The sequence below is a fragment of the Cucumis melo genome, chromosome 6 (assembly GCF_025177605.1).
Source record: "Cucumis melo cultivar AY chromosome 6, USDA_Cmelo_AY_1.0, whole genome shotgun sequence".
NCBI lineage: Eukaryota > Viridiplantae > Streptophyta > Magnoliopsida > Cucurbitales > Cucurbitaceae > Cucumis > Cucumis melo.
Window position 1 is genome coordinate 29,381,634 of NC_066862.1, and position 117,781 is coordinate 29,499,414.

General features: G+C 32.5%; 10 protein-coding genes and 2 long non-coding RNA genes across 32 annotated transcripts; 7 read left to right on the forward strand and 5 right to left on the reverse strand.

Annotated features, from left to right (window-relative positions):
* Positions 1–2,123: 2,123 nt before the first annotated feature.
* LOC103490873 (ethylene-responsive transcription factor ERF039) lies at positions 2,124–3,394 on the forward strand. Its single transcript, XM_008450598.3, has one exon. The coding sequence runs from the start codon at positions 2,242–2,244 to the stop codon at positions 2,884–2,886; it is 645 nt and encodes a 214-aa protein (XP_008448820.1). The 5' UTR covers positions 2,124–2,241; the 3' UTR covers positions 2,887–3,394.
* A 16,051-nt stretch (positions 3,395–19,445) lies between these two features.
* LOC103490874 (formyltetrahydrofolate deformylase 1, mitochondrial) lies at positions 19,446–23,170 on the reverse strand. Of its 3 annotated transcripts, none has more exons than XM_008450603.3 (9): positions 22,868–23,170; positions 22,539–22,734; positions 22,230–22,342; positions 20,998–21,148; positions 20,836–20,909; positions 20,604–20,763; positions 20,294–20,392; positions 20,095–20,181; positions 19,446–19,788 (listed from the first exon to the last, which is right to left on the reverse strand). In XM_008450603.3, exons 2-9 carry the CDS (start codon positions 22,686–22,688, stop codon positions 19,642–19,644), a joined length of 981 nt encoding a protein of 326 aa, XP_008448825.1. In that variant the 5' UTR covers positions 22,689–22,734; positions 22,868–23,170; the 3' UTR covers positions 19,446–19,641. The 3 variants fall into 3 exon arrangements, with proteins under 3 accessions (XP_008448825.1, XP_008448824.1, XP_008448821.1); XM_008450602.3 differs by having other exon boundaries at positions 22,863–23,169; XM_008450599.3 differs by having other exon boundaries at positions 22,836–23,169.
* Positions 23,171–24,194: 1,024 nt separating this feature from the next.
* LOC103490875 (E3 ubiquitin ligase PARAQUAT TOLERANCE 3-like) lies at positions 24,195–31,969 on the reverse strand. 5 transcript variants are annotated; one of them, XM_008450605.3, is made up of 15 exons: positions 30,978–31,969; positions 30,460–30,556; positions 30,081–30,165; positions 29,825–29,991; positions 29,661–29,737; positions 29,492–29,548; positions 29,226–29,382; positions 28,991–29,139; positions 28,638–28,802; positions 28,250–28,549; positions 28,006–28,047; positions 27,605–27,863; positions 26,973–27,098; positions 25,958–26,039; positions 24,195–25,203 (listed from the first exon to the last, which is right to left on the reverse strand). In XM_008450605.3, exons 1-15 carry the CDS (start codon positions 31,141–31,143, stop codon positions 24,532–24,534), a joined length of 2,601 nt encoding a protein of 866 aa, XP_008448827.1. In that variant the 5' UTR covers positions 31,144–31,969; the 3' UTR covers positions 24,195–24,531. The 5 variants fall into 5 exon arrangements, with proteins under 5 accessions (XP_008448827.1, XP_050942426.1, XP_050942425.1 ...); XM_051086469.1 differs by having other exon boundaries at positions 28,250–28,567; XM_051086468.1 differs by having other exon boundaries at positions 25,958–26,042; positions 28,250–28,567.
* Positions 31,970–40,514: 8,545 nt separating this feature from the next.
* Positions 40,515–58,359, forward strand: LOC103490876 (uncharacterized). 6 transcript variants are annotated; one of them, XR_537952.3, is made up of 18 exons: positions 40,516–40,927; positions 42,062–43,821; positions 44,073–44,549; positions 45,281–45,409; positions 49,056–49,429; positions 49,633–50,099; positions 50,455–50,507; positions 50,587–50,694; positions 50,779–52,547; positions 54,289–54,397; positions 54,626–54,806; positions 55,295–55,362; positions 55,447–55,559; positions 55,642–56,119; positions 56,190–56,509; positions 57,550–57,646; positions 57,735–58,024; positions 58,108–58,359. XR_537952.3 is itself a non-coding variant. In XM_008450608.3 (17 exons), exons 2-17 carry the CDS (start codon positions 42,072–42,074, stop codon positions 57,746–57,748), a joined length of 6,507 nt encoding a protein of 2,168 aa, XP_008448830.2. In that variant the 5' UTR covers positions 40,516–40,927; positions 42,059–42,071; the 3' UTR covers positions 57,749–58,036. The 6 variants fall into 6 exon arrangements, 5 of the variants coding, with proteins under 5 accessions (XP_050942429.1, XP_008448830.2, XP_008448828.2 ...); XM_008450608.3 differs by lacking the exon at positions 58,108–58,359 and having other exon boundaries at positions 42,059–43,821; positions 57,735–58,036; XM_008450606.3 differs by lacking the exon at positions 58,108–58,359 and having other exon boundaries at positions 57,735–58,036.
* A 1,555-nt stretch (positions 58,360–59,914) lies between these two features.
* LOC103490877 (O-fucosyltransferase 29) lies at positions 59,915–66,383 on the reverse strand. Of its 2 annotated transcripts, XM_051086474.1 has the most exons (10): positions 66,261–66,383; positions 65,489–65,778; positions 65,249–65,339; positions 64,493–64,569; positions 64,190–64,278; positions 63,885–64,074; positions 63,423–63,604; positions 62,680–62,782; positions 62,078–62,406; positions 59,915–60,791 (listed from the first exon to the last, which is right to left on the reverse strand). In XM_051086474.1, the coding sequence occupies exons 2-10, from the start codon at positions 65,759–65,761 to the stop codon at positions 60,470–60,472; spliced, it is 1,656 nt and encodes a 551-aa protein (XP_050942431.1). In that variant the 5' UTR covers positions 65,762–65,778; positions 66,261–66,383; the 3' UTR covers positions 59,915–60,469. The 2 variants fall into 2 exon arrangements, with proteins under 2 accessions (XP_050942431.1, XP_008448833.2); XM_008450611.3 differs by having other exon boundaries at positions 65,489–66,286.
* A 6,204-nt stretch (positions 66,384–72,587) lies between these two features.
* LOC103490878 (protein NONRESPONDING TO OXYLIPINS 2, mitochondrial) lies at positions 72,588–74,957 on the forward strand. Of its 7 annotated transcripts, none has more exons than XR_537954.3 (5): positions 72,588–72,811; positions 72,896–73,074; positions 73,572–73,659; positions 74,233–74,274; positions 74,662–74,957. XR_537954.3 is itself a non-coding variant. In XM_051086476.1 (4 exons), the coding sequence occupies exons 1-3, from the start codon at positions 72,657–72,659 to the stop codon at positions 74,250–74,252; spliced, it is 294 nt and encodes a 97-aa protein (XP_050942433.1). In that variant the 5' UTR covers positions 72,588–72,656; the 3' UTR covers positions 74,253–74,274; positions 74,662–74,957. The 7 variants fall into 7 exon arrangements, 3 of the variants coding, with proteins under 3 accessions (XP_050942433.1, XP_050942432.1, XP_008448836.1); XR_007821855.1 differs by having other exon boundaries at positions 72,896–73,014; XR_537955.3 differs by lacking the exon at positions 74,233–74,274.
* On the reverse strand, positions 74,657–77,271 carry LOC103490879 (putative pentatricopeptide repeat-containing protein At5g47460). The gene has a single exon (XM_008450617.3). It carries the CDS (start codon positions 77,202–77,204, stop codon positions 75,423–75,425), a length of 1,782 nt encoding a protein of 593 aa, XP_008448839.1. The 5' UTR covers positions 77,205–77,271; the 3' UTR covers positions 74,657–75,422.
* Positions 77,272–78,808: 1,537 nt separating this feature from the next.
* LOC103490881 (WAT1-related protein At5g47470) lies at positions 78,809–81,757 on the forward strand. Of its 2 annotated transcripts, XM_051086478.1 has the most exons (8): positions 78,809–79,233; positions 79,592–79,657; positions 79,792–79,908; positions 80,073–80,313; positions 80,657–80,821; positions 80,921–81,072; positions 81,159–81,250; positions 81,430–81,757. In XM_051086478.1, the coding sequence occupies exons 1-8, from the start codon at positions 79,046–79,048 to the stop codon at positions 81,435–81,437; spliced, it is 1,029 nt and encodes a 342-aa protein (XP_050942435.1). In that variant the 5' UTR covers positions 78,809–79,045; the 3' UTR covers positions 81,438–81,757. The 2 variants fall into 2 exon arrangements, with proteins under 2 accessions (XP_050942435.1, XP_008448840.3); XM_008450618.3 differs by having other exon boundaries at positions 81,159–81,757.
* A 3,622-nt stretch (positions 81,758–85,379) lies between these two features.
* LOC103491118 (zinc finger protein ZAT4-like) lies at positions 85,380–87,045 on the forward strand. Its single transcript, XM_008450945.2, has one exon. The coding sequence runs from the start codon at positions 86,169–86,171 to the stop codon at positions 86,934–86,936; it is 768 nt and encodes a 255-aa protein (XP_008449167.1). The 5' UTR covers positions 85,380–86,168; the 3' UTR covers positions 86,937–87,045.
* Positions 87,046–91,045: 4,000 nt separating this feature from the next.
* LOC103490880 (uncharacterized) lies at positions 91,046–94,004 on the reverse strand. Of its 2 annotated transcripts, XR_537959.3 has the most exons (4): positions 93,838–94,004; positions 93,646–93,753; positions 92,852–93,358; positions 91,606–92,811 (listed from the first exon to the last, which is right to left on the reverse strand). It is a non-coding gene; the product is annotated as an uncharacterized LOC103490880 (long non-coding RNA). The 2 variants fall into 2 exon arrangements; XR_537958.3 differs by lacking the exons at positions 91,606–92,811; positions 92,852–93,358 and adding an exon at positions 91,046–91,597.
* Positions 94,005–94,887: 883 nt separating this feature from the next.
* LOC103490882 (uncharacterized) lies at positions 94,888–113,805 on the forward strand. The gene is made up of 9 exons (XM_008450620.3): positions 94,888–97,023; positions 97,152–97,509; positions 98,711–98,795; positions 99,915–99,971; positions 103,311–103,370; positions 103,463–103,657; positions 108,500–109,994; positions 111,108–111,287; positions 113,116–113,805. Exons 1-7 carry the CDS (start codon positions 95,718–95,720, stop codon positions 109,967–109,969), a joined length of 3,531 nt encoding a protein of 1,176 aa, XP_008448842.1. The 5' UTR covers positions 94,888–95,717; the 3' UTR covers positions 109,970–109,994; positions 111,108–111,287; positions 113,116–113,805.
* Positions 106,147–107,353, forward strand: LOC127149955 (uncharacterized). Its single transcript, XR_007821857.1, has 2 exons — positions 106,147–106,226; positions 106,349–107,353. It is a non-coding gene; the product is annotated as an uncharacterized LOC127149955 (long non-coding RNA).
* Positions 113,806–117,781: the final 3,976 nt, after the last annotated feature.

Here is a 117,781-nt window from a genome sequence, read left to right on the forward strand (position 1 = left end):
ATATATATATATAACCATATATATATATATTTTTTTTTTCTTCAAGAGAAACATTGTTGGTGTTGAGAAATTAATTTTTTTTTTTCTTTCAAAAGGTTTGCATTCTCAATTTAATTAATTATGTGGTCTCCAAATTGAGAAAGGTTTTTATTGACTTGCAAATATATAATTTTTTTATTAAATTTATTTGTTCATATGATGGACCCATATATTTATATATGTAAAATATGTGATCCAATAACAAGACAACACATCAATAAAAAAGAAAATTAAAAAGAGAAAAACTATTAAATATTATTCCAAGATATTGCACTTTTTTTTTTAATCCATAAGAAAAAGAAAAGATTATTCTTCATTTTAATTTTTGCACATCAATATTAAACTTTAATAACAATTATTGTTTTAGTTTTTTTTTTCTTTTTAGAATTTAAGTTAAGGACAAAATTATCATATATTGCCTTTAGAGAAAGCAAATCAAAATTTTAGCTAAGATTTAAAGAAAAAAACACATATTTAAAGAAAATTCAAAATCTAATTAACTTTAGAAACATTTCAGCTAATAGATTATAAAATGGGCATGGGGCATTCTAAAGATTGTTTATATGTATAAATTTTTTAAGTAAGAATTACTTCTTTTTTGTCTTTCTTTTTTTAAAAGAAATATTTCATCCAAAAACTACTTTATTATTTTGTTTCATTATTATTTTTATTAACAAAATTGACGGATTTAATTCCCAATAAACCCATTTAGTTGATTGCGTTAGAAATTGATATTTAATTATTAAAAAAAAATTAACTTTTCTTAATACCAATGAAAAACTCGATTAAATTACAAATTTGGATCCTTATTTTTATCTAGGGAAATTGTAAAATATAACAATATTTCAGATTCTATAAATGATAAACATTGACAGTTACTGATATATTTCTATTAGTGACATTGATAGACAGTAATAGAAGTTTATCTAGAATCCAAAATTTTGCTATATTTTATAAATATTTTCGTTTATTTTACTACATTTGAAAATGTCCATTTTATCTATAAGTTATATTTAGATTCCTATTTATTAAATATATTTTAAACGTGTATTTAAACTCTTGAAGCCATGCATGTCTATCTAATTTATCCCGAAAAAATCGATCTTTCGATTGTGTGATTTGGTCATTGTCATTATCTTTATTTAAATTTGTACTACCAAACAATCTCAAAATACTTGAAATCAACTCACAAGTAATAAGTAAAAGCACAATGTCCATGTCAAGTGTTATATCAATAAAACTAACTACAAAAACTTATTTGTCAAGGCGATCGAAAATAATAGTAATTGATATGTACAACCTAAACCCCGTTTTAAAGACTAAAAGTGTAGTTTTAATAAGTCGAAAAATACCATTTTCCGTTCTTATATCTTAATTTTCATCTAAATTGGTTAAATTATATCAATAATTTTCAGGCCTTAAATAAAAAGTTTGCAAGAAAATGAGAATAAATCATCGTTAGAAACTACTAAATTTAAGATTATATATATATATATACACACAAACACTTCACACACCAATGAAAATTTATTATTAGGAAATTGAATGTAGAAATATAGTTTGGTTAATTAAGAAATTAATAAAATAATAATTAAAATTAATTTTATTGCTTATTAAATAATATAAATGCATTCTTTCATAAATCCCAACCAATACATTTACAAAGTTTAATTAATGTTTAATATAAAAGTAATCATTTATTTTCATTTTAGGTGATTAAAATAATTAATCCATATAACCACATATTAAACAATGCTAAATATAATTCATAAACTATATTAATAGTTCTCTTATCCCCTCATACATTTAATAAAATAATTATTTATTTTAATTTATATTATACAAAATCATAAATCAAGTACGTCTGTTTTCTTTTTTGAAATTAAATCAATAAAATTCATATACAAATATATAGTTGTAGTGTTTTTTTTTTTTTCGTTTTCGAGGTTGGTTAAGAAAATATAACTTTCATATAAATAAAAAAACATGTAGAGAAAAGATTTACCTTAATATATCGAAACAATATCTACGATACAAAGGGTTATCGAAAAATGATAGTTTGTGAGGTATAAGATATGTTGCGTGGGATAAATAGTACAAAGCTTTTTGAAGGTCTATTTTAAGGCCCCCTACCCTTCCACATTCCCATCCCCAAAAACACACATACACTGACACAACCACTTCTCTCTCAAACTCTCTACAATGGAAGATCCTCTTCAAAGATTCCAATTTCACTCTCAATCTTCATCTTCTTCATCAGATATCAAAAACTGCATCAAAGAAAAAACCTCCAAGAAAGTTAAACTCGGAAGCGACGGCAAACACCCAACTTATCGCGGCGTTCGAATGCGACAATGGGGGAAATGGGTTTCCGAAATCAGAGAACCAAAGAAGAAATCTAGAATTTGGTTAGGTACATTTTCCACGCCAGAAATGGCCGCTAGAGCTCACGACGTTGCCGCCAAAACGATCAAAGGTCATTCTGCTTACCTTAATTTCCCTGAATTGGCTCATCGTCTCCCTCGTCCGGCTAGTTCTTCTCCTAAAGACATTCGAGCCGCCGCTGCTAAAGCTGCCCTGTTTAATGATGAACAAAACCCCGGTGCGAAATCTGAATTGAATCTTAATTGCTGTGGCTCTTCTGCTGTTGCGGTCAAATCCGGTGGGGAAATTGATGATACTTTCTTTGATTTACCTGATCTGTTTATTGATGATCCTAATCATCAAATTGATACATTCTGTTTCTCGCAATTTGTTCCGATTGATGGGTTTGACTCTGTTTTTACACGGCCGTTGTCGCCATCCTCCCCGTCAGATTATTTCACTTACAGAGGTAGTCTTCTCTAGTTCCGCGGCCGCTATCACCTCCATTGAAGAAGCCGGCAGATTTTGTTTTTGGTTTTTCATTTTTGATTGGTTTTTCTAAAACCCAAATACCCAATTAGGAAATTTTCCTTTTTAACATTTTGAATTTCATCCTCGAATTTATTATTATTATTTTAAAATGATGGTAATTTAATTATCATTTCAAAAAAAATTTAAAAATAGAAAAATATTCTGTTTTTAAATCCGTGAAATAGTTGTTTATAAGCTTAATTTTCGAATTTTAAAAATCAAAACTAACCATGGGATTTAAATTACAATCATTTTAAGATTTTAATAATAAAACGAGGATGAGATTAATAAAGAAAAAAAATTGAAAATTGTGTTGTAAATGTTTGTTCCTTTTCTTTATTTATTTATTTTTCCTTATTCTCCTAGTGGCATTATGTGTAATTAAGTTTCTTACGATTTCCACATTTGTAAATTCATATGTATTCTAGTAATTACAATTTTTCCCCTACATTGTGTACATTATATATATAATATATAATGTTTTTTTTTTTAATTATTGAGTGAAAGAATTTTTTTTAATTTTTACCTTTAGAAAAATGCATTTTCTTCTCTACAAGCAAAGTCCCAAATTTTTTAATTGCAATTTGAGATGAAAAAAAAGTGAAGCAAATCATATGTTGATCATATAAGACAAAATTCCCACTCTTACCTTTTCCTTTTTTTTTCTTTTTTTTTTCTCCCTTTTATTATTATTTTTTTAATATAAATTTACTTTTTTTTTATATTAAAAAAGTTTGTATGTTTGCTTTAAGCCATTTCAAAGCTTATGTTTGCACATAAGGAAGCATAAAGGGGTGGAATATCTTTGCTTTTCCAACTTAATTCAAAACCACTAAGTGAGGTCTAATTTAATGTCACAAAAGCATATGCTTATTTACTTTCCTAACAGTAATGTATTACTCAAGTATCTTAAATCTATTCGTCGAAGTTCAAATTTTCTCAACTAAAGAAAAAGTACTTCACGAAAATTAGTCGACGAAAATTCTATTTTGAGTAGAAACATGATTGATCAATCGATTTTTTTTTTTTAACAAACGAGTAATATTACGTGATCTTTTGAAAGTGATCGTATTTAAATTTGGTAAGTAACAAAAATCGTAATTCGTAAAAATGCATATATATACTTAACTAAAATGAAAGTAGAATTAAAAGATGATGTGTGAGTGTGAGAGAACTCAATATCTCTTTCACTATCCACCATAAATGTGATTGGTTTTAGAGCTGTTTGAGCTGGCAATTTTGGACCTGTATACAAGGACAAAGTTAGCAAACTATCATCTATCAAAAAAATTAAATACTGTTTCATTTTAGCCCCTAATTTAATTAAGACCTAATTAACCTAGCTACATTACTCTAATTAATACCACTTATTTTAATCCTATTAGATAAGGTTTTGGTAGGCTAGAAATTCCATAGGATAGTTCAAGACCAAAAACCATAAGTAGTATTCAAAAATTAAGAATAAGCTAATTCTTTTTTTTTTTACATTTAAATATTAAATTTTTGGTCAAATCACTAATCCAATTAATTAGTTACTAAAATTTAGGAATAATAACGGTGTTAAATTGAATCACTAATCCAATTAATTAGTTACTAAAATTTAGTAATAACATTCAAAGTTTTAAGGACGACTCTCCTAGTAGGTGTCCACATCATATTCTAAATGTTCAAACTTTATATGTTAACTCTTTCCTTTTTTTTTTCAAGAATGAAGATGAAATTAGGTTAAAATTTAATGCAGTTGATTTCATATTTTATCTATAAAGTGTCTAGAGATAAATGTAACAACTAAACTAAGGTACATGAAGAGTAACGTATGTATTAAATAATAAAGAATTTGAACTACTAAACTTTGTATGCATTTAATTATGTGATGTTAAGTAATATGAATTATTTAGACAGCTAGAATGGGTTTGTCAAAGGAAGAGGGGAATTTGTGGCTAAGCTTTAGTTGAGGGGTTGGGAGTTTTCAATGCATGGAATATAAAGGCATAGTGTGCAAGAAATGGTCGTGTCTTATGTGAAAACATATAAAGCACATGAAAGACTAGGAATCCTATGTACCAACTAAATACTATTAATTTTTTTAAGAAAATAAAAATAGTACGCTATCCAAGAACCCTCCAATGAGTTACAAACGCGTCGATTATTATATTTAATTTCAAAAAATTGTGGTTCGGTTTTTCTTGTGATTCATAATTGTTGAACTAAAAACAATAATGAGTTTGAATTTAGAGTTTATTTTTCTTCTTTTAAATGTTTATATATGTGCAAGAAAAGGTTCAACTATATGATGAGTATGAGTCAAATTTTAATATAAAAAGTAAGTATATTATAAATGTCATTCCCTAATTACATTTCTAGTATACTATTTAAGTATCGTGACTACTTAACCTATCATTTTATTTAGAGAGAAAAGTGACAAAGCTCGAGTTTGTTTTCTTTTTTTAAAGAAAGTACTAAACTAACATAAAAGACTACATATGGGGGAAAACGGGAAAAAAATAAGTTAAAAAGGAAAAATGAATAAGAAAACAATGTTATATTGATAAAAGTTCGAAACTATTTGTTATTATTGATTCTGTATCGAATGGTATATAATAGAAAATAAAAGAATGTTTAGGCCAAGGATATCATCCCGTGACGAAAATGGGTATTGGAAAAATCTGGTGGTCTTACCCAAGGCCAATGACAACCCTTGCCAACAATGAAACAAGACATGATCTTCAACCTCACATAAGTTATATGATTATTCCTAGAAAGACTTTGAAATCTTATGGAAAAACAACCTAGGGTCAATCACCTCAATGTCGATCTATCGTTGATAAACCGTAATATTTTATTATAATTGTAAATATTTTAAACAATTTTCCATTTTTCTAACAAAATTTAAACATAAAGCAAAATTTTTTTAATATGAAATAATAATACTCTTTAAAAAAATTGCATATTATATGAATTCACATTGGAATAAAACAATAAAAAAACTTATCATATAACAATGAATAGAAGTATTTATTTTAATTATAAAATAGGAAGTATAAGAAAAATAGAAAAGAAGTATTAAAAAAAAAAAGAAGATATGAATAAGTAATTTTGATCACCACAAAATCACTCGCAACTGTGTTTATTTATGATAGAATAATTTAAGTCTCGTCAATTTGATTCGTAACTTTTATGCTTGGTCAAACTTGTGAATGAATCTATACAAAACACTTTTAAAACAAAATCATTTCAAATGTAAATATATTACATATATGTTTCTATATACACTATTTAGTTTTTTTTAGTTTGACAACCGTAAGACAAGGAAATTGATCAACATTCAACTTTTGGAACGAATGTTATGTCAATAATATCACTTAGTCAAGTTTCCTATTAACTTTTAAATACTGCAGAAAACATTTTTGTAACATTATTCTAATATAAAATATTTTGTAGTTATTTTTATGCATATTGCCATAGATAGATGTTGCTATATAACATTTAATAGCATTCTTGTAAAGCAATAGTGAATGTATAATTTGACATGATTTTGGTTTATTGAACCTTTCAAAGCATATATTAAGAATGTTATGAGTGACATTTAAAAGCATCTAGAAAATGGTTATTTCAGAAAATAAAGAAAATGATATAGTAAATTTTCCATAGCTTTGAGCACAACCCTAGAAAATAACCTTAAATATTTATAACATTTTTCTAAAACCTATAGTTTTTTTTGATAATAATTAAGTTCGAGATATAATATGGAAAATGAATAACAAATATAAATTTTAAATGAAGGACATACAAAGTTAAGGGGGATATCATTACATTTTTACCAAAAGCTCATGCGTCACATGGTGGTTGGTTTTCTCTCACGTCGATAACAACGAGGTACAAGTATTTTAAAATGTTGTTGATGATGAATTATATCATTAATATCTTGTTGGGTACAATAAGCTAGAATTTTTTGTGCGTATTAACATCCTTTTTTATGACCAGAACTCAATGTGATATTTGTTTGAACTCTTAGTGTGCTCATGAGAAACTAAAATCATATCATTAAATATGTGAAGGTCTGGTCAATGTGTTTCGCTCAACATATCTTTGACATGTTTATGTTTCTGTCAACGACGAGCATGTCTTTTAGTATTAGCAACATCAAGTTTTATTATTTATTGAATGATATTTGTTGCATTACCATACACTTAGTCACACATAGAATTAACCCTAATTGTGGAAATAAGTTGTGTTGCACTAAATATTGTTGCATATCATGAACAAAATTATTTTGCATAAAGAAAAATATTAATACAATATAATATTCATGTAATATAATTGGAAATGAATTAGAAAATATAATATTCATGTAATATATATCGATGTGTGTGATTGAGTCGTACCAAAATAAATAGTTATATCTAGCTAACACAGCCAAGAATGAAAAAAAATCGCAATATTTATTAAAATACCTTCGAAATATCATCAAAACTAAAGTACCAATAGAAAAATGCAGGAGTAACATCATTTTATATCGAAAATATTGAATGACATTATGGGAGATCACACATGATATGAAGGAAAATAGCATTGCACGTTGATGTTTGTTGGACTCATGTTGACGTTTTTAAGATAATATTCTCTCTTAACAACAAGAACGCAATATTGTTCGATCACAACAGGTAAGAAGACGTTGATGCCATTAAGATTATATTTCAAATCCTCAAAACTAGAAACATTACGAAAACATTTTAAACCAAAGGAAAACATAGTAAACTACTTTAGAGTTAAGAGTGATATATCATACCACAATTAGTACTGTATTATTGTTATAATTAGGTAAAGAAAAGTGAAGCAAGTGGGTGTTAAGGAAACAGTAAAAAGATAAGGGCATTGAATGCAAAGAGATTAAAAGAAAGTTTGAGAAATCCAAGTGTCAATAGACATAATAATATGAATAAGAATGCAATAATAATTTCTTCTTTTCTCAAACACACACACACACAAGAGATGAATTGGAATAAAGCAAAGCATATTGTAAAAGAAAGTATCTAAAACTACACCCACGTTTTCTCTTCACCAAACTTTATCTTTCTCTCTAAAAGAAATTAAATAATAATATGTAAAAGAGAATGTGCATAAAAAGCATACAAAATCAATAATTTAGTAAATGTAATGTAATGGAATGTGTTAAATCATTCACTTAAGATAAAAAGAAAATTCCAACTGCCCATTTTTTACAACTCAAAAGTCCAACCAACAACTTTGGCTTTTTACTCATACACCATTCTCCCTTTTTTTCTTTATCGTATATATTTTATATATGTTCATCTCTATATTTTTAAGTTCAACTTAGACGTTGCAATTTCGATAAATGTTTAAAATACTTTTTCGTAAACTTTTTTCTTTTTTTTTTTTTTTTTGTTAACTTTCGAGAGAAAAAGTTTTAGAATATTCTATCATCCTTCTCTTTGTAAAAATTTTGAAAATATATGATTCCGTAAAATTTTGCAATAATTTTTAGATTTTTTGGATTTTTACTTAAGAATGTTCTTAGATTTTTATTTAAAAGAAAAAACCATACTTTGTTGGTTGTTTTAATTTTGTGTTTTTTTTTTAGTTTTTGGTAAAGGCTATTTTATATAACTTTTTTATTTTAAAGAGTCAAAGGAAATTTAGTTCGATAATAATTGTGATGACATTTGATTTTAGAAGCAAAAGAGTCTAATTTTCTTTTGCATGACCGTTAGTAAAAAAGGAAGATGTTACTTAAAAAAAGTTTATATTTATGTTTAATTTTTTTACTTCTAAACTTTACGATCGTGACTTTTACAAAATAGGTATAAATTGGTGTATGGTGTTAATTCTATTGCAATGGAGAGTTAATTGGACATTTTTTCAATTAACTTTTAGGAAAAAAATTAGACTCAACACACCACCAAGAACTAGGAACGGTTACACTTACAATTAGATTTTTAAACTTTTAATTTGATCGTTTTTGTTCTTGTAGTTGGTTATTTATTTCAATTTGTTCCCACTAATCGACTATATTGATAAAAATATATATAAATCTACGGTGTCTATCATTAATATATTTTGAAATTTTATTATATTGTATAAATATTTTCAACAATTTTATCTGTTATTGTACTTTTCTATCCAAAAAACCAAAAGATATATTTAACTCAAAAAACATTAATATAAGTAGAAAATCAGAAGAGTAAAAAAATTTCTTAGAAAGAAATCCCAAATTGAAAATCCACTTGATGAAATTAATTAGATGAGTCAAATTAAAGAAAGAATGGTTAGCATTTTGTAGAGGTTTAATATTTATTAATTATGTTGTTTAGTGGAAGTGATTTTAATTATGGGCTAAGCCATAGAATCGACAAATCACCAAACTAAAATATTTTTATAAATATGTTTGGTTGTCTATCCCTAACATTATATTACCAAAAAGCCCCATTGCATGGGGAACAATATTTACCCAAACTTTATCCACCCAATTAGATTAAACTTTTAATCTTCTTGTGTTCTTTTATACATATATATATATATATATATATATATATATATATATATATATATATATATATAAAAGTTACTTATTGATATTTTTATTTTCTTTTTAATTTTCTCTTTTTCCTATACTTTTTAGTAGTTGAACATTTTTTCCCTTTTTACTATTTTATGATGGTTTTGTTTGATTTTTTTTTTTCATTTGATTTATAGGGAAAAGAAGTGGTTTACAAAAATATGAAAATTCTTTCTCTAATTTAAAAGTTCTATATTAAACAAATTAAGATGTGACTACATTAACATTTTTTATTATTATTATTTTTTTAGTTCTTTTAAAATTTTAAAAAATTAAAGAGTATTATTAAATAAATTTAAAATTAAAAAATAAAAGTGATAGTTAAAGACAAAATCATTCGTAATTTTCTCTAAACAAGTTATTAATCGATCTAAATAAAACCATATTTTAAATTATGTCTAATCTGATCGAAGTAATTTTAAAAAATGACGTCTAAAAAGTCTAGTCGTTCTTCGAACTTTTCAAAATTCTTTTCTATCACAGTTTGTTTATTTTACTTTTCATTGTTAAGTTAGAAATTTACCAAATTCTACTTTTAAATACTTTAATATTACAACAATTATTTTACAAACTACAACAAAAATGATATACATAACATTTTCTTGTGTATGTTTTTTATTGAGATTTTGTGCGTGAAATTTATTAAGATTTTTTTTTCTTAGTCCAAAAATAGTATAATGTTTGCTTTGAGTTTATATTTCAGGTCAAACAAACGATTGGTATATAATACTATATTTGAGACTGCTGGTTTAAAAAAGTTTAAAAACCATAATTTTTTTTCCTAATAACTTAAATAGTGTTTAAAACATGTATTATTAAAAATATATAACTAAACATTAGATTGATTTATTATGAAATATTAGCCCTAATTGACAAAATAGTTATTGTATTAATTTAATTAAGTAATTAAGTACCCTTTTTTTTTATTTTTAACTAAAGCACTTTTAATTTGTTGCTAGAGAGTGTGTATGAGATTTCAATTCATAACATCTAATTCTATTTCCATATATTTCCAATATTATCATGCAGTTGAATTGTGGGACAGCTTAAAACCCATAGAATTTAGAAGTGATTAAAAGATAATTAATCATAAATAGTTTTTCTAGGAGACCACATAATGACCTTTCCACTAACAAAGAGAATAGTTTTCGAAATTGACTAATCCCACCATGTCTTGAAAAGAAGCTTCACCAAATGAATCTTTCTATTCTCGTTGGATTAAAACTTTCCTTTTTGTTCTTTTGTGTATTGACGAGTAGTTTACGTACACATTGACTAATCTCATGAGTTGATAAGACAACTCACTTGATCCCTCAACATTATTTTAATGTCAACGGTGCTCATAGGTGATATTATTTCTTAGATAAATGGTCACTACTCAAATTTTAGATAGTTTCCTCCAATTTTCTTCCACTTTTATTTTAGTCTCTAAAATGGTCTAAAACGTTATCTAAAAACCGCTCTAGAGTTACCTCATTATTGTCTCATTTTATTCACTCAACCAAAACCAAAGTACAATATTTATGAAACTCTTTCGAACACCTAACCTAACCTACTAAGATGTGGCTTTTAAATACAACATTCACTAACAAATAATATATATAGTATTTGGGACAAAGGATGAAGTCGTAAAGTTAAGAAATCCAGATTTCAACCTGCACAAAAAAGTGAACTTCGTTGTTTCCCTCCAACTCTAACTCTTTGAGTCAAACACCCCACGAAGATCAATATTAAAGATTTGATCACAATCTTTCTCTTAATCTAAAGTTTCAAATATTTTTATGGAATCATTATCAAATATCAACTATTCTAGCTAAACCTCCTTTTTCATTTTATGATAGAATGGCTCTCCAATTTTCCTTAACGAGTCCCAACATTAGATACGTGAACCATTTTGAAATTTCTCAATATATATAGATATGATTACATTGAAGTATTTGATGATTGATTAGGCCTCACAACCTAATATAGAAAAATCTATAGGGACATTATATTACAAACTCAAAAATTTCTTCTCTTTCCCTTTAGCCAAAAGTGAGTAGGCAAAACATCCTCATTTATCATATATGCCTTTTAGAGAAACAATTTATACCTCTCTTAAATTAACAATAATATGATATTGAAGGAATTTTATATAATCAATAAATATTCTCTTTTCAAATTGAATCTTTCAACTTTTATTAAAGGTTGAGTAACTTTAAATATGCATGTTAGTGATTTAATAATATTGTCAATATGGACTTAGAAAAGGATGGGGAAATTTCATTTTATTTTATTTTTCAAAGTTTATATATGTACAAGAAATTTATAGAGGGCAACATGGGTTTTGCCATCACTCTTTAGCTTAAAATAGGGCATCTTTTAGTTTGGTCTATGGCATGTGGGTCAAGGGAGAGACAAGGTTTAGTTGAAATAAGAGATCGAAAAGGGAGAGTGATGATGAGATTGACGTAAAAGTTTAATCTGATAACGAAGACAAACTCTATATATTATATTATTGCAAGACTAGAATATATATATATATATATAATTTTCTAAAATCTCCTTATTTGATACCATCTTAAATTAAGTAGTATTAATATGGATGAAAGTAAATTTAATATTATATCAATAATCTAATGTAGAGTTGTTTTTAAAGAGATATATTTACAGAGAGGTACAATAAATAACAAAGCGAAGAGACTGTCATCCTAAGATTCAAGAAAAATTCTTATATACATAAAAGAAATAAGTCGAGAATTTTTCTTTTTCCTTTTTTAATTTCCATCTAATAATTTATACATCGATCTGCTGAAATTTTTCTATACGAGACGTTTTATAATGTAAATTTGTTTGTCAAAGTGAAAATTGTTGTCTCCACGTTAATATAGAAATTCTATTTTAGAAAGTGATATGGGAAGGGAAATAGGTTGGAGAGAGTTTTTGTTTCATAAAAGTTGATAAAATGACTACACAATTTCCACTTCCTTTCCATTTTCAAAACCTTAGTGTGTGAAAGAAGAGAGTGAGCAAGAAATGATATGATCATGACATAATGAAAATGAATTACTTAAAAGATTGTTTGGGATCAACTTTTCACTAAAAATAACTTTACGTGAAAGAAGAAAAAAATACATATTTTATTATAAATTATTTAATTATTAAAAATCTATTTTTATGTCGTTTTATTTAATTGTTGAATCATAATTTTTCTTTTATTAAATTTTTTTGAACTTAATTATTAAAGTATACTTTGCTATTTTAAGAAAAATGTTTCTTCTATTATATATAATATAGATGTATTCATGTACACGTTATACATATATATATACATATACATGTATATATATAATATATATGTATTATGGAAAATGAAAAGAAATATAAAGATAGTGAAAATTTCAAAATAAGAAAACATGAGAAGATCAATCATGTGATAGAGACTAAAAGAGAATATCAATGGAAAATGGGACAAAATAACCAAAGTCATCTTTGCATAATGTCTCATTAATTTTCACTGTTTTGTGTGCTCTTTTTTTTCTTTTTTTTAAAAAAATCTCTTTCATCCTAATTTCAATAAATACACTTTTAGAATCCAACAAAACACCCAAAAAAAGAAAAATCAAAACCTCTATTATTGAATATATTATCTATCTATATATATATATAATTTGTGCAAAACATCAATTTTATTTCAATTTACTTCCCTAACTTTTTAAAATATTGACAAAGACTAAACATCCAATTATCTCACTTAAGTAGCTAGGTTTAAAAAATATCATTTTGATTTTTGTTTAATTATGTTTTCATTATTTCATTTTAGTCCTTCATAATTAGTTCATGCATTCTAGGAAGGGTTAAAAAGAAATAAGTGAAATCCATACGAAACCTAGGGATTTTATACCTTACGAGTTTACGTACTTATAGCGTCAAACAAGTTATTCTACGAGATTAGTATTTAAACACTTACCGATATAGAAGAAGAAAACTAAAATAGTGTTTTAATAAAAATAATAATAATTTCATAGTCCAAAAAAATGGAAAAAGAAGAAGAAGAAGAAGAAAGTGGGACAAGAAAAAGAAGAATGGCATGGCCATTGGGACCAAAGAGTTGAAATCTTGGAAGACAAGGAAGAAAATGGTACAATGACCGACCTATGTTATAGCTTTTCAACTCAAAAAAAAAAAAATGGTACCATTTTTTTCTTATGCTATTCTTTGCTGTCATTTTTAATTATGATCGTAGGGTTAGCTGGATTGCATTTAACACGGACATTCGTACATTGTTCTTCGACTCTTTATTTTACGTTGATTCGAACATAATTAAAATAATGCAAGAAAAAAATTATTTTAAATGATAAAACTTCTATAAACCCAACATATATATTATTAGAAGATAATATTTCAAAATACAATACGATGTCATTAGGTTAATGAAACTCCCGTACTAAATCGTTTGTAACGTACATCATGTAATGAATTCAGGACATTCCAACATCGACATCATTCAAGTGATCAAATGATATGCCTTTTTTCTTTGAAAGAGTAGTTGGCTTCTGTTACTTAGGTTTATGATATGACATTATTTTTATAAAAAGAAATTTGCTTGTCTTGTTGTTCCAAAGAAGAAGAAGAAGAAGAATGGTAGAATTAATTAGCTGTGCTACATTCAATTGGTTCAATGAATAATATGTATGTTGATTGGACACTGTTATATCAGCATCTCCCCCTATATGTTATAAACTTCGTAGATTTAAATATTCTTTGCTTGTTTGTAATGTAAATTTAATGTCTTTGGAAATAAATATAATTCATTTATTGATAACGACTTATTTTTAAATATAGCAAAATAAATTAAAATATTTGTTATTATTACAAATAGATTACGGTTATAGATAGACATAAACAGTAGTTTATCTAGTCTATTTCGATTTAATATAGTTTATTAATGATATTTTGTTGTATTTGTAAATATTTTTAGAAATTTTGTCATTTAAAATAATATTCCTTTAATGAATGGTTATTCATTTAGTTCTTTTGTGTATTTTAGTATATTTTCTTCCTTATTTGGAAATTTCTTTATTGTCGTGATTTGTAGACTTGGGGTGTTGGAGACAATGAATTGACTATTCATAGTTGAATTATAATATTTACGTTTGGAGAGATTATTAATTTGAGTTATAATAGTATGTATTTGAATCGTAAATTATTATAGTTTGAGAAGAAAATAGTAAATATTGTAACAAAGAATAAAGAAAGATGATGAATAGTAAAACAATAAAAACCATATAGAAAATTAGAGTTTTGAAATATATATTGTTAATCGTAGCAAATTGAAGAGTACAAAATAGTATTTACTATATGTAGTAAAATGTGGTATCATAATCTTAATAATTCTTGCCCTAAACTTCTCCTTAAAAAGCTTATACACCTTATATGTTTATACAAACCTAGCGTTTTTCTACGAACTAGAATATCATATTTGATTTAGATTTCATAAATATCTTTCATGATCCTCAACTTAAAATAAAAGTTGATATGATATCTACTAATAATACGAACATAATTTGGTAGTCATATGGAATCTCTAATACATATAAAATGTCCAATCCCCTAACTTTAATGCAATATACTCCTAGAAAATCCCCCAAATTTTTTACACATTAGTCACATAAATTGCAAGTTTAAGTATAAGTACTAGTCCATATACTTACGAAAATTTAGCCTATTAAGATTCATTTAAAGATATATCTATATGTGTGTTTGGTCTCTAAACTCTAAAATGTTATCTTAAACAAAACTAAAAATATAGGCAATCTATTATTAAGCATTTTAAAAGACTTTCTAAACTCAAAGTTTAAAGAAGAAGATTAATGTGTAGGTGTGTATGAGAAATTAAAAAATTAAAAAAATATATATGAAAGAATATTATGCGTCAAATTTGAACCCTAAACACATAAAAACGATGAAATATATTTCGACAGCTTCAATAACCCTTGAAGCAAGTCTATGAGATGTTATTTTAGGTAAACCGTATAATGCATATATATTAACATATATATTAAAAGTTTCGCTTGAGTCAAATCGAACATATCTCTATGGAAGGTGTTAGTAACTACAAGGGTTTATATTTTTATTACTCTTATCATACTTTAAAAACTCACTTTAGGAGCACATGTATATCTTGTATGGCCCCTCTTTAGATTCATATCTAAAAGTTGATATTTTTTTTCTTTTAATATTTTGACATCGGAAACGAGTATCTAAAGATATTGATTGTTTAACTAGTCAAGATTAAACCCAATATATAACTAAATTGAATGCCCCTAAAGTGTATACACTTTATATCTTCATAATCAAATGGCATTTAATTTAGCGAGGACAAAATGTTATTATCATCTATGTTCTTAATCTATCCCATCAAATCAAATATAACATAGATAATCTTTAAAATGATAAAGTAAAATTTAAAAATTTTTAAAGAAAAAAAAAATTATCTTTTACTTGTCATAATTATTTAGGGTTAATGTAGCTTCTAGTTTTTATGTAAAGTCACATTATTTGGACATCAATTATTTGTCAATCCAATTTAATAATAGCTTATGGACTTAATAATCATATCTTAAAGAATCTAAGATCATCTCAAGGAAATAAAGAAGAAGAAGAAAGGAAATATCTTAACTTTGATTCATCATTATTTTCTAAACAAACTTTGACCTTAGAAAATGAAATATTACTAATTTCTTTCTTAACCTAAAGTTATTATTTTGGACCACTTGAGAAATGATTTTTTGAGCATGCCAATTTATGATTGTACTTGAAATTGACAAGCATGCAACTCATTCCTAAAATAAGCCACGTGTTCTTGTTCCAATCAAATATTAATGTCTCTCCTCTCTCTCGAGTGGTCGATAACGTTTCAAGTCTACAATGTTTATAGATGTAATTATAATATTAGTCGCTAAACTCTGAGGGAGCAAATCGAAACTTTAAAGGAGTATTTGAGACAATGATTACCGAAAACTAATCAGCTATCGTCAATATTAATTCTACATTGCTATAGTAAATACTATTTTGTACTACCCAATCAACAACCGTCAATATTATTTCAAAAAAGAAATCTCATTTGATATAGTATCATTTAAATTTAGTTACAAGTTTTTGTTATTTTGCATTCGTCGTTTTTTTTACTACGGTGTTTACAGTTTTCTTCTTAAAACTAAAATAGTTTACACCTTAAACATATACTATTATAACTCAAATTAAAATAATCTAGCCTCCAAACACAAACTATTAATCCAACTTTAATAGCATAAGACTACAATAAACCAATTCCTTGCCCTAAATATCCCCAGATAATTTGTGTTTAGAAGATGTTCCACGAGATTTTTATTAAAATTAAATATCGGTATGAGTAGTGTGTAATATCACCTACGTCTAGGGCTTGCAATACGCCAAATGAAAAGAAACTTTAGTATATAAAGAGTAGCAAATTTTCATTGTATAAAGAGTTTATAATAATAACAACAAATTATTTATCCAATAGGCTCCCTTTTTAGTGATTCACTCTTCAATTTTTCGACTTAAGCTCCTCTTAAGTTTGAAACTTCTCCACTTCCATAATAATACTTCTCCAAGTTTTGTACGATATTCTCTTACCTCCATAAGCAAGCTTTTCACATGCCTTGATTGAGATCCTCTCAAAAATTCATATGGAATTCTCACTTACTCTGAAGTGATTTGCTACCCTCACAACAACTCAACCATGGAGTTCTCACTTACTCTTAAGTGATTTGCTATACCAACAGCAATTCAACTAAGACTCCGTAAGTGATTTTGCTACACTCACAACAATTCAACCAAGCCTCATCGACCACTAGAACAAACTCACATTTGGGAAATATAAAAGCTTGTAATCACAATACAAATTAAAGCTAAGGCTAAGACCTTTATCAAGAAAGGAAAATACTTATTTATTGAATGTACTTCATATAACAATGTCTTGACATCACACATGACATCTGTGCAAAACATGTTGCTCAAGTTTTTACTGTAATAAAATTCATCTGTCACACTACAATAAAATTAGGTATAGTATAGTACAATATAATTCTCATGTTTGTCCTTTGATTTTCCTCCCACAAACCTTAAGAAGTTTTAGTAATCTATGTCATCTTCTTAGAGTTTCAACAGCAAAAGAAAGTTTGTCTCTTAAATCTTTTAATCTTCAAACCTTCAAAAGATTTTTAATTTGATTGCTTCAACTTATCTTTCTACCTTCTGGGTGAATTTAATTATAACTTTTAGATCTTTAAATTTTTAATCTTTCAAGTCTTCAGAGTTTTCCACTCCTCTAATTTCCTCCCTTTCTCTCCTCCAAATGAAGGATAAGATAAGAACCCTCTCTATAAAATTTTTTAAAGGCCTTACATGAGCATGTCTCTGGCTACCTTTTGGATCCATTCTTTGGACTTGGGCTTGTGTCCTTGGACAAAAGACTAGGTTTGAATTCTAACCTTTTCTTTGACCCAACTTTTCACAATGGGTTAAATAGAACCTTTGGCTTCAATCATCTTAATTTATTTGAGCCTAAAGTTTTATCACCTAATGGCTAATAGATTCGACTAAGATTATATAGTCGTGATCAAATGACCATAAAGAAGATATGTGTTTCTTTCTAAGTCATTTAACTTAATGATCTGTACTAAATTTTAGTCCCCAAGTTCGTAAGAGGAAGCATTTGGGTCGAATTGCATTAACTTAAGAGTTAGTATTAAGCTAAATTGTAAAGTTTGCGAATGATTAACCATATAATGCACTAGCTAAATTGATCCAGCGAAGTTAAATGCTTCAAACAATTATTTTAGGAAGCTGGCTAAAGTAACCTAATCGATTCATATTGAATTTTAAATTGTGTTGCTGAAGAATTCATGTTACTATTCCTTAAGAAACGGTCGCTATCGATTGTGTATCTGGTATGTTCACGCATAGTATTTGCATAAGTATCTTCAAAGCCTGTTGTTATACAAACTTAACTTGTAAGCCAAACACTTGCTAAAATAAGAACTCTGCATAAACATTTATATACGAACTCTAACAATAGAAGGGAGGACAAGATAAACCATATCATAAACTTTGTAGAAATGTAACTCCTTAGAAATTTTTTGTAATTGAACTATTTTCTTATTATTCACCATTGGAATCCTCGTAAGGGTCTTTTTTGCGGTGAGCATTTATTTAGTGGTGTAAATGGGTTGGGTTGAGAAACCATATTTTCGGGTTGATTTGGTTGCCAACCCGAATAACCCAAATTAAGTTTACAACCCAACCCAACCCATTTTTCGAGTTGGGTCATCAGATTGTTTTTTTTTTTTTTTTTCCCTTAAATTCTAACATTTATAAAGTTCAAAATTGTTATACATATAATTAAATAAATAAGTATATATATATATATATATATATATATATATATATTCGAGTTGGGTTGGATTGACCCGAATTTATCAACCCGAGACCCTACCTCACCCAAAAAAAATCAAAATTTTCAACCCAACTCAACTCACATTTTAAACTAACTCAACCCAACCTATATAATATGGGTTGGCTATTCCGGATTGTCGGATTATTCTTACACCCCTACTTTTATTCTTTGTTTTCTTTTCTTTTCCTTTTCCTTTTCTTTTATTTTCTTTTCTTTTCTTTTCTTTTTCTTTTTCTTTTCTTTTCTTTTCTTTCTCTGTGTGTGTAGCACGTGTGAATGCCTTCAATTGTCTTCATAAAAGTATAGCGACCCCAATATCACCAAAAAAAAAAAAAAATTAGCATCACGAAAAAATTAGCTAGAATCGGACAGTTGACATGGTTGCCATTGAGAATTCTCACAACCTGAAATATAGACGTAGACAATATAAAATATTTTCAGCTGTCCAATTCCAACACCATCAATCTCCAAAACTGTGAAAAAAGCTTTTTTTTATTATTATTATAAGAAAGTTGATTTGAAACAAATCAATGAAGAGTGAAGAGGTATTATATATGAAATTGCATTCAGTAATAGAAATTATATCAACAAGAGTATGTTGATGGAAAAATTAAATGAGCAGAAGAAGAAATGCACTTGACATACTTCAAATGGATGCATCCTTTTCCTCTTAAAAGACAACAGTCCTGTTTTCCTCATATGGCAAAACGCGCAGTTCACAGTATGATCTAATTGCATTTGTTAGACATTGCTTTTCTAGGTTCTCTGACTTCTGTACAAAACTCTGCAAATTATCTCTGTGGGAAACCCTCTCAACCTGATAATTTTGAACAGAAACAATGTGGTTATATTAATTAAAAGAAAATGTCAACTAAATTGCTCGCTGGTACTGTACAGCAGGTATATCACCATAAACAATCCAGGGACCGCGTTCAGCTAAGATGATTATAAATTTAAAACGGCTAGCTGAATTTAATAGATTACTAGAAAAACGAGGGTTAAGGATGACCTGATTAAACATAAAGAATTTATAAAAAGAAAAAAGGAGTAGAGGAGGCTATGGTTCACAACAAGGAGATATAGCGACTGAAGATTTTGTTGCATCAAACAATATAAAAGATACCATCTGTTCAATGATTGGTCCTGCATCAAGTTCTTCCGTCACAAAATGGCTTGTAGCACCAATTAACTTCACGCCAGCATTAAATGCCTGTCAATGAAATCTACAAATTAAGCATCACCATTGACAGTAACAGAAGAAGGGAACAAAATGATTGGGATCGCTGTTGAGGGAGTGGGGGTTGATGGCTTCGGTAACTTGCCTGCTTTGAAGGATTACTGCCCTTGAATGAAGGCAGAAGGCCATGGTGGATGTTGATTACATCATTCCCATAACTCCTCAAGAAATCACCAGATAATACCTACAAAAGGACATTGATAATTCTCAGGTACAGATATTGAATTGCACAATAAATGAGTTAGAAGCACTAAAAATTGCACTAAATTTACTTTTCAACATCCATGAACTTCGTCCATATCTATCTTTGATGAAAAATATGATTTGGAACTGCATAATTAACTCCCTAAAGAATCAAGCTGGTAAGACTGCGCAAGTATTCTAGTCTAGTTTACCTGCATGTACCTGGCAAGTACTAAAAAATCGGTATTCTTCACCAATTCCAATATCTCTCCTTCTCTTTTATTATCATTGTATGTGTGCAAATAATGATAAGCAATACCATGCCTTTCAAGAAAGCGCATCACATGGGTGTTGGGGTCTCTATCATGATTACTGAAACAAGTGGATTGAGAAGAAAGGTCACGACACTTCGAAACAAATGAAAAGAAGTTTCAGAAAATTTACCTTATAACACATGTTATTTCCACTGGAAGTTTCCCTCCTTGCCATTGATGAAGTAAGTCAACCAGACAATGATCCTGCAATGGAAAAAAGTAAACTTAATCTCAAAAATCCATACAAAAAAGAAGACGACAAGGAAGAAAAACATGAAATTGACAGGTAAACCTGTTTTGAAGCAAAAATTGCAATTTTATATTTGGGGTCTTGATCTGGTACCCGGACAACAGATTTCCAAGCATTGAATGTTTTTGAAATCTTAAGGAAGTCTTCATCCATTTGCATCCTTGGCCATTTACAAGGATCAAAAAGGAACTGGCTGCATATAAAACAAAAAATAGACACAGGTGGTTGATGCTTGAAATTCAAAACAAAGTATTCAGCAGTAGACTAGAGAAATCTAAATTGCTTCCAGGAAGATATGAAGCTCGAATTTATATTCATCACAGCCAAGCGAATGGCCATAAACCAAAAATGTATTGGTTTTTCCAGTCAAAAACAGGTACAAAGCATACCCTTGTCAAAATCCCACTCAAATTTGTCTTTAACACAAGAAAGAAAAATAAGTTCTCCAATCTACTACTCTTTCCATGAATCCCAAAAAGTTGCAGTTATAATGTTCAAATTTAAGCCACTGATGCAAGACTTCGGTACCTTCTGCTTTCTTCCTCTTTTCTGGATATGATGTTCCTCACGAATTCTAGTTACCCGTGCCATTCCTCTAACATCTTTGAACACATTAAAATTTCACTCTTTAAAATTATGACTACTCCTGACAAGATATAAGAAATACTTTCTTTAAAGAGGACACGGCTTTTAAAGATATAAAAAGAAGAAGAAAAAAAAAAAAAAACTAGAAGGAAAAGAAATTTGAGCATTGACGTCCTTCCTGATTCACCACATGGTCATGAAACCATTGGCTTAACAGGAAATTGGTTAAATGTAACTACGTAAAACTTAGAATGAAACCGCCATTTTCAGTATACTTCATTTGCATCCATGTTTCTATGTTTCCTAGGCAGGCGTGTTAAAAAGAAAGAACATCTTTTACTTGGAATGTGACAATTGTGGAATAGATTGACTTTTATATGCAATTAGGTAAGTAAGATTTAATGAGGTCACCATGACATGATTAGTATGATTAAAAATATATATATAGCATTTTTTGGCATCTTTGACTCCAAAGGAATAATGGATTTTTTTAAAACAAAGAAACCTTTGGAACAAGTTCTAGATGTCATCTCTTTATCGGCTGGAATTAGGTTTCCTTCCATGTTTTAACTCTATGTCATCTACAAATCCCTCTTTTAACACAGAGAAAGAAAATGGCAGCTACATAGAACTATCATATAAAATGATTTATTCAGAAACAACCATAACCAAAAGAAGCTAAAAATTACCTTCGGGAATAGAAGACATTCTTGTTTTCAGGGACAAAAATATCGGCGCCGAGTATGTTTCCCCCTTTGGAAGCTATACATTCTGATAGCTTGGCAACAATTCCCACGGCATCCTATCAAAAAAATCAATTCAATTCGCACCTTTTAGATCAAAATCATCCCCACACAAACATCAATACAAATCTCACAAAAAAAAAATCCCCCTTTGTCATTACATCCGATGGTAGAAACATTAAAGCGAATCAGTCTAATTTAGTAAGCAATCAAATCAAAGAAAGAACCGAAAATAACCGGTAGAAGAGAACTTACAGGACAATGGAAGACATGGATTCCATGAGCGAAAGAAGAAGAGGTCGGTAAATCCAAGGACTCCCCCGGAGAATTCAAAGAATTCAAGGACCTATTCGTTAACCCAAAAACTCGAGGGAAGCTCGATGACACTCTCCGAATGAGGGCCATCTCTCCTTCTCCCTCTCAACTCTCCACAAGATTCAGAACGAATCCGCTACAAGAACAATAAACGAAATCCAATTTCACGGATTTTGAAAAGAAGCATAAACACCCTCCATGAACCCACTACCAAAAAAGTAAATAAATAAACAATACCAGAAGAATGAAATCTTGTAATGCTACCTAACCTCCCTCCATTGACCATTCACCGATGCAAAAACCAAGCCACTTCGAACACTTGGCCTCAATCAAATCAACGCCAATGTCACAAACGGAAGAGAAATAGATGGGATTTTGATTGCGCAAATGGAGAGAAGGGGATGAGGAGAATGAGAGGAAACGATATATTCAGGCAACGGACTAGAGTTCCGGCGAATTAGACGGTGAAAGATGGAGGGAAAAGAATAAGATAATTAGATATGGAGAGGAAGATAAATAGAGTAGATAGAAAGGGAATTAATGTGAGGACACATTTTCCTTTGTTGTCCATTTTCCTTATTCACAGAGATTGTGACAAATTTTATATTGGAATGAACTCCATTTTCTTTGGATACTGATTGGGAATTCAAATCACATATTTAGCAAAAATTAGGTACACAAATAAATAGCTTCTATCAACTAATAGATTTATGTAAGTGAAATAACACATAATATAATAATATAATATTTATTAGTGTACATCAAATGTTTATAATTAATAGATTTTCAGACTGTGTTGTATTGTTTTGATATTTAAGATAATTTTTCTTTTTATGTCAATGTAAAACTTTTGTAAGTATGTATTTGTAAGTTGAACGATATTCGATTTAATTTTATCTTTCTGTGGTTATTACAAAAAAAAAATCTGAACTTTTAGGACTTCAAAAAAATAGGTTTTTGTTGGTATGGATATTTAATGTTAATTTATCATATTTAAAAGTTTTAAGAGATTCAAGTATATTGACATGTAATTTTTTTCGATACGAGAGAATCATACTACTAATATCGAAATAAATTGTCATTTTAGTGTGCAAATATTAAAGAATTAATTGCTGGATTTGTTTCACAAGATGAGAGTCGTTTAATTTATTTCCAAATTTTGAAAGAAGTTTTTAGTTCCTCAATTTGGTAAAAATAGAATAATTTCGCCTCAAACTTAAAAAAAAAAAAAGGGACTAGAAACATTTAAAAAACTCAGATTAAGCACAGAATGTGACTTCTTCTAAAATATAGGATGATAGATTAATGTAAGATAAGTACAATCTTCATTATTTAATATATTAGAAATACTGCATGTGTTGGTCGAGATTTAGTACAGGCTTTTTAAAACAGGTCGAGATATATATAGCACGACAATTAACATTGCATATTAAATTTGAACAAAAATTAGAAAGATGATACAAATGATAGAAAATGCACTTCTTAACATTGAATAGAATAGAACATGAAACAAAATTATAAAGGTTTACAATTCCATTCCTAACAAAGAGAATGCAAAGAACTTGAATAGCGGAAAGATGTATTATTAAAAAGAAATAGAGAATGATGATTTTCATCCGTATATTATTAAATTTATGACAAGCAAATACAGAAGCAGCTCGAACAGTACAAGCCTCTATCTATTACAGAATTTATCCGCAAGACAGCGGCAATCTCATTCAAACACATATATGCTTGTGCTTTCACTTAAACCCAATACACAAATCAATTTGGAGCTTTGGACAGCATTTCTTCACCTCGTACTGAGGAGAGCTGAGCGGAGCATGGCTCTTTGAACCCAAGCGGCAAGGCACATCTCCATGGGACTACCCCACATTGGCAGAGGTCGCTGCATTCTTTGGGTGCCTTGATTGGAAGCGATCCCCTCGAACTACTATCTATGCTTGCTGTAGCTACTACGTTCTCGCTCTCGCTCCCGTTCTCGATCTCTTGTTGAGCCTCTGGGATGTCTTGATTCCTCCTGATCCCAGTCTGATGGCGGAGGTGGTGATGGCTCGTACCTAGATGGCTTTCTCTTGAAATGTCTATCGTCGTCACTCGATTCACAATCAAGTGAGGTGGCGCTAGTGGCACTACTCCTCCCACGACTGCTCGTCACCATTGTGGTGGCTGCCTTTGGCTTGTAGTCGTCGTAGTATCCATTTGATGATGACGACTTGTGATGTGTTGCTGAAGCACCAGAGTCATTTGGTGGTGCTTCCTTTGAAGAGCTCAATTTCCGTTTCTTTATTGACTCTTCCTCCGGGAAACTAATGCGAGAAAACACGCTCATCTTTTGTTTACGGTCTGCAGCCGCACTGGCAGCAGATTTAGCCGAGACTTCAGAGGCTCCACGGGACTCTGAAGGCTGACGATGGCGATTGTGGCCATGGTCATAATGATCATTATGGTTATCCTTGTCGATATCATGATCATGATGCTCAGACTTCCTTTTCCGTGGGAGTGGGGGACAAGGTGGTCCAACATTCCTTGCACCGTCAGGTGAGCTCTCAGGTCGGCGACGGTTAGGGTTGTGTTCACTAGTTGAAGTTTGTGGTGCAAACTTCTGCACGTAACAAGGAGAGAAGGGGGTCAGACAATCGATTTGAGAAGGGTTAAAATTTGTGTATGTTTCATCTCGATAAAGAAAATAAAACGGTTAAGATAAATTCCACGACATAACTACACCAGAGAGAGAGAGAGAGGCTTGTTAATTCAAATTCTAAGAAAGAAAACCATCCTCTCAAGACTCAACTTCAAGATAGCTAAAAGTTCCGATGACTTCAGTTTTTATGAATGAAATTTGGTTTACACTTTCAATTCCATACAGTCAAGATAATCATTTCAAAAAAAATAATTGAGGAAGATAGTAGAAACAATTTAGCAGAAGCACACATGAAAACAAGGGCATCCTTCTTCTAACAGACCTAAGACTTGAGGAATATAGAGACTAATCAGAGCACCTATAGTAAATTCCTCAGCAGCGATGCAGCACACACGCCTGGTGCGAGGTTGACTAAGAATTTGATTTTGTATTACTTTTTTTCTATAAAAAACAATCTGGTTTTGATTTACATCTTTTACTTCTTGGAACAGACAGATAAAATAAACATGTCTAAAGAGTGTATTTTATCATCCACGCCCCACATGATAAGGTGTGTACATAACATAATATTACATTGATATAGAAAAGTTGGTATACGTTACAATGCTCCAAACTAAGTAAAATCAAACAATGTTCAATGTAGAGACTAAATCGATGCCATAAAAAGAACTCAAAACAGAACTAAAAGTGGTTGACAGATATGAACATGACATACAGATTTTTGTTTCATTGAAGGGCCATCACCACTGGTGCACACTTCCCTTCCAAACTCCCGATCTTTCGGTGGCTCTCGCTCCCTGCTGCAAGTTGTTTCAGAACAAGTTAGTCGATACATCGTAATATTAACAAATTCAAGATTAATTGTTTGCTATAGATTCCTGCAAGAAATAAAGGGAGTAAAAAAGATGGGGGAAAAGAATCAGACAGAAGAGCAACTTGGCTTTTGTTATGGGAAAGCGTCTTTGACAAATGAAGATTTTCATGAGAATCAATCCTTTATCTGATTGTTTGCAACCAATGATATTTGTGTGCTCGCTCATCGGTGAAAAAATAAAAGCTTTTAACTTTTAGTTTGATCAGAGGAGTTAGAGATTTATATCTTCACAATTTCATTTTGTTTCTTAGGTCACAATCTCTACATAAAAGCTTCTCATTCCACCATTGCACAAATAGCTCGTATCAATATTACCTTGATTGTTTCTAATTTTCAGGAGAGAGGGGTACAAGCAAGAAGGGTTCATATTCTAGAGTGTCGGTCAGTTGTGACTAAACACTTGAACCCCAAGATATTGGAATATAAGAAGCAAAGAATGTTGAGAATAAATTTCAAATGAAGGTATTCGATTGACAATGGACTGAAACAGCTTCAGTAATTTATACAACTAACAAATATATTTGAAACCAGTCACGTGAAACTAAAATTTTCTTATTTATGAATAACCAAATTACCACATAAAGGGCATACAGAAATGGGCCTATACCAGAAAGAGGCAACCTAAAAAAAGGACTCCAATCAAGCAAGCAAAATAGGACCCTAATTGATAGTGACACAGAACAGCTTAGCTACCAAAAGCCCACAGAGAGGCGTTGTACTCAAAAAGAGCCCAAACATTCCCTCAACAACACAAAGGACTGTTATTCCTCTTCCCCAAAGACCCAACAAAGCAACACAAAAGGCCACAAACACATCTCCCTCACAAAACAAGGAGGCTTTATAATGCTTCATATACCTTTCAACCCGTCTTTCATTTTCATGCTTCCTCCTCATATTTAAACCAGCTTTCCTAGCCTCAAATTCCTCACGGCTCATTGCAGGAGGTGCAATATTCATACCCATGCCAAAGTCCGCAAGATCCCTACAATATGTACAGTATTGAAATCTCTTCAGCAATGGTACAAAAAAGTGAAATCTCTCAACACCATTTGTTCAATAAAGTAGCATCAAAACACAAATTAAATAAGATGGGAACAGGCAATGTGATAATATGCAATCAGTCACATGCACAGGAAAACAAAAAGTAGATATCATTAGGGATGAGTACAAGCATTGTACATCCAGCTAAGGCCACAGCAGAAGGGAGTGGTTGATTCGAGGGGTACGATACTTCTAGACAGGCTAATATGTAAAGTACACATATTTAGTTCGTGGTAAAAATTAAAATTCAGTACCATTTTCATTTGAAATAACACTCTCCAAGAATAAACAAACTTTAAAATAAAAAATAAAAATAATCATTGAAATAAAAGAGACAAATGCTACAAAGATCTAAAGCTTCACCGAAGAAATAAAAGAACAAATAAGAAAGAGTGCAAAAAGAACAAGAAAACTCTTGCATGTCAGATATAAACCATGAAGACATACCTCTGAGGCGGAGCAACAGGAAACATGTAATTTTGCATAGCAAATGGATCCTGTGGCATGACAGGTCCAAAGGGCATGTCCAAGGGACCTAGCCCATAACCACCCATATACGGCATTGGAGCAGCATATGAAGGCATGTTCATGTATCCATCAAAACCAGATTGCATGCCTGTCCAATATGGATTATATGGCGCAGGGCCACCCATGGGCATCATATAGTTCTCCGTTGCAAGATCTTGAGAAGTTTTCCATTGGAAGTCTGAAAGACATCCAAAAATAATATTCCAGACATCAGAAAAAACTCAAGTTCTTAATAATAATAATAATAATAATAATAATAATAATAATGCCCAGACGATAGAAAAATTGAAGTAAAACCATAATTGAACAGATTTGAATACCATTTGCTGGCGGGCGAACTTTCTTCTTCTTCTTCTTCTTTACTGTATAAAAAAGTATAAAAAAGGAAAACATAGTAAGTTTGGATCCAAATTATAATAAAATTAGAGGTTACATCAACATGGCGCATGCCACACAGATTTCAATTCTCCAATTGCTTAAAAAACATGGAAAAACTACTCTAACTTAAGTTGAACATAGCAAACAACATATTCTTAACACTTGCATTATTTCTCGCAACATTACCTGCCTCACTGGCAGCCATCTTCTGCTGCACTTCTTCATCAACTATTAAAGCACTCCCTTGTGAGGCTTGTTCCTTCACACTAATTGACTCATGTGTAGCTTCAGATTCGTCAACTACTTTGGTGGCCTTCACCTTCTCTACTAAGGTCTGGGGTCCAGAGGTAACAACCTTTTCCTCCTCTACCTCCTTGGTCTTTGTAGTCTCTTCAATGACTGACTGTACGTTTCTTTCTCCCTTCGAAGCAGCAGATAAGGTAGGGGAAGGAACCTTTGGTTGTGCAACTCGAGCAGACTCCATATCTAAACATAAATTATCAACTGGAATAAGTCATTTTATAGCATAGAAAATCTAAGAATAAGTGAAAGACCCAAACGATAAGACGCATACCTTGCACCTGATAGGCACTACCAGCATTATCGGCACTACTATTGCCAGACTCAAGAATGCGATTGATTGTATCCCTGAGTGTCTTATTTGGCAAGAGATCATCTGCAAGTATGTTTGTTGCTCCACAAACGCATGCTGATTTATTGATAATATGGTCCCTAATACCTGTGACAAAATTTTCGTCCAAAAAACTAACTTTTAGTATATGCAAGAGAGGGATGCATAAACTAATTTACTACTAACAGGCTCAAACAAACTAAATGGTAACTAACACTTGTAATAAATGAAGTTCTGAACTGTTATTTACTGATAAAAATCTCAAGGTAGAAATAGTTACAAAATTGTAGTCTTACATTTATCACAAAAGCTCTTAAAGCAACACTTGCTTGTTAAGACAGCATCTTTCATAACCTCCTTACACAGAGGACAGTGAAGCTCAGGGGGCAAATCACCAACTGAACGTGTTGAAGGTAGACCTTCAATCTCTTTCTCAAAAGCAGCCCTGTTTCAGTTCGGATATGACGAATGAAATGGCTAGTCTAGTTCAGATAAACAATTAAACTCAAAATGCTGAAAGATCCATCTTACTCATTCGGCTTCAAGACAGCTACAGCTCCACTCGGCAATGCATATGAGCCGTCAGGAGTGGCCATTAGCATAGACTTCGGAATCCCAGTGGGAGGCTTCACTCTTCTTATGTCATAACTTGGATCTCCATTTGTGGGGCAGTGTTGAATAAAATGTCCTGGACACAGATATTAATAATACATTCAGATCCCCGGAAAAGAAAACAAAAATGAAAAAAAGAAAAACCTAAACCAGCAACGATTTAATTAAAAAAAACATGAACGCACCAGGAATTTTGCATCTGTGACACACATATCCCTGTGGAGGTGTCTTCCTTTCAAATCCTACATAATATCACCAAATGATACACAGATTTAAGCAGATGGCAGAAATATAGTAATTAGCCATGACATGAATCATTTAATAAAATGCAATTGGTCAGGGATAAGTCTATACCAAAACCCCGTCCTCCCATTCGTCCACCAGCACCCCTTCCAAAACCCCGTCCAGGACCAAAGCCATCAGAACCTTGACTGCAATCCATGAATGCACGTTGGTAATCAGAGTCATAAGAAAACACGCACAACTGACAGTTTAAACAATGCTAGAATGTAACTCACTGTTGCCAATCTAAAGCTGGGGTATCAATCAAAGCCTTAATCTTGCTGTCCTCTTCAGCTCTATTTGTAGGAGGTGCATCTAGAATAGGATTACTTGGCTGAACTGGAAGCACATCAGGTATTGCATAAAGATCATTACCAAACTCATCCCACTCAGAATCATCAGGCTGTCAAATCAAAGGGTGTGTTACTTAATAAATCGAAGGAGCAATAAAACTGGATCAATAAAATGCATAATATGAAGATTGAGGCTCACAAATCTGAGGGCAGCTGATGAATCTGCAGCTGGAACAGTTGACTTGTCTAGTTCCATATCTTCAACTTCACTTTCAACTTTAGGCCTGCAAAACCAAAACAGCCTAACTAAGTCGGATCATCAAAAGTTATCACCTTAGGAAACTGACTTCACATTTGCATTCCCATGGCCAGCAATTACTTCTGTTTTTAAGCTTATGTTCACAACACATGGGAGGGCTGCTAACTCAAGTAACACAATTAATATTCTTTTTCCCATTTACAAAGATGTTCATTAAAGAAAGATGATATGATCTAAATTAAGGGGGGCGGGGGGGAATCAAACACACATGTAACACCAACTTATACAAAACCATTTGATTAAAGGTTTAAGATCGTACTCTTGTTTAGTAACAATGGGTAAACGAGGTCTTCCAGGAACACGGCGAATTAAAACTGAAGTATTCTTTGGGATCAACATTGCTTCATCAAGATATTCTGAAAATTACAAAGGAGATAACAGAATCTATAAAACAATAGTACGACATCAATCCAAAAACCAGACTTAGAATATGTGATTCTCCATAGACGGCCACAAAAACCCCATTGTTGATGTTTCACATTAATACGAGGATAACCTCATAAATCCAACATTGTTAAAGTGACCATTAAATTTAAACCAAACCACAATGAAATTCGACAGTTGTTAGTTTTAGAAAAGTCAAAGTTACTTGAGTATTTATGCAAGTTAGTGCCCTCAAACCCGGAATTTAGACTACAGAAATAAAATAAGACTCTCCAAAGATTACAGAGAGATAATTAGTGATCGTAAGTAGCACTCATCTAACAACCCTCAACCCATAATCGTTTTAAAAGTGCCTACGAAAATTAGCTAAATTCAATTGGAGCCAAAACCCACCTTCATTAGTCTGGGCGTTGGTGACCACAAGATCAAAATCAGTGCCCCTTCCCAAGTGCTTCGATTCAAATATTTTTTCTTTCAAAGTACCAACTGAGATGAAAGGACCGTCCATAGCAATTGAATCATAATCTCTTGCACTCTTAAATTTATAATACACCGCCATAGTATTTTTTTTTTTCAAAAATAATATAATAAAGCGAAGGGAACAAAGCAATGAATATTAGGAATGTGTAGAAAGAAAAAAAGTTCAAAGGCCTTCAGAAAAAGGGGCCTTATATTTAACTCGAACAAATCGAATGAAACAATACAAAAGATCAAACACTTCTCCCTTCAACAAAACCGGGATCGAACAAATCGAACTGCGAAAAAGAGGGCTTCTACAAACTTCGTTCGCTGAAATTCCCGTTATTCTCGTCTGGCAAAAGTACAATAAATCTCAATGGATTTCAGTCGAAACCACAAAGACGATAAAGATCTCCTCTCAATCTCAATGGAGCTCCGTAGATCGCAGAAGCAACAGTAGAGATTCCCTTAATCGAGAAGCTCGTCAAGGAACAGATAACTCAAAAGGGAGATAAACAAAAACCCTTAAATCCCCCACAGAAGAGCAAGCAAGCAACCACCACGGAAGAGTCTTCAACCCGATCAGAAAACAAAAACCTAACAGAATCAGAAAATCTTATCTTCACAAAATCGACCCAGCAGCGGCGAGAGATCAGATCCTCAAAACAGCACCATTCGTCAAAGCAGCAATCGAGATCCCGGAAACCACCGTCGGGAGATGAAAACACCAAAGATCGATACGATTCTTCAACGGCGAAACAAATAAAATCACGAAACGGAAACAGAAACACATGAAATCCCAAGGGAAATTTGGCGGTTTGAAGCGCGCGAGCGTTATGGGTTGCGTTAGGGTTAAGGAAATTGGGGATTGGAGAGAGAAAAAAGGACAAGAGGGTTATGATTTTTGAGAAAATTGAGGCTAAGAGGGCGAAAGGCCTCAATTTATAGACTTAAGAAATATATATTATTTTCCTTTTTTCTTATCAATTTCGAGATTTTGCTTTTCCCGGTAAAGCCGCGTTTTACCATTTATTTTAAGCCGCGTTTTATTATTTTTTAAAATTTTAACACGATTTTTGTTTTTGTTTTTTTTGCCTTAGAAAATAGTTAATATATATTTCGCGGTCTTATAAAATTTACATTAAGATAAATTTTCATAAATATTCGGTTCTTATCTTTTTTTTCTATGATTTTTTTTTTAAATCGATAAAAACATCAACTCAAATCTAAAGAATGCTATACCATAAATATTTTTAAAAAATAATTATATTTGGTTAGTTAAATCTAAACAATACTATCTCAAAAATCTTTTAAAAAATTATTATACTTAGATAACCAAATCTAAAATATAAATTATCTTAATAATCTTGAATAACCAATGTACCAAATCAAAAAATCTTGAAACAAAAGTCGTTTAGATTTGGGTCTAAATGATCTAACCAAATAAAACGTGTACAAGCATTCTTGAAAAATAGTATACATATTAGTCATGGGATATTTTTTGTGTTTTGCATTGTGGAGTGGTTAGCCATGATTAATGGGACATTTTTGGTGTTTTGCATCGTGGAATGGTTTTTTCCGTTTTCGAAATTGCTCATAAATATTTTTTTTGTTATATTTTTCAAAAGAATCCTAGACTTAAAGTTAATTATAAGGTTAATTTACAACAAATCCAAAAATGTTTATGGTCGATATAATAAAATAAAAAAAGTCATGAGCAAACCTTTTTTTATAAATTCCATATGTGCTCCTACAATTCATATCTTTTTGAGATTTATTAATCTTCGGCTATGTCAAGGCAATTAAGGGTCAAGATCGAATAATTAAAGGCAACAGTCTTTCATTCAAACATCCTAGTGGTCTGCCAATGTATGTCCGATATCAAATAAAATAAATGTAGAATTTTTCATCTTGGTGCCACTAAGGCCCGAGATTCAATAACTAAAGGAAAAGTTCTTTCATCCCAGAGCATCTTGGGATATTGTATACATCAAATGAGTTAAAGGCAAAATTCTTTCATCCTGGGGCATCTTAGTGCATTGTATGCCCGATATATCATGATCTACACGATTGTTTAAATTTGAAAGTCGAAGTACAGGATCGCGTAGATCTACACTTTTGTCTTTCATCTCGGCCCATCTTAGTGCATTGTATGCCCGATATCGAATAACTAAGTCTTTCATCTTAGGACATGGAGATCAATAACTAAAGGCAAAAATACTTCATCTGGAGACATCTAGGGCAATGTTGCTCGTTATGTAACAAAATATAGGTAGGGATTCTTTCATCTCGTGCTACTAAGACCTGAGATCCAATAACCAAAGGAATAATGTTTTCATCCCGGGGCATCTCCAGGCAAGGTATGTCCGAGATCGTGCATCGAAATCTACACGATTGTGCATGTGCGCATGTGTTGATTTATCACGTGTTTAGTGGAGTAATTTTGGTATTTCACATGGTGGTCCATGAGCTTTTCCATTTTCAAAACTGTTCTATAGAGTTTTAAAAAGCACTTTATGAGACGTACTTTACTAGATTTGAATATATGGTATCCATAATTAATGTTAGTTAAAGACTATTTTGGGAAAATATCAATTATTATCTTAAACTACATTCATTGTATCATATTAGACCCTAAATTAATAATTATATCGATTTAAATTCTGAATTTGAGAGTTGTATGGATTTAAGCTTTTTATTGTATAGTATCATGATACATTTATGAAAGTTAAAGAGTTAATCGATGCAATTATGAAAGTTTGAGATTTAAATTGATATACATGTGAAAGTTCAAAATTTAAGATTGACTATTAATAAACATCATGAAGTTTATATTATAAATTGATACAATTATTAATTTAAGGTCTGATGGGTCTAAATTGATTTGTTGGATAGTTTTTTCAATAGTATACATAGACGTCTATGGGGTGGGGGACGGAAAAGTTTCTCGCCCCCTATTCTAACTCCATCCCATAAAAATTTTCTATTGAAATTAGGTAGTTTTGTTAAAAAACTTCTCCCTTTATCAAATTTATTTATTTATTACCCCTAACAAAAGTTTTCATCTAACAAATAAGGGAGCGAGGATTATGCAAGACTGTAATAATCACATTTAGCTACAGTAAATACTATTTAAAAATCCTCAAAGCACTATTTCAAAACCCTCGTTTACTACAATAACTACTATTTGTTATAAATTTTACTATTTGACATTTATCATTTTTTTATTATTTGATACGGTGTTTACTATTTATTTCTGAAAACGAAATAATCTACACTTAGACATATACTACTATAACTCAATAATGAACGTTGAGACTCATAGTACTATAACTCAATTATAATATCGCACTATTTAACTAACAAATTAATTAAATACAAGAGAAATCACACCCGACAAAAAACATAGAAGAAATCAACTAAGTATGGTATTATTTAATATTTTGCTATGTTTAATTGGTGCCTTTTCATTTAAAGATAAGAAAACGATCACCTTATTTACAAATGTAATATTGTTTTGGAAATAGTTATGGCAAGTTTTGTTATTTAAAATAATTTTTCGAGTTTTCGTAATGAAATAGTGTATAATTTATAAACAAAAACGTGAATATGCAAATGGGTTTTTTTATATAAAAAAAAAACACTATTTACCCTTCATTAAAAAAAATCATTACATTTATTTTAGTACTTTGCTATTTTTGATAAATAAAAAACTATATATATGCATGCATGCATATATATATATATGTATGTATATTTAAATGAACAAAATATATATATATATATATATATATATAACAAAATTCTAGGTCTATCAATAAAAAACAAAATATCCAATCAGGCGGAATACCTGAAATAGACTGATAGCCTCTCCGAACGGACTTCTAGCCTCTTCGGAAGAGTGGCTTCCCCCCAGTTCTCTTAATCAATGAGACCCCTTATCAATGAGACGGGCGAAAGAGAAAGAGATGAAAGAGGTCGCGCTCGCAATCTAGAAAGAACCCGAAGGAGGTCTTCGCTTCGCGCCTACGCCTACGGCAGAAGCACGAATCTTGCATTGAGCCTCCTACGGCCTCCTACGCCTCCGGTCTTGATGATGACGATAGACTCTTACAAAGATTATTTCAGGAACTACTACTGCCACAGCCACAGACTCTGACTGAGGCTTCCGCTATTTTGATATTTTTGTATTGTTTTATTATATATAATAATGACATCAACAGCTTCGTTGTCTTTTAGAAGATATGCTATGCTATGCTATATTAGCATAAGGATAACAAATTAAATGATATAATTCAATTTGAAAAAAAATCTAAAAATATTACAAAAAATAACATGCAAAATCAAAACAAATATTTTACTTTGAATTAAAGCTTTAAATTGGTTGATGCGATTGCAACTGTGGATAAATAATTTATAACAAGAAAAAAAGTCCAAGTGAAACTTACTAAGTCTAAAATTCATTAAATAAAAATAAAATTAAATAAATGGAGGACGACAAATTTAGTCTTTACAATAAAAACAAATTTCGAGTGAATCTTTATAACTATCAAATAATGTTATACTTGGTTGATTTTAAATTAATTGTATAACTAGCTGAAAATAAAAATAGAAGTAACAATGTTAAGAAAACAATTTGATATAAGCTAAGAAGAACGCTCTACAACCAAAACGGGTATGGGGAAGATGGTTGATTTAGGTCAAAGTTCAAGTTGGTGTCCTCGGCCAAGCCCAAGATTGAGTTCAATTCTAACAAATGAGCTAACGGGGCATATTCCACTTATGCTCTTGCCCAAACCATCACCCTAGTATCAAAATGGACATAGGAGAAGATGTCAGGCCAACCTCAACCATGACTTAACCGAAGGCAACCCTGAGCAAACATGCATGTCACATGTTTAGTTAAGTCTTGATTTTTCTTTTTAGTCGTTGTTTATAGGTTTCATACGTCATAATTTTACCATTCAGGGAGTTTCGTGCTCCGTCTCTAGGTTTCAACATTTACACTTTTAACCTCTATTTTTCTTTTAAATAATCTCGTTATTTTAAAATAACTATTAAGTTAATTTTAAATCTGAAGAGTGATAAAGAATAGTCAAACTTTAATTAATTATATATATATATATATTTATTATGTTACATTGATCCATAGAGATTAATGCTAAAGACACTTTTTGAGTATTCAATAAAAATCTGAGGTTTAAAATATAAATATCAAAACTTCTATCCGAATCAAAACTCAAATTGTTTAGTTACTTAAATACCACATATAAACCTTGTTTATTTAGTATATATAGTTGTAAAATGAATAACCCTATAAAACGCCAAGTTGTAAAATTTAAATTGCGACAAATGTCCTTTTATCCCTTATCCCAGCTTGTATGTTGTTTTCATTTGTCTACCACATGTGGTTATCATTGACATACACCCATACATCACCGTTTGACTTTATTGAAAACCACCAAGTCGATTTTCAAAAGAACGATTATACCTCCGATCTACCTAAAATTAAACATCTATTCTTATTCTATATTGGAAAAGCAAATATCAAAAATTGGAACGTGTTCCACTTATAAACACTTGTTCCAACTAGAAACGAATAGTTCCATAAATTTAGAACAATTAGTTCGCGTACGAGTAGATAAAGGCTAGAGAGTAGTACAATACAACACATGGGTCCAATCCTACTATGGTGGTGGTTTAAAAAAATGGAGAAGGAATAAATATAAAGAAACTTCAAAAGAAAAGGAGATGGACATATCAACAATCCAACAACCAAATTTGTCACATCATTAAATCTTAATCAACAAAATTTAGTGTCACACCAACATTTGAAACTATTTTCGAACATAAAGTATTGAATTGAAATAAATCTCAACTATATAGACCACCCAAAAATCTACTTATCCTTATTTATAAAATTGTTTGTTAAAGTATTTTGATTTTCTAAACCACGCCAAAAATCCACAAACACGCGAAAAATTCTACGCACTTTTATTTAAGTATGCTATAAAACATATTTTAAGTTCGTCATTTACAAACATTTAGGTCTAGGGGTAACGAGTTAATTATTATAATCTTAGATAATTGCAGTTTCATTATAATAGTATGTGTTTTAGAGACGTAAATTATTTTAGTTTGGGTTTTTGTTGGTAGATTATTTTAGTTTTGATAATAAAATATTAAATAATGTAGCAGATAATAAAAAATGACGAATGTCAAATAGTAAAAACCATAGTTAAATTAGATTTTTGAAATAATATTTATTGTAGCTATTTGAAGACACATTTAAATAATATTTAACAATATGTGGTTATTACAATTCTGAATGATCTTTACCCCAAACGACCTATTTGATAAAAATTTAAGTTGATTGATTGATAAAAGCCATAAAATCGAATTTTTACGAATTACTCCTCAATTATATCGTGACGTCGATTTTATAAATAGATTAAAAAAGTGGAGAGTGAAAACCTACGTGAACAATACAATTATTAAATCATACAATCTAAATAAAAATAACCACCAAACTAAAATTTCACTCATTTTATAGACAAGTTTGGATAATTGAACCACAGTCAGGTTAACAATTAAAAACATTTTAACTACAATGTGAATTTGACTTAACTTTGATCATTATTTATTATTTTTTCTTAAGTTAAAAGTTCAATCTTTCATCCTATAATTATTGCATCAAATAAACATTTTTCAAACGTTTTCATGTTCAACTAATGCAACGGCAAGCACAAAGTCCAACTTAGCTATAGCCTATATGATGTACTTTTTTAATTCATGTAGACTTTTTTTTTTCCTTCAGTTGATCCCTTTTGATTATGATTGTTCTATTTGATTTTGACATTCGTTTTGTTTTGAAAAATATGCAAATAGATCCTTTGTTTAATATTTGAATATAAGAATATATGATATTGCCTAGGATTTTAGTCACAATCAAAGTTAATTCATTAATTACGATTTAAAAATTAAATGTATTTGACTATCGTTAATCCAAAATAAAAACTAAAATTTAAGTTAAAAAGTAAAATCTTACAAAATTAGTCAAATAAAACTAGACTATTAACATACAATTTAGTTCAAATATTTAAGTTATAAAATCATTTGATGCTTTTGTTATTATCTCGCTAGAGTTATATACATACTAGTGTGTAGTTTCATTTACTTATTTGTATCAAATAAAATCAAAGAAGTAAAACGGTGTTAACGTCTTGTGCTATATAGTGATAAGAGTATTTTTAATTTAAATTTTTTGAAAATTTAAGAATATTTTCAAAAGTTTAGTGTGGGCCGATTAGATTTTGTGAAAGTTTATATTTTAACTTAAAATTTTGGTTGGTGTGAAATTTGGATTAATGAGAGTTTTCTATTTTATTTTTGTGGGTATTTACAAAACTTCTTAATAGTTTATGTGTATTTTATAAACAAAACTTTAACGGTTTTCATCTAAAACCAGCGACAAATATATTTTTTAACTATTTTTTGAAAGTTTAGATAAATTTTTTAGCTAATAGATATTTTAACATTTCTTATAAACATTTTGGTTTATGCCCTTTAAAACTTGTTAAGTTGTAGTCCATGTAATTTAAAATGTCCAATTTCAGGTCGTTCGAGACAATGATTATATAAGATTGTAATAATCATAAGTAGTATTTAAAAGTCTTTATTTAGGTACATTATTTCAAAACTTTTTATTTATTATGATTTTTTTACTATTTTCTTATAAAATTTGAATAGTTTACCGAGCACGTACTATTATAATTCAAACTAAAACATTTTGCAACTCAAATACAAATTAAACTATTTTCTATCAAATCATAACAACTTAGGATTATATTAACTCATTCCTTACTTCAAACACTTAGTATTTTATTTTGAATAAAATTTAAAATTTGTATTTAACGTTACTTAAAAAAAATGAATCAATTTGGTAAATGACAGTAATAGTATTTTTTTTTTTGTAGCAAATTACAAAACGTGAAATATGTTTCAATGGAGGGGTTTTTGAACGTGGTAAAATGAGCTAACATTTTTTACATATATCTTGAAATAGTTGAATCGTATTTGTTTCACGTAGTTTATACTTGAAAATGTCACATATTTACACAATGTTAAAAACTATTTGCTTTATAGTTAATTTAGTACAACTCAAATATGTAACATACATTTTCTTTTACTAATTTAAATCAATTCTATGTTCAAACATTTTGATTTGGGTCCTCCTAGGAGTGTTTAAAACAACCAAATCAAGTTTTTAAAACCATGAACGATAGTTTCTCGTTTTGAAATTTGTCTAATAATTCGAATTTTACTTTAAAAATGTGATAGTTGTAGCAAACAAACTCGAGTTAAAAAAACCCATAGACCAAATTGTCATCACATGGGGTGTTCATTTTTTTGCCATTTAATTAGCAAGATTAAGTTTACAAATCACTACTTTTTCTATGGATACTTTTGAACATATGTCTTATATCAACTTTCACGACTGTTTTAAATACCCAAATCAAGTTTTAATACACACAAAAATGTTTTTATTTTTATAATTCAACTATGAATTCAATAGGTATTTTCTTTAAGAAAGATAAACATCACAGAACAGAAAAAAGTCAAACATAGCATAAAAAAATGTAAAGCTATAAGAGAAGTCGTGTTCAAACAACGTTTGAGTTACTTATTTTATGTTCACAGTCTACATAGATAAAACCCATTGTACAATGCTAAAAATCATTTGGTCTATCTTTTGATCGGATCTTCTTATTTGCTACTCAATCATTTTGAATTTATTGTAGCAGACACTCGAGATCAGAGAGCACTAGTTTTGTTCTCATTTTCTTATGGTTGACTTAAAGCTTATAAATTAGAATGACGTCAAAGTACTACCCTTGTGCTATAAGAATGTCATATCAAGGCATATGCGTCACAAACATAATTATATTCTCCAATTACTAATTGGCATTCGCAAACTAGGGTTACGAACTTCAATTTATTTATTTTCACCATATTTTTCTCGTTGTTTCGTACCTTATTCTCTAACAACGATGTCGAGTCTTATTCTTTTTCTCGAATCTTATGCCACAATTCGTTAAAAAAATTGAAACATAAAAGTTGATGGTAAAATATTCACAAATAAAATAAAATTAAACAAAAGAGTAAAAAAGAAAAACACAAATAATTACAAATTATTACAGAATAAAAAAGAAAAAAGAAAAAGAAAAAGAGAACAGTAATTTATATTTCATTGGCAATTGAATTTTAAAGTTAAAAGATAACTGTACTTAGCTGAGCTCGAAAAGTGTACCCACCCTCACCAACACCAATGCGCCACGTGTCCTGTTCTCTTTGGTACTAATTTTATTTTTAATTACAATAATTATTATTTTGCTTCAACGAAAAGGAAAAAAGCAAAGCTTGGTTGAATCTTACAATGAAAAAAAAAACCCAAAATAATTATAATTATTTTTAAAAAAGGAAAAAAAAAGAAAAAAAAGACTCTTTCCTCTTTTCTTATCTCTCTCTCTCTCCTCTGTCTCTTCGTCTTCATCTCACTCTTCTGATATCAGTTCTTCACCGTCGATTTGCCGGAACCCTAATTTTGATGCTCGGAGAAGACAAATCTTTTTGTATATGCTTTTATTCAGTTTATTGGATTTGTCGCTGAATGCAGTTAGGGTTTTATTGTTGTATTTCCGTTTGAGCAGTTAGTGTTGCGACTGCTTAAACTTTGTTGGCTCGGTCGAGACTCACTGAAGCTTAGGGTTTTTTTTTTGTTCGAAGTAGTAGATGACTGTGAGACAAGGGAATAGCTGAGATCAAACGGGTTGGTTTTCATCACCGGATGGAGGGAGGTAGCGTCTCTAGACTTACTTCTTCTGGTACTGTTCATTTCCTTTTTTTTTTTTTTGGTTTAAAATATTATTCTGGGCTTGTTTTTCATATGGGTTTTTTTTTGTTTTTTGTTTTTGTTTTTGTTGCAATTGTTTATAGTGAGTATGTGTTTTAGTCTGTGATATGAATCGATGAACTGTTAGGGCTGGATTTTCTTTTAATGAACTTTTTGGAAGTTCTTTGAAGTTGTCCTGAGATTAGTTTTTCATTAATTGTTGAGAGTGTGGTGTGGGTTTTTGATACATGCCAAATGCCAATGCCGTGGAATGTTGGGTTCGTGTTCGGAGCTATGTGAATATGTGTTTTGGGGGAGTTTCTCATACTAACTTTTCTACTCAGATGCTTTTATCCGTGAGTATATGGCCAATTTAATTTCCGTACTAGGTAGGTAGTTGCGTCCCATGTGTTGCATCAACAATCAATTTTATAGAACGGTTATCTGGTAGTTTCTGTTGATGCCATTGTTGGAGATTTGAGCTTTTTTTCTCTCCCTCTCTCCCTCCGTAAGGAACAATCTAATTGATGAATCCAATATCCAGAGTGATACAAAAAACCAATACATGGGATTATGAAAGTTGAAAGATATCTTCAATTAGCTACAAAGAGATTTAAGTGGGCCCATAAACCGAACTACGTAAACATGTTTGGAATTGTTGACGTTGATTTCTTTTTCATTAAAAAAAGCATTCCTTTCCTTCCCCATAGTATTCCTTCACGGGTAAAAGTTGGTTTTAAAGGATGGAGTATTTTTTCTGGAGGGATTCTGAGTTTAAAGAAAAATGAGGAAGAGTTGAAGTTCAAGAAAAAAAAAAAAAGAATGAGTTGTGAAAAAGATGATTGAATTGCGTATTAAACTATTTAGGAATGAATGATAGTTATAATAAGACTTCATTTCTGCGATGACTAAACAAGTTCAATCACTAGATGAAAGACTTCTTGCAATGATTTATGTTGCATTATGCCTGTATTTTACTCTCTTGAAGATTCTTAAGGGATTTTTGGATTTTGAAATTTCTTTTATTTCTTAAGAAGAATTTGCTATAAATTTGGAAAAGATTATTATCACATTAACTTCTTCTTCTTCTTCTTCTTTTTTTTTTTCCAAATCATTTCTAAAGCAGAGATAAACCCATGGATTATGATGACAATGACTTTCAAAGCCAGAATCTTCATTTAGCTGGTGAAGGAAGTGCCAAATTTCCACCTGTTCTTCGACAATATGCTCTCCCAAAGTTTGATTTTGATGACACCCTTCAGGGGCATGTAAGATTTGATAGTTTGGTCGAACCCGAGGTGTTCTTAGGTATTGAGAATAACGAAGATACTCAGTGGATTGAAGATTATTCTCGTGTAAGTAGTGGGATAGGATTTACTTCTTGTGCAGCAGAATCTTGTTCTATATTGAGGCGGAAGAATGTTTGGTCCGAGGCCACTTCCTCTGAATCTGTTGAAATGTTATTGAAGTCCGTTGGGCAGGAAGATATCAATCTGACAGCAACTGTTACTGGCGAGTCAAATGCTCGTGAAAAATTGGACTACTTAACAAACCCAATGGATCCTACTTTAAAAGATGATGGTAGTAGTTTCTGTGAAATGGGCGATTTGCAGCCTACTTTGCTATCAAATATAAGTCTTGAGGAATTGCATGTTGTTAACGAGGACATAAGAGGGGAGCAACAACAACCTCAAAGGGATAATCCTACTGAATTTCAGGAGATCTGTACTGTTGATAGAAGTTTAGGTGAGGTTGATCCTGGTGTTGCCCATGAACTTGTAGATATGCCAGCAAGTGAGGGAAGTTCAGGTATTGATGAAAACAGTAAGAAACCTTGTGCAAATACAATTAATACTCCAGTTGCCTTATTAGTGGAAGATAAAGGGCAAGATGATTTTTCTGCTTCAGGAAAGCATATAAGTGATTTGGTTACTTGCGCTCATGAAGGTAGTGGAAAGTTGGGCGATCAAAAGATTGAACAACAAATAAAAGATTTATCTAAGAATCCTGTTAATACATCTGTTGGTAACATTGAACAAGTGGTCAATTCACACGAGTTGAGCAAAGAAGACCAAAACCCTCTGATATCACCCTCAGTTCCTTCAGAAAGATTGGTCGTCGAATCTAGTATTTCTCCTTTGCAGTCCCATGCAAGTGTGACCTTGAAGGGGGATTGTGTGTTCCACTCAGGTAGTGGAGAGGTTATGCCTGAAGTTTCTTCTGAAACTGACAAGTTAGATGATAAGGTCTTGTGTTCAAATATGGAGTTTGGAAATCCGTCTAAAGAAAGCGTATGCGAGGTATTACCAGCCGTTGTTGAAGGTGATGCCAGAACTGAGACATGTGTTGAGGGGAAAAACATTAATGCAGAACTTTGTGCCGTTCAAGGGCCTAAGATTGATTCAGTTGGGCAGATGGCTTGTGGACAAGAAATGATTAGTGAACATCTTCCCTTGGGTATTGAGATACAAACTAGTAAGTCTGAGTCTTCTGCATCTGCTATGGAGGAAAGTAAAGCCTCTAAGGTTGGTGAAAGCACCAGTGGTTATATCAGAGATATTCCAGATAAATTTACAGAGGATGTTCATGGTTGCACCCTTCCCATAGAAAATTTATATTTTGAAGGCCATTTGCCACCTACCACTGTGGCTGAATCAACACAATTATGTGAGGAAAATAAATTGCCGGGTAATGTTCACGTGGAACATGCCAGTTGCAAAGAAGAAGTGAGGCTGTCTTCTGATTCTACTAATTTGAATGGAAAGTTTGCTGACTCTCCTGTCACAGATAAGAGAATTGTATCCTTGTCTTTTCAAGAGAGTGGTGTAGAAAGTGGGACGATAGATACAAAATTAGAGTATAGTGCTAATGCTGGTGATGAATCAGGTATGTGCTGTTCAAACGTAATTTATGGGGATGTTCTAAAGATCATGTAGTTATACTCTAAAGATTGTATAGTTATGCTTCACTTTTGGCCAAATGGAGAAGGTTTTTGTAACTCCCTTTGATTGTTGTTTTCCTCTCCTCCATTTGCAAATTCATACATGACACATCAACAAATTTGTTTCTTATATGTAAAAAGATCGTATATACATATTAAGCCAGTTACTCTTCTTTTTTTCCCCCTATGATTGCAGTGTCAGTTTCTACCTTCGAGGGTGCCAATGTGAGAACATGTGGCACATTACAGGGTGACTCCTTACTTTTAGTTGATGCTTTGACAGACAGAAAAGATGCCAATGACAAAGAGGACCAGTTGCAACCTGCTGTTGTGGAGCTTACTCAATCAGATAGCAAAGAAGAAAGTGGTGTGATAATTCCTGCTGAAGGAAGTTCTGTTCGGTTGGATACTTCTCAACCTGTGGGGAAACTTCATCCTCTTTCTGAAGCTGAAAACTCCACTCCTGTCCTTACTGGCCAGGGATCTGGTGAAAGTATTGATCAATCTATTCTGAAAAATTTGAACTCCAGTGACTGTAGCAGAGAAAGCCAATCTATACCTCAAGCAGATATTCCTAATAATGTTATCCAAGACTGCGGACAGGAAATGGACGTTGATCCAGCGATTTCAAAGTCAACTGCAATAGCATGTGACAGTGGTGGTAAACAGTCAGGTGTGCCAGTTTTGATTTTCAATTTAGTTTTAATTTTTAAGTTCTTTGTGAAATTAATGTTTTTTAGATTTCTTTATTACAAACTGAAGTGAATTTAATATTTTCCCTCAATTTATTTCTGCCCACGTCTTCCTACATTTTGTATTTAAGGAAAGTATGAGAATGGCTTGAAGTAGAAGCCATGTCTTGAGAGCATCTTGATTAAGATATGCTTGACTTCAGTCTAGTAAGTAATGACCCATACGTTTCCCCAGTTCAGTTAGATTTTTTGTTTGTTACGGCTTGTGAGCTCTAGTTTGAAAACCCAGACGCATTCCTATGGTGCTGTATTGCATTCTTCAGCCTTCCATAGATTCAAAATTGCACAACGTAAATAATCAAAAGACGAGTGACTTGTGTATAAAATTTTATCACGTGGTTACCATGTATCTTAGCCTTAGTGAGTGGCAGCCACTTTTTTCGTCTGCTGTCAAATTTTCATCGTGCTTGCCGATTGCAATGATGATTTCTAGTCACCTGTAGAACTCTGCTGATTGCAGAAGATTTCCCTTTGTTTTTGTTTTTTATAAATGAAAATGTGTTGTGCTACCTGTAGTTATTTAATTTTTCTTCTGTTTAGGATTCTTAGTTCATGACATTTGCATTTATTGATAATGATTATCTTTTCCATATTTCTTACGATCAAGTTGTTAAATGATTTTTTCTTCAAATGATAAATCCTTTTCTTCTAGACGCCACACCTTTGACTCAACGGCCAGGAGAAACACTTGATAATTATCAGAAAGATCAGGAAAGTAGAAAAGTTGTTTCAGAAACTGTGGGAAATAACTGTCAGCAGGTCATTGCAGCGAACATTGACAGTGAGTAACCAAATTATACAACTTCTAAATTCGTGTGAAAATTGAAATAATTTTTAACGCTGTTCACTTCTTGGTTGATTTTGTGAAACTTCTTTTACGTTATTGCCCTCTGGTCCATTCATATACTCTAGGATTTCTATCCTGATATCTTGCGTTATGTTTCGTCTTTCTTCTCTTCGTTTCTTCATTTTTTTCTTGAGTTCACAATGCTGATACTCTTCTCTATCCATTTTATCTATTATTCTTCAAGTCCAACAATGTATGGGGATAGGGATTCAAACCTTCGGCTTGTTGAAGTTATTATTAGGATTTATTTATTTATTATTTTTTGGATAATAAACATATCTTTCAGTAACTAAAGAGAACCAGGAAAGGAGGGTGAGATAACATATGTCCACGCACCTACGTGTTACGGAAAAAGAAATGCAACTAGATCAAACAGTAAATCTACGCTATGCTATAATTGCAAAAGACTTTGGAGTAGAAGACGCAGCAGGAGACTTTGAAGTAGAAGCAAGGAGTGTAACCATATCCTAAAAGGCATCCCTATTCAATATTTGGCCACACAAATTCTATAATTCTTTCGAGCTAAAGAAACCATTGGACTGGTTGAGGTTACAAGTTCATGTTGGCTATCTATTTTTGGGTATACACAAATTGGGTTGGGTTGGGTCGGTTGGGAAAGGGGGTGCAGGGTGAGCCAACCCGAACCTTAGGTTGGTTGGTGCTCAACCCACTATCTTGTGCAGAGTAAGCCCAACCTTAATATTACTGAGTCGAATTCTCTTGTACCTTGAGTTCATTATTAGTAAGAAGCTTGTCTTCTTTTGAAAAAGAAAAAACTAAGTTGAATGTTGACTTTGTCGTTGTTGTACCATATGACTGTTGATAAATGAGAGAGAGGTGTATCAAAGAGAGTGAGAAAGGGAGAGAGATGGATGGTCGAATAGAGAAGGAGAGGAAGAGAGAAGTTGTTGAATGAGAGAGAGAAGAAATGAGAAAATAAAGTGAGAGGGGTTAACGTTAGAGATGAGCATCGAACTAACACCTGATGGTTGGTTTTATTAAAAATATGGTTGGTGGTCAGTTTAGTTATAAGGTTTTGAAAAACTGATCAAAATCAACCTAAACCGACCTGCTGAACATCGTTGTCGGTTTTCTTTGGTATAAACCGACTAGGTCGGTTTTCGGCCTCGGTTTTTATACAAAACCGACCACCCCCAACCAGTGATCACCCCTACAAACGTGAAAAGGAACAAACTCAATGAGGATTTTATTTTTTGAACATGTGGACCGCATCAAACCGAAAAATCCCAACCCAAAGTCCCAAACCAAATCATGCGACCCAACTATTGTGATTTTGGCTGGGTTGTTTAGGTTTTTTGTGTTAGATTTTTTGAAGGCCCCTACTATTTTACCTGTCTTAATTAGTGTTTCTCAAAGATGTTTTATTGTTGTATCTTTAGCCAATGGATTGCATAAGACTCTTTGAATTAGTCACAAAAGTAGTAAAGCTATAAACAAAGCGTTGGTTTACAACACAAAAGGGACAAAAAAGTAATAGAAGTGAGAACAAAATTTGGAACCTTGTTCTTTGTTTGTGAAAACATGAGAGTGCGCTCAAGCCATAGACAAGAATAATTCGAATGAAGTTTAGCCAAACTATCTTCCTTTCTCGAATGGGTCCAATGAACACAAATTTATAATTTTAATGTGTTGTAGCTTTACATTTTCTTGAATTTAAAGTTTTGGGATAAATGCTAAAACAAGAACTTCAAGGGTTTAGCTTTAAGTATCTCCTATTGTTTAAAGGTTTAATTGTAACAATTATTATGGTTCTTGAGTGATTTGTTCACCATTAAATTTTTTGTGAGTTATAGTTTTTGGGCTTGTATTCCTTTCATTCTTCCCTAGTGAAAGTTAGGTTTCTTACTAGAAAATAATGTTAGTTTGATCCAAAGTGTCATCCGCCACAAGTAGCAGAGCTCCTAGCAGGGCTCAAGACGATGGAATATTCACAATAGTGGGTGTTTCATAGTAAGCTCTTTCACTCCCCATCTCAATGAAAGATGACCTACTGTGATGCCCCCATTCCTTGACTAAGTGATTTTGAAGGCCAAGGTTTCTAAGAAGGTGAAGTGTTCATCTAGATCTTTTGTTGAGGAGAAATTGATCACTTATGTAAACATCCAAAAGAAGAAACCAACACATGCGTAAAAGTGTTGGAATGCCATCTTCACCATTTTTATTTTTGTTTTTGTTTTTAGTTGGTCTAAGCTCTCTTTCTTCTTGGTCTTGGGTTGGGCCTGCCTTGATTGGTGAGATGCTATTCTTTCCCGGCTGTGAAAATGATCCCAAGGCCAAAATTCATCTCGTGGTCCAATCAAAGAGTTTTTAATGTGGTAGATTTTTTAATTGCCAACATGAGCATAACTCAACAATCAAGGCACCACTTTCTTCTCTTGAGGTTAGAAGTTCATATCACCACCCTAAACAACGACTGGAGTCTAATTTCAAGAATTTTCGGACACTCAGCAAGGACTTGCACAGTTTTTTTTTTTTTGCTTTAGCTTGGTGTGCTCCCTCACCAAGGGCTTACATGATCTACCAATTGGAAATCCTAATCCCTTGGTTTTGTGGCATATCTCATTCTTGGGAATTCTCGAGAAGTTAGGTTTCTTATATGATCTACCTTTGACTAGTGGTTTTACATTGTTGTCCATTGGATATGATCGAGAAATTGCAAAATGTATTTTGAAATTGTATCTAATGGCTATTATGGAGCATCTTTATTTTGAATATAAACCATAAGTTATTATAGGATAGGTTCAAACCATCATGGGTTGGCCTAGTGGTGAAAAGGGAGACATAGTCTCAATTACTAACTACGGGATTATGGGTTCAATCCATGGTGGCCACCTACCTAAGAATTAATTTCCTATGAATTTTCTTGACACCCAATTGTTGTAGGGTTAGACGGATTGTCCTTAGAAAAATAATAAGGTAGCCTCAATATAGCTGCCTCGTTCAATTTTTTTTTCCTTTTCTCCTCCTTTCACACGGGCTTATTTCTTCAATAAAAATTCATATTCTTGCCCAATGATTGTAGTAGTAATTATGATTGTTGTTATTATTATTGCAGGGCTTGATTGCTATAATAACATACCTTTTGGAGTAGTTACCCGAATTTAAAGTGTGAGATGTGATTGTAACAACCCCTATGAGATCTCTCTCTCCAATTAGTTGTGTTATCATACTGATTCCTTGCATTCTCATTTTTATCGATAAAAGTGCCCTTTCTTACCAACTCTTCCATACTTGTAACTGGACTTAAAATTGTCAAATTGAACCTACTCTTCCATATTCGGCTCATCGTTTTTATCATTTTGTACAGAAATTATGGATTGCTTCTGTTGACTGCTATTTATAATATGAACTACAATGTTTTGCATGGAAAAGAACTTGCGTTTAGCATATTACATTTCGAGCATATGTAGAAATCTAAAAAAAGCGTCTCTTCGCAAGATGAAGTGAATTTAAATGATTCTTGTTTTTTGTGGCGTGGTGTTGGAAATGTTATCAAACTTCTTGAACATAATTTCCAATTTTTCTTAAAACTTGATTTTCCTCCTATTATTCAATGCAGGCGGTGCTGGCAAAAAGGAAGGTTCATTATGCTCTGCCGTTTTTTCTCAATCTCATGAACAGACATCTGTTACGGGGAATGGTAATTCTACTGCTGCTAAGCCACCTCCTAATTTACCTGATGTTGTCAAAGCTACTGTGGGTGCTCATGATCCAGATGTAAAGGATTGCAATAAAGTACCACCAAGTAAGAATGTTGAAGCTGCAGAGTTGAAGGATAGGCTGGTTGGCAACGCTTCATCTGGTTCTCAGTTACCCAAAGAAAATGTTGTCTCTGAAAGTGAGACAGCTCTTACCTTCCAGTCCAGTTCATTGGTAGATCTGCCAAAAAATGATTCTGGCATTGCAGTTGCAACAGCAGCCAGTGCTTCTTTGGTGATTCTTTTCTTTCATGTCATTGGTTTCTATCAGATTTTATATTATTTTCTCCATATTATCTTCCTCTACACAGGAAAATTATTCTCTTTGTTAAAAAAAATATTTATTTATTTATTTATTTTTTTGATAAATAATTGAACTTTCATCAAGAAGAATACAACGCATTGCACTCTTTATATCTTGTATTATTTTACTTGAAGGTTGTGGAGGCACCCCAATCCCAATCATCTTCTGGCCCATCCAAATTGGACATCAAGACTGCTCGGGATATTTCACACAGTAGTCCTCATGTGTCTGAGGTAAAAGTTGCACGTTCTCGTTCCAAGGGCACTCCTGAGCGGAGACCAAGGCGTGCTTCTGCCAAAGGATTGGGGAAAGAGTCATCTACAAAAGGAAGTCAGACAAAGAAATCAGAGAAAGTAGAGAAATCTAATAGCACGCCCATAAGCAATCCTGGAATTTTCCAGCTTGCACAGTCTAATGAAATGCAACATCATGGACATGTGGAGTCCAGTGGTGCAAAACCATTTGTATTTATTGGTGCTTCGACTTCTAGCCTTCCGGACTTGAATAATTCTGCCTCCCCATCCCCAATGTTTCAACAACCTTTCACAGATTTGCAACAAGTTCAATTGCGTGCTCAGATATTTGTATATGGAGCTTTGATGTGAGTCCTTCATTCCACGTTTTCTTGTCTTTGAAACAACTTAAGAAAACCCCATCTTTCTCTTCGGTTGCATGTAGATGTTCAGAGGTATCTGTATCAGAACTGAAAGTCAATGCAATTTTCCACCTTTCATTACTGCAGAAAAATTTAAGAGAGTCTTGTTCTATTAAAAGAAAAATAGGTAGAAAGCAAAATGGCACTTTGTCCTTTTGAATAAGGCGTAGAAAATTTCTCATGTAGTTTGTTTAGTTGAGCTCCTCTTTGCATATTATTTTTTAAAATATTTTTTTGGCCAAAGAAAACAATTGAGCTCCTTTCTCCCTAGTGATTTTTATGGATTTAATCGTTGCTGCAGTCAAGGTACAGCACCAGATGAGGCGTACATGTTGTCTGCATTTGGAGGACCCGGTAAAATCTCCCACTATCATTCATTATAGTTCACCTTGTGGATGCCACTTTTTTATGTTTGTGTGATTATTACATTCAGATGGTGGAACAAACCTATGGGAGAATGCCTGGCGTATGTGTGTAGACAGGCTTAATGGAAAAAAATCACAGACTATTAATCCAGAGACACCTTCACAATCACAATCTGGTATTCTGAGGCGTTTTATACATCTCTAGACTTCTTTCTCTCTCTCTCTCTCTCGTTTTGAATTTGAATTTTTTTTTTTTGCAGTTGGTAGAAGTACTGAGCAAGCCAGTAAACAAAGTACACTGCAGAGTAAAATTATATCTCCTCCAGTTAGTCGAGTTAGCAGTAAGAGTACATCAACAGTGTTAAACCCTATGATCCCTCTTTCCTCACCACTCTGGAGTATTTCTACACCTTCCAATGCTCTGCAATCTAGTATTGTGCCTCGAAGTCCAGTTATAGACTATCAACAAGCACTTACTCCATTGCATCCTTATCAGACTCCTCCTGTCAGGAACTTTATTGGTCATAATCTTTCATGGTTTTCTCAGGCTCCATTCCATAGTACCTGGGTTGCTACTCAGACTTCGACGCCGGACTCCAGTGCACGATTTTCTGGTTTGCCAATTACTGAGCCTGTTCATTTAACACCCGTAAAGGAATCATCTGTGTCACAATCCTCTGCCATGAAGCCCTCTGGTTCTTTGGTTCAAGGTGGAACTCCTGGTAATGTATTTACGGGATCCTCCCCCCTGCATGAGTTGAAAAAAGTTTCAGTAACCACGGGGCAAAATCCCGCCGAATCAAAAATGAGAAGAAGAAAGAAGAATACAGTTTCTGAGGATCCTGGCCTTATAACTATGCAGGTTCAACCTCATTTGAAACCAGTGCCAGCTGTAGTTACAACTACAATTTCTACTCTTGCAACATCTCCATCTGTCCACCCTAAGGCAACTTCCGAGAATGTAATTTTATCTCCACCTCCATTGTGTCCGACAGCTCACCCAAAGACTGCAGGTCAAGATTTGAGAGGGAAACCCATGTTTTCAGAGGAAACACTTGGCAAGGTTAGGGAGGCTAAGCAACTGGCTGAGGATGCTGCATTGTTTGCATCTGAAGCTGTTAAACACAGTGCAGAAGTGTGGAGTCAATTGGGCAGGCAGAAGAACTCAGAATTAGTATCAGACGTTGAAGCTAAACTAGCTTCTGCAGCTGCTGCTATAGCAGCAGCTGCTGCTGTTGCAAAGGCTGCAGCTGCTGCCGCCAATGTGGCATCAAATGCTGCATGTCAAGCAAAGTTGATGGCTGATGAGGCATTTTCTTCATCTAGCCCCGAGATTTCCTGTCAAAGCAATGAATTTTCTGTTCATGGTAGTGCTGTTGGTGCAGGGAAGGCCACTCCAGCCTCCATCTTGAGGGGCGAAGATGGTGGAAATGGTTCCAGCTCTATTATTATTGCTGCAAGGGAAGCAGCTAGAAAGAGGGTTGAAGCTGCATCTGCTGCTTCTAAGCATGCTGAAAATGTGGATGCCATTGTCAGAGCTGCTGAGCTGGCAGCAGCAGCTGTGTCACAAGCTGGAAATTTAGTTGCTATGGGCGATCCTCTCCCCTTAGGGAAATTAGTGGAAGCTGGTCCAGAGGGTTATTGGAAAACGCCTCAAGTATCTTCTGAGCTGATTATGAGACCAGATGATGTTAATGGAGGAAGTTCCAATTTAGCAATTAAGCGTCCTAGAGACGGATTGTCAAGTAAGAACGAGATTCAACCTAGTGTCAGTGCCAAGCCATCAATTCCTGAAGAAATATCTATGGGTAGTGTTGAGAACCATCCCAAATTGGTTGATGGCATCACAAGTTGTGTAGCACCTCGTGAGAAGGGTCTAAGAGGACAGAAGGACCAAAATGCTTCTGATCTGACGAAGACCATTGGTGTTGTTCCAGAATCTGAAGTTGGAGAAAGATTGTCCCAGGATGAGTGTGAAAAGGCTAAGGATTTAAGACAAAGCAGCATAAAGGAAGGTTCTCATGTTGAGGTATATGAGATTGTTATGTATAATTTTACAATTTCTTTCCATTGTTGACCTTTATTCTTTGCTTCTTTTAAGCCGCTGCAGCTGTGAGTAGGAGTACCAATGTGAAATTTTAATGCTTTTTTTATGCACCTATATTTGCTGATTTTTTTTAAACAAGAAAAATGGTTCATTGGTTTATCATTTGGGCCTTCGCCGGAATGGCTACATGGAATGAAGTTTCAGTTGCATGTTTGGTCCTTTTGTTAGATTATTGTGTTGCATCGGAAAATCTCATTTTTTAAGTTTTTTTTTTTCCTTTTTAGCAAATCCTTGGTTTTAAGCTTCTAAAAGACATTGGCCAAGGGAGGATTTTAACTTTCTTTGGGCTATTTTTCTGCACCACTGTAGTGGGGAATATTATCCTTGGAGGGTGTGTGAAAGAGGAGGCTCAAGAAAGTTTACTTTGTAGAATAGAGTCCCAATTGTTCAAGATTCCAAGTTAACCGGTCTGATCATTCACGTAGGTAGACCAAGTTCAGTTATTCCATGTTGGCCAGTCAACTATCTAACTCTATTGAAAAACCTCAAAGGCCCTGTGTCAAGATTGATTATCATTTTCCCCAAATGGTAGCACCTTCCTTTTACTTTTTTTATTTTTTTTAATGGAGATGACTAGGATTAGAAGAATAAGACTGAAGAGAAACTTGATTAAGCCAAACATCCTCCCATTAACAGATTGGATTCCCTGAATCTTCATTAGATTTAGCAAACCGATGAAAGACTCATTTTTGGCAATATACTGATCCACTCAAGGTTTGTTCCCTTTTCTCTTCTTGATTTCTTTTGTCAACCACCCTTGAAATTGACACCATGAATGCTTGTGTTACTTTTTTCAGAAGGAAACATCTTTCTCATGTGAATCTCCAAATACATTTAATAAGCAACGATTTCGGTTAATGAGAGACAGCACCTAGCCCATCCTAGGGTTCTGGTTAGAGAAGTCCATTCCCACTTGTTTCTACTCAATTTAAACACCCCACCATTCTGTAAGTTAGTTGAGGAGGCCCAGTTTCGTTGCAGGAATGTTGAGTTGCTTCACGTTAGTTCAAGAAAGAAAAAAAATCTGTATGCAGTTCGTGACAATCTTTTTCATGGACTTGTATTTAAAATGGATATGCTCTTTTTTTGACATGATTTGGTAAAAGCATTCTAGTGCAATTACACCACGCACTTTGTCAACCTAGATCATAGTGTAATTAAGGTTCTTTTGTCTTGGGATGGGACGTCCTGTCCCTTTGCATTTAGGTTGTTGTGTGCTCTGGAGGAATGAAGTCTTTTGATGTTTCTAATATATATAAAAAAACAATAAAATAGCATTTTTAGTGCCTAAAACACTTACTAAAACTGAGCTCATCTTTTCATCTTTCCCTTTACTTTTGTGAACAAAATCTTACGTTTACTAGCCCATTGGAAATGTTTTTTGTGATCCTTGGACTATGTTTGCCTTCTTTTGTAATTTCATTCTATCAACGAGACGGAGGATCCAGGTTTCTCATCGAGGAAAAACAAAAATTCATTACGAGTCTAATAGAGAAGAAGGGAGATTTAAGATTCTAAAAAATTTCAGTATATTTTTCTGCTTCCTTTTGAATCCCTCAAGTATATCATCAGATCAGATTGAACAAAATTTCATTGTTTTCTGATAATTTAATAGTGTTTTCTGACTCTTGATCTTGTATTAACTTGATTGGTTATGAACTAGGTTTTCAAGGATGGGAATGGATTAAAAGCATCTTGGTTCACAGCCAGTGTGCTGAGTTTGAAGGAAGGGAAAGCTTATGTGTCCTACACCGAACTTCAACCTGAAGAAGGTAATGAGAAGAAAAGCATGCAATGTTAGCCGATGGCCTTATCCTTATGTTTTTATTACTTTAGATTGACTAACGATACTATTTGGTTTGCTTGCAAGAGAAGCAGCAGTTAAACTATTTTTATTGTTTGTGGTCCTAAATTAGTTCACTGAGAGTATATTGAGCTTTAAAAACATGCACGTTCTTGTCTTCTCCCTGCAGACTGTTAACTTTATTGATTTGTGGCAGGGTCGGGCCAACTAAAGGAGTGGGTTGCTCTTGATGGTCAAGGGGGCATGGCGCCAAGAATTCGAATATCTCGTCCAATGACTACCTCGCGGACTGAAGGAACAAGGAAGAGACGCCGAGCAGCTGCAGGGGACTACATTTGGTCAGTTGGAGACAAAGTTGATGCTTGGATGCAGAATAGGTGTGCTTTACTCTTCTTGCTTTCTGTTTCTTTTTAAGTGCAAAAAATTCTTTTTTTTGGCTGAAGAATTAATTTCATTTGATAAATGAAATAAAGAAGTAAAACTCCAAAACAATTAACTGCCAACTAAGTAAGATATAAAGATCAAACCGATGCTTATTCATTGAGGAAATATACAGTGTAGACTGGAGGGAATGGATATGCTCGTGCTTGAAGTCAGCGAGTATCACATAGATCCCCCTACTTACCTATTTATCTTTTGGAGACTCCTTTGTTTTTGGAGCCGAGATTCCAAAATAATAACAAATTGTGTTTTAATGAACTATATCCTTATTGATAACCAAACAATAGTTAAAAGGGATAGCCACGTACCTAACTAAGAAGTTTGAACTGCTAAAGTGTTATAAGATAGAAAGATTTTGAGGGTGCTATCTAGATCACCCCAAGCTCTATATGTAATCTGGTGCTTGTTATAATATGTTTCTCAGCTGGCATGAAGGAGTGGTTGTTGAGAAGAACGCAAAAGATGAAACAGCATATATTGTCCGCTTTCCAGGCATGTCACTATATTTCATAATTTAACTGACCTTCTACGACGATTGTGTTCTTTTATAAATTAAACTTGGTCTGCTTCTTCCAGCTCGAGGCGAAACATCCACTATCAAAGCTTGGAATCTCCGCCCTTCTCTCATATGGAAAGATGGGGAATGGTTTGAGTTGTCTGGCTCATATGCAAACGATTATTCTCATGAGGTTCTTACTAAACTCTTGTTTGCTGGACTCTGATTTAAATTCATAATCTGTTGAAATATGCTTAAGTTGTTTTCGAATTCAGATTATTATGCCTCTAGAAAAGCGCATGAAGTTGGGCAGTCCAGCTGCAGAGGTTAAAAGGAAGGATAAAATGCCAACGATTGTGGAGGATGTAGAATCGGCAAAGCCAGCAGACTCAAGTTTGCTTTCAATATCAGTGAATGAGAAAGTATTTAATATTGGTAGGAATACTCAAACTGAGAAGAAGACTAATCCATTAAAAACAAGTCGGACTGGTCTGCAGAAGGGGACATCAAGAGTGATTATTGGTGTTCCAAGGCCTGGAAAAAAGAGAAAATTTATGGAAGTGAGCAAACATTATGATGTAGACACTCGAACAACCGAAGCAAATGATTCAACTAAGTTGGCAAGGTATTTGATGCCGCAAGGTTCTACATCTAAAGGATTAAAAAGAACGTCAAAATATGAAACGAAGGAAAAATCTACAAACGATGGCAAGCCCTTGGCTGTCAAGTCTGGAAAGCAGCCAAGTGTATCAGGTAAGATTATGACATAGAAAGATATACTTATGGCAAATGCTTTTGCTTATTTTTATTCTGTTGGCAACAGATCATGCAGTTATTACAAGGGATTCTGAAAGCCAGAATGTGAGTACTGAGGGGAAGAACGACCAAATGGACGTTCCTTCTTTGTGCAGTACTGAAGAAGCGCCAGAGGGCTCACTTTTATTTCCTCCAGCACACGCTCCCAAGAAAGCATCCTCATTTCACACGAAGCCGGAACGAGCAAATAAAGGAAGACTTGCTCCTGCAGTAGGGAAATTGGCAAAAATTGAGGAAGAAAAGGTTTTCAATGGGAATACTACCAAACCAAATTCCAATGTTATTGAGCCACGTAGATCCAACCGCCGTATTCAGCCAACCTCAAGAGTAAGTGTTTGAAACCAGAACTTTAATCAATTATTGTACATCGATTCTGTTTTTTTGTCATCACTTATTCCACAGATCTCTTGAGCTTCTAGTTTCGTTTGAGAATGGAATCATTTATACTTTATAGAATACCATAAATGATTTAGGAATCCACGTGACCACTGGGTGCTGTGGAGTAGGAAATTGTGAAATATATCATTAAGATCAACTTCCATTGGTTAGCCTATATGGGTAGGCTTAGAAAATAACAACGATCTTTAAAGGACGTTTTGGGCAAGATGTTGGTTGTTATAGTTGGGTTATAATAGTTTGTGTTTGGAATGTATATTATTTTAGTTTGGGTTATAATAATGTGTTTGAGATGTACACTACTTTTGTTTGAGAAGAAAATAGTTAAAACTGTAGCAAATAATAAAAAAATGATGAATGTAAAATAGTAAAAACTGTAGTAAACATGGATTCTGAAACAATGTTGACTATAGTTAATTGAGTATTACAAAATAGTATTTATTATAAAAAAGAGGTGGTTATTAGTCTTAAATAATCTTTTTCCCAAACGACCTATAAGATTAATCACATTATGGGCTGGGGAGTATAAACAATAAAGAGCTTAGAGAGAATGAGTTATGGTGACTACCTATTTTAGAACTTAATATATTTTGAGGTACTTAGCAACTCAATGCAGTAGTGTTAGGCATCATGCGGCTGTCACTGTGAGAGCAGTTGGAGTATGCACAAGCCAACTCGGATACTCACAAGTACAAGAAAATAAAGTAAATAATAACAATAATGGCAATGATAATTATAATTTATTATCTGTTTGCTTTAAAAAAGTGCATATACCATTCTCATTTCTTCATAGAGGTCAAGTGCTTGTCAGTCATCCAACTGTTTTCCCCGTGGGTTTAGTTTCCCTTAAGCCTAACATTGAAAGGAGTTTCTCTCTCTTCTTTACTTGTTTCATTTATTGGTTTTGTATTTTTTGTACGGCCTTATATATGTTGTGTAACGTGTATGCATTCTGTATCTTGATTCTTCAGTTATTAGAGGGACTTCAAAGCTCACTGGCAATTTCAAAGATTCCTTCTATTTCACACGATAAAGGCCAACGAAGCCAGAACAGGAATGCATCTAGAGGTAAGATTTGATGTGCCGAATTCGCTTCAAAATTTTGCTTCAAATTTACGTTACGTCATGACAGAAATTTACTACTTGATTGTGACAGGGAACAAAACCTAAGGGGGGGGCCTGTTGCACACTTGCTCTTAGCCAGGGAATCATCCTCTGCCGATAATTAATGTGACTTTAACAGTAGTTTATATTGTTGTATTTACTATAGATAAATGTAGGAAAGGAAACTCTTGCTTCCTTAGTTATAGTCCTACAAGTTTAGCTTTAGTTGTTCATATTAATTGAAGTTCCCTCACATTTGTGTTCTCTCAATCTCCTCCTCTACCATAACAGGATGTATATTGAAAACTCTCCTTGTAGGTTGGTCTTGGAATTCAAAAAGAGGTAGTTTGGTTATCCATTTATATCATCTTCCCCACCCCCACATGATCTATATATAATATCACATTAGTGTTGTGTGATTTCAGAATCGAAGCATCTACTCCGCTTCGTTCCCTTTCGGAGTTAACTCTGACTTTGGTGCATTTAAATTGTTACTGTTTACCCTCATTGCCACTGCTGAGTACACTTGAAGAATGTGGTCAGAAGGCTCAGGTTACTTCCCAAATTTTGTTTTCATTCAACAATTTGGAACGTAGAGCAATGTTCTTATGTTATGGACACCTTACAAGTAAAGTTTTGCATAAATTGCTATGATACTTTTTTTTTTCTCTTGTTTATATTATTGTGTATTTTCTTCCTCAGTGTTGGATGTATTTCAAATGTAAATGTTGGTTTTGCTTTATAAAATATTTCAGGGAGTGGTATCTGAGAAAAATCAATGGATCTATGAGATTGATAGGGAAAACTTTGGTCCTTATGAATTATCTGATCCAGCCCTAATCAAAATTATTTCTTCTGTTACTGCATTTTTGTTTTGCTGTTTTCATTTGAAAAATTCTCCAGATATTCACCGGTGGATTTAATATAGGTCAGGGAGGCTCGAGCTCCCCTCAACTTTATTGTTTTTATACAATATATATATAAAAACTAATTTTTAATATTTATAATTAGCTTAGTGGTTATTCTAACTGTCAGCCTCCCTTTCAATCCAGTAATATATTTACTAGATCTGCCACGTACTATTAATAACCAACAAACAATTGCGAAAGGAGTAATTTCAGAAAGTGAATTCATAGGACCAATACTCGGCTTAATTAATTATTAAATAATTGCTTTGGACAAATTTAAATACAATTGTTATTCGACTGATATTGAAGACATTGAGAGGTTTGATTTTAGTACAATTAAACCAACATGTATATTTGTTAAGGCAAGCACATTTTGTTCGTTCAATCAAACTAAGTTGTTAATTAAAATGGATGCTATAGACTAATTGATATCTGATTTGCTTGGTTTAATTTTCAACTTCACGTAGTGGTAATAGATAATTAAATAAAGCAAACATTAATAATATGGTTTATTGATATGACAAAATCAGACTTAAAGATGTTATTAGAAATATTCTTACCTATGACTATGTTGTTAGCGATTAGCCTCCCATTTTTTTGACCAATATACTTTTACATGTGTATAGTGATGACCGATAGTGTATTACATTTAATAGAAGTTTATCATTAGTACTTCAAATAATAAAATTGAAACTAAGAAAAGCTTAAATATGAAGGTAAGTGTTTGCCATGTTTGCATACCATTTTGCCATCTAGTAGAATTGCACTGGCTTGCACTGGCTAGTATAAAGTCTAGTGCATGCACAACCAAAAGTGATAAATAAACATTAACGTCATGAACCTAGCCATATTTACGACAATGGCGATATAGATTGTGTAAATTTTTTTGATAGCGATATTATTTATTTGTCAATGAAGATGATTCATTGATCTAGACTTGCATGCTCGGAAATCCAAGTAGATTAACCAATCAGGTTAACTACTTGTGTAGTGTTTAAACTTTAAATGAAGAAGTAGTTCTTCTAACTTTATGGTCTTCCATCACAAAATAACATTGGAGTTGTGTTAATTTGATTTTAGGACTTCTAAAATCTGTTATCAGAACTTTTTATAAACAAAGGATTCCTAAAGACCCATTAGGATTGACTTTCTAAACATTATATACTTAGCACTTAAAATCCAAAAATGCTATTCTATTAGCCATAATTAATTTAATCCACAGATAAATGATCACATTCTTAATTTTAATATAATGACGAAAATACTTGATCAAACCTATTGAACTCTCTTCTGGATGGACATAGTTTAGCTTTCACAGGATAACTTGAGGAAAAAACTAAAATGATCCATCATGGTTACTTGTAAACAAAAATTTTCTAAGATTACAAGTTACATAGATGATAAATAAAGATCAAAATAACAATATTGCCTTAAGTTCACAAATGCCTGACAAGCTCAATCACTATAAGTCAGTAACGCTGGCCATGATTCTGTGTATCTAGCTCGTTGTCAATTTGAAACTGTTGTATCCAGCCATTGCATCGCGTTGGTTGGGCTCATATATCGTAATTCAACAAACTAATAAAACGAATCAGGAGTGGGGCAGGGGGTGTTAGCTTGCGCATAAAAAGACTAGAGCAGCAGCAGATTTTGAACAGAACTACACATCTATATATACTTGACATTATGGAAAAAAAGAACTAAGTTATGAACAATTGATCAAACTTCCTATACCGTGGATGAAGACAATGTGGCTGATCAAATTTCCAATAATATGAGCGTAAACGATAGGGCCAACGTGATGAAAATTGCCACATATTTCCCTTATCTTTTCTTCTATGCATTTTTCATCCTTTCCACAAAGGGGTGAAAAAACTGTCTAATACTGTGAAGACGTAATGGACTCCACTAAGTTTCTCTTTTCCAATACTCCTCGACTGTTTATCCATTGCAACTCATGGTGATTATTGCCTTCATCTTCCTTTATTTTTTCAGTGAATGGTTTTTCACAAATACACGAGTCAGGAAATTCATGAAATTCTTTGCCACGCTTCAAGTCATCAGGCTCACCCATGAACCCTCGTTGGCAAGACTTCACCTTTCTGGCAAATGTATCCCAATCCATCTTGTTCCTTTCCATGAACAGAGCGCTGAGTCTTTTTGCATTTGGCCTAATGGTCCTTCTATGACCTGAATATCTCCTAAAATACACAAATCATGTTTCAGTGTTAGCAAGGCAAGATGAAGGGTATACAAAGAAACTTGGGATTTCTAATTAAAGTCTCCAAAAGGATTTAATGCAGCCTCAAGGTTTACAATTTCTTTGACTCATAAGAGGTTCGCACCTCCCTGATAAAAATATAAAAAATTACTTAAAATGCAAGTGTAATACACCATGACATAGACAGGATTAAGAATGACTTTTGAAAGCTTTTGATGTAAATAATGTAACAAGATAGCTACCAATAAGTCTGTTAATAAGCCTAGTTAAAAGACTGTTAAAAACCCAACTAATTGGCTGTAACTGATTAGTTATCCAGCTGCCTAACTACTTGTAACAAACTCCTTTGTAACTACTTGTAACTACCCTTAGTAACTACTTGAAATCATCAATAAATACCAACTCTCTCAGCCATTCTGAGCAGCGAATTCTTTTGGAAAAGTTACCAACTTTGATTTACACAAACTTTATTTAAAAAGACAATTGATAGAAGTCAGTTTCATCTTCTTCTTTTGTATCTTTATACAATCATTATGTAAGTTACATCGCCTGACACTTTATGTTTCCCTCTTCAAGAGAAAAGGCTAAAATGGTACCTTCTTTTGGATAAGAAAAGAAGTACCTTTAACCGTATAAAAAACTAATTTCTATCACAAAGATCTTAATAAGAAAGTTCAAGATAAATCCCGGAAAAATACTCTTGCGATAAACTTTTGGGGGCTGTTTAGAAGATCAGGTATTTCCTTAGAACAGAAGTTCAGAAAAAGGATATTTGGACGGCTATTTTCTAGAAGTTATTATCACTAGCCAACTGCGCAATCACATCTTGAACTAGAGTCCTTTCTACAAAAAAGAACTATAATAATCTGGACATTTTGAAGACACCCTACTTCAATTCTTACAAACAAAAACAGAAAATAATCTCTCAAACAAGACCTTAATCTTTACTGTCCAATACAATTCAGTTTCAGTAGGATCAACAACATTCTTGGATGGTGGAGTCAAGTCAGTTATCCACAGTTAGCATATGAATCTTTTCATTTAACCGAACCCAAGAAGCATATAGAACTATGGTAGAGGTCGGGAAGAGTTCCAGTGCTGGATGTCAATAAGTAAAAAATTATCCTTCATGCAGAGAAAGGGCCTATCAGAGGAAAGTTTTTAACAAAATAATAAAAGAACGGCCTCATTAAAATCTAACTAATAAGTAAACAATCTTATTCTTGATGATGATGTCACAAACATAGAAAAAAAGTAACTTTGTACCTTTCACCAGCAAGAATCTTTGCCATGTTTCCATTATTATTAGTGACAAATACGTTACTTTCATTGCATACAATGTAGTCGATGGCAGCAAGACGGGAGGAGTATGGTAGAAAAGGTTTCAGCTCTGCATTAGCAAGCATCTCCTTGGTATAGAAATTTGGGAAAAGTTCTCTAAGAGGCTTCAGAGTTTCTTCTCCACCATATATTTCACCAGATGCAACATAAATATAACTGTCATTTCGAAAACCAAGTGCCCGTAGCATTAGACCCACTTCGTAGGGGGTAAGTGGACATTTCCCACTCTTCCTTGCCTCTTCTTCACTTACATCCTGTAAAGTAAACATTAATTTTATGCACAGCCACTTGCTAATTGTAGATCGATGATACATGTCCATATTCAGAGTTCATGAAGAAAGAATACTTCAGTAGAAATGTTTTCCATTAGGCCGGGCATTTATCTAAGAAAATGAAAGAATACAAGGCCAAACGAAAAAACAAACCCCAAGAAAGAAGACATCCACATTAACCAGAAGTAGAATTTTAAAATCAATATTTAAAGTAAAAATGAATTTAGAACCCGAAACAGACAGAAAACCACTTACAGGTAATGTTTCCCATCGCTTCCTTATTTCACCCAGCTCACGCCTTTCCTTTTCACCTCCACCATAGTAACATCCAGAAAAGGCTAGCATATCAGGCTCAAACCTACAACCGAAATAATTGATACATTTGTCAAGAGATCAAAACCAATCATAGTATTATATGTGTTGACTAGTTTATCTACATGCAGATGCAATTGAAGAATGCCTATGAATATCCACATAATCATAAAGTATTGAAATGTGGCCAATTAATAAACAAACCAATGGTATAACATGACACAAGTCAAGGTGAATGCTTAAAGCATAGGTAGGCAACCCTGGTGCACTTCTCAATTAATGTTTTATAACCTTGAATGTGCACATTGTGAGTCTCTTTCCTCTTGTTATTCATCACTAGCCTATGTATTACTTAGCTTTATGTATAGACCAGTTTTTTAAGGTTGTACCACTCACAATGTGCACCAATCATACAAGCCTATACTTCCGATCACCCTATCACTAGATAATATCCCCAGGGATGTACCCTTCATTGAAAAACATACTAGACAAAAAGACCACTATTTGAAGGGAGAATACTAGGGACGATCTCTGAATTCCTATAAGTCAATGATAATAGGCCTAAATAAGTACTAGCTTATTGTAAAAAGATACTCATGCTGCAAAACTGGACAAAGATACAAGGGAGGGGGCAAGTGGCATTGTGCAAAATATATAAATTTGGAATAAGGTAAGTAAGAGTATACCTCAAGTGAATGGCAATGTAGCGTTTTGCCATCTTTCTCATTCTCTTTACAAGTTTGTGGCCAAGATCATCGATAGGTTTTACAAATTTCAAAGCATGATAATTAGCTCGACAACGCAACCTCTGTAGTTCTTCGTTGAGCATATTTGAAAGTCTATAATCAAACTTGGTCAACTGGACAACCTGCAGATTTACATCAACAAACTTCCTGCTTTGGTTATGACATCAAACTGAAATTTCAACATGGCAAGAGATCATCAGCAACACTGATATTTTAATGTCCCCACAAAACGATAGGACTTCAGGATGAAAGCATGAGTGTTTTATCAAATCTTGTGCATTTTATAAAAAAAAATTTAAAAGTGGTGTGCACAAAATTAGTTGTCAGAGAGAAGGTATGAAACAATTATCTTTTAGAAAAAAGCTGGGAATGCATTAGCAAATGTTGGTGAAGTGGCCTTACACGTCTCCTTAAAAGTATAGGCAAAACTTGATCAAGATAGTATTCAGGCTCTGATTTTCTAGGAACACGCATTGTATAGGGAGGTTTCTCCATAGCACGCATGACTTTATCAGGAACTCTTTTAACAATAGTCACATCCTTTGAGAGAGAGGAAATGAACCGACCAACGTCAAAAATGTTGACAAAGTCACTGCATATCAAGGCGAATTTGCATGAACAATCATAAACAAATAATATCAATAAAAATAGAAAATGTCAGGAAAAAGGTTCAAGCAACAACTCAAGGGTCAATCATCTTTAATTACCTATCATCCTTCCAATAGGAATGATGATCCAATTCAGGTACCACGAGTGTAGCATTAAGGATCCGGGCAACTGCCACAGCATCTGTTATCTAAGAAACAGAAATACATTCACACTAATTTTGTAGATAATAAACAAATGGAAAGTTTTGATGTAGTGATCTTTTAGAACCTGATGTTGATGAGAAAGCATGCAACTTGTTCATGATAAGATATAAGAATCTATTTAGCCATTAGATTTTCCACTCTACCTTATGACATGAAAATGGAACAGAAAGCAAAAAAAAAAAAAAAAAAATCACTTACTCCTGTTCTCTGCTGATTCAAACCTCCACTGGTTGCAATAAGCAAGTAGCCATTTGATGACCTCTCACTAACAGCAGCTGAATTTCAAAAACACAGTGTGTGTGTGTGTGTGGGGGGGGGGGGGGGGGGGGGGGGGGGAATGCCCACATCAGATTCTAGAGATATAAACAGAATGAATCATGTAGGCATAGACTGAGACGTTTCAAGAGTGCCAATTTTAGCAGTTAAGCAGTGCACCAAAGTACTGACAGCCAAGAACTGTTTGTCAAATGCAAAGTAACTTAACTAATTATTAATAACTAAACGACCAAGTCATGGATTAAGGAGTCTAAATGTCCACTCGGTTAGAAATTTGGAGAAGTGCCTAAAACGAGAAGTTCCTTGAAAAAGTTTTGCATAGTAATAGAAGCATGCCAATTCTTTGTTCATGACAAATATAAAAAATGAGCAGGCAGTTAAAAAAAAAAATATTTTTCGTGAGTGACCTATACCAAAAAAGGAAAAGGACAACAGCACCGCTACAAGTCAGCAAATCCTTCAGGAATTAGCAGATATACAGACTTCGTAGTATCTATTATTAATTAAACCCTTAACTACAAGCCTTTATAGAAAATTCAGCTTTCCAACTTCAAGAAATCAAAAAAAAATTGAAATGAGATCACAGAATGAATAAACCATTCAAAAGAAAAACACCCAATTACAAAAGAAACGCCAAATTCCAAGAGAGATTGATGGTAACTGTCTGTGTCAACTTACGAGAAAAATGGGGGCTTCTTTTGCTACATCCATAATAATTCTTCGAAAGCTTAGATTCCCAGATATTGATCGTTCTACGACGAGCTCCATCCTACAAATTCAGATCAATGATGAACTTCAATCAACTATTAGCCAACCACCCCACTCATCCAAAGAGTATATTTAAAGTAAAACCCACAAAATTTCCCAAAAAACACACACACACACTTAACCCACAGAAATAAAACAAACTAAAATTACCAGCTTCGAGTAGAGCCTCCTGTTAACTAAGTGTTGAGAGTACCATTCAAGATCAGAAGCGATGTGTCCCGTAAACAACGAAATTAAACCTAACGCAAAGAGCATCACACCACACAACATCGACCAAGAAAACGAAGCCTTCCTCTGCGACGACGATGATCTCGACAGTACATTCTTGCTACTAACAACATAACCATTCCCACTATTCTGCTGCTGTAACAGAGCCAGGTTCGCTGATATCAAACTAAATCTCCAAGCTTTCGCCACGCCCATTCAAACCCACCTCCACCCTAATTATACAAGCATTATAACACCAATACCCATAACTCGAAATCCCCCAAAATGCTCCGAATTTATAAAGAATACGATAAAACAAACCAACAAACAACCCGTAACCGGATGATGCAATTTCAAAAAAATGTTGATGGAAATGCAAATGCAAGCAAATGGGTGGGGGAAATAGGGCTCTGTGGCCGTTAAAAGTTGGAGTAGAAACCCTAGAAATCGTGATCGGGCAAAACAGAGAGTCGGATTGTATCGGAGGAGAGGGAATTCAGAAATGGGTCTACATAAGAGCATAGAAAAATGGGGGAAAGGAGAAAATGGAATTGAAATTGTTGAAGATGATGGGAAAATGGAAGCGATCGATAAACTGGAAAAAAAAAAAAACAAAAAAAAACAAAAACAAAAACAAAATGAAAGAAAGAGAAATGGGTTTTGGTTCTTGCAGTCCGGCTAATAAGGAAATCAAAACCCGATGAAGATCACTCACCTGACTGACGACAGTCCCATATTGCCGACGCCCTTCCAGTAATTTTCCATTTTATCTAAAGGGCATTTTTGATCTTTCATCCTCTCTTCCTTTTTCCCTTTTTCTCCACTTTGTTTTCAATTAAACCGACAACAAACAAATAATCTACGAAAAAATCACTTTTTCTTAATCATTTTTAAATCCACTACCGTTATTAATCCATTATTACGATTCTCAAAATATTAGATTATATCAACGAGAACTTTTATCATACTTTCATAAATAACCATAAAATTCTATTTATCGTCGATAAAAACGGAAATTTTAACTATATTTTATAAATACTTTTAAATAATTCACAAATAGGGTATAATTTTAATTTATTATAAAATTTTAAATGTGGTAATCTTTTGTTAAGTTATAAATTTTGTTTTAATTTAGGTTATGTTTATCTTATAAAATGAAAAATTGATCTAATTAATTACTTTATTTGATTGTGTAGGAGATAATTTTCAATTTAATGGTGGTTATTAGTTATCATTATCAATGTTGTTATTATAATAGGAGAATTATAAAAATGTCGTAGTCATAGTTACTATTACTATTATGGTTTATTGACCATAAACAGTAATGATAAAAAAGATAAGAAAACATATTACGTTTGCAAAATTAAGCGACATAAAAAAAACAATCAAATTACGATTGCAACCAAGATCCATTTTGATTCATTCATTAGTTCGATCTCATTATAATTACACCACTTTTCATTACATATTGGTAAACATATTCTTAGTCCTAGACTCCAACAGCATATAATTTTGTCATTAAAAATTTGAATTTTGTTTCAGATTTACACTTTTAATCTTAACTTTCACTGATTTCTTTACTTGTCTTTTTTTAATGTTAATATTTAACTATCAATTAATTAATACAAAAATTATTTAAATTAAAAAAAATGGTAAATTTATTAACCTAAATCAAAATTTAAACCAAGTTCCTACATCTATCCACCTATCCTAATCAAATAAACTATGTTTCCATTTGAGTCATGATCATTTATTTATAAGCCTACAATATGACAAAAATCAATCTTGTAAGATTATAGTTTCCTTTTCTTGAAAAATGCATTAAAGTGCATCAATTATATTATATTAATCATATCTATTTGTCAGGTAAAGTGCATTAAAGTGAATTGATTATATAATTTCTATTAATAATGTTACTTATTAGATAACTAAAATCCCATATTTGTATTTTGCTTCAAACTAATCTTACTTACTTAACCATTAAATGCAATTAAATTGCCACCATTTCGACAATTTTATGTTAATCCAAATATAATTCAAGACACTAATTAATCTTTTAAAGACAAAAACGATAAATAGGCTAACGTGAACCAAACTTAATTTATTAAACTATATATCATGGATCCATATGCTAGAGTTTGGTCTAAAAAAATACGTTAGAGGTTTCGATCATCTCACTTTCGTGTATTGTTGAACAAAAAATTGCTTTCTACAAGTGATGATGTCTATCTAGACCTATCGCAATTTATTAATATTACAAAATAAAATTTTATTATATATATGTAATTAACAGTTGTGTCATTTAAAACAATATTACTTAAAAAAAAAAGATGAGGATCATTTTTAAAACAATAAATCTTCAACCATTAGGATACTTGTAACTTTTTTCGAGTTATGGAAATGGAATTTTTAATTTAACGTTTATTGTTTTATATTAAATTTTGAATAATTGTTTCAAATGACAAAAGTGTTTGAAAATATTTATGAATATAGCAAAATGTCAATGTTTATTAATGATATATACTAATAGATTACTACCGTCTATAATTAATAGACACTGATAAATATTAATATATTGTTGATCGATCGATAATAAATATTTATTATATTTATAAATATTTTGATTCATTTTTGTTAGGTCGAAAAAAAAAAAAGATTTCTTCGACTTTTCTCTTTTTAGTTATTAGTTATTTTGTTTGTACCGCAACTTTATCATATTTTGACCCTTTTTTAAATCCTTTTTTCAAGTTAATATTCTCTTCTTAACAAATGTATAACTTTATATTGAATCTTTCCTTTTCTCTCTCTAAATTTACTCTCTACAATATTATTTATATTCACACGTTTCTACACATTTTTATTATCTAAATCATTTCTTATAATATCTAAGAAGCATTTTAGTATTCTAGAAGAAATAATTACAGTGGTTAATATTTCTTCTTTCCCGTTTCACATTTATTACTATTTTTAAATATAATCAAAAAATTAAAATATTTATAAAATGCAACAATACGATAGACTAAAATAAACTACTATTTATATCGACATAAATAATGAGAAGAATTTATCTTAGTAATATTTTTCTTTTATTTAAAAATATTTTTAAAACTTATACCATTTAACATAATTACTCTATTGAAATATGCTTATAGCTAGAAAGAAGCAATTTTCCTAACATAATAATTGTTTAAAAATTGACAAGACTTTTGAAATTAAACATGAAATTCTCTAAACAACACATGCCATATAGGACCCTACTATACTTTAGTTGGTCTTAAAATATTTCAAAAGATAAAAAAGGTGGTCTGAAAAAAAGAAGATTTCTTCCTAATTTGACCAAAACAGAACTCGATATTACACAAATCGTTAAAAACTTCCTGATTTACAACACACGAATTAATTAAGAATTTTAATATCATATTTCTATTGATATAATAATCTTCATTTGTATTATTTTTTTTTATAAAAGAAACCAATAATGAAAATAAAGGGAACAAAAATATAAAATTAGGAAAATTTTCAAATATAGCGAAATAACGGAAACTATTTACGATATATAGTAAAATCTATCAAATTATTTATAGTATATTTTAATTTTTTTTTTTGCTCTATTTTATAAATAGTTTCAATTTTTTTAAAATAACTATAAAGTGAATTTTTAAATACATAACAAATTCAAAGATTCCATTATTTCAGTTGCAAAGTTGTTGTAATTAAAGCGTGAAATAGGAAAATAAATCTTTGATATCAAGATTAATAGAACAAGTACTCTGTCGGATGAACTATGTTCGTATTGGCTAAAAATTTCAATTTAATAACAAAGACCAGCAATAATAATAATATAAAATGTTTTAGTAAACTTAGAAAATAAATTATTAAAGGTCGTAAATAAAAAATAATTTATTTGATACATCGTTGACATACTTAAAATCGAATCGCATCTGACACGATTTTTTGTATAAAAAATGCCCACAACATAGAAAGTGGAAGAGAATGAGATGATGATCTATTAAGTATATTTTTATGTCTTAATCGTTTAACTTTTTAATTAATTTATTAACTATATTCTCCAACGGTTTATCATTAAATATAAGATAAGAGTTCAACAATCAAAAGAGTGAGAGATTGAATCAACAACTTTTGAATGAATTAAAACTTATCATTTATTTTTATCTTTTTTATTCTCAAGGAAGATGAGCAAATGCAATGCGAAAAAAAACCTTAAGAAGAAAACCTATCAATGTTATGATTGGAATCCACACGTGGAGGTCGATTTTCGAGCCATCAAAGTCGATTAATATATCTTTAAGAATGATTAGCAAACCTTGTATACCACAAAACTGCAAAACACAATTAACATAGGAGAAACCATAGATTGGATCACTTTACTTTATTGAAGGTCATGCAAAAAGTTTAATTTGAAAATTCTCGTTGCCATAATGAGAACATCCAATTAAAAGCTTCTAGCTAGAGAATTTAGGAGGGAACCAGTCTCAGTCCAACGAGTTGAAATACTAATCTCAAGGGCATTTGTACGTGTTTCTTTAATTCAAATAGATCGAGGAGATTAAAGATGTTTTTTATTTTATTTTTTTTCTTAAAAAGAATGGTTTTATCTTCAACATTCATGAGTCTATAATTTTGGCTAAATAATAATAATCTAAGACGAGTGTTCCTCACCATTTATATGCTTTCTTCTTTCATTCATTCTTTTTTTTATTAACTCAAATATAGTTTATCGATAATGGTTTTGAATATGAATTAGAATGGCATATTATTATTTAAAACACTAAAAAAGTTACTACACAAGACATTCTATATTTATATTATGGGCCAAATTTAACTATGAAAGTTTAGGACAAAAAAAGAACTGCACATAATCTCCAAAATTCAACGATTAATAATGTTTTTTCTATGTGAAGTTGACAATTCAAAAGAGTTTGACCCCACCTACACACTAAAGGATATGTTGCCAAGTTTAAATACAAGACATGTTATATATTTTGCAAGTTTAAATACAAGACATGTTACACATATTTATGAGTCCTCCATTGTATATGTTGCATTTAAGGTATATATGCGTACGTGTTTTAATTTTATCAAGAGAAGGGGACCATATATATCATGAACATTGTCACATAAAAGTTATGTGTTATTTTTTAGTAAAACAATTGTTATGATTTTTTATCGAGTTTAGAAAGTAAATGAAAAGGCAAAAATAAATATAATTCATCTTACATCAAACATATGTACTATTGATTTCATCCTCTCCTACTTAGGTAGAAAACAAAACTACTAATTTATGTAAATAGTTGGGTATTTCCCAGATTCAGTCGCTTCGATCCTAAGTAATTTATTTAAAAAATGTTAAAAAGTTTTAAAATTTTAATAATTCAAAAATATATAAAAGAAATTGTTGGATAAAAATATGTCTAAGTCAACTTTTAACATTATTGAGCTTGAAACCTAAATACAACCTAACCAAAATAGCATAGATCAACGATGTATTCCTTGTATGAGATGTGTAATTTTAGGGTGTTTGTTTTATTGATAAAAATTACTAAACTATTTATAATCGTAGCAAAATATCATTATCTCATCGACAATAGGTAATGATAAACACTAATAGATATTGATAAGTGTTTATAAGTGATAGATGATAGTAGTCTAGAGGTGTTTATCATGGATGAATGACATTTTGTTTGTAAATATTATGGCTCGTTTAACTTTATTTGAAAACAAACCCATGATTCTATCAATTAAACTAATTTATTCTCAATCAAAAATTTCTTAAGGAAACGTTTGACTTAAGAATTGGAGGATGGGCTAAAGAGAGCTTAGGTCAACTAATATCAACCCATATTAAAGACTAGGGTATATATCAGCTGGGTTGGTTTGTTGGACGAAAATTATGGACCAACCCAAAAGTATTTGGGTTGACAAAAAATGAACACTATGAGTTCAATATGCTAGGGTCAACCCAACCCAACTCAACCCAGAAAATTCGAGCTGGGTTGGCGGGTTAGTTTTTTTTTTTTTTCATCTCTCCAATTTAGACAATTTTCCATATTGTTTTTCGATATGCAAGGTGACATATATGCATTATAAATTCAAGTTCAAAGTCTACAATAATATCCATTCAAAAGGAGGTTTATTTGTAGGTTTTAGGTTTTAAGTCTACAATATCCTGGACACCCTCGAATAATCTCGAGCGAAATTGAAGAAAGAAGTGAAATCTAGAGGTGATATTTTCTGGCCGAGATGATGACATAAACCCTTAGAGATTGAGTTCTCGAGCTAATTCCGGTGCTTGCCCAATCAGGATGGAAGGCAGAAAAGTTAAGAAGCTTAACACTCGGGCCATCTCAGGATCGAGTTCGATCGAGATTGGAAACATAGAAGAGAATTTTATATATATTATATACATCATCGAATTGGTCCAGGTCAACCAGACTTGTATGACTCGATTACCCAACCCAACTCAATACAAAATTTAACCTAATCTAACCTTATATTTAGGTCAGACCAAGAGGTTAGTTGTTCAAATTTTCTACCGTATTGGTACTAAAAGATTTAGGGAAGTGGACTCGTAAGCTTCACTCGAGTTACTAAAAAACAAGGATAATTAGAGTGGATAGCAATTGTTAGAATAATTATTAACTATGTAGCAACATTTTAAAAAAATTGTAAATATAAAAAAATCTATCGATGATAGACTTCTGTCGATGATAGACTCCTATGATTTATTAGTGATAGACCAACATTTGCTACATGGTCTATCGGTGATAGACTCCTATCATTGATAAATTTTTACAAATTTTGCTATATTTGTAATTTTTTTAAAATGTTACTATATACTTAATTATTTTAAACATAATTGCTACATTTGCAAGTATCCCAAAAAAACAAGACTTCACAACTTTACTCGTCGCCGCAAACATTTCAAAGATGGGCCAGCCCAACCTAAATACAAAGCTCAGCCCAGCCCTTTTCTTTTCTTTTTCCTTCAAAATTTAATATTTATTATATTTTCGATATTACATATCTAAAACCCTTAACCCCTTCAGTTCAATCGTTTCTCATAGAATTTCCAGATCTCCGTTCTTCTTTCATGGCTTCCGCTTGCCAAAGAATTGCGAGCAGAATCTCTCAATCCTCATTCCGAACATTCGTCCGTACGAATTCTTCCGCCAAATCTTCATCTTCTCAGTTCCCTCTACCTTCCAAATCCACTGCTCCGTCTGTTCGCCGATTCTCGCTCGCCCGGTATCTTTCTTTTGATCCTTTCCTTTCTCCTTGTTTCAATTTTTTCTCTTTGCTCTTTTACGAACCTTCTTTATCTACTGTTAGGTCTCCGTCGGAGCTGGGATGTGTTCAATCCCTTTTGCCATTTCACGACGCGGTTGCTGGAGCGAGAATGATTTCGTGTCTGAGTACGAATTCGAGGAGTTGTCGTGCGCTTTCTCAGGGTATTCTCTGCTGCACCTCTCCCGGCCTCTAACATGAAATATTATGCTTTCTTTTGAAGTGTGAGTAGCTTTTTTATGCATTAATCTACAGACTTCCCCTTTTTATTGCTCTACAATTTGTTTGTCTGTGTCCTTTTTGTGTTGGTATTTGCTGATTCTTTTTGTCTCTGTCATTGTTGTGTTGTTCCAAAAATCTTGCAGCTTCTGTATGGAGTGGAACATTCTGTTAAAATTGGTAAATTTTAAGTTAAGCAGTCTAGAATATTGGATTGTTGCTTATACTTAAGGAGGTTGTTGGCGTAGTTATGTAAAAGATGGGAGGCTAATCTAGAACGTTGAAGTTAACCATCTTGGGAAGAGAAACCATCGTAGATTTGGTCCTTTCCCTTGCCTTCGGTATCTAGTTTCATTGTTTATTGGTTTCAACTTTTGTCCCCCAGTTCAATTGGTCGTTTTGTTGAGTAAGATTAGTTATTAGAACTGGAATGGAATGAATGGAATGGGTTTGGTTGTTGACTGGGGACCTTGAAACTGACTGGAGTATTTGGTTCCTGCAGGCACATAATATCATTTGTCAATATGCTTGAAAGAAATAGATTGGGAATCTACGGAGCATCCGATTATGGTGCAGTGAATCGATTTCAAGTACGAAACTAATCATCTTTTAGTCGTCCTAAAATGTTGAAGATATTCCAATTTCTATTATTGTGAGGAACTAGCGGTCTCTGTCAGTGTTGGGTCGACACTACTTTTAATAACGATTTGAAAAATAGTAGTCTCACATACTTCCTCGTTCAGCAGTAATCAATTCCTGAATCGTTAAATCTTAAGAGTTTCCCTTGGAAAACTTTGACTTGAAGAGTGAACTGCCAAATTTAGGAGAATGGAATGAAAAATTAGGTTTGCCCATCAATCAGCTTAGTCTCTGCGATCTAGCTATCATCATCCTGAAAGAAAACTTTATCTTGGACAAGAGTCTATTCTATTCTTTTGGAGATCATTCCATTAGATTAAAGGGATGATCCAGTCCAGTCAATAGTTTTAGTTAATTGTAAATCCGTTATGTGAAGTAAGCTTTGTTTGTTCGATGATCTGCATCATTCTTGTTTACATCACTTGTGTGTAGCTCACAGATAATCTTATGATTGTTCTTATCATTCAACCCATTAGTTTTCTTTTGTCAAATAATCTATATGACATAACTTCTCATTGCCTCAGATGCAATTGATGGTACGTGAGACATATTTGCTGTTTTTGAAGGTGGGCCAGTCACTCTATGCTTCAGTAATCTAGAAATATCACTTTTGAGTGATGTGTAAATGGTTCAGCATTAGTTCTTAGTGCCTTTAGTTTACCTTGTGTAAATTTAATGAAACCCATCTCATACTCCTTTATTCCTGTGCCAATTCATGCACACCTCAACTAATCTTATAGGACAATAATACAATTGTCTAACTCAGAAAATATCTATTACTCGAGAATCCTCTTTATTGGTTAGCATTGTTGACGTTTGTGTATGGTCAACTAGATGTTGCATCAGTTATATTGAATGGGTGATGAGTCATGTTGCATTTTGGACTCTTGGTAGAAATCTACCGATATTCTTAGTCACTTTTCTTATTTTGTATTTGTATTCTGTGGCTGCAGAGTTAGGTTTATCCGTTCCAAGGTGACTTTTTTTGGCAGATTGTTGCAGTGACAAGGGGATATCAGTAATGGTTTAGAGGATTTCTTTTATGAACTGTCACGAATACTGCTCGTTAACTAATTTTGATTCATCCAGACGACAGATTGTGTTGAAATAAAAATATAGTGATTCTAGTTCTCATGGCAACTTAGGAAATCATATTTTGCCATTGTTGTGGGTTATAAATGTTTGATCTTTGTCATACATTCAATATGTACGTTTATTATTTATTGAGATACACATCATATTATTTTCTTGTCTTTTGGTATATCTTGAAGACAAATGGGATCTGTTTAGCAACTAAGAAAATGAGGCCTGCCATGTTCTGTACTATAACTTAAGATATTTGATGGGGTTTGTTGGAAATGATCTTGTATAAGAGATCATTTTAGCTTGTTCGTCATCAAGGTACTTGATTGTCAAAGGTTGAAAGAAAGTTTTTAGTTTTGTTCTATTCACCTAATGTGTTGAACTAGATATTATGTTCTTAGCTCGTCCATCATCGTACATGCTTGATTGTCAAAGGTTTAAAGAAAATTTATAGTTATGTTCTATTGACCTAACATGAACTCAGCAAAATCTTAGCTGTGTTGTGCTAACGTCAATTGAACTCAAAGGAAAATTGTAGTTGGGTTGTATCCATTAATAGCCAAATCTCTATAGAAAATCTTGGAAGCTTATGCAAACAAAATCCTTTGTTTTAAAAGTTGTTCAAAATGAACTAATTTGATAAAAAAATTTCGTTTTCCATCTCAATCAACCAACTATATCCAGTTTCTTTTCTAAACCCTTTCTTACTCATCAACTCCCTAACTAATTTCACATCTCTCCATTTTCCATGGGATGCAAATATGTTAGACAGCATAACATATACGTAATCATCAGCAGCCCCTAACACTATTACTTTTGCTGCTGCTACCTTTGCTAATTTTAAATCCCTCAAAACGCCACAAGCACCCAGAAGAGCTCGCCAAACTGATCCACTCGAATCAAACCCTAATTCATGTATTAGCCTCTTGCTTCCATGAACATCCCCTCTCTGTCCCATTAGCCTAACCATAGTACAACAATGCTCAATAGTTGGTTTGATACCATAATCCTCAACCATTGATTTGAAGCACTGCATTGTGGCTTCCAGTGGAACTTGATTATCTGAACATGATGGTAGAATGTAGAGAAATGTGATGTTATCAGGCTTTACATCTTTCGTCTTCTTTAGCTTCTCAAAAAGACGGATCACTTCCATTGTTTTGCCATTGTGAGCCAAACCTGAGATCATTGCATTCCAAGATACCAAGTTCTTCTTGGGCAACGACTGAAATATAATTTCAGCAGAGTTCACATGCCCACATTTTGAGTACATATTGATTAGGGCGCTGCCAACAACAGTCGAGGTATCTAAACCACATTTAGTAATGCAACAATGGATCGCCAAACCCCATTCCAATGCCGAGAGCCCTGCAACGCCACTCAAAATGCTTGAAAATGTGAATTGATCCATCCCAACATCGCAAGAGTGCATTTTAGTGAAGAAACTCAGAGCTTTCCACGTTTCATCCCTATCAACATATCCTGTTAACACTGCATTCCAAGATGAAGAGTTTGGACTATCCATCTTTGATAGAATTTCTACAGCATATTCAATATCTCCAAATTGAGCATAACCATTTATTAGTTCATTAAATGATATAGTATCGGGTCGAGGCATTAGTTGCAAATATCTCGATGCCTGTTCTAGCCTTCTGTTTCTAGCACTGGCTGCAATAACTGAATTCCATGAAATTGTATCCTTACCTATCATGTCATTAAACACTTCAACTGCCCCTTCAAAAGACTCGCATTTTCCATACATGTCAATCAAACAATTAGCAACAACGGTATTGTCTTCCAAACCAAGCTTTACAACTTTTGAATGAATCGACTGCCCCAATATCAGCCAACCCAGATGACCAGAGGCACTCAAAGCTATAGACAAAGAATATGAATCCACAAGATTTTCAGACCCATCAAGCTGAATAAACAAACACAAAGCCTTGCGAAACTGGCCACAACGAACATAACCAGAGATCAAGGAGTTCCAAGTAACCAAACTTGGTTGAGGCATTTCATCAAACAGCTTATGGGCACTATCAAAGGACTCAGTTTTGATGTAGAAATTGACCATGGCTGTGCCCACGAAGACGTTAGAAGCAAACCCAGATCGCAAAATGTAGCTGTGAAGCTGGTGGCCACAGGAATCCCAGGCATGGCTCGTGCAGGCTCGAACCAGTTGAACCAAAGCATAGCCATTTGGGTTGCATTTGAGCGCCCGAAAGGCCTCGGCTAGAGCCAACTCGGCGGTGTGGCCGCCGCCGGCAAGAGCCGTTCGGAGGGCGGTAGAAGGAGCTTGGTCATCGACTGAGAAACATGGCTGAAAATTCGAGGCATTGTGAATTGAGATTATGGCGGAAGGTTTTTGAAGCAGTGGCTTTAATACTAATTTGGTAGAGAAGGGTCTTTGCATAATTTTGCAAAATCAATTCCCCATGGCCAAGATTGTCTCTTTTCCCCCTTCCCCTCTTTATGATAGTAATAAGATAAATTATTTTAATATTTAAAACTTGTACTAGTTAAAGATATTACTCTTATCTCGTGCTACTTTGTTATATTTTGTAAATATCTTTTTTAAATATTTTGTTATATTTAAAAATAACTTTAGTAATAATACTTTAGATTTCCAAATTTGAACTTTTAAGTTGAATTTGATTAATATTAATAATTCGTATTCGGTGTTGAACTAACTAATTTAATACCACTTGTAGTTCCCTTGTTATTTTCCTAATCTATTTTACATTGTAGTGAAATTTATTTGATGGCATTTAGAGCAAACATTTTATATAGTATTGCAAATAACAAAATAATAATAATAAGAAAAAGGAGAAAATTATCCCTTTTTTTCCATAAGGACCTTTTGAAAAATATAACGAAGCGATGAAGTATTTACACTACAATTTTGAAAATGGAAAAAGCCACATGCCTACTATGATTGTTTAGTACACCATTTAGATTTGGTTGCCCGCCAAGATTGGGCAACCAAATCTAAATTCGTTATACACGATCGTTTAATTTGGTTACATAATCATTTAATTTGGTTACATAATCGTTTAATTTGGTTACATGATCCTTTAAATTTAACTTAAAACGATTTATTTAAGATTGTTCTAGTACGATGGTTGGGTACACAATATGAACCAAATTACAGTTTGAAAAATATAGAAAAAGTAGGAAGAGAAAAGTGACCACGACCTTTTTCATTTTACTACACTGTCTATAAATATTTTGTTGTTTGTTATATTTATGAAAATTTTTCTTTTCATAATGATATATTACAATATCGTTTAGTCCATATATTTTAAGTCTAGTCTTTACTTTTTTGATATACTTTTACTCTTGAGTTTTGAAGTTATTTTTTATTTGATTCTTATGTTTCAAAACGTTAAGTTGTTTGAATTTAGTTCTCATTTGTCTCTAAATTTTAGAGCTTTACACTTTTACTCCCAAATTTTTACCGATGCTTATGTTGTTGCTTTTTGACATTAACTTTTGGTTAAATAGTTTAAAATATTTGTGATGAAAATCTATACGGTTTATCTTAAGAATATTCAAAAGAAATAATAAAAATTAATTTAATTATAAACAATTAGTTCTTTTAAATTGATCGTCTATTTAATGATTGACAAATGAGTATTCGGTGAAAACCCATTATCAAAAAAAATAAAATAAAAATTAAACTCAAAACTATAGGCAAAAGTACAAAATTTTGAAAATAAAAGCTTGACCCAACGCCAAAGAAAACAACTAGTATAGTGCCCCTCTTCTCTCCTTCTTTCTCTTCCAAAAAAAGAGAGAGAAAGTTAAAAGAGTCAAAGTGTCAAACCAAGAAATTAGAGAAGACCATAGACAAGAAATGACTAAATATAGTACATCAATATAGAGGGAATATAGGTAACAAAAAAAAAGCTAACAAATGAGGCTGAGATAGAGATTCAAATCAGCCAACAATTTCACATAGAAAAAGAGAAAAGCAAAGGCTTATAAAAAATTAATAAAATGAAATTACCCAACATTTCCCTAAACTTTTGGGAGATATTACTAAAATAAGCAAAAGAAATGGATATCACTGATTGGTAAAGAAAAAAAAAAGAGAAAAAGAAGATCAAAGCAAGAACAATCTGTTTGGAAAAGAGATCAGAAAATTTGGAAGAAAATGAGAAAGCATGGGAGAGAAAAAGAGACTTTCTTTGAGGAGATTTGTTGATATCTTGTTGCCATAAGAACATTTTTTTTTTTGTTAAAGAAGAAAAGATGAAGAGAGAAACAATGGAAGATTTTGCAATAATGAGTGGGTTGGTTGGAGTGCAGTTTGTATATGCAGGAAACTCTGTTTTTATGAGTTTTCTTATGTCTTTGGGGATTGATCCTTTAACCCTTGTTATCTTCTCTACCTTCTCTACTTTTCTCATTGTCTCTCCGGTTGCTGTTTATTTTGAAAGGTTCGTTTTTTCTCTTTCTCGTGAATTGTTAGATGATATAATATTAAATTTACCTTCATTCATCAGCTTAAGCTTTTAGGTCCACAATGTCTTGATAATTTAATATAGTACGAGAGTAGAAAATCTAAGAATATCCATTTTAGATGATATAATATTTAAGCTTTTGGAACAATTAATGATTTAAGATGATATTAGAGAAGGATGGTGGGTCATACATAGGTTAGTTCCAACTTATCACTTATCAACTTTAAGGTTTTGGGTCATCCAGCGATATAGTGGGAAAAATGTGCCTTTTCTCCTCCTTTTTTAGTTTGAAGAATTTGGATGATGAAACAGAGAAGTTCATGGTTTTCTGCAGGTATAGCTGGCCAAAGAAACTTAGTCTAAAGTTGATCCTTCAGCTTGTTCTCATATCCTTTGGAGGGTAAGAAATGTAATGGCTAAACCCAACAATGAAGATGGATGCCATTCTTTGGTTATTTTTAGCTATGAAAACATGAATGGATTATTGTTATAGGAAAGTGAATTGGGATATTGACATATTGTGTTTGTTTGTAGGGTTACATTGTTTCAGTCCCTTTTACTGAAAGGCATACAGCTAACTTCGCCGACGTTAGCTACGGCGATGCCGAATCTCGCTCCTGGACTCATCTTTGCCATTGCTTGGATCTTTAGGTACACTGAAGCTATTTTTCTGTTATGGAAACATTGTAGAAAGTAGGAAGAAAGAACATTTATGGGATTCAATTTCTTCACATTTTTGTGGATAAATATGGATCAAAAGTTGTTCACTTTTGACCATTTTTCATGTTCGATAAGAGAGATTATCATGAATGCAGATTAGAAAAGGTTCAGCTAAGTTGCATCTATAGCAAGATCAAGATTTTAGGTACACTTCTATGTGTGATAGGCGCATTCACCATGAGCGTAATGCACAGTGCTTCATCGGATACAGCAGGAAAAGATAGTGTCCCACGACAATCACCTCTGAGCGAGCATATGTTCGATGAACAGAAGATCCTCGGTTGCGCATATCTCTTCTCGGCTATCATTATTTTATCTAGCGTAGTTGTTCTGCAGGTATGCTGATGGTTATTATACATAAACAATACCTTAGTGTGAAGAGAATGCCTTAAATTTGTTATCCAATACTTCAAAAACCAAGCATGCAGGTCTTGCTTTTAGCCCTAGATTTTGAAGGAGTGTACTATATAAATTCTTCAACTCTACCGACAAATATTTTATCTTTAATAATAAATAGTTTTGACCCTCTACACAAGTGGTAGTTAACACATTTTTAATGAATTATGGTAATCACGATGTCAAATTCTCTACTTTACACGTTTTTCTTGTTTTATTTATTTGTCGATTTTGAGTCATCTATTTTTTTTTTCGATGTTTTGAATTGTATGACAATTGATAGGCATCGACACTAGGCGATTTCCCGGCACCAATGTCGTTGTGTGCAATAACATCCCTCATTGGAGTGCTCTTAACCATAGGTGTACAGATAGTTCAATATCACAGAATTGATATTGCTTGGCCACTTCTAATCAGTGTTAAAGAATTGGCTGCCTATGTTATTGTGGTAAGCAGCATTTAATCCTATGCTCTTTTGAGATCATTTTTTCTACATAATATTGTGTGCATATTGATGTATGGTTTTACAAATCTTGTTGACAAAAAGGGTGGAACGATAAGTGGCGCTTGCGTGAGCTTCAACGGGTGGGCGATGAAGAAACGAGGGCCAGTTTTAGTGTCAATGTTTAGTCCGATAGGAACAGTTTGTTCGCTCGTTCTCTCAGTTGTCACCTTAGGAGAATCCATCAATATCGGAAGGTACATTACGAACTACCATATCTTTCTCATCATCGTCGTAAACCAACATGTTCGAGCATGATCTTCATATTTGTTTCGCAATGCAGCCTTGCTGGTATGTTCATGATGTTCACCGGCCTCTACTTCGTCCTATGGGCGAAAGGGAAGGAACGTTACGTGAGCCTAAACCATCTTGAGAGTGAGTTCGACGTTGACAAGCCTCTTTTAAGTTGAATTATTTCATTTTGAAATACATAAGTTCTGTTTTGTCACATTAGGCATTAGAAACACAAACACTTCGAAGGCAACTATTTTTCTAGTGGGATTGGGATTGTTATTTAGAACAGTTCCAACATTTTGAACATTTAACTTTTGCAGAAAGTTGAGGAGCTTCAAATCTTTGGAATGTTTGTTTTGTTTGGGAAAATTCTATCTTCTCTATGCTTGAGTTTTGTAAAGACAGAAGATTCACTTCAGCAACTCAACACATCATATTCATATCTCTCTCTCTCTTTTCTTTTGTAGATTATATCAGTTTGGATTTTGATTATGTGCTTAAGTTTGTGATGGAATAGAGAAATAGAATTATAGATTTTTTCTCTCCGTAGTTGATTTTTTTATAATCATTTTCATCAGTAAAATTGTAAATATATCTTGAATTTTCCTTTTCTAGAATATAAATTTCTATTTCTGGTGGATTTTATTTTCCTTTTACTATTTTCTTGTTTAGTTCTTTTATTTTGATATATATATTTTTTGTATAATATGTTTCTTATCATTTAAGAGAATACCTTCATATATGTTCTACAAAGTATGAAAATTATTTTAATTCAAGTTCTCTAAGAAGTTAAAAAAAAAAACATATTAATAATAACTACACTTGAGAATAATCCAATAGGTTAAAAGTTGGAATAACTCTTTTTTAACTAAAAAAATAATTAGTCACATAAAATTTTTATAAAATAAAACGAAATTTAAATGTTTTTTAATGAAAAATAAAAAGTAAAATCAGAAGTTCTTAACAGCTGTGTGAGGTTTGAAATTTATGGGCTCAAAAAAAGGATTGATTCTCAATTACATGGAATTCTAAAAAGGGTAGAGATGTGATTGCAATTATAACAAAGAGAAAAAGAGAGGAACAAAAGGAAGAGGGAAAGTGTATTTATTGTTATTTTATTTTTAGTTATTTGAATATGAAAATAATAATAATAATAAAAAAAAAAAAAAAAAAGATTTTGAGTATTCTAATTAATACTAAATCTAACTTTCATATCAATTATTTTACAATAAAGTAACTTCCTAACTCAAATAATTCTCATCAATTTTATTCTAATATGGTTTGATTTGAAGTGAACCAAATCAGTTTATGTATTTAATTGAATGTTAAATTATGATTGAACCAAATTTTGTTTTTAATAACCATTTTATTTTTTATTTTTAAAAAATAAGTCTATAAATATCATTTTTTATCTTCAACTTGTAACTTATTTCTTTTATTATCTATATTCTATCGATGCAAGCCTAAAATTTGAAAACTTTGAAATTTGACTAAGAATTCAACCATTATAAATAAATAGGCAAAGAATCCTAAAATATAGGGAGGAAAATGAACTTATTTAAAAAAACAAAAACAAAAACAAAAAACGAAACGGTTAACTAAACTTTCGATTTTGTTTCAAATAGGTATTTGAACTTTCAACTTTATATCTAATAATTTATTTGACTTTTCATCGTTCGTTCCAAGTTATATAAATATTCCGTTCATTTTCAAGATTCCGTTTTCATATATATATATATATATGTATATATAATTTGCATGGTTGGGAAACCAAAAAAAGAAAAAGAAAAGAGAGGAGACAAAATATTTAGTTGGAGTTTGTTTTAATGAATGAATATAGTTGGAGAAATTAGTAAAGTAGTTCACATTGTCAATATCACATATGATTGTGGCTGCAAAAACCCAACAAACCCAACAAACTTTTGTGCCATATAATTCACAATCTCTCCATCTCTTTCTCTCTCCTTTTTATTAAAATAAAATATTTTAAAAAAAATTAAATTACAAATTTAGGGAAAAAAACATTCCTCTAATTTAGATAATTAAATTTTAGTCTATATAAATGATATTTAAAATATATAAACTCTAACTAAGGGTTACTATGATTGGATCACCATGGTTTGACTTAAACTAAAAGTTATTTTTGAAAAAGGAAATTTTTCGTAAATAAAAAAACTTTTGAAAACATTTAAAAATATAACAAAATTTTATAGTCTATAAAAAGATTAAAAAAGTAAATGAAAATCTTGTTGATCTCTACCCTGAACTTTCACATTATTAAATTGAGTTTACCTAAAAACCAAGAGTTATAGTTTTTTATCGAAAAATTGTCAAAAAAAAAAACATTTGACAAAATATTTACCTTCACAGAAAAAAAAATCAAGTGTAATGAATTTTGTTTTATTTTAATGGTTTTGTTCAAGTGTAAGTAGTTTGTCAATTTTTTCTATTTTTGACAATTTTTCGAGCGTAAGTAATTGGTTTTTCTATTTATTTTATCGTAATATGGCATATTTAACCTTCTTTTGTAACAAAAATATATGTTAATTATTGTTATATTATATCTATTCTAAAAGATTGACATCCTAGTAGTCTTTAAATTAAGTTATTCAACCCAATTCAGATGAGATGAATTTCACCCCAAAGTAAAGTCAACTTGATTTGGTTGAGTTCATATACATTTTCTTTTTCACTAAACTTAATTATTAAAATTGCAAAAATGTCAAACTTAAGTTAATATTTAGTTAGGTGATACACCTAAATCAAAATCATTTCAAATTACTTTTGTTAAATTTAATACTTAAAGACACGATAATTTGAAGTATTTAAATATAATGCAATATTTTGTGGAAAAGGGTTAAGCCAAAATTTCCCCTAAAAACAGTAATACTAAATAGAAAAAAAAAATAGTAGCATAAAAAAAATTAATTTGAAGAGAATATTTTTTTTCTTCTAAGGTTAAGATGATAATTGATAATTTAGATCGAGTGTATGTATGATAGATTAGGAAATAATAACTGGACACACAGATCCCAACAATTTATGAGACAAAAATTAAACAATTTTGTTTTTAATATTCAATTTGGGTTTCCAATGAAGAATTTGTTTTTTCTTTTTTTTTTTTTCTTTTTTTTTTGAAGTTTAAAAACAGCTTATATGGATTAGCAAATACAGGGGCCAAGTTTTCTCCATGTTACCTATGTGCTCTTCCTTTATAAATCTTATCTTTATCATTATTTTAATATTTCAACTTTCTTATTTTCATCTCTCTAAATCCCAATTATATTTTTAGTAACATTTCTTAAAATATATATATATATATATATATATATATAAATGTAACAAAATCGATAGAAGTTTAAGTCTACCATTGAATTAAATTTACGGTTTCGATTTTGCTATACAATTAATTATTATTCCTAAAATTGTTTGATAACTCTTTTCTTTTTAGCTCAATCACATTAAACTCAATTCTATTAATAAAGAATGTAATATACTTTTTGTTTTTGTAGCTCATAATTTAGAAGTGATTTTAAAATTGTAAAATTCAATTTTTTTTTTCGTGTTTAAAATTATTATGTACTTTTAAAATAAATCGTAAACATTACATGTAACTTAAAACACAAGTCAGCTACCTATTTAAAACATATACTAGTGAAAACTTGTAACCTTTCTTGTAAATAAATTTATGTCACTACTCTTTATTTGAATCATAATATTCTTGTAAAAACTTAAAAGACAAGTCTATGTATTTGATAATATCAAATATGATTTTTATTAAAAGAAAATACTTTTCCTACTGACTTCCCATCATTATAATTTCTTCTATAGGCCTTTTGTTAAAAAACAAAGAAAAATTCTCTTCTCATTCTCATTCCTGTTTTTCTAGTCAAAATTTTAAGATGTTGGAAGGAGGAAAAGTATAAAATTGTTCTTTACCAAATGCATTTACTTATAACCCCACCCACAAATGGCAGAACATAATTTGTTAACTAAAAATGAGATAATTTCAAGGTTTAGATATTCTTTATATTGTGTATTTTTAGTTTTTGTTTTTCTTTTCAGGTGAAAATTTGAATTTCTTTTTTTCAATTTGTCATGAAAGTTATAAAACTTTATTTGTGGTTATTTTGATCTATGACAAGATTACTTTTTGAAAATACATAGAAAAGTTTTAAAAATACAAACACTAATATGACTAAAAATTGAATCTATATATAGAGTAGTATTTACATTATATGCATCAAGATAACATTTAAATCAAAACAATATTGATAGCTTATGTGCATAGAAGAGTTGGTTCATGAGCTTAATTCCAATCCAATAACAATAGACCTTGAGGGTGAAGTTTATTGTTGATACATTTACAAATTTTTCTAAAAATTGTTTTAACAACTATTAAAATAAATCGTTTGTTAACACTAGGCAAAGAAAAATTTCAATAAAACTTGATTTACTAATCTTAATTTAATATTAAAATATTAGATAATTTTTTTTAGCTGTTAATATATTTTTTTTTTTTACTTTTTTTCTAATCAGAATTTTAAAGGATGACCCAAACAAGAACAACCAACAGAACCTAAATGTTTGTTGGTTGAGTTTGGATTGGATTCATGTTTTTGTAAGTGGAAGAAACTTATAGATTCATTAGATCAGTTGCAGTCTTAAGTACGAGAATAGAGCTTAAACTTCCACTTTCAAGAGATGTACTACCAAACTACAGCTCACTTGTGACACCTATGCTAACTTTGACATAAATTATATTGTAATTTATTTTTAATTTTTTTTTTCAAATGTACAAGGAAAAATGAAAAGGTGCATTAAAAATCATAACTTTGGGTTGTGTGTGTATTGTCTATGTCCTTTTGGTGGAAGAGGAATGCTTGTCACCTACTCATTTCCCTCTCTACTTTCAACTCCTCCAATCCCTTCCTTCACTTCTTCTCCACCTTTCCAAAAAAAAATTAAGTGATTTGATCTCTCTCTCTTTTTTTTTTTTTTCTTTTCTTTCTTCTTTCTTCTTTCTGCCTCTGTGTCTTTACAATAACACAGAACAAAAATGGAGGAGGAGAGGCATAAATGCAGGCTCTGCTCTCGAAGCTTCACCAATGGCAGAGCATTAGGTGGTCACATGAAAGCCCATTTAGCCACTTTCTCCATTGAACATCAAAAAACCTTCAAATCACCAGATCTAGAGATGGTCTCTGTTAATGGCTCAATCTCCATTGTTCAAGATAGAGAGAGCGAGACCGAGTCAAAGAATCCAACTAGGAGACGCTCTAAACGGACTCGGCGATTCAACACCGAGTCGTTGCCGTCGCCGTCCCCGTCGCCGGAACCAGCTAGTTCCATTTCCGACACCTCCCCAGAGGAAGATGTCGCCATCTGCCTCGTGATGCTTTCGATGGAAAAGCCTTCTTCCTGGAAAGATCAAAGTCGGACGCCGGAATCGGAAAAATCAACGGCGGCGATGGTGGGGAGGGTGAGGAAGAGTTTCCGATGTGGAAAATGCCGGAAAACTTTCCGATCGAACAGAGCTTTGTTTGGACATAGGAAAGTTTGCAGAAAGGAAGGGGAAGAAGAAGATGGAGAAGAAGAAGAAGAAAAAGGGATGGTTAATGGAGGTAATTGGAAGATCTTCAAATGTCCTTATTGTTGTAAAGTGTTTGGGTCTGGACAAGCTTTAGGGGGACATAAAAGATCTCATCTACAGGGTTCAATTAGAACCGCCATTGATGGGAGTTCTAGCAAGCTTGAGATTGGCTTGGATCTCAATTTGCCAGCTCCACTGGAAGAAGATGATTATAGTGTAGTTTCTGATGTTTGATCATTGATGATTTTTTTTTTTCTCTTTTCTAAATATTATTTTGGTTTATATGCTTTACCCCAATTCCTATATTTTCAACTTTGTTCAATTGAATCTCTGTACTTACAAATCTTTATTTTGTTACCTAGCATGAGTGTAGTTCAATTGATTCTTGATCAAGAGATTGAAAGTTTAAATAGTTCATCCAACAACAAATTGTTAGATTAAAAAAAATTGATCTCGGAATACATTTGAATATTAAAATGGGTTTGTGCTGAAATTTTTTTTGTTGAAAAAAATGATGTAACAGAAATGAAAGAGACAAAGAATATGGGCTTGTAAGTACATGAATCAAGGGGATGTTTTGACGATGTAAGAACTAAATAGACTTTGATCAAACGTCTCAAGAATGTGAAGAATAAAATATTTTAAACGAATTAAGAAGAGAACGTTTTGCTTGAATTTCTCTAATTTTCTGTGAAAATGTTTGATATTACTTTAACTTTATATCAGTTGTATGTTTAGATTTGAAGGAAGAGGGTCTGATTTCGATGTTCTTGGTCAGTTCTGTTGGCGTTGTGAACAACAAAATGGCAGTACTAAAGTGAAGTATACAGAAAATAACAATAATAAATTATAAATGTAGTCCTAAACATTTAAAAGAGTTGCAAATATAAATTCATGTCGTTTGGTTTTGATCCACGAATATTAAAAAAAATTCAAATCATATTTTGGTTGTCATATTTTTACGCTTCTATCTTTGAGTCATTTTGATCGTCGTACTTAAAAAAAAAAGGTTAATATGATCCGCGCCACATAGACATTTTAGGTTTCAAATAAATCAAGTCGGGTCAAACCATTTAAATTCCAACCAATAAAGCACATTAACACGAAGGATCATATTGAATTTCTTTTAAGTACATGGACTAAAACGAACTTAAATACGTAAACCATTTGTAAAGATACAAGGACCAAGTTCGTCAAATACTTATTTGACATAAGATTGAAAGTTTTAAAATCTCATTAGGTTTTTTTCTTTTAAGTTAAAAATATTTATTAGATGTAAAATTAAAATTTAAGTTGCAAACACCAAATAGATAAATTCAAAATATTCTAAAAATAAATCTCTAACTTAACCCATAAAAAATTACTAAGATCATTGTTATCGTTTTAAAAAATTCTATAGGTAAAACTTTGATAAGAGGTTAGCTCAAACCGACCGACATAAAATAAAAGTCAATATTTTAAACTATACTATATCTTTTGTTTTTCTTTCAACAACATTTTAGATTTTGTTTAACTATTAAATTCCACCTAAGTTTTTGGCATTACCATTCCTTCTTAATGTCTAGCAAATGGTTAAAAATCAATACACATTTCAGTGACCACGTTATTTGTTCATAAAAGAGAAGTGGGTCAACTAATTAAAAGTCCAAACATAAATGATAAGATACTTTTGATTATTGCAGGAGAAGAAATTGAGTAAGCAAAAAGTTTGATGCTAGAAAGGGGAATTTTTAAATATAGAATTAATCTTTAAAAAAAGTTCCAATGGTTAATTTTAGTAATTTCTACACCTATAAAAAAGGTTAGGTTTAAACCCTTAGATTGTTGTATCTGTCATTAATGATTTAACACGACTGTCTAATCTTTTAATGTAACTATCTAAAGCCAATCAAAATTACAACAATTTTGCTTTGGAACAACTTGTTAATATGTTTGGTCTTAAATGAAGAATGTAGAACTAATTTCTAGAAATGTCCAAGTTTTCAACTTTTATGGGCTTTGACGTAACTTTGAAAATTGACCAAAAATAAAATGAGTTCAAAACGTAACAAACCTAGAAGTAATTAAATAATTCAATGTGGTGAGCAATAAGTGTTTGGTTTGGAAGGATTGAACCATTCTAAACCCTACTATTTAAGAATTCACTGGTTTTTATTTTTCCTTTTGACATAAGAAATTTAGTAAACATTGGATTCCAAGCCTAACAATTAAATCTTGCAACAAAGGGAAAAGAATACACTTTTTCACTGAATCATACGAAATATTCTTAATTCTAGGATAAGCTTCGATAAGTTACAAGTTTTAACTTAACACTTGAACTTAAAATTTTTGTTTTAAGATAACTTCTATTGGTTTTTTTTTTTAAATAACATAACAATAACTTATAAAATAAAGATACATATTACATAATTGGTACATGCTTTTAAACCTTTAATTATACAGTTCAAAAGTTTTATTTTAGTTTTGAACTTTCTAAAATAGTTTTTTAGCTTTTCTATTAAAAGAGAAAAAAAAAAACAGTGTGTTGAAAAATAAAGGTTTCTCACACACACATACTTTGAATAAAGGAAAACAAATTAAATAGACGAGGATTTAGTTGAAATGGGAGGAAAAATTATACCATAAAAAACTCACGAAATTCTAACAATCAAACTCTTTTTTCTTATTTGTGAAAGCTTGAAGCATACAAAAAATGATCGATTCATGAATGTAGTTAATCTCCATCCTCATATGTAAAGAAAACTTTTCAAGGAAAAAAATTACTATTTACATTATTTTGTGTCACTTTTGTATCATAGTAGTTATTTTGAGGGAGAAAAATAACAACAAAATTTAGATTCGTTAATTTACTAATTTAATTCTTATAATATGAAGTAAATAAAAATTAACCTCTAATATTCTAAAAGTTTGATAGAACTTCATAAATAATCTTCGTAATCTAATCAAATCTCTATTAAAATCTAAGAACTGTTCGAAAAAAATTTATCAAACTATATAAACAAAAATTAAAATTAAAATTTAATTAGAAAAATTATAAAAAATAAGAACTTTATGACAAAATCCAATGTAATAAGTCTTTGTCTTTATGGTTTTTTTTTTTGTCCTAAAGTTAATATGTTATATTTCTTTTATTATTCTTGATTTTTTTTAATTATTCTTAAATTATAAAAACTAAATTTAAAATTTAAAAATTAGATTGGTAATATATTCTAAAATTTACATTTGATTGAATATTTAGAGCTCAAATTATATCGAACTCATTTCATCTTCCAATTTTTACATTTTACAATTTTATTTTTGTTGTTACTTCAACTTCTCACATATCTCTAACACCCTTCACATTTTTTGTAATTTGATTACATTCCCAACTTTTTAAAAGGTAATTTTGTATTTATTTAGCCGTATAAAATTGAAGTAGAGGAGGGTAAAAAGGGAAATTGGAATGGTGATTTGGTCAGCGAGAGTTGGGGACAGGCTTTATGCAAAACTGGTAGGACACCGCCGAACTGGCTGACAAGTGACAATTTTTGAAGAATATTTATAAGCAGAGTCTAATCATAATGGTCAATATAATTGCTTTCTTTGGATGTTTTGTACGACGGACGCATGGCACTCCATCTATTAATATCCATATCCTAATATAATACTTTAATCTAAATTACCAACAAACAAGGTTAACATTTTTTTAAACTATTTTTGAAGGGTAATTAGTGATAATCTTAGATGGAAATTTGGATTTGGGAGGAAAGTGGTGGTATTCTAAGTCTTAATTTTCTGCTCACTTCCATTTCAAGTCTTAATTTTAATTTATATTGCTAATTTTAAAATTTAGAAAGATCAAGAAGCACATTTGCAACTTTTGAATGGATTTGGGTGTCTTCTCTTTTTATCTAAAAAAAATTAATAGCAAAATTTGGATTTTTTTTTCTAAAAAAAAACTTTAGCTTGAAGCAAATGGTTGGTGTATGTAGGTTGGGAAAGATATATACTACTAAAAGAAGCCCACAAGTATCTATTTCCTCCAAACACAAAAGCTATTATAAGTTTATAGTCTTTAGTCTATAGATTTGTAATCCATAGACTATAATACTGGATCTCAAACACCTCAAACATGATCTTTATAACAAATCAATTTCAAGCATGATCTTTGTAAGAAAATAATTTTGAACCATTTTCTTTAATCAGCTCTTCAAAAAATAAAAAATGATTTTAAACATTTTACAATCACTTTCAATAATTGTGTCTTTACATAAAGTTTAGTAGAGAGTTGAAACCCAGAGCAATGGAATTATATTTGAGGCAGACTAATCTCAAACAATATGATAGTATATGATTAAAAGCAATGAGGAGAATGGAGTGGGGGCACTCTATAAAAAATGATGGATGGAAGGAGTTTTCTTTTTATGAAGGAATCTATAAAATCAAGATGTTGCCTTAAATCAGTGTCCTTCTCAATTCTTTTTAAAAGGCAGTCCAATTCCAATTGAATGAATCTTTTCCAAGAGAAGATTGAAGCAGTGAGACCCCTTTTTTCTCTTTATCTTCTTTTAATTTGTCTTCAAGGTTTAGTGGGCCATACACTCAAAGAAAGCTGATAAGAGTCGCTTAAACAAAGGTTTGAGAAATGTAAAAGGAAGCCTCAAATCAGTCGGTCTTTCCTTTACAAATGACAAACTATAGTTAGAACAAAGTTATAATTGTAAATTATGGGTACTAAATTAGAATTTCCCCTTTTTCCAGTATTCAAGCCACAAATCAAACAGGGAAGTAGAAATTCGGTGAAAGTTTATGGGAGAAGAGCTGAGACCATCAGGACAGACAGCAAACTTTGACATGTCTGAGAGACCTCGTTCTTAGCAAAAAAAGAAAAAAGACTCCTTGTGACACCAAATTTCCTGTTATATTGAAAGTCAAACCAAGAAACCCTAAAATATTACAGAAATGGTATTATGTCTGCAGAACAATATGTACTTTAATTTTAAAACAATACTTTACTAATAAGTTTAAAAGAATAGATTGAACTACAGGTTTCGCCTATGAAACTTTCAAGTTTGTATTAAATATGTATTTGAATTTTCGATCGTGTGTTTTCCGACTTTCAATTTTTAGATTCTATAACTTGCCGGTGTATTCACCATTTAAATTAATAAATATATTCGACATAAAGTTAAATTTTGAAAAATACCATTTAGTCTCCATATTTGAAAATTTGTTCAATTTTTTTATTTATACTTTAATTGTCCAATTTTAATTATCGTACTTTCCATAAATCTTGAACTTAATATCTCAAAATTAACTCACAGGGAATTCCATTAATTTAATCATGCTACACTGGCTAGGCACATGTGAAGATTCTTGGAAATTAAACCTTTCCATTTAGTTTTCCATAACCTATAGGAAAGTGTTTGATTTCCAACTTGACTTTTTTCGAGCAAACTATTTTAGTCCACTCAATGTTTAGTTTTTCAATTAAAATAGTTGATGTTTTCAACTATTATAATCTACAACCAACTACAATATTACTATTTCAAATCATTATTTGCTATAGTTTTTAATATTTATTATAATGTTTATTAGTTTCTATTCACCTTCACTTCCGATCTTATATCCTACCTTCCACGAACTATTATAATACAAACCAACACCCTGTTAAATCCATTTTTTTCTAAAGGTATTTTATTGGATGCAAAATTTGGATAGTCTTTCACTTACATGAAGTATTCCCGGTTAAAAATGTCGCTCAAAGGAGGACAAGGTGGCGTATTAGAATTTATATCTTAGTAAAAGGATAGGTGCAGGAAGATCACTTTTCAGGTTTATTCTCTCCTCCTAAATTGCCACTGGATAGCATATTTTCTTGCCTTCTAATTGGAACCAAAAAGTCAATGAGAATCTGATCAAAACTAGAATTTTGTAGCTAAGACGATGCTCAAACCAATAATGAAGAATATTCTAGTAGAAAGAGCCTTGTTGAAGATCGGCTCATTCGACGTTATGACAAGAATTCTCTTGATGAAATGAAGAATTGGCTTCGAGCTGATAAATTCACTTTTAAATTACCCTCAAGCAATCATTTCACTTTTATGATACCCCATCTCTTCACTTGTTCCTCCATCTACCCTATGAAAGTTGATGCTCTTCAGTCAAACTAAGCGCAATTCAAAAGAGAATCGCTTCGGTTATCATTCTAAAGGTCGATGATTCGACCTAATTATTATGAAGAGCTTTTGCTCAAGCATGATTTCAACTGGTTGTCATCTTTGGGAAAAGAAGGTTGTAGATGATGATCCATGTGTGGTTAGAATTGAATTGTAAGCTTAGTCATAAGCTCTTAAATTGTCATAACAAATCCTTAAACTTCAAAAAATATCTCAAAAATTAATCGAGATGCTTGATAAACATGTAAATCACACATAAGACACACAATTGAATAGAGAGATAAATTAAAACAATCCTAAAAGTCGACATACCAAACTTATAATCTAACCTATATGTACTAGCTATTGTAAAAGGGATGAAATTGTTCTTCATGCCCTATGGCTATGTTAATCTAACAGACAAGTGTGGTAGCATTGGCCTTCGATCGATTAATATTGTGAGTCTTGTAGATACATGAGAAATTATCAAAAAACGACCGAAGCTTAATTGTGTTGTTCCTACGGTCAATTTGGATAAGGAGAACTCCGATTATTCAATACCAAAATTCGTTCTCTACAAAACTCAATTAGAGCAGGTCTTTTCTTATATGGATGAAATCAGAAACGACTAGTCTCAGAGAGATTCAAACAAAACAGTAAGAGATGATGGAAATCCTAAAGAATATAAACCGCAAATAAATCCATCGTTGAGTTCATCCAGCTAAATACAGATATCGCACTCAAATAACAGAATAATTTCTTCGGGTTAAGGGCGATTATTAGCTAGTAAACTGAAATTTACTTACCTCGATGTCGAAATCATGCTCCGAAGTGATAAATCCAACGACCGGGGAGGCGATTACACCAGGAGAAGGCTTATTGCAACTTGCGATCGGTGTGGACATTGGTTTGATCTGCGATTAGATGAATAGTATTTCGATTAGCGATCCACAGCAAGGAAAAAGTAGAAGAAATTTCAGAGGTTGGGATTATCTTACGAGATATCGAGGAGACGAAGCGCTTTCGGCAAATGGTGGAATGAGGTTGAGCTTTCCCACCGATCGACGTAAATTGGAGGGAAGTTTTTTAGACTAAATTGGAGGGAATTATCTTTTTATAGGAGAGAGGTTTTTTAACCGCTCCAAAAAATATATATTTAAACTCTGAGGAGCAAATCCTATACGAAATTTCAGGGTAGCTGTGACAGACCCATATGTTAATTTTAATTTGAATTATAATAGTATATATTTTGTGCGTAGACTATGTGATAATGAATAGTAAATAGCAAAAATATCAAAGAGTAAAAACGATAGAAAATTAAGAGTTTTGAAATCATGTTTATCGTAGTCAATATAATTTCTTTTTCCAGCATATATTTTTAGTCATCAAAGTTTGAAGTTAGTGTTTATTTGATAGTTGAAATTTAAAAACCAACGCTTTAGTCTTCGAAGATTAAAAAATACTTATAAATGATCCTCAATTAATTATAACTTTGGTCGTTAATTGACTAAGTTACGTATTGAATTAGCAAATTATTAATACCATCTCGTTAAAATTTTGTCAATTCAATATGTCACGTTTTGTTAGTTAAACCAAAGTTGATTCAAGGACTATTTAAAATATTTTTAAAACTTTTAGGGCTAAAACGTTTATTTTTAAACCTCTTGTTTTTTTAAATGAACCATAATATACTATGTGTATATATATATATCAATCCAATATATATATTACACTTAGGTTCAAAACAAATCAAAACATTATTTTTTTAATATGTAATTTATTAAAATCACATTGAATAAAAAGAATGTAATTTTTTTAAAATAAAAAATTGACAAACTATTTCTACACCATGAAACAAAATTATTAAAAGAAAAATAATTCCATTTGGATTTTTCTATAACATTTCGTCGAATATTTTCTTTCTTACAATTTCCCTAAAAATGGATGTTATAACCATTTATTTTCACACTTTTGAAATTGAAAAAAAAAAAAAAGAAAAAAAATCGATTTAAAGTGAGTCCGGGAGAAAACTAAAATTTTAAATAACTTAAAATACAAACAAAACTGTGAAAGAAAAATAGCGAAGAAAAATAATCAGTTTTCCCGATCGTTGCAAGAAAGTAAGAAAGAAAGAAAGAAAGAAAGGAAACCTACAAGAGATTGGGATTGAGGCGTTGATTCGCATGGCTATGGAGCTTTCGGCATTGCATCGTAAGAATGGTACAAGAGCGTGCATCACGAGCTAGAGTTCCATGACCTAATTCGAACGAGCGGCGGAGCTACGGCGGTGCAACCACGTGCTTCGGTCGTTGGTGCGGCGAGAAGGTCTGAACTTGTAGAACTATGATAAGAATTGAGGATCGTTGAACTTTGCCGTTGTTGTTCGGAGAGGGAAGTTATAGTTAAAATTAGGTTAGGCGTGTTGATTCTGGAGAGTTCAGGTCGGGGAACGGAGCTTCTTGGACTCGAGGTAAGTGATGAAGTTCTGTTTTCGGAATGGTTAATAGCTATTGGGGATGTAATTGGGAATGATGCCATTTCGGACTGAGGTTGATGAAATTGGGGTGCGGAGTGGCGAATTTAGCTGAAGGGGATTTGAATCTTACAACGCTAACAAGTTGGGGAACGTTCTTGCATAGGACAATATTGGAACTTTGAAGGCCATTGATACTTTATTGTATATATAATACAGACCATTTCTTTTAATAATTATACATATGGGCCCTTATGTCAGTTTTTCACTTAAAATTTCGTTTTCTATTAGAAATACCTTCACTAGAACTAGAAGCTTCATCACGTCTGAGCTCTGAAACGGAAGGTTTGAATTGTGATACCATTACTGGTTCTGAAATTGTTGGGATGAAGCTTTCAAACCTTGATGGAAATTCATAACCGTGTCTCTGGAGATTTTGGGCAGGATGAGGAGGTTGTGCAGAAAATAACAGATTCTTACATGGGTACATGTGAGAAAGAACTTCAGAAAAGCGGGTCTAAAAGTCCTAATGAAAATAAAGAGGACTTAAACATGCAGCCAGAGATTGAGACTGGTCAGGTACAACATGATAGATCAAGTGCGGGGACTGATACGAATGATATTAGTGCCCAAGAACTTAGTTGTAAACCACCTCAGAAGCCCTCAGTGGACTTAGAAGATGAAGATGCAATTTGTACACGCACAAGGGCTCGTTATTCACTTGCTAATTTCACACTTGATGAACTTGAAAATTTTTTACAAGAAACTGACGATGAGGATGACCTTCAACATGTTGATGATGAAGAAGAATACAGGAAATTTCTTGTTGCAGTGTTGCAGGATGTAGACGGTGACAGCAAAAGTCAAGAAAATGAGACTGTTGAAGACGAGGACGAGGATAATGACGCTGACTTTGAGATAGAACTTGAAGAGGCACTTGAGAGTGATGTTGATGAAGTTACAAGAGACTTGACTCAAAAGGAGAACAACAGAGCTGTAAGACGACCAGAGACTAGACAGAATAAGCGTTTAAAAGCGTCCGTTCAAAATAGCAAACGACATTTAGGACAGGCAAAGCGGCCATTGCGACCACTCTTGCCAATATTGCCTAATGAAACAATTCCTTCTTTTTCCCCTCATGATGGGAAAACCTTGGCAACTTGGAATGCTCCTACTTCTCGGTCTTCTGTGAATAAGGATAACTTAATAAATGGTTTTGCACCAAATCAAATTGGTCAACTATACTGTTTGATTCACGAGCATGTGCAACTTCTCATTCAAGTCTTTTCCATATGTATATGTGATTCTTCTCGACAACATATTGCCTCCCAGGTACATGGATTGATCTCTGAGATGCTTCATAAACGGAATGAAGTATTGGCATGGAAAAAGGTTCCATTTCCTGGCATTTGCTTTGATTTTCCATGTGTTTATTCGTCAATGCCAGATGAAGTAACCAATAGTAGTTTCCAAGCGCAAAGAACGTTGGAATCAAACGGCTTTTGTGGTGGGCAAATCACGGGGTCTGCTCAACAAACCTACCAAAGGGTTGCATCACAAACAACTCATGATAGAGGGCGTGATTCTGTTTCTGTTAGACAGGTGGTTGAAGGCTCCAGTTGGGCACCATTTGTAAGTGGCCCAGTACTATCTATGCTGGATGTAGCTCCATTGAATTTAGCTGGAGGCTTTTTGGACGATGTTAATACTGGTAAAATACATTCTTAAGTGCTCTATGATGTTGGGTAAAGATTTAGTCTCGAGTTTTTGATGCTATGACAATCTTCTGATGTTCTAACTGCATTTTATATTTTTTTATTCTGTGGGACCGCATGCCAGTTGTTCAAGATTATCGAAGACGTCGTTTGGAATCAACATCAGATACACCCTTAGAAAGAGAACCGCTTTTTCCCCTCCCTAGTCTCCATGCATTTCCTGGAGTTAATTGTGAAGGTATGTCTGGAAGCATCTCATCTGTCAACACAGCAACACTTTCTCCTAGTCAACAGCCACCTAAGAAGTCATTGGCAGCTGCACTTGTTGAAAGCACCAAGAAACAGTCTGTTGCCATGGTTCTAAAGGACATTGCGAAGTTAGCCCAACAATTCTTTCCTTTATTCAACCCAGCATTATTTCCTCATAAGCCACCCCCCGCTGCTGTGGTAAATCGGATTCTTTTTACAGATGCAGAGGATGAGTGAGTTACTTTCTATCCAGTCCCGTGGAAGTACATTTTTTTCTCTCCTAGTCATGTTCACTTTTTGTTTCACTTCCCTGGTTGCTGCTTCTTATTACTTTAGATTGCCAATGGTTTATAATATGTTTAACTTTGATAATCTATTTCTTCCTGGCGATGCATATGTGCTGATATTAAACATTAATTTTTTTTGTCCTAGTATTTTGGTCAGAAGTTCACAGAAAGATGTGAATTAGATGAGCGCTGTAAAAGGGGTCATGATACTTGCCACGAAATCTTCTTCTTTCGGAGCTTTAAATTGAATGAAATAATGAAATTTTTTCCTCAATTCTTGTAGAGGGGTCAAGAGGTTTGTTATGTCCTTTTGCATTCTTTCATTTTGCTTAATAAAAGCTTGGTTTTCATTTTAAAAAAATCAATTGTAGGAAGTTTTTGTTCACCCCATTAGTTTGGAGGGTGAATATCTTGTCACGCTCTTTGTGAAGTTTGGTTTACTTGGAAATGACATAACTAGACTTGTGCTGTAAAAAACCGGGTTTTGATTCCTTTTAACTTAACCATATTCTAGGAAAAAGTGTTCGTGTATTTTAGCCCATTTCCCTCCTTAACTGCAAAAATTGATGATGCCCAACCTTGAAAGATATATATATTTTAAATTTCTTTTAGGAGTGAGCCTTGAATGAAGGAGTTTTCTTTGTCTTGTTTGGAGAGAAGTTTGTCTCCCCATTGCTTTAACGACCTTTGCATCGGTAATGTTGACAATGGGAACATCGCATTCCTTTCTATATGGAAGTCAAAGTTTTGTTGATCAATCTTATTAAGTTTTCCAATGGTCTTTATGGCTTGCAAGAAGATAGTAGAGTTTCCTTAGACAAAGAAAAATCCTTCTTGAAGAGCGTCAAGGTTATCTGGTGTCATGCATGGTGAGAAGAGAAATAATATGCTCTAACTACAAATGATTAGATCCTGAAGGATGTCAGGGGATGAATGAGTTACCTTCTTTGCACATGATGATAAGACAGAAAAATATTTGTTTCAGATTGCCATCCTTTGTGATTATGTGATTTTCCATATTAAAGTTATCACACTTTAGTTCTGTAACTTGTCAGAAAGTTAGGATTTCCAGGTCAATTCACACAATTATGGACTCCTGGGCATGCCATTCACTGGTTGGTCATACCTATTGTTGATTCATATGCAGGTTATTAGCCCTAGGATTGATGGAATACAATACAGATTGGGAGGCTATCCATAAGCGATTTCTTCCTTGCAAATCTACACATCAGGTACTTTGGGCTTTAGATTTCAATCTTTTCTTCTTCTTTCAACGTGTGTTTGTGAAATATATCAAAAGAGAATTTTATACAAATGAATACAAAGTTCCTAAAACAATAAGATAATCTTTCTACGTATAGAGAATTGGAAAGGAAACTAATCCTATTTCTAATTAATCATGGAAACTAATACCAATCCTAATCAGTTAAAGATTTAGCCACGATACCTTAATCCCACTACATCGGGGGGAGGGGGGGAGGGGGGGGTTATAAATTGGGAATCAAAGTTCTCGTAACAAAGCTTTGTTAGCCAAATGGCTATGACATTTCTCCTCTTAAGCCCAATTCCTTTGGTGTAGGATTATTGTTAATAAACATGACCACCATCTTTTTGAGTTGCTGTCTAAGGGGGTTAAAGGTACTCATTGGAACTTGTGGAAGAATATTTCCAGAGAACTCCATTCTTTTGTTCACGTGGACCGTTGTGTTGTGGGGTACAAGAGGGACACGTATTTTTGAGAAGACCATGGGAGGGTGAGAGACTTTTTTGTCCATCGCTCCCTCATCTTTATCATTTGTATTCCCCCAAAAATATATTTTGTTTACTTCTTTTGTGGTATGCTGTTTATCTTTCTGGTTTTGTTGCTTACTTTCCAAATAGGTAAGTGTTGAATGTGTTCGCTCTTCTTTCCTTACTTGAGGGTCACCTCTTTAGGCGTGGGAGAAGGGATGGTGTAAATTGATCCACTTACAAAATTTTGGGGTTCAAATTGATATAATTATTCTTTCAGAGTTTAAATTGATAACACCTCTGATATTTAAGTCTATAAATTGATATTTTCCAAAAAGAAATAAAAAGAAAGAAAAACGACACTGGAATGATTTTGTTTGTCCAAAGTAGTGACTATGAAATTATTACATTTTCCTCTGGTGTTTCACTTGAAAATATGGATCTAATAATTTGAAAATTTCTATGGTAGAGCTCAATAATTCATTTTAGTGTGGTATTGAATTCTCAGTATGTTTTCTTCTCCTATAATGCGTGTGCTTGCTATATTTATTTTGCATGTGTCATTCTATATGAGAATATCTTCTGTACCTCTTCCTGATGTTCTGTTATTCATTTTGCAGATTTTTGTTAGGCAGAAAAATCGATGCTCGTCAAAAGCAAATGATAATCCAATCAAGGTATGTTTCTATCTTTTAATGGGAAAGTGAGACGTAAGCTTTCCCTGATCTTATTGAGATTTTAAAAGAAGATACTCTTTCGGTTATCCTTGATCTTTTCAACCCCTTGCATGTCTTACATGTATTGTGCAACTGTCTCTAGTGCAAAGAGTATAGAATTTCTAGATGGTTTTGTTAAATCTGAAAAAACAAAAAAATTATTACATGGATTGAGACTTCCTTGTTAACAGTATTGAATAAAGGTTTAACTTGGTCTTCCTCTTGGGAGCAATCCTAAGTCTGTTTCTTTATAGGACCCTGTGGTGGATAAATTTTGGAAAAGGTTAGCTTCTTGGAATAAAGCTTCTTTTCTATAGATGGTAGGCTTATCCTGATCAAATCAGTCTTTGGCATTCCTGTCTACTTCTTTTCCCTTTCTAGAGCCCTATCAGCGTGTAAGAATCTGGAGAGGATGATGTACGATTTTCTTTGCTGAAGAAGCTAGAGGCAAGGGGTCACATTTGATTAAATGGGAGGTTATTGTGAGACCAGTTACCTTGGGTCGAGGGTTGTGAAATCAGGAAACTTAGAGTGCCAAACAAAGCTTTGTTTGCCAGACAACTATGGTATTTTCTCTCTGAGCACAATTCTTTTGTGGTGTAGGATCATTGCTAGTAAACATGAATACATGATCCTCATTCTTTTGAGTGGTTGTCTAAGGGGGTTAAAGGTACCTTCTGGAATTTCTGGAAATATATTTTGATAGAGCTCCCTTCTTTTATCCATCTGGTTCGTTGCGTGCACTTTAGGAGTAGGGATCATCGGAGTGAAGGACATGTACTTTTGGGAAGATCACTGGGCGGAGGACATACTTTTTTTCTGCTTTCTTACTTGTTTGTATCATTTGTCGTTCCCAGAGGTCATTTTGTCGAAGACTTTCTCATGTGTTTATGGAGCTCTTGTTCCTTTTCTTTTGGGCTCCTTTCCTCTCTTTTAGATAGTGAGGCAACAAGGATGGTTGCTCTTCTTTATTTGCTCGAGGGACACTCCTTTAGAAGAGGGAGGAAGGATGATAGAGTCAGGATCCCCAATCCTTTGGAAGGGTTCTCTTGCGAGTCTTTCTTCTAGTATTTGGTTGATCCTTCTCCTTTAGGAGTGTTGGTCTTTATGGTGTTTTGGAGGATTAAGATTCTTAAGAAGGCGGGGTTCTTTACATGGAAAGTCCTTCGTGACATGCTAACTTGTTGGATCGACTCGTGAGGAAGTTTCCTTCGCTTGTTAGGCCTCTTCGTTGAAAAGGCAGAGGAAGGCTTGAACCATATTTTCTAGCATTAAAAATGCTCTTCCCAAAATTGTGCACAAAAAGAGCCCCTCGGACGATCCCAAACAAAAAATCCAAGCACAAGACAACAGAAAACCACTTAACCAGGACAAACAAAGAACCTCGCCAGAAAGAAAGAAATTAAACCAAAACACACGATATAAGAAAAGCTAGCCATGAGTACAAATTTTTCCAAAATTGATCATGTAAAAGTTTTGGTACTACACAATTTTATGATATAAATATTTATGTCGGAAACCTAGAGCCGAACATAAATGTGTAGTACCAAAGCTTTTACATGATCAATTTTGGCAAAAGTTGTACTCATGGCTAGCCTTTCTTATATCATGTGTTTTGGTATAATTTCTTTCTTTTTGGCGAGGTTCTTTGTTTGTTTTGGTTAAGTGGTTTTTTGTGATCTTGTGTTTGGATTTTGTGTTTGGGCTTGTTTGAGGGGCTTTTTTGTGCACTATTTTGGGAAGGGCATTTTCGATTTTGCAAGTAGTGTTTGAGATTCATTTCTCAAGACGTTTGATACGATGTGTGTTCTTCACAAAGTTGCTAGTGTTATGATCAACAGCTCCCTTTTTCTGGGGGGGGAGAATGGTTGTTTTTCATGGATTTGGGGGGGGGGGGGTGATATTCTGGGTCTTGTGAGGTGACCGGAATCTTAGGGTGTTTAGGGCTGTGGAAAGGGACCTTAGGGAGACTTGGTCTCTTGCTCACTTCCATGTCCCTTTGTGGGGTTGGTTTCGAAGACTTTGTTAACTATCTTTTGGGGACCATTTACATAGTTGGAGTCCCTTCTTGTAGAAGGAGCTTTTCCTTTTTGTGGGCTTGTTTTTTGGAATGCTATTTTGTCATTTTTTTTTCTCGAGGAAAGTTGTTGATTTCACTACCAGAAAAAAGATATTGAATAAAGGGGTTGTTGATGGAAAAAGTAGGGGTGGAGGTGGCAACAGTGGGAGGGGAACAACAAAGGAGGTGGCTGGCGTGGAATGATGGTTACTCTTGGAAGAGGAGATGTTTATATCTCACGCAAGGGATTTGAGAGCAAAGCGAGAACTAATGAAGCATTGACGGAAGAATTAAAGAAAGAAAACCTCCTCTATTTCTTTGTCCCCAAGAATATCTCCATAATTATTTTCGAGAAGGTCAATGTAGTTCTTACTTCACCTCCCACTAGCCACCCTATGGAAGTTGGCAGTGATGACATTTCCGTCCTCAGCACAACTTACCTTTACGTTTTGTCTACCACTTAGTTTCCCTTCTCACAAGCTCAACATACTCCCAATCCCCATTGATAGGAAGACGTTTCTCCTCAAGAACATTGGTTAACTCCCCTCCTCTTTCAAACGATCAAGGTCTTTTAGCCTTCCCAAGACTTCTTTCTTTTTTATTCAACAAATCGCCAGCACCCTGTAGTTCCATGCTTTCAAAGAATCTCTAAGGGCTTTCAAAATGTTCCCATGAAATGATATCCTTCCCACTTACCAAGGGGCTCCACCAGCTACAACAAGGGGAGAAAGAACTTGAAAGATGGGGTCCAGCATATTTTTTAATCTTAAAGGGTAGGGACCCCAGATTCTGGGGCCTAGAGGCTGTCTAGCACTGAGGAAAGCTTACATCCATCCATTGGATAACAGAAACTGGTCGATCCTGCCCACCCATTGGATAACAGAAACTGGTCGATCCTGACCACCCATTGGATAACAGAAACTGGTTGATCCTGCTTTTATATGCCAAGAAGAAAGAATCAAATTAGCCTTACATGGCACTTTTACACCGTATGACTTTTTATTCTGTTTTTCTTTTGCTCCATAAAAAATCTTTTCTAATTGTTCTGCTTTCATATTCAAGTATTTCTATCTTATACAAAAAAATATTAAAGTCAATTGGAGAGTTATGTAGCACCTTTGGCAATTGGAAAGTTTCTTCTTTCCCCTCTTTTAATTAACTTCCTAAGTTTAATGACGTCATTTATATTTTTGATAAAAATTAAAGATTAACTGTTGATGTAAGACAATTTCTCCTTGCAGGCAGTTCGGAACATGAAGACATCGCCTTTGACTGTGGAGGAGATAGCACGTATTCAAGAGGTTTTGACCAGAAGCTTTGTGAATTCATTATCTATATGGTTGCGCATTTGATAAATGCCCCTTTTAACTTAACCTATGAAATAATTTCTCAGGCACTTAAAATTTACAAATCTGACTGGATGTCTGTATGGCAATTTGCTGTCCCGTATAGAGATCCATCATCATTAGCACGAAAATGGCGCATTGCCCATGGAATTCAGAAGTCTTATAAACAACAAAATCCAGAAAAAAAGGAGAAACGACGTATATATGAATCAACACGGAGAAAGATGAAGGCTGCAAATCATGTAAGTAGGCCATATTCTTCTGGACGACATTTCTTTTCTGTCTCTGAAACCATTTACAATAACTACTCTTACACATTTATTGTCATTGTTTCAAGATCTAATGAGTTTCAACATTCATGATTAAGAGAGTTGGGAGATAAGGTATTCACCTTATCAATTTTTAGTGAAATACTGGCAACACTCTCCTGGCAATAATTATAAACGGAGAGTATCTATTTAATAAAGAGATCCGTTTCCTTTTCAGAAAAAAAATAGTAATAATAAATGGAGAGTAATGCAAAGAAAATAAAAAATAAAAATCAATGATCCCAGGAGGCATTGAAAGAAAGATCCCAAGACTCCCTAATACTCTCTCCCCAGTAAGTTCTTTTTATTTATTTTAAGCCATTTCCCCAAATTTTCACCTAGGGGACAGTTCGATTTCTATCAAAATAACTTACCATTTTCTTTGATGCCCCACAAGCATTTAAGCCTTTGACATCCTTAAGAACTATTGCTACAATGCTAAAGTAAAGTATACTCGTCCTTCCTTAAAAATTTAACTTGAAAGAGCTTGAGTGAATAGCGCTCAAGCATCTTCCTCGTTCTTACAAGTAGTGTACCACTTTAGAATGTTTGGTACACGACAAAGTTTTGCGTATCTTCTTACCTGGTTGAAAGTTCAAAAGGTCAAAAGGCTAAGATTTATCAGCAAGGCCAGCCAGCCAAGCTCTCTCTTCCCCTTCCGAGTGACAATTTCATTGCTAGAAAAGATGTTTTCCATGAGTGGTAAGAAAAGAAAAACTATGCCTTCTTGAATCCGGTATATCTTTACACCAAAGTAAAGCATAAAAGATGGCGGACTCCAGTATATCCTTTAATGCTTTGTAATTTTTTTGGAATATTCACGTGTTTCTTTTCTAATGTAAGAAGATTTGGGTTAATTGGGTAATATTCTAGGTTAATTTCTTTTTTACCCAACTAGTGATAAACTCTATAAGTAGTAATCTTCCCCTTTTATATGAAACAATTACTATCACTTCGATAAAAGATGTAAAAAATTGATTCTTGGAAGATTATTCCTTGAAGCTTTTAGGGTACACCATTTCCTCCCATATGTTCCACAAAACAGCGGAAGGAATGCAAGTACATAAGTTTGCTTTAGTAGTTTTGAAAGGTATGTCGATGAAGGACAATCAAAGCTAGTAAAACGTCATTAGGTGTAACCACAGCTCAATCGAAGGCTGTTAAAATTTCCAACCAAATGTCAAGATTGAATGAACCCTTGAAGAACAAGTGAGAAATAGATTCAAGGTTGGGAATGACAGAGACAGTACAAAGAAGGAGAGATATGGAGCCAAGGGCTTATTCTCTGAAGGTGATCCATCATGTAATTTTGATACTTCCTACAATAAAAATTTCACACGTTTTAGGCAAGGGCATCTTCTTATCTTCCTGTAAATCTCCTCAGTAATTGGTGGGTCATAAGAAGTGTATGAAGATTTGGTGGAGAAGACGAGAAGTCATTTTTGTCAAGCTTCCAAGTCCAAGAATCCATACTAATCAAGAGGCCGTTTGGGGCCAAGACTATCTAAGACTATAATAACCATCTCTTGCTACAATAAATACTATTTAAAAGTCTTCAATTAGCTATAGTAAACACTATTTCAAAATCTCTCATTTGCTACGGTATTTATTACTTGCCTCCGTTTTTACTATTTTTTATTTATCTATTTTTTATTCTTTGCTACAACGTTTACTGTTTCCTTATCAATTTAAAATAGTTTGAATACCAAACACATGCTATCATAACCCAAACTAAAATAAGCTACACCCCAAACATAAACTATTATAATTTATAACCCAACTATAATAATCTAGACTATAATAACGCACTCCTTGCCCCAAACGTCCCCTTAAGGATTCGACCATAATTCCTTTTACCCTAATCCTACTACATCACATACTCTCAGTAAACTCAATTGTGCTTATTCTTTGGCGTGCTCCTTTGGTTGCAAGCTTGGTCATTGGCCCTCTACTTACCTTGGCTTGCCTTTAAGTGGTAACTCTACATCTTCTGCTTTTGGCAACCGGTTATTGAGCGCATGCATCGTAAGCTTCACAATTGGAAATATGCCTATATATCGAAAGGGGGTCGACACACTGATTCAGGCTTCTCTCTCTTGCCTGCCGACATATTATTTATCTCTTTATCATGCTTCTTCTGCTGTTATTCGTACTTTGGAAAAGTTGATTTGTGATTTCTTTTGGGATGGCGATCAAGGCATGGATGGTATGCACAACGTTGATTGGGAGACTACTCAGCGTGCCCGTCTGATGGGCGGTTTGGGTATTGGTAATTTTAGTGTTTGCAACTGCGTCCTTCTTGCCAAATGGATCTGGCGGTTTTTGCATGGATCTAATGCCCTATTCCGGGTTTTTGCATGAGACATCTCATTGTGGCAAAAAAACTATTCCTCTAACTGTATTTGGCCTTTGTCTATTCCGGGTTCATCAAAATCTCCTTGGAAGTTCATTTGTCGGACTACGGCTTTGGTGGTCAGCCGCACTCGGCATCATCTTGGTAACGGTACATCTATCTCTTTTTGGAAGGCTCCCTGGCTTAATTGTTGTATTCTCTCTAGTATTTCTATTTTCCCTCGCCTCTTTCGTTTGGATCCTCCTTAACACAACAAAACTACTCAGTCATAGTACTATCAATACTGCTCGTTTCTAGCCAAATCATCCATAAGAGATTTGACCGAGAAAGAGGAAGATGGATCGATAGTCCAAATCCAAGAGTCAGAGACCTCACGAAAACAGACTGTAAATGCTGTGATAAAGCCTATGCCTTCTTTTTGTTTTTACACAGTAGTAGTTTTGTTGTGTTAAGGAGGATCCGCCCACTTTGCCCTATTCTCTTTCCTGTTTTTCTCTGGTTTTTTAGTTTTGCTGTACTAGACTGGACTTCGTTCCCCTTGTTTTTTGGTTCCTTATTTCTAGTCTTAATTGGGATATGATGTTTTGGTGCTAAGGGGGTGTCGACCTAGTTGAAATGTGCGGGTGCACTTTTTGATCCCCTAGTTTTTTCGCTGTTTAGACTTTTTTTATTGCTCTCATTGTATAATTCTCTTGTACTTGGAGTTCTTATTATTAATAAAGAAGTTTGTCTCCGTTTCAAAAAAAAAAACCACGAAGGAACAATGATAATCGCCGATCATATTACTTCATTTTGGGATGAAAATTTTATATTTCTTCTTAGAAAATACTGCTGACTGTCTTCAACGCCATATCCCATACGTGGTTATCTCTCCTTCTTTGTGTCATATGTGTCATGCTCATTCTGAAACTGCTGCGCACCTTCTTATTCATTGTAATTAAGCTTTTTGTTTTTGGCGATCTATTCTTGATACTTTTGGCTGGTCGGTGGCTCTTTCCCAGAATATATATTTTTTTTGAAACTCAAACAAACTTCTTTATTAATAATATGTTTGATAACCTAGTGGATCACCCATTTATTGGTTGGAAGAAAATCCTTTGGTTGGCTATCATTCTGGCTTTCTTTTGGCTTCTTTGGGGAGAGCGGAATAAGCGCCTTTTTCATAATGTTTCAACATGCTTTGATCGTTTCAGTGATTTGGTTATTTCTACTGCTTTGTATTGGTGTAAAAATAAACACCCTTTTAAGCTTTTAAGTCTTTCTTATTTTGTTTCTCATTTGCATCTTTTCTTGTAATCACCTTTTGGTGCCCAGGCCTTGGCCCCTATTTCATTCAATTAATAAAATGTTTCTTTTCCAAAAAAAAAGAAAAGAAAAGAAAAAACCTTTTGCAGTGTAAGCCTTTTCTGATTCAGTAAGATGATAAAGCTTAGGAGATTTTGGTGCACCATCTCCAAACCATCCCCAATCCATGTGCCAAAAGCCAGTATTAAAGCCCTTGCCAATGTTGCAATGGATATTATTTTTGTTTCATAATGTGGCTCCATGGATTTTGAGAAAAGGTTTGGCAAATAACCGAAGTCTTTAAATGAAAATGACAAAAACCATATTTTGTATTATTGTGGACTGTTCGTCAATGAATTAAGCCATGTTTATCACAAGTGAAACATAATCAATCGATGACTATTTGAAAAGTGAACTCTATTTACTTATGTTTATTGTTGTTTATCTGTGTTTTGGAATTGCAATGAAGTATGTGGCCCACCTCCAAATCTATAATCAAATGCACAATCTAATTGAGGAACAAAGAATGCTCAATCTGATGGTGCTTGAAAATTATGGGGGACCCACTACCTTTATTGTTAGTGTCACTGTTACCATTACGGATACTTTTACTGTAACAATATGATAATTCTGAATCTTTCACAATTACTATTACCTTTTATTATTTTCGTTAGGGTCGAACAGTAACGGTAATAGTAAATGTGACAAATTCATAATTCTTTCTTTTTAGAGAAGAAGACAAATTTTGTAATTCTAAGTAAATGTGATTAAAAGTAATTCAATTATGTTCGCGATTCAGGCCATTACAATTGATCCATTAAAAACATTTCATTCAATTACACCAATGTTCGTCATGCATTGGTAAACATGGCCTAAAAGGTGATATTAATGATTAAATAAGATTTACCAATGGGGCTTACCTATCTACAAATTACAAGTTGGTATTAGTCTGTTGATTATGTATAATATAAGCGGTAGCTAGCTGAAAATGTATGCTTGCCATCCAATTAGATAGTGAACCCACTTCACCACTACTAAGTTTCACTAGTGCTTCTGAATTTTAAGTATAAGGTAATGATCGATGGTTGTGAATTTCATTTCACTGATGGTTTGAGCTTTTTATTTTGATGTTTTCACAGGATTCCAAGTTTGAAAATACTGGCAGGATAAACAATAATAGATGTGGGAACGTTGATAATGATGGCACTCCTTTTACAAACGAGGCCTTTGATACAGAATGGAGACCAGGTACCTCCAGTGGACTCAATCTCGTTGATGGTAATCTTCCTTGTGATATATTACCGGAAAAGGATATCCAGGGCAAAGAACAAAGTAACTCAGTTGAATCTGGAGACATGCAAACGCAGAAAAAAGATGTTCATTGGTTCTCTTCTGGACCAGTGCACTCAGAACCTCCACAATCTCTTTCAACCCCAACTGGACATGTAACACCCACTACGAATGCACAGAATCTCAGAGTTTCAGATGTGAAGTCTCCAATCTACTCTAGGAATTATCGGGCTCGTAGATCTAATAGTTCACATTTGGTCAAACTAGCTCCAGACCTTCCACCAGTCAATCTTCCTCCGTCCGTTCGTGTAGTTCCCCAGTCATTTTTCAGAGGATCTGTTTTTGGAGCACCAGCAAAGGCTTTTGCAGCCAAAAGCAATAAGGAAATTTCTCAGGCGATCAATACAGCCAATAGCAGGATGAACAATAGTAATCCATCAAACAACACACACAATGTCATCCCACTAATGGAAGATGCTTCTAAAACAAACATGGAAGAATCCAGAGCTAACAATGATAATCCTACTGAGACAGAAAGAGGCACAGATTCTGATCTTCATATGCATCCTTTACTTTTCCGGCCCTCGGATGATGGATCTGTGCCTTATTACCCTGTAAATTGTAGTTCTAGTACGTCTGATACTTTTGGTTTCTTCTCAGGAAACCAACCTCAGTTGAATCTCAGTCTATTTTATAATCCACAGCCAGAGTACCATGTTGGTTTTGAAAAATTATTGAAGTCAAAGAAGTTGACTTCATCACATAGCATTGACTTCCATCCCCTCCTGCAAAGATCTGATGATATAGATCAGGGGCATACGGCTGCATCTTTGGATGGCAGATCTCCTCATGGTCACAACATATTTGGTGCTGTACAGAACCAACCTTTGGTTAGTAATGGACAGTTGACTAGGGATACGGAATCCTTTAAGCACGGTGATAAGAGTTATGGTTTGGATTTAGAGATACACCTTAGTTCAGCATCCAATAAAGAAACCATTCCAGGGAATAAAGTATTCACTGCACATGATCATTCAAAGTCAGTCACTGTTAGAAATTCAGAGCGATTAGAGAACCTACACAATGGTCACTTGAATGGACAAACAAGAACTAATGAAGAGGGCAATCTTGTTTCTGATGCTCATCCCCTCGTTCAACCATCTATAGACAATTGCAGTGATGACGTGGATGACCTTTCTCACCCAGGTATCATTATGGAACAGGAAGAATTAAGTGACACTGACGAAGAAGTTGAAGAAAATGTCGAGTTTGAATGCGAGGAGATGGCTGACTCTGAAGGAGAAGATGGATCTGACTGAACCGATTACTGATTTGCAACATAAGGTAACCTTACACTCATGTTGACGTTAAAGATGCTTGTATAAAAATGGTTGGGATTTCAGTATATAATTTCTTCCCTCTAGTTTAGCTTATGCATGCATTGGTCAATAGTAGATTCTTAACAATACAATAAACTGTGATCTTTAAAATATGCAATTCCAAATATTGACAACACTATTACTTCGTACAAATTTTTGAGGTTTATGTGACCTTAATGTCAATATTATCTGTAATGCCTTAAGTTTAGAAAGAGGACATAAATAAGTCGATATCACATTTGAGGGAGAGTGATCCTGAAGACATGAAAGTAAATTTGAGAAAAGGCTTAAAATTGAAATTTAGTACCTATACCAACAAGGTAGACTTACTTTTCCGGTGGCTCCATCATAGGAACTCTAAAGTTAAGCATGCTTAACTTTGAACAATTCTATGTTGGGTGACCTTCTGGAAATTTTGCTAAGATGCATATGAGTGAGAACAAAGCATGCTGAAATGGCCCGTGTCGATTTGTTGGGACAAGTTTCACTCTAATTAGCATTTAAGAGATGCAAGGACGATGTTGGCAAGGCCATCAGTTGCCAAATTCGGATTCTGAATCTTGGGCGTGGAGCATTACGTTATCAGCTTCTCATAATTTGTTTATAGACATAGTTGGCAAGGGGTTGTTTTTGTGAGGGTAGGACAAACTTAGTTGTTCCGCTTGTGCTATAAAATATAACTGTGGTTATTGGTGGCAGTACAACAGTTAAAGAAATTGGTCACTTATCATAATAGCCATCTGAATGGGCATTAAAAATGATAAGGCGAGTGTTAAAACATAGGTGTTGAACAGAAATAAAACGTGAGGGTGGTACTTCTCTAAACCCTAACCTGCTCCTAGTGGAAGCTTCTCATGCAATTGAGGCTCCTGACCCCACCCTCCTGTTTCTAGGTGGTTCTTGACAAAACAAACAAGAAATAATTTGTACTTGTCGGTGTGTATGTGTGTGGTTGTTCTGTCATCATATCAACTCTCATTCTATCGTCAATCCGTGTTGCAATATCATTCTGTAATAACTTTTGGATGGAGGTGTATTCTGGGCTGAAATATACCATTTCTGATAAACTCCTTGGCAGAGGGTTATTCGAAGTCCAGGCTAAGTGCTGGAGACTTTCATGTCCATCGTGGAGGAAAACACAGTATCATCATCATCGCGAGTTGCTTTGCCATTTCTCTCAGAATTGCTTTATATATTGCTGCGGAGCACTTGTTTGAGAATTCGATTCAATTTTGGAGACCAGAAAGTCATTTGCAGTGTGAGTATTTCTAAACTTCTGGATTGTTATTAGATTTTACTCTTTTTCTATCTTCTTCTAACACTTTGACATCTGCTTTCTAATTTCAAACCTTTTCCTGGAAAGTGCGCTATTCCAGTCCCTTTGTTATTTAGAAGTATTTTAGGCATTATGTAAACTTTATCTTGTGCTTAAAGTCCAATAATTTTACAAGCTTTCTTTTTACTCACTGCTTGGTTTTGTGTTAAATTTTTACATCAAGAATGACATAGTATAGTTTCTTTTGAATGCTAATGTTCTCCTGAGCTTTTCATTCACTTCATCTTCATCTTTGGCAACTAACGGGAAGTACTTTATATTTTAGGATATCCTTTGTGTTCAATAATCGTCTATATTTATATTTATAATAATACTAATAACATCAATAGACCTTGTTGTTTGATCATAATCGGTAAAAATAAGAGGTGAAATTTACAAGTGACGAACCTTTTCAAGCTCCCAAGTCTATAGCTGGAAAGGAAAGGTTGTTTCGCTTTTATCTTACTATTTAACGTTATTTCATATTTAAGTTTCTGCATTAATAGTCTTTGTCAACATTCATTTTAAACCTTTAGAGGGCGTTTGAGGCAATGAGTTGGTTATTGTAGTCCTAAATTACTATATTCGGATTCCAATAGTTCGTGCTTGGGATGTAAATTATTTTAGTTAGGTTATAATAGTATACGTTTGAGGTGTAAACATTTTAATTTATGAAGAAAATAGTTAATACTATAGCAAATATTTTAAAAAACGATGAATGTAAAATAGTTCAAACTGTAGCAAATAGTAAATAATGTAGCAAATGAGGGTTTTGAAATAGTATTTGTTGCTAACCGCAGACTTTAAATAGTATATAATCTTAGGATAGTTTGTCCAAACAACCTCTTAAAAACTAACTTTCAAGGAAGGTTGACTGGTATTTTGGGAGAAAGTTAGACTTTTTGGTCAAAGTGGAGACATATTTGTTCCCTCCCCTGTAATCTTCATACAAAATGGGATTGGAGAGTACTTAGAATCAATCTTTTCTAGTGATATGAAGGTGCCTCGAAGTTTAAGGAAGAGTTAAATCTTAATAATTTTCAGAGTAGCAATTAGCAAATATATGGTCAAATGTTTCCTCTTTTTGGAATTTGATCCATTATAATCAAATGAAACATGTCGAGATTGATCACCATTTTATTAGTGAAAAGATTGAGACAAATACAATAGATTTGAGATATGTCTTTCCAGAAGCAAGTTGCTAACACGTTAACCGAGGCATTGCATCGAACCAGTCTTGTTGGATTAATTTTCAAGCTTGGAATGTTTAGCATAAGCCATCTAGGTTGAGGGGAGTGTAGGAAATCAAGCTTAATTGATTTTGCTGCAAGTAACTGACCTTAGCTCAGCTGGTAGAGCGTAGAACTGTAGTTTGGAATTCAACTCCTTAATTGATTTTGCTGCAAGTTAGGAATCACTAAGATTGTTTATTCTATGTATATTTTATTTTCATATAAATTTAGATTGATTGTTAAGTCTATTTCTTTGATTGAAAAATATTTTGTATAAATGTGAGTGTTTCCTCGCCGGCTCTAGAAAACATGCTACAACGTTTCTAAAACATTTTTAATTCTAGAAATGTAATTATACTATTGATGATTTATCATTCCATCTTCCATAGCATTTGGTTTTTTCTTTCCTTTTCAAAGCTATCATATCTTTTTGTTCTATTATACTTTTGCCGCCATATTTATTAATCTTTTTTATTTCTTAAAAAACTGAAATCTAAATAACTGCTTCCTTTGGTCTGACTTTCAACTATCATTTGTAGGATCTTATACCTGCCCAACGGAAGAAGATGAAATAGAACCCACAGCTCGGGGGGTAAGACAATATGAAAATCAGACATATTCGTCATCCGTAAGTGTTTTGGATCCCTTCTTTGAAGCTGTCTGGCAGTTTAAGGATATTGCAGGTACCATTCCATGGTTACAGTAAGATTCAAATTTGCCAGATACATTCTGATCTTGGTCTTGGTCATAAGGGCTTTTGAGTACCACGGTAAAACTGCACCTCCTTCATCCCTACATATTATTGAGAAAAGAGGACAGAGGGGAAATATAATTCTGTAGAGCCGGGTAATTCTGGGTGAGACTGAGATGGCTCGCTATCTGATCCATTGGTAATCTATCGTCATATTGGATACATTGTCTTACCGTTCTCTCAGGATGAGGAAATGGCATGATCATAATCGACCACAAACACATACTTTGATATCCCATCAGGAAATATGGAACTAATGGAAGACAGGATTGGATTTGCAGTAGAAAGCAAAGGCAGCAAAGTGAGATTAAGGAAACTCTAGGTTTGACTAACTCACTTTTTCAGGTTGGATTACCTGTGAGGTAAACTTGAGATCTGCTTCATTCTTATGTCCAATTTGCTGTTAAATATGAAATGTAAATAATTATACTATGTTTTATCATTTCTGGTCAACTCTAATGAAGGTTCTTTTCACAAATGTGAAATGATTTTTAAGGAAGAAAATAAAGTAAAATTTGGAAGAAAGAAAAGGAAGTGTTTGGTTTAGAAATGATCTCAAGATGAGGCCTTGAGGGTAAATTGCTTCTATGATTTATAGGTACACTTTATGAGATAACAATAGATAAGTCCTTCCTATCTTCAAAGACTTTGGTATAACTATTTGTTTTTTTATTTTTGATATTTAAAATTACCTTCACGAGAAAGACGTAATTTTAAAAATCTGATTTTGTTCTTGGAATTTTGTTAAGAATTAAACTCTTTTTGCTTAAGGAAGATGAGGACTAGTATTGTGAAAGAAAGAAACACAATTTTCAAAAACCAAAACGACTCAATACAGTTCGAGATTGAATAATCCATATGGTAATTGATGTTTTATTAACCGAGTTGTGTTTGGATTGATTGATATTAGTTTTATTTTATTTTTATCTTTTTTAGAATTACATTGGTTTTTATAGTTCTGGAGTCTATTATAAAATAAATAGGAAGGTTTTCCGAATGCGTCAAGAAATGGTGTACCTCCTCGGGTTGCATTAATATCATTTATTGGATGCACCTTAAATGCTACATTATGATCACTAAATTGGCATATACTACTTCATTTTAATCCATAATTCTTTTAATTTGGATTAAGGTTAATTCTAACTTTTTAACGATGTTGGTATGCTCTATGAAATTATGAATTTACATCTTCAAATTACTGTCCAATGTGGTCAATGTTTATTTTCATTACACTCCAATACTTGTCTACAAATGAACTTTGAAGTGTTTACAAGCATCTTTTTTATACTTATGAATGCTTTTTTGAAAACTTATAAAGTTTTCGGATGAAACTTCTAATAATTTTTTTTTATTATAAACTTTCAATTGCATCCAATTGCTAGCGTATTTTCTTAATTATTTTTTACAGCATGTGTTTGATTTAATTGGTTGCTGGAGATAATTGATATAATTGGTTAACAGGATTGACCACGGGAAGTGGTTGTTAACGGTGTTGGTTTTTGAAGAGCGGTGATAGTTGACGATAACTATATAAAAGTTGATTTTAAGTGTTTCTCTCTAATCAATTTATATTATGAAATTCATTATTTTAAAAGTTATTTTGAGTAGTCATGTGTTCATTCTTAAACAAAAAGTTGAAGATAAACTTGAAATGTTAAATCGAATACATTCTTTTTTTTTTTAACGAATTAGTTCATATTTTAGTATAGAAACTCATGTCCGTGTGGACATCCCTAACCTTCCCCTATGCTATTTGAAATTTTGAAACTTCTTTTATATTGATTAGAAGTTTGTCGTTAACATTGGGTTAATCGGAAAATATTGTACATTTTGGCAAAAATAAATTAGAAAGAAAGGGTTGTTTAGAAACAAATTAGGGAAAATGAGTAAGTTTTTTATTTTTCATGGAGTGTAGGGGTTTTTTTAAGAATAAAAAAAAATACAAATTATTTACATTTTGTAAAAAAAACTACTAAAGACAAAAACTCATTATACTTGGTTTTGGTAAATAGTTTGTCAATTTAACGTTTTTTGACAATTCTCCTTTTTATTTTAGTATTGAATTTCTCAAATATTGTTTTTAGTGATAAAATGATTTCTTATCTTAAATTTAGGGTTCAATTAATTCCTAGATTATAAAATGATTTTTTTAACAAAAATTATTATTTAAAGTAAATTCTGTTTCAATTTGGTGTCAAATTTTATGTTTGTTATAACTATATTGTAGATTTGAATTTTGTTTCAATTTAATCTCAAAATGGAAGAATCGGTGGATTATGTTTCAATTTTACTTCATATAAAATTATTTTAAATTAATTAATTGACATTAATATCAAAGATTGAAGGTGGGCATTCAATGAAATAAAACTAAAAGTGAAATTAAAATAAATTCAAATATTAGTAAAATTATAACATTATGAAACATTGCAATCAAACGATATCTTAGCAATGATCTCATAACAAGTCTAAACGATCTTGTACCATTGTATCAAGTCTAAACAATCATGTACTCTTGTACCAAGTCTAAATGATCTTGTATCCTTACCTAGTCTAAACAATCTTGGTCTAAACGATATCTTGTAGAAAGTATAAACGACCTCGTAGTAAGTTTAAACGATCTCGTAGCAAGTTTAAATGATATTGTACCCGCCTACTTAGTCTAAACGATCTCGTAATAAGTCTAAACGATGTTGTACCCTAGTATAAACGATCTGATCTTGTACCAAGAAGAATAAAAAGACAAGAAATGAAAAAGAAGTAATAAATTCGTAAAGAGAAAATGAAGAAATTGGTAAATATTTACATAAATAACAATAATATTGTAAAATGAATAAGAAATAATAGTAAGAAAAAATTAATAATAAGAAAAGGAGATGAATAAATCGCAAAGAAGAAAAAGAAAAATAAGTGAAAAAATGGTCAGCATTATTCAAGAGCAAACCTAGAATTTATGAAAATATCACGAGAGCTATTTTGATGTTTTGTCATATTTATGAAAATTAACCAAATAAAAAAGTAAACAAAAAGAAAAATAGCAAATTAAACGGCCAGAAAACCATCATTAATTTTCCCTAATTTGTTTCTAAACCATTTTTCTCCCAACATTTTCCAATTAACCCATTGTTGGTCTAACCTATCAAGAGTATAAATTTATCTTGTTCCTATTCGAAATTATCTACTACAATCATTTTTATTATGAACTTTTATTTATATTATATATATATTTATAATAAGTTTTTTTGGAATTGTTATCGAGTTTATAACGACATTTTTTGAAAAGCTATAAATATAGCAAAGTTTATTACAATATGATACATGAATAATAGATTTCATTCATAGATAAAGTCCGACAAATTTTACTATATTTGTAAATATTTTAAAATATAACTACATATATACTAATACTTTAAATCAAATTATTGTATGTAAAATTGTCTAAGAAAATTACGAGGACGATTAAAACTACTATTCCGTTTCAAAACAACATTATATTTATAATAAGTTTTTAACAATATATAGTAATATTAACAACAAAGAAAATCTCATTTACCTTATAAATATCATGAAATCATATTTACATTGTGGAATCTCTAAATATCATGAAATCATAAAAGTCAACATCATATATATTTACTTTTTTACATGAAACATATGGGATATTCATTTTTATATTTTTAAGCAATGAGAGAGAAGAGATGGTTTAGAAGAGAGAGAAAGCATGCTTTTCACGTGATCGAGGCTAGAAAGCAACATTTTTTTAAGAAATTTGATAGAGTAGATAAAAATAAATAGTAGTTTATTTTAGTTAATATATTAATAATTTGCTATATTTTTTTTAATAGTTTGATTTATTTTGTTATATTTCAAAATATTCTTAATATAATATTTAGAAAATTTTGATTATTTTACTTTTCTAAATGCGAAAACTCTCTGAAAAAGCAATATAGAATGGAACAAAAGAAAAAAAATCAGCCTATATAAATTTGATTGCAAGGCATAGTTCTTTGAAAAAATTATATATATATATATATTCATTTTCAAATATTTAATGTTATAATTTTCTTTTACTTTTTGATGAAGTTTGGTTTTCTATGTCAATTCCATTAAATTTAATCGAAGCCCATTGGACAAAATATATGAATCCAACACTATTGAATAGTTGAATAATGCACATTGATGAGGATTTTCATGTTATTAATATATGACAGGAAATTGGGGTCATATTGAATTAAATCTTGTTGAATTCAGAGGATTTTGTAGTTCAAATTCTCACTCTTATACTAAAAAAGATCGTATATTATAATTTATCATATAACCTTTCTGAATGTTATTGCATAATTTTTTTATTTTGGACATGAAAAGGAGTAAATCGAGTTTGAGCTACTATAAGTAGACTTTCTCAAATAGGGAAAGTGATTCTTTCTTCCTTCAAGTTTCCCGTGAAAAGAAACTGC

Excerpts from the sequence above, each read along its gene's own strand:
- LOC103490879 (XM_008450617.3), bottom strand. The coding sequence starts at position 77,204 with ATGCAAAGACCCTTCTCTACCAAATTAGTATTAAAGCCACTGCTTCAA.
- LOC103490876 (XM_008450608.3), top strand. The coding sequence starts at position 42,072 with ATGGATTATGATGACAATGACTTTCAAAGCCAGAATCTTCATTTAGCT. Across the intron at positions 44,550-45,280 it reads CAGTGGTGGTAAACAGTCAG|ACGCCACACCTTTGACTCAA; the intron begins GTGTGCCAGTTT and ends CTTTTCTTCTAG. Across the intron at positions 50,695-50,778 it reads ACCTTCACAATCACAATCTG|TTGGTAGAAGTACTGAGCAA; the intron begins GTATTCTGAGGC and ends TTTTTTTTGCAG.
- LOC103490874 (XM_008450603.3), bottom strand. The coding sequence starts at position 22,688 with ATGGCCCTCATTCGGAGAGTGTCATCGAGCTTCCCTCGAGTTTTTGGG. Across the intron at positions 21,149-22,229 it reads AATGTCTTCTATTCCCGAAG|CCAGTTCCTTTTTGATCCTT; the intron begins GTAATTTTTAGC and ends TTTTATATGCAG. Across the intron at positions 19,789-20,094 it reads GACCAATCATTGAACAGATG|GTTGAGAGGGTTTCCCACAG; the intron begins GTATCTTTTATA and ends CAAAATTATCAG.
- LOC103490881 (XM_008450618.3), top strand. The coding sequence starts at position 79,046 with ATGAAGAGAGAAACAATGGAAGATTTTGCAATAATGAGTGGGTTGGTT. Across the intron at positions 79,234-79,591 it reads GTTGCTGTTTATTTTGAAAG|GTATAGCTGGCCAAAGAAAC; the intron begins GTTCGTTTTTTC and ends GGTTTTCTGCAG. Across the intron at positions 81,073-81,158 it reads GAATCCATCAATATCGGAAG|CCTTGCTGGTATGTTCATGA; the intron begins GTACATTACGAA and ends TTCGCAATGCAG.
- LOC103490873 (XM_008450598.3), top strand. The coding sequence starts at position 2,242 with ATGGAAGATCCTCTTCAAAGATTCCAATTTCACTCTCAATCTTCATCT.
- LOC103490882 (XM_008450620.3), top strand. The coding sequence starts at position 95,718 with ATGGAAATTCATAACCGTGTCTCTGGAGATTTTGGGCAGGATGAGGAG. Across the intron at positions 99,972-103,310 it reads CAAATGATAATCCAATCAAG|GCAGTTCGGAACATGAAGAC; the intron begins GTATGTTTCTAT and ends TTCTCCTTGCAG. Across the intron at positions 103,371-103,462 it reads AGATAGCACGTATTCAAGAG|GCACTTAAAATTTACAAATC; the intron begins GTTTTGACCAGA and ends ATAATTTCTCAG.
- LOC103490878 (XM_051086475.1), top strand. The coding sequence starts at position 72,657 with ATGGCTTCCGCTTGCCAAAGAATTGCGAGCAGAATCTCTCAATCCTCA. Across the intron at positions 72,812-72,895 it reads CGCCGATTCTCGCTCGCCCG|GTCTCCGTCGGAGCTGGGAT; the intron begins GTATCTTTCTTT and ends ATCTACTGTTAG.
- LOC103490877 (XM_051086474.1), bottom strand. The coding sequence starts at position 65,761 with ATGGGCGTGGCGAAAGCTTGGAGATTTAGTTTGATATCAGCGAACCTG. Across the intron at positions 64,075-64,189 it reads TCCTATTGGAAGGATGATAG|TGACTTTGTCAACATTTTTG; the intron begins GTAATTAAAGAT and ends CTTGATATGCAG. Across the intron at positions 60,792-62,077 it reads AAGATTCTTGCTGGTGAAAG|GAGATATTCAGGTCATAGAA; the intron begins GTACAAAGTTAC and ends TGTGTATTTTAG.
- LOC103491118 (XM_008450945.2), top strand. The coding sequence starts at position 86,169 with ATGGAGGAGGAGAGGCATAAATGCAGGCTCTGCTCTCGAAGCTTCACC.
- LOC103490875 (XM_051086468.1), bottom strand. The coding sequence starts at position 31,143 with ATGGCGGTGTATTATAAATTTAAGAGTGCAAGAGATTATGATTCAATT. Across the intron at positions 29,140-29,225 it reads GCTGTCTTGAAGCCGAATGA|GGCTGCTTTTGAGAAAGAGA; the intron begins GTAAGATGGATC and ends GAACTGAAACAG. Across the intron at positions 27,864-28,005 it reads AGTTCGCCCGCCAGCAAATG|ACTTCCAATGGAAAACTTCT; the intron begins GTATTCAAATCT and ends GATGTCTTTCAG.